Source organism: Mercenaria mercenaria, chromosome 16, assembly GCF_021730395.1.
Source record: "Mercenaria mercenaria strain notata chromosome 16, MADL_Memer_1, whole genome shotgun sequence".
NCBI classification, from domain to species: domain Eukaryota; kingdom Metazoa; phylum Mollusca; class Bivalvia; order Venerida; family Veneridae; genus Mercenaria; species Mercenaria mercenaria.
The window spans coordinates 26,704,502-26,848,680 of NC_069376.1; the positions used below are offsets into that span (position 1 = coordinate 26,704,502).

A 144,179-nucleotide genomic window follows, 5' to 3' on the forward strand; every position below is an offset into this window, starting at 1 on the left:
AACCAAGGACAATGGAAGATCTTTTATAGTACATTATTATCTAATGTTGGAGGAGAACTTTTATTTGAATGTAATTATTCTCAGAAAGAAATTGAAACTATATGTAAATCCAACATTTTTATGAAAGATTTATTGATAGCTTGGGTAAATATTAATACACAGGACAACAATAAGAGCATAAGTAAACAGGTAATATGGAATAACACAAGCATAAAACTTGAAAAAAAACATTTTTCTATAAAGACTGGTACGAAAAGGGAATAAAGCATTTGGAACATTTATTTGATTACAGAACAAAAGCTTTCTATACTTTTGACGAATTTAAATTTTTATATAATATAGAAAACAATCAATTCCTGAAGTACTACAATCTTATAGCAAGCATTCCACAAACTGTTAAACAGGTGCTTAAGCAAGAGAATATATCTTATGCACGAAATGAATTACTTATAGATAAATTAAGAAAGACAAAAGAACCAAATAAACTACTTTACGACACGCAAAGAAGAAACAGACCAAAACCAATAATTAAGTCGGAAATGAAATGGTCAGCGATTATATCAGAGAACCCTCTTGTTGGTCAAACATATACATGCAAACACAGAAAGCAACAATAGATACAAAAATACGAAGTTTTCAATACAAACATCTGATGAGAATTCTCCCAACAAACAAATCATTATTTAAATACAAATTAACAGAATCAAATTTATGTTATTTCTGCAATATGCATGTTGAAACATTAGAACATATGTTTTGGGAATGTAACTGTGTACAACAACTATGGAACAAATTACATATGTACCTTGACAAGAAAAACCTCAAAACACAATTTAGCTTAGAGGTAGTCAGTTTTGGTATCGCTGAAAGGAACGTAAAACGAAAAAATGTGATAAACTTTATAATATTTCTAATGAAATCTTACATTTTTCAAATCAAAAATAGAAAACAAACACTCAGTTTTGACAGTTTCATATCATATCTTAAAATCAGGATAAAACTTGAAAAAGAAATTGCATTATCAAATGACAAAATAAACCAGCATAATATCAAATGGTCTGGTTTTGAGGTATGAATGTAGATGCTGTTGGCTATAATAATAATAATAAAAAAAAAGAAAATATCTTACATATTTTATTCTTCATCTATATAATAAAATGATACTTTCTAGACAGTGTGCCTACAAATTGATTTTTACATGATTGTAGCATAAATAACCATTACAATTTTTAGACAATTATATGAGTTTGGAGACGATATAAACATCCAATAATATCTACTCTTTTTAACTTTTTTCTCTCTTAGATGTTTTGTTCTCTAATTTTTTTCATCTAAAAATATATATATAGAAAAAGTCTTCTTTTGACATCCATTACTACAAATGTTTGTTTAATCAGATGACCATAAAATACATGTTTTGTATCTATTGTTAAAAACATTTGTCCAAGTCATCATATTTTGTAAATGTATGAAGATTGAAAAATAAATTATAAAAAAAAGAACTTTTAAAAAATCCAGTGGGATTTTTTTCCAGCATTTTTTAATGGAATATCCGCCCGGACGAATTTCCGATTGGAAAAAAAATCCAGTTTTTTTTCCAATCTAAAAAATTGGAAAAAGGTCCAATTGGAGTTTTTTTTATTGAAAACGTCTTTTCAGGTATAACACAATTCAGTTAATTTTGTAGTATGTCACAAGAATCTAATGTTTTCATATCTATCCAGAAACGGAAATTGGTGTATAACAACATTAACAACAAAAGTTGGTTTTTGTTTTAAACTATTATGGGCAATTACGTAAACTTGTGTCTGATATGACACTAAATTGTCAAATAAGGCCAAAATAATTAATAACTACAGCAGAAACTCGTGACTTTACGTGACGGTAACCCTGTTATATCAATAGCTTGTATCTTCAAAGTAGGTGATTTTCAGTATTTATTTTATTTAAACGACTTCAAACTCACTATTTTCGTCTTATTTTTTCATTTGTTGTGATTAAACTATTGAAATTGTGGCTTTTATGATTTGTAAAAGAATGGCATGCCGAATACAACCGCCTGATTTCATCTGGAAAATATGCGGATACTAAGTTATCACGAATTTTTTTTCAAGTAGAAACGGAGTAGCACGTTACGTAAGACCTACTTTTCCGGTCATTTGGTATAATTTTATTTCACTACTGTTGAATATCCAAATTTTGTTTCTATTTCAATACCAAATGCAACCATCTTGAACTAATCTTGAACTAACCCCTCATCTACTGGTCTATTTAAAGAACACACTTTCATCTTTTCAACTATATTTCACAGCGGTACGTGTGTTGATTGATATATTGATAAAGTCAGACGAAGATGACTGCTGTTTTTTTATCTCCGATATCTGTTGATTAAAAAGACAATTGAAAAATAAGCTCTGGAGCTATAGCCGTCGAATACGCACATTCTCTTTTGTTCAATTTGTTTCCCTCCCAACGAGTTTTGCTGGCCGCGTGAATGACAAGAAAACATCTTGCCGGTCTTTATAACAACGAATGCCCCGTGAGCATAAAAAAAACAACCTTCTAACCTTTATCGATTCCTATTGTATCCTGTTTAATTAAGAAAGCAAATATTTCTTGAATTATATTTCTTCCTTCATTGTTAATAAACGCAAATCTCCAAATGTTTATCCGAATTTATATCGCGAAAATACTAGTATGTTATTTGCAGCTTAGTCTGGTGAAAATCACTGTACGCCGGATAGACCGGGACAGTACCGGGAAATCAGACTAACACCTAGCCGGTTGCCAGGTTGCCAGCGAATCAAATGAAGTAGTCCATGTGTAGCTGCTTTCATTTAGAAAGCTAATATAAGTACTAAATAATTAGATATTCAGCAACGCAAACTACTACCGAAAGGATAAGACTAAAACTACGATAAACAGAACGAAATACCTTTAGATCCAATTATGTATTTCTTACTTTTACATACTAGACAAGACACATAAAATTACAGCGGCATACGAAGTATTATGAGCTAGTATTGGTTACCTTCTTTATTTGGTATAACCTGGTCCATTAAGTTCTGTTTAAGTTAAATGCATCGGAAGTATTACGTCATGAACAGGGGAAAAAAGTAATGAGATGAAAACAATACCATATTCAAAACAAGCTGACGTCAAAATTCACGGAGCAATGTGCTGTCATTACGTTTTGTAGGCCTACTTAAATAGGAATGACACTGACAGACACGCGTACTTACCTTTAATTTCCACCAAAAGCATCAAAACGGGGACATATTGATGAAACATTCTTTTGTTTTGTAGAACATGCGTTTAAATAATTATCCACAATGCATAGTACAAGCCTTTTGTCTGCGCTAATCATGGCGAAATCATGTCTGAACAGGGTGTTTATGTGTATTTCGACCTTGTATACGAGCATATACCTTTTTATGATCAGTATATAAAATGCATTCAATCGGAAAGGGAATGCTTTGGAAAGGTACTATCACTATTTTGATGTTGCTCCATGTATTTAACATGATAATCACATATCACAGTTATCTTTTATAGATATTGCATTCATGAGAGGGTGATATGGAAAAGGTTTACCGCGAGATAAATGAATACAGCACGAGAAGTGTTTCAAAGCAATATGACAGGTTTAGCCAAGACCTTTTACATACCGTTGACCCCTGTATTTATGCGCGTACTTCAACGTTGTGTAGGCTAAATGCCAAATCTAACAGCAGTAACATTTAAAACTTCTTATTTCTAAACGAATCATATAAGTTTGAGCATTCTTTTCCTTAGTTAGATCATTTTCTAATCGATGATTAAAGTTTCGATTCAATAATTGGTAGTTGTTTTCTAAACATTGGCACGGACGGCAAATTATTATTTTAAAAGAAGAAATATCTGCAGGGTTCACACATGCATGAACACAAAAAAAAAGTAATTTTATACTATAATATACAATATAAGTAAGCACCACGTCAAAATTGATAGTTTCAGTCGTTCAATCGAATCGAATGCGAAAGTATCAATCTCTTAATAGGAGATATGAAAAATAATATCACGTACGCAGACAAAAAAAAAAGCGCTGTTGCTTATGTGCTATAAAATTAAGGATCATATCACATGCGCAGAACAGAAAATAACGCACGTGATAGGCTTATGATCTATAACTTCATAACACATGCGAAACAGTACTATTTAAGCTTATATACATTTAATATAAATTTAAAAAAATTTCAAGATAGCATTCATGCATGTTTGAACCCTACAGTTTTATTTTCTTTTTAATGATATGCTCAGCCTTCAAAAAAAAAATAATAAGATAAAATAACAAATAACAAATAAACTCATTTGAGAACTTTTTTCTTTTTCAAATTGTCATCGAATGTATGATGATCGGATAGAATATAATAATAAATTAAATAAAACTGAGATATCACGCATACGTTTCGTTTAGAAAGTAAGAACTTGACGTTTTTTTTTATTTCCAATGTTACTGATGTTGGTTTCTGCTTTGACGCCACAAGCTAAAATGTATGGAATTTTAGGTTATGTGACCTATCATATTGCTAACGAAAATTCACAACAATTTTGGTGTGCTCTATAGACAAGACTCTTATTGTCTTTATTGGATATGGTGTTAATTGTCCATTCAATAAATCTTTAAACTAATAATTTTGATTTTTCTGTAAATATGAATTCTTTATTAGTTTTCGATATGATAAATTAATATGAATCAAATATGAATACAGACCTCTCCTGGAGCCATAGTCAAATATTCATATATATCTTGGTGAATATTTGCAACATGCTGATACATTTATGGGACCTATCACACTTAAGGCGGACGGTCAGTCAGTGTTTGAGTTTAATAAGGGTCCATCCTCCCTTTCAGGGGTAGTATAGCATTAGACCCCCGGTATATCGCCAGGCATACAGTTGAAGATAAGTTTGGAAATCTGTGGTGAAGAAAATTTACCTGTACGCAGTGTCCGTAAAATATCAATCAAAAAGTCCAAATAAGTGGGTCACTGTCACGACTAATGAGACCATAAACGACAAAGATCCAAGCGGTGGTTGCAGACAATTAAGTGAACACTATCGCGTTGCTATAAAAGCTAGCTTAATAGAAAGGAAGTATAAGTGCACCCTTAAACTCTACCCTCCTACAACAGATTTTTCATATTACCCTTAGTCTCCGGACTGCAATAGGTATGAAGTATATATTGTTTTATTTACATTTACCTACCTTCATGGTCTCCAAACTGCGCATATTTAGCATACATAGCATGATAGTTTGAATTTAAACATAATGTAGTTAGTGTCAATGCATAACGAACGTATACACACAGACCGGGAACTATCCTGTATCAGGAAAATTTAATACCAATTTAAATTACACGACATTTCAGGCGTAAGCTTGGAAGCAAATTAAATCACTTAGAATTCTTCAAATAGCTAAGCATCGATTGAAGCTAACATTTGCCTTCACTACTCTGGTAAATGGCACTAAATACTAGAATACATTAGAGTTCAATTAATAATAAACAACTCTATTTTATACAAAGTGTCGGCTTTATTCGTCTTTATCAAGTATAAATGTTCTGAGATGATCACGTCACATTTCGACCATGTTCATTGCTTACTCAATAAGGATAATACGGATATGACGTTGCGTTACCATAGCGTTAAACAAACTGTAATGCGCGTCAAATAAGCGTTGACTAGTAACAATACAAGTCATTAGTAGTGATGTCCATTTCGTTAGTCCCATGACTCATGGGTCTTTGCACCATGGCACCATGACACATGGATCACCGAGTCTCAACGTAAGCGTTGACCGGTGGCATAATTACGTGCAAGCAGGGCGCTTTTGCGGTTGTTTTTATCAGTCAAGGTAATGCTTTTCTTCGCAGTTTTTTTTTTCATTTTTAAAGCTTTGTTATTAAGGATGGCCTACAACGAACACGCTTTGATGGGGATGTATCGAAATTTTCATATCATTTGTATTTTTGTCATTACATTCAGGAAATATTCACTAAAAAGCACGTATTTGCCTACCGCCCCATAGTTTTCACGTTGTAAATGGATAAATTACTGTTAAAATGTCTCGTATTCTCGTATTATACCTGTGCGATATACTTACTTTAACAGATTGGTCACCGTTGTATGCAGTTTCAAAAATACTTAGCCTGGCAAAACCCGGTCATCGGCGAAGGTTATGTCTTACGTCCGAGTCGGTGGTACACCAGAATAAAAATGCATACGTACGAGCGGGTGGAATTTATGAAAAACGTTATTTTCACGACTTTTAAGGATCCGACAGTGGACAAAAGTCATTTTTTTCAATATACAGACCCATTTCATGTTTCTTCATTGTGTACAGTCATTTTAACATATTTAGATTTCATACTTGAGGCCTATAGCTTGAATTACAAGAGGGGCGCAGTAACTGTATAATGAATTATTTGTTTGCTTTTTAGCTCACCTGAGCAATGCTCAGGTGAGTTTTTCTGATCACTCGATGTCCGGCGTCTGTCGTCTGTCGTCTGTCTGTCTGTCGTCTGTCGTCTGTCAATATTTAGCTTGTGTATGCGATAGAGGCTGTAGTTTTCAACTGATCTTCATGAAATTTAGTCAGACTGATAACCTTGATGAAATCTAGGCCGAGTTTGAAAATGGGTCATCTGGGGTCAAAAACTAGGTCACTAGGTCAAATCAAAGAAAAACCTTGTGTATGCGATAGAGGCTGTATTTTTCAATTAATCTTCATAAATTTTGGTCAGAATGATTACCTTGATAAAATCTGGGCCGAGTTTGAAAATGGGTCATCTCGGATCAAAAACTAGGTCACTAGATCAAATCAAAGAAAAACCTTGTGTATGCGATAGAGGCTGTATTTTTCAATTAATCTTTATGAATACTGATCAGAATGATTACTTTTATGAAATCTAAGTCGAATTTGAAAATGGGTCATCTCGGCTCAAAAAGTAGGTCACTAGGTCAAATCAAAGAAAAACCTTGTGTATGCGATAGAGGCTGTATTTTTTCAATTGATCTTCATGAAATTTGGTCAGAATGATAGCCTTGATGAAATCTAGGTCGAGTTTAGATAACATCTTGGGTCAAAAACTAGGTCACTAGGTCAAATCAAAAGAAATACTTGTTTATACTCATGGTTTGTGCTCCAATTTTAATGATAATTGGTCAGAATATTTTTTTCCATGAAATCACTAGGTCAAACATGTTTACACTGTTATGGTGTGTTATGGTGTATTTTTCAGGTGAGCGACCTAGGGCCATCTTGGCCCTCTTGTATGTATAATTTATGACATTAATACATTGTCACACTGTGATACGTCATTTTGACAATGATGTCAACATCTTAAAGTCAGATAGAGATATTTGAATTAAATTTATCTATATTTGATTTTCAGTCATTTGCCATGGATGTAAGTAAAACCATCAAACTGAACGTGGCTGTGTCGTCCATACTGGACGACATGGAAGGAATATTCGATACAAGATGTAAAACATGTACATTTTGATTGCAATTAGATCTACCTAAGAGTGGGGAGGTTGGTGGGCCCCATCCACTAGGATGTCCAAATTACAAGTTTAAAAAAAAATGTTTTTTGTTTTGTTTTGGGTTTAACGCCGTTTTTCAACAGTATTTCAGTCATGTAACGGCGGTTTTAAAAATGTATCATAGACAGTGAACGTTCGTACAAGCATGGACACCGCCCAATGGAATCTGGCAGACCCGGGTCCTTCTAGAAAACTGTCCTGGGTATTTAAAGTAGGCCCTAGATATTTATATATTAATAACTGTTTGATTCAAAAGACAGATTTGATGTAAAATAGAATCTTAGTCGGTGTTTTTAGCACGGGCGTTTATCAGTGTTCAAAGTGTCTTCTTCGTTTCTTAATGGATACAAAATATTCGATAGATCAATGAATATGTCATGTACAATTTGTTGAAGTTGAATGATATTTTAAAAGAAAAAAGAAACAGTCTTGCCAGCAGCAACATATTTATTATTTCTTCAGTACAACCTTGATATTTCAGGACAAAGTACAGACTTGTTCTGCCATTCAATACAAACTGGCAATAAGTAACGTTCATTCGTTTATGAGTGACCCTGTCAAATAGGAGTGAAGTCATCATTTTAGTGGTGTTCTTTCTAATCAAATAACATTTAATACATGTTTGTATATCAAAATTTGATAAAATTATAAACATTTAACATAGGTCCCCCTTTTTCAGACACCTTTTATAAAGCACGGCTGAAATCGTTTTACAACAGTAAATGAAATTTAAATTGCACAATCAGGATGGTTCGCAAAGTCTGTAAATAAGACTGCATATGTGCATACTTAAACTGCATACACTTCTCAGATGTAGGACTTCAGTTTATTCATTTTAATTTTGGGTCGTATATAGTACTTCATTTACTTTTCTCCCAAACTTTGTATTCTTTTCGACCCGGGACTTGGGGCGTCAGATTATTTTAGACATCAGAGATCAGGTATCAGATTCATTAAAACTGAGTCTTCGAACAAGCGGTTGGTGAATGAAAGCGAACTTCTGTAACACCCTCTGCCTTCTGATCTTTAACATCTTTGATCAATAAATGACCACTTATAATTTTGGCGTCAAATATCAGTATAACATTAAAAATGAACATTTTTGTCGAGCAATATTTATATCACCTATTGTTCTTGTCGTCAAATTTTATAGGAAGATTGTCTGTGGACAGAAGAACCCCCATTTTATTGTGGGTCTGAGTATCTCACAGTAACAATGAGACTGAAAGCGGTTTGTGAATAATCACTGGATAATGCCATTCAAACTTCATAGGATGATTTCCTGTATTCCACAGATGATCAGAGCATACATAATTATATATCAAGGTGGAAAAAGGTGCACAGAGATATGTTTTACAAATAAATCTTGTTCGTTTAATGTAATTGCAAAATACGTGCGTTCTAGCATCACACGTTACGTTATATACAATAGTAAAAGGGATCCAACTATCTGTTAGAGTTACTACTCGTTGTAACATACTATGTACGAATTTTAACAGGTCAGAAACAAGTTCTGTAAATAGCACCAATCAAAGCGCACTTCTGCTAAGGTATAAATAGGTAGGTGGATGATAGTGAATTCATTCTGTATCCAGCAAATTCAACTTATAATTTATCTCAGTACCTTAATAAGAAAGTTTTGCATCCACAGGGCGGATAAATTATATTATAAAAAGACGTTTGACATTCCTAGATTAAAGAAGAGTTGCAGTATTGTAACTAGGGTTCAAGCTTTAGGGCCATCGAATAGCAGTTATACCTGTACGAGATAGTCAAATGCTGTAGACGTTAACAAATATAGGCTAAACATCGGTCGTCTACTCAGACAATAGGAGAGTTCCAAATTACAGACGAGGTTCAGCGTTATCGGCGAAGTACAGTCAAGACATCGGGATTGTACCTGTATGGTAGCATAATACTATAAGTGTTAGTGAGTAGGCACTAAGCATCCAGGGGTCAGAGCAAACATTTTGAGATGCAGCTTCAATTTAGAAGACATAGGCTGAACATCCATACAAAAGGTATCGTAAGTTGTTGCTTTAAAGACATCGTCTGACGGGAACTTCAACAAGAGGACCAGTCAAGTATAGCATATCCAGCCTATAGGAGTTTTGGCCGAAGGTTGTTAGTTTAAAACATTGAGTCATTAGTCCGATCCTTGGAATTAAATAGCTCATAATTTAAATCATTTACGAATTTTGGTACACGAATCATTTAGGTGAGGTAGCCAGAGAAAACATTTATATGTGAAATATAAAGGTCTCGCAGGGCTCACACTGGTCTCCAAAAAATAATAGCTAACTTTTTAACCCGTGAAAAAATAATAGCCAAAACGGATGCGGATCTTTTCGTGCAGTTTTTATAAAAATAAAAATAATTAATTTTAACGTATATATTTTCTTAATTGCTTTAAAAAGTAGTAGGCCCCAATAGGGGGTGTGGGAATAAGGGATTCAGGGAAATTACTGCCTAATATTGGTGGTGGGATCCCACTATAAATGTTTAAAATGCTATATTCTGATGGATTTTGAAGGCATTTACAGGACATGTATTTAGTTTGTGTACGGCAGCTAAAATTGTTGATATTGACTGACATTATGGACTGGACAATGGCTCAATGAGCCCCATTCATACACACACAATATGGGCACAGTTGCACACAATGGAAAGTTTACCAAGTCTTTTAGTATCATTCATGTTTATACTTTTTCTTTATACATATCAAAAGTGTTTTCATGATTCTTTTGACCATAACAGCACTTAAATTGATCGAAAAGTACAAGATAATCGGGTCGCGAAAATACGTGATATTTGGCATCTATTCACACTATTGAATTACAGCTTTTTGTCAGAAAGTGTTTAATGCTTTATTCAATAAATATACTAATTAGTCCCCTACTGGCTGAAAACCAGTTTCGGGGACTAAAGGAATGCGCTTTTCCGTCATTCCGTAATTCTGTCATTCCGTCATTCCGTCGGTCCGCAATTTCGTGTCCGGTCCATAACTCTTTTATCCATGAAGGGATTTTAATATTACTTGGCACAAATGTTCCCCATGATGAGACGACGTGTTATGCGCAAAACCCGGACCCCTAGCTTAAAGGTCAAGGTCACAATCGGAGGTCAAAGGTCAACAGGGTTTTTTTCCTGTCCGGTCCATAACTCTCCCATCCATGAAGGGATTTTAATATCACTTGGCACAATTGTACCTCATAATAAGATGATGTGTCATGCACACATTTGAGACCCCTAGCTCAAAGGTCAAGGTCACACTTAGCAGTCAAATGTTAACATGGCATGAACAGGGTCTGTTTCGTGTCCGGTCCATAACTCTTTCATCCATGAAGGGATTTTAATATTACTTGGCACAAATGTTCCCCATGATGAGACGACGTGTCATGCGCAAAACCTGCACCCCTAGCTCAAAGGTAAAGGTCACAATTTGAGGTCAAAGGTCAACAGGGCTTTTTTCCTGTCCGGTCCATAATTCTCCCATCTATGAAGGGAATTTAATTTCAATTGGCACAATTGTACCTCATAATAAGACGATGTGTCATGCACAACTTTCAGACCCCTAGCTCAAAGGTCAAGGTCACACTTAGCAGTCAAATGTTAACATGGCATTGAACAGGGTCTGTTTCCTGTCCGGTCCATAACTCTGTCATTCATTAAGGGATTTCAATATTACTTAGCACATATGTTCCCCATGATGAGACAACATGTCCTGCGCAAAATTCGGACCCCTAGCTCAAAGGTCAAGGTCACCATTGGAGGCCAAAGGTCAATAGGGTTTTTTCCTGTCCGGTCCAGAACTTTGTCATCCATCAAGGGATTACAATATTACTAGGCACAAATGTTCCCCGTGATGAGACGACGTGTCATGCGCAACACCTAGAACCCTAGCTTAAAGGTCAAGGTCACACTTTGAGATCAAAGGTCAATAGGATTTTTTTCCTGTCCGGTGTATAACTTTGTCATGCAAAACAGGATTTGAATATCAGTTAGCACAAACATTTCCCTGGATGAGACAAGATGTTGTGCGCAAAGCCCCGGCTCTAGGTCTAAGGTCAAGGTCATACTTAGAGGTTAAAGGTCAAATTCAAGAATGACTTTGTCCGGAGCGTTTCTTCTTCACGCATGGAGGGATTTTGATGTAACTTGGCAGAAATGTTCACCACTATGAGGCACACATTTTTTAGAATTATGTCCCTTTGTTGTTACTATAAATAGATTAACTTTTTTATTGTTGGCCACAGGGAAAAATTGAGACCACTTTTCTGTGGTACAACATGCACGGTACATCCAAATTTTATGTGTATTTTGATCTATCTCTACTGGTAAAGAGTTTCTTGTGGACTTATATTTTATAGATTTTTTTTAGGGTTTATTTCACTTTGTTGTTACTATAAATATCTTTTATGATAACTTTTTGTATAATCGGCCAAAAAAAATTCAAAATGAAAACAACTGTACGTTTTTATATTTGCAAATTTTAATCCAAGTGCTTTGTTATATTTTATTGTATATATAGTACAATATTGTTCATACATCATTGACAGATATCAGTTCATTATGTTATACTGCAGAAGAGAAAATTAGGTGCCTTCCAGTAGGGGACTTTGTATTGCATGGCAATACTTCATTCACTTGTTTTTAACTGTTTTAGAATGTTTTTACTTACGCTTATGACAGTATGCAAGCAAATTTATTTGTAGATATTTTTAGCTTGCCCGTATCGGCCATGTTTCTAAAAATAGAAACAAGACTGGGTTTCCCGATAATTTCTGAGTTAAATGTACAAAACAAACATTTATTATGCCTGAATAGACTTAGTAAAAATATAAACTACGTATTAAACTACGTAGTTTGTCAGCTTGTCTAAGACATAGTCACCTTAGCGACTAGACACATTTCGAAGCGCACAGGCACTTCCGTTGGTCATATAACTCGTTTATTGGAAGTGTTCAAATAAATATGAAAATACTGGGGTAGACTTTAACACAGGATCATTATAGAACACGCCAGCAGCAAAAGGTGTTAAACTGTAAAACACCATATAAATCAGTGTTGAGATATTTGATATTTAATATACGCTGATGTTTAAACTGCTTGAATTGTTCTTGAAACATGTTTATCAGCAAGTAAAATACTATGTTTTTGCCGTATAACAATAGCCGATTTGTCGACGCTGTTTCCGTCTATGTGTCACATTCCGGTCCATTATTGTAACGTGTATTCTCCAGTGATTATTCACAAACCACTTTCAGTCTCATTGTTACTGTGAGATACTCAGACCCACAATAAAATGGGGGTTCTTCTGTCCACAGACAATCTTCCTATAAAATTTGACGAAAAGAACAATAGGTGATATAGATATTGCTCGACAAAATACTTGACGCCAAAATTATAAGTGGTCATTTATTGATCAAAGATGTTAAAGATCAGAAGGCAGAGGGTGTTACAGAAATTCGCTTTCATTTTATTCATAGCTATTGGATTAATCATATTTTATTGCTTATATACATGCACTAACAGAAACAAAACATTTACGAAACACTGAAAAGCAGTAGGGTTGGGCCCAAGGTATTACAACATTAGCGATCGGCCCTCCCATTCATAGCTCTATCTCGAGACCTATTCAGAGGCTTGATAAAAACATATTATTAATAGATTTTCAATAATACTTTATTATATTAAATTTCAAATCTGTAATTAAAATACCTATCAGTAAAAACAAGAAAATAGTATTTGTCAGCTTCATCTTTTACCAGTATAGATTATTCAATTAGATGCAATATTAATACCCTAAATTGTGTTTTATTTTTTTTTGAAAAACAAAACAGTGCAGTTAATTTTGATTTGAAAACCCATTAATTTGATGTTCATTTTATTATGGATAGGGGAATAAAATCCTTTCAAAAATGAAAACAAAAATGTCAACATAATTTATGATCTACTTAAATATGCAAAATAAATGGCAACTTTTGAAACCAAATCTAACATTCGAATTTCTTAACATATTGTTAAAATAAGATGAGATATTTCAGATTTTGGGACTAAAAGTTCAATATTTGGTATTTTTGGTCAAAACTAGCTAAACTACCAGAGAATGAGATTTTACTAACTTTAACATAACCTTTGTTATGATAGTTTGATGCATGTGTTCAAAGAAATTATTATGTTTCTAGAAGTTGCTAATGCTCCAATAAGTAATGCTACAAGGGATATGATTTTAAGGCAATTGGAAGAAAATGTAATTAATTCTTCATCAAATCAAAGCACAAAATCTAATTCTTAGTGTACCACAAAATAACCAAATATTATACGTTTTAAGAGTCAATTTCAGATCATGAAATTTTAAACACTATCTTCATTGCAAATGATAATAGTAAATTAATATTTTTGTTGTTTTCTCTTTGATATGGTATTCATAAATATATTCACCTGACGATTTGAAAGTCCGGCTTAAATGAGCGAAATTTTGTGCATGGACTTTTGTAACACCCTTTATAAAACGCATTTACAGTCTGCTAGGTTAGACGTATATATGATGAAAACGAAGTAGTGGTCTCTTTTGCACGTCTAATATTGGCTAGACGGTTCATTTTTGTTATTATTAATTTTGTATCGATAGATGGATGCCGCTCCCGTTATGTTTGTCGCGTTAGTTAAGGGATTTATGCCTAGCCGCTTCTGACGAATCAATGCATAAATTTACATAAAATCAACCGGTTAATAAACAATAGCTTACGCAATGGCCTCTCCTTATATTCATGTTTATGCATATTTTGCAAATTATTATTTCTTCTCTTGAGGAGGAATATTATAGTTTGGTAAGTCACACTTGACTGAGATACTGATATCGAAAGCTGTTGTCATTACAAGCTGGCCAGTCAAACTCCGTGACCTTAGAAATAACCTCTGACGTTAAAACTATTCTTTCCTAATTGAAGAACATAACATATGTACAAACAGATAGACATATATCAGCAAATTTAAATGTAAACAACTAAATATTATCGTTATCTTCAAATGCATGGTTAATATGTGAAAACAAACCCCATTTCGACCCTCTAATTATGTGCAACAAATTCACGCATCGAATCATAACGGATTGACCGGGTCATTGTCTTATTGCCGTATTTACTCAACTGAAAGTGGTAACAGATTTAATATGTTGTTGGATTTAACAATTTATGTTAAATAATAACTAGAGCAAATACCTACTTGATATTTTTGGCAGTATAAAACAGACATTGCAACCAAAATTTTACAAGATGATCATTATATATTTATATAGATGTGCCCTAGAAGGAACTTTTGCTATGCTTTAACTTGTTAATAAATCTAATGTTTAATTAAAATGAAGGCTAGATCTACACCTCCTTAAACCTTAACATTAAAATTATTTCTTGTGTATATTTCATTGCCTAGTTTTGATTTGCTATATTAAATTCATTACAACTTTCGTTTTAGTAGTATTTTACATTGATAATATTTCTATTTTCGTTTTCCTAGTGTACTGAACAGGGAAGTTTAGGTTATTTCCATAGATGAAATGGCTACCCATAGAATGTTTGGTAGATCACAAATTGATGCATCTGATGCGTTTCATGACTTTTCATGCTCACCATGTTCGGAAGATGGCAAAAACACGGAGGCATTGTATCATTGCAGCATATGTCAGGCTTTTTATTGTCAGAGATGTGTTAATGTTCACAACAAGTTTACCAAAAATCACAGTGCAACTGACAAGACTTCGGATACTTTCGGACAAAATTTCGGAAAATCGGCGACACAGTCTTCCAACGATTTGCCGACTGATGTATGCGAAGAACATCATGGGGAGGTGGTGAAAATGTTTTGCGGACACCATGATCTTGTGTGCTGTACCGTTTGTATCGCTGTGAAACATAGGTAATTGTATATATCACAATTTTATTAAGTATTTAATCAAAAGAGATGTCATGACGTCACGTTCTTTTTCCGGATAACCTAGAATAAAACTTTGGAAAAGTTCTCATTATCTTGATAAATAACTGTCCATGTATTAATTGAAAGAAATGAGAACATTTCTACCATTCTAAATTTCATATAAATAAAAAATGTTTGCACGCGGAAACTCGTAAATTATAATTATTAGGTCAGCTTAAATTCGTAAATCTTTAAAAACATATACACGTCCCCATACATGTTATACGTTTAAATAGATTATATGATTAATCAAAGCTTTAAATAGATTAAAAGCGACGGGCAAATTTAACTGTTAATGATATTCAGCACTTTGAGACAGAATCAACTTTACTTTCTCACCGGTTCATCTAAAAAGTTTAGGGATCATTCTAGAAATATTCTGGCAAGTATAAATTTCCCTTTATTTTCTTAAACACTACAAAAATCTTACATTTTGTAAGATTTCCAGTGTATTATACTGACAAATAATGAGGTATTCGTATTGTTTCAAACAGGTTCTTTACAGTGTAATTAGATTATATTAATTCTATTTTAAAGAAGTACCTTATGTCAATGTCTTTATGGTGGCTGATTTCTGCCATTTCGAGTTATCGTGTAGGCGGGGCGAAAACACGAAACACGACAAATACCTACTTTGTCGAGTTTTCGTGTTGCCATGTCGGCGGGGCGAAAACACGACAAATTTTAGGCGAAAACTCGACGTTTAAAGGGCGCCGACACGGCAGATTTATCTGTCGAGTTTTCGTGTCTGCGGGTATAAATTTTTCATGTCGGCGCCCTTTATTTGTCGTGTTTTCGCCCCGCCGACACGACAACACAAAAACACGACAAGTACATTATTTGTCGAAAGTTGTCGAAAACACGACAAATACATTATTTGTCGAGTTTTCGTGTTGTCGCGTTTTCGCCCCGCCGAGACGACAACACGAAAACACGACAAATTCTTTTTAGACATCTCTTATAAAATGTAGAGTTATTCTGAAGTCAGTGGTAAAGAGTTTTAAAAACATTTCTCTTTCTATTCGAACGGACCGCCAATTCGAAATTTATTTATATTCCTTAAAGCTGCATTAGGAGATTTGAGGTTATAAAACAGTACAATAATATGTCAGATGTCAGTTATCGTTTTAAGCATACGAAGTGTTTGATTACTGACCCGGTTCCAGAAATATTTCATTGGGGTGCGGGGAGCGGCAACAGTTAAAGAATGAAGACGGCATCGGCGAGCCGAGTTGTGTAGGTGGGGCAGATCGTGTCTACCTTTAATTGTTTGAAATACATATATAAAATGTTGGCTTCTGCTGCAAATTTTGAAGTACGGTTAACTCCCTCCTGACAGTTGAGTCACAGGGTCTTTCCCTTGTCAGTTTTGAAATATAGGTATAAAATGGTGGTCACTGCTGCAATTTTTTTCCAAATTTTGAGATACGTTAGCGTGTCATGCCCTCCGATTTAGGGGGTCAGAGGGTATCCTCACTGACATTTTTGAAATAAAGGAATGAAATGATGGGCTCTATTGCATTTTTGGGTCTAAATTGTGTAAACATATTATTCCTTTGCCAAAACAGTTGGGTTGGGTGCAACTATGACGAGTGCAGGTCACTTTAGGGGTTGAGGTTTGGGTTTGGGTTGGGAGATGGCACGGCCATCGGCCCCTGCCCAGAACCCGAGCCCGACAAATAGAAAAATAATTACGTATATGCGTGGGCCTCAATGAAGATTACCTTTTTCACACGAAATACCAAACCCCCGTACCTCAAAATTTGGGCTCAAAAAATGCAGCAGACGCCACCACTTTATACATATATTCGAAACATTTAAAGGCAGATACGTCCTGACCTACCTAACATGAGAGTTTAACCCTTTCCATGCCTAACCCCACTCGGCTCGTCGATGCCGCCTTCATTCTTTAACTGTTGCCGCTCCCCGCACCCCAAAAAAATATTTCTGGAACTATGTCAACTAGAGCTATCACTAATGGTGATGAATGTACCCCCCGCATGCACTGACACAGTACATTGCAATTTGACGCACACAATATTGCATAATTATGTGGACTGTATGTATATTGACTGTATGTATACAGTATAGTAATAAAAAACAAAGTCCCATAACTATGCAGAATATTTATCTAAAAGAACGTAACATGCACCATGCACAACTAGGGTTGGTACTGATCACTTGTGTGAAGTTTCATTAAATTGTGTGCAAGGGTTCGGAAGATTAGGCGCGCACAAGACTGCATATGCAGACTGTATGTACATAGTATGTTAACGAGAAACAAAGTCCCATAACTCTGCAATTTTTGTCGTTGAAAGAACCTAACATGCCCCATGCACAACTACTGTTGTTACTGATCACTTGTGTGAAGTTTCATTAAACTGTGTCAAGGGGATGAGGAGAGATGGTGCGCACAAGATTGTGTCTATGTATATAGTTTAGTAACAAAAAACAAAGTCCCGTAACTCTGCAAAAAAAATTTCTGAAAGAACCTAACATGCCCCATGCACAACTACTGTTGTTACTGATTACTTGTGTGAAGTTTCATTAAATTGTGTCAAGTGGATGAGGAGAGATGGTGCGCACAAGATTGTGTCTATGTATATAGTATAGTAACAAAAAACAAAGTCCCATAACTCTGCAATTTTTTTTTCTGAAAGAACCTAACATGCTCCATGCACAACTACTGTTGTTACTGATCACTTGTGTGAAGTTTCATTAAATTGTGTCAAGGGGATGAGGAGAGATGGTGCGCACAAGATTGTGTCTACGGACAGACAGACGGACAGACAGACGGAAGGACAGACAGACAGATGAAGGTGTTTTCGTGTTTACGCCCCGCCGAAACGACAACACGAAATGGCAGAAATCAGCCACCATAATGTCTTCCCTAAATCATTTGAGAGAAACTAGTGAGATAGTAAAATGAGTTATGTTTGATAAAATGTATTGGGTTAAATTGACCGTCGCATTCTTGCATTTATCCCATTTAGGGCTTTGATTTTTTCTACACTGTTTGATATGCGAGAGTATCATTAAATATTTAATTTTCCTATTTAGTCCCTTTAAGAAAAGATGTGAAGAGTGAGCGATAGATAAATCTCGATTTGATTTATGAAATGGTTGAAAAAGTATTCGAATTTCGATAAACACTCGTATGCATTTCAACGTAGTTTATGATCCCACGAAGTCGTAAATTTGAATTTTGCTAGTTGAAGTGACGAAAAATAAACATGCAAATGACTGCAGATAACTGTCCAAGAGACGAAAGATTAATAGATAGAAAAGCTATCTTACACTATAAGTACTACACCATTTTGTTCGTCGAAATAGGACCAGCTAATAACTTTGAGTTTCTTAATATACAACCTTTCTTTTTGAGATAACAAAGATTTTTCGAGTGTAACTCATCTATTATCGAGTTAAAGTGAACCACAACCATGGCATGAATGTAAAGAAAATGAAAATGCGGAAATGAAAATTACGACTTTCTTAATATTATTACCGTTTTTTAACAATATTTACATAAAAGCTTTTGACATATATGATGTCTAACATTAGGACTCTATGAGTGAGTTGATGTATCACCTATTACAGGTCATGTGAAGGAGTAGAATATATTCCTAATATTGCTAGTAGGTTGCTGAAGGGACAAGGGAAGGAGAAGACCAAAATTTCTCTCGAGAAAGTAAAGGCAGATCTGAAAGACCTGAAGTCTAAAATGGAGAATGACCTCAGACATTTAGATAAACAGCGCGATGGTTTTATTGATGACTTACAAGATTTTAAGAAGCGTATTATCGCTAGAGTTGAAGAACTGGAGAGAAAGTCATTAAAAGAGGTAAGGTCTAAACACAAAGAGCTGGCAGACAATATAAACGCATACAGCAAGAAGATTGATGGTCTCCTGAACGTTATTGATGAACGACTGCATAAACTCACACATTCTAAGGATGACAATGAAGCCCAAAATTTCGTTGACGTGAAGAATGGTGAGAAAGCGTTTTCGGAGGGGACTGACCTCGTCAAACAATCTACATCGAGAAAGTTAAATGTCATGAAATCTGAGATAAATACAGACATTGAGGAGTATCTAAGTAAGGAACAGTCTCTTTGGACAGTGAAAGGTAAGCTTATGTTGAAATTGTACATAATTACGTGTTTTTACTGTTTGAAAATCATGAATATAAAATGGGAACTCAGAAAGTACTGATACTTGATTCATAACATGTTTAATGTCAGTCATACATATCTCCATAATATTAAGAAAATTTGCATTATACCTGAAAGTATTGTATAAGGATCGGACATATCATATAAAAGATAAAGCGTTTTCGCTATGGCTATCAAGTTAACATTACGCTGACGTCAATTGGCCCAGGGCTCTCGCTTTGGAAAATTTGGAGCCCCATTATCCCTCACTCAAAATAGTATGTCCCCCCATTTCAAAGCAATTCCCCCTCGAAAAAGAAAATGGCGAGCCGACAAAGAGATAACATCGGCTGGTACGCGTCATGTGCCGTAAACGGCACTTTATATTTACTGCGGTCCGATACGGACAGATTTCAGCGCAAGCGTAGTTTCTGTTTTCGGTTCTGTAAAATAAAATAATGTAACCATCAGACGTATTTGTGCTCGTTAAAATTTTAAGCGAGAGGAAAAGGTTCATGAAAATTAATTTTTAACATAAAATGGCCGACATCAGTAGTTAACAAGATACAAGGTCAGAATTTTTTAAGAAATATGTTATTTCAACATTATTGCGGTTATTAAAATTGTGCATCGCGTGGACAAATGTTTTAGCTGTGTAATGCCGTTTCTACAAGGAAGAATGATGTCATAAATAAAAACTTATTGAGTGTAAATTGACGACTTTAGCTTTCTTGTCAACGAAATGTCGTTCACAAAATCCATCAATTTGGATCTATTTTGCTCAGATAATCTTTTCTTTGTATATTTTACATTATGTAATACTTAATTTGAAGCGTGTGACCTCACATTATAAAAAATAGATGCATTAAGAAGCCACATCGCCAAAACATGCGGTGTACGAATGCACATAAGTTGGATAAACTTTATGTACGCTCAAAATGATTGGTTTTAGATTAATTGTTTACATACATTTTCAACTACCATGGTTATTTTTCGTATTAAGAATATATATTTGTTGAGACTCGGGGGATTTAGAAACATTTATTGGACGTTATATGATAGCACAGTCAATTTAATTTGCGTCAGCTTCAATCATGTTCCTTTTTTTTTACAGGTATTCCATTCTGTTTTAGTTTTGCCTTTTTAGCTCACCTGAGCACGAAGTGCTCAAGGTGAGCTTTTGTGATCGCCCTGTGTCCGTCGTCCGTCGTCGTCAACAATTTGACTGTTAACACTCCAGAGGTCACAATTTAGGCGCAATCTTAATGAAACTTGGTCAGAATGTTACCCTCAATAAAATCTTGGACGAGTTCGATAATGTGTCATCTGGGGTCTAAAACTAGGTCACCAGGTCAAATCAAAGGAAAAGCTTGTTAACACTCTAGAGGTCACAACTTTGGCCCAATCTTAATGAAACTTGGTCAGAATGTTACGCTCAATAAAATCTGGAAAGAATTTGATATTGGGTCATCTGGGCTCAAAAACTAGGTCACCAGGTCAAATCAAAGGAAAAGATTGTAAACATTCTAGAGGTCACATTTTTGGCTCAATCTTAATGAAACTTGGTCAGAATGTTACCCTTGATAAAATCTTGAATTAATTTGATATTGGGTCATCTGGGTTCAAAAACTAGGTCACCAGGTCAAATCAAAGGAAAAGCTTGGTAACACTCTAGAGTTCACAATTTTTAACCAATCTTAATAAAACTTGGTCAGAATGTTACCCTCAATAAAATCTTGGATGAGTTTGATATTGGATTATCTGGGATTAAAAACTAGGTCACCAGGTCAAATGAAAGGAAAAGCTTGTTAACACTCTAGAGGCCGCATTTATGACTGTATCTTCATGAAACTTAGTCAGAATGTTAATCTTGATGATTTTAAGGTCCAGTTTGAATCTGGGTTATGTAGAATTAAAAACTAGGTCACCAGGTGAAATCAAAGAAAAAGCTAGTTTACACTGTAGAGGCCACATTTATGACCGTATCTTAATGAAACTTGGTCAGAATGTTAATCTTGATGATCTATAGTTCAAAAACAAATCTGGTTTAGGTGGGGTCAAAAGCTAGGTCACTAGGTCAAATCAAAGGAAAAGCTTGTTAACACACTAGAGGCCACATTTATGACTGTATCTTCATGAAACTTAGTCAGAATGTTAATCTTGATGATCTTTAGATCAGTTTCGAATCTGGGTCATGTCGGGTCAAAAACTAGGTCACTGGGTTAAATCAAAGGAAAAGCTAGTTAACGCTCTAGAGGCCACATTTATGACCATATCTTAATGAAACTTGGTCATTATAAAGTATTTGATATAAACTGATGAAAGCTTGCATGAGTCTTTATCATGATATGAACTTGCGCACCTCCTACCTTTCGTCTGACTCCGCCCCCTATTTCCAGAGTAATAGCCCCTGAAATAGTCAAAAATGCACATTTTCACCTTGTGACACGCCTAGCTCAAAAAGTAATTGATATAAATTGATGAAACCTTGCATGAATCTTGATCATATAAACTTGCGCTCCTTCTATATTTCCTCTGACTCCGCCCCCTATTTTCAGAGTTATGGCCCCTGAAATAGTCAAAAATGCACATTTTCACCTTGTGACACGCCTAGCTCAAAAAGTATTTCATATAAATTGATGAAACATTGCTTGAGTCTTTATCATGATATGAACTTGCGCACCTTCTATTTTTCGGCTGGCTCCGCCCCCTATTTTCAGAGTTATGGTCCCTGAAATAGTCAAAAATGCACATTTTCACCTTGTGATGTGCCCAGCTCAAAAAGTGTTTCATGTAAATTCATAAAACCTTGCATGAGTCTTTATTATAATGTGACCTTGCACAAATTGCATGATGTTCATAACTCCTAGAATGATGAATCCTTTATGTAAAATGTTTGTTGAGGCTATACCCCCTTAAGACTGCAAACACTCGAATTATTGTCCCTTATTTGTGGGGGCACTCCCTGTGTCCTACAGACACATTCTAGTTAAATTGAATGGACACCCCGAAACTAAATTAATCGTCTTAAAAACAGCAACGTCACAACTATTTAGGGTTAGGCTAAAACGTGATTTTTCGACGTCATTTGCGTAAAAACTGTGCATTTGACCTTTTTAATAATTGTACATCGGGTGAAGATCAGCTTTTGCTGTTATTTAAACCTGTTATCAAGGATGCAACTTGTTTTTGAAGTTCCCGCTCATTACGCCTTCTTTACCTTAAGTTAACAGCTTAAGACTTTGCTAGGCAGGCATGCTCTTGCAACGACCTCTTTTTAGCTCCCCTGTCACGTAGTGACAAGGTGAGATTTTGTGATCGCCCTTCATCCGTCGTCAGTCGTGCGTCGTCCGTCGTCCGTCGTCCGTCAACAATTTCTAAAAAAAATCTTCTTGAAAACCACCAGGCAGATTTACACCAAACTTCACAGGAATGATCCTTGGATGGCCCCCTTTCAAAAGTGCTCAAAGAATTAAAATCCATGCAGAACTCTGCCTGCCATGGCAACCGAAAGGAAAAACTGTAAAAATCTTCTTGTCCAAAACCACAGGTCGTAGGGCTTTTTTATTTAGTCATCTAGTGGTCCTCTACCAAGATTATTCAAATTATCCCCCTAGGGTCAAATATGGCCCCGCCCTGGGGGTCACATGATTTACATAGAGTTATTTACGGAAAACTTTGAAAATCTTCTTGTCCAAAACCACAGGTCCTAGGGCTTTGATATTTGGTATGTAGCATCATCTAGAGGTCCTCTACCAAGATTGTTCAAATTATCTCCCTAGGGTCAAGTATAGCCCCGACCTGGGGGTCACATGGTTTATATAGACTTATATAGGGAAACACTTTTAAAATCTTCTTGTCTGAAACCACAAGACCTAGGCCTTTGATATTTGATATGTAGCATTGCCTTGTGGTCCTCTACCAAGATTGTTTAAATTATTATCCTGGGGTGAAAAGAGGTCCTGCACCGGGGGTCCCTTGTTTTACATAGACTTATATAGAAAAAAACTTTTAAAATCTTCTTGCCTGAAACTGCAAGGCTTAGGCTTTTGATATTTGGTGTGTTGCATTGCCTAGTGGTCTACTAATAAAATTGTTCAAATTATGCCCCTATGGTGAAAAGAGGCCCTGCCCTGGGGGTCCCAAGTTTTACATAGACTTAAATAGGAAAAAACTTTGAAAGTTCAAGGCCTAGGCCTTTGATATTATGTATGTATCATTGCCTAGTTGATCTCTAACAAGATTGTTTGAATTATGCCCCTGGGGTGAAAAGATGCCCCGCCCCGGGGGTCACTTGTTCTATGAGTTATATAGGAAAAAATACTTAGAAAATTATCATATCATATTTCCTAGACTGTTTATAATTACCTGATGACCCCAAGTGCTCAGGGGTTACCCGGCTGTGACCTTGACCTACTGACCTACTTTCTTGTATTTTAAGATACAGCCTTGAAATTTAGATGACATGTACAGTTTTGCACACCAATTTTAAAACTGACTTTCAGTGACAATGAATGTGACGTTCTGCACGTTTGGATCGAAAGTTTTTCTACAATGTAGAATTTGATTTAACTCTGATTTTTCAAAATTTCAGAATATACCTAGAAAATTGAGCAAATAAAAAAGAAAGGGTCGTGTGCTTGATTTTTTTGCTGGACTGATTTGAAAAATTTGGACCTCGGGCAATTTTTCATAATGGGAGTCTATGGGAAGATCATACCTTTCAAAACATTTTCGCGAATGAAATTTTTCTACAATGTAGATTTTGATGGAACTTCTCACAGTTATAAATAAACATACGGCATATAATGTACGCAGACTCCAGGCTTTATTCTACTTTTTCCGGATAAATGACGTTATGCCATCATTTCCGGTTTATCAGATGTGCAGAACTACCTTAAAACTGACTTTCAGTGACCATAAATGTGACCTACTGACCTACTTTCTTAATATTTTAGCATCAGTTTGACATTTGAAACATGTAGCTCATATAACGCAGGTCAGCGATCCAGGGTCATCATGGCATCGTGGCAGAAATATGCCACCATAGAATTGAATAAATATTTTAATTAGTGACCACAACATAGGAATACGACAGCGATATTAAGGTTAATTGATTAAGGACAATGGTGTATTTTTTCTTTTTCGGCGCGTGGTTTCACTCTTGGGAGACTTTTTCATTACGTGGAATGTGAAATCTGTGCGTGAAACACATACATATTTACGTGACTGGGAATACTGAATTTTATTATCAACATGTGAAGTTGTGTACCCACACCCGGTCACCCCAACCTCCCTGGTCACACACCCACCCACTCCCCCTCCCCAACCACACTATTTCTTTTCATTTTTTCTTTTTTTTTTAAACTTTAAACCTTTCATGAATATTTATCAACATACCCTCCCCCCACTTCCCTCCTCCACCCGGTCACCCCCACCCCAACTCCACCATTTTTTTAAATTTTCAAACCTTCCATGAAAATTTACCAACATGTGAAGTTGTACCCCACCCACCACACACACACACACACACTTCCAGATTTCTTACTTGATCGTGCTCTCTTGAGGACATTTGTTCTTTTAAGTTCAAATGTAATATCTCGCCCCCCCCCCCCCCCCCCCCCCCCCCCCCCCCACACACACCACTTCCAGATTTCTTACTTGATCGTGCTCTCTTGAGGACATTTGTTGGATATATTTCTTTGCCATTCCTCACCACAAACCCACCCATTCGGCGGGGATACCAATTCATCGAATTTGCTTGTTCTTGACCTGATTGTACCTTTCAAGTTTAATCTTTTTAAGGATATACTGGATCATAAAACATATATTATGTTCTTCACTTCTTGCATATTTGATTTTATAATTTGAGGAAAATAAGTGATTTTTTTTCACAGAAGAAATTGGGCTTTGACTTTTCATTATGGTCCCAATTACAGGCTTTTGACTGCCAGAATCTCTCTATATAATTCTGTTGAAAAAGAGTATGTCAAGCTTAAGAAAGTTGATTTTTCGAATTTTTGCTGTGAGTTCCCAGCCTGAAGAAAGAATATCAAAAAATTGTATAAACCTGCTGAAAACTTGAGAATGGAATTAACTGACAAATTGCAACAATTACAGCAAGCTTCCAGTCGATGCCAGGCGGACCAGTGAGACCAGGTCCAAGACCTTCAGCGTCAGCCAAATCAAGCGGAGGCCCAAGTGCTCAGCAGCAAATGAGGCCATCCACCATGAATGTCAGACCAATCACTGACCAGTCTACAGCCCAGGCTCGACCAGGGATGAGCATGCCTCAGAGCTCGATGCCAGGAAGACCCCTGCAGCCACAGGCCCCAACCATGCACCTGGTTGCTATAACAGGGTACAGTCAGTTCCAGAACAACAGGCCACAGGTACAATGAACTTCCTTTAATGGCAGTTGACGGTCTTTAAAGTAAGATTTTGAACAAATCTAGTTAATTTTACATTGAAGAAATTACGACGAAAGTTATTTCAATGATTACTAAATGATCGTGATTTTCTGTGGCTCATTTTTTTTGTAACAATTAAAAGCAAGCCCACAATTGGTTTGACAAACTCGGTGACATAGTAACCATTTTATCAGCTCCCTTTACCCTATGAAATAAGTAAAATAAGTATTTTTTGTGTGGTTTGCAGCAGCAGAGCCAGGCTATTGTTGTACCAGGCCAGGATGCTCTGACAGCCGTCATGTTGGCAGCGGCTCCTCCCCAGGAACAGAAGCAGATGTTGGGAGAACGTCTGTTCCCCCTCATCCAGCGCATGTGCCCAGACATCGCGGGTAAAATAACAGCCATGTTGTTGGAAATCGACAACTCCGAGTTGCTGTACATGTTGGAATCAACCGAGTCTCTGAAAGCCAAGGTGGGGTTTTCAGTACAATATATTTTATATATAGAGGATATTACATGAGTGTCTTTTGAACTCTTTTCATATTGAATTTATTAAACGAGTTGAATAAAATGATCATTTTATCAATTTTAATTATTCAACGAGTTTAATAAATTCAATGTGGAAAGTCACAAATGTAATATTCTTTTTATCACATGTTAGCCTTTCCTGTCGAAACACCAAACATTCTACTTTCTTTTACTATATAAACAAGTCAATTTGACCAACGTCGCCTATACTATAAACGACGTCGACGTCAAAGCTTTATTACACTATAGTCTGTTCCACCTAATTTTGGACCTCAACTTTGGGCTGAAATGAAGAAGTGAAACTGGATCAAAGAACATAAAACATGTTTTTGTGAACAAAATAAAAGTCACCCTCGAGAATTTCAAGGGTTTTTGAAACAATCGTCTGGTTTTCCCGTGCGACTAAATTTCAGTTTCTCTATGGGAATTCGCTGTTGTTTATTTCTGGTCGCCATTGCCAAATATTCTCTATTTTGGAGATTTTCGGGAAATTTCGCGTGTTATTCCTTGGGGACGTTTCACACTTATTTTTTACACTAAGATATTTTTCCTCCCGTAAGAAACAGAATGGGTTTGAAACAGAATTTACAATTTAGTATATACAAACGAAATTTTGAAAAATGTAAAAATGAAAAAGAGAAAAAGAACTTACTTTGCACGAAAGAATCCGGCCATTAAGTAAAGTATTCAGTTATAAATTCCTTTGATAAATTAATTATATTCCATTTATCCTTAAATCTTCCAAACGATGTCCAGTTCAATGCACAATTTTCAAAGTCAGAAGTTTTGCACTGAAAATCCATCATCCGAAAATTGATCCAGTCAATCTGGGGCAGTCTTTCGAAGAATTTCAGGCAAATAACTGAAATATGCATTTGAAACATTATATCTTTAATCACAGTATTTTCCAAATGCATAATCCAGGAAGAACCTGTACGATAGAAAGACATCAACTGCTTCAGCCTCCTTAGAATATAGCCTTCTACATATTTAAGAAGCTCGCCATGACACAACAACTTTTCAAACGCTAAAATTAATTCTAATTATGTCATACAATATATGACGTCACTAAATATCTCGAGCGATCAAGTGCATAGCTACCCCAACAATAATTAATTAAGGATGACTACCCGTAATAGGCCTCACTTTCACCAAAAGCGTACAAACCACTTGATAATGTAAGCTTTGAAAATGCCAAACGATAGAAATAAGGTGCATATTGACAAGTTATATAGTGGCAGAAGTTCTCAAAAGTGTCCTGTAGACTACCTCCCCTGATAATTTTGGTTTTTCATGAGTTATCTCCCCTGAAAACTAGAAAAATAATTTTCTCCTCTTTCCTACGGGGAATTTTAGATTTCTTTATGATATTTGTATCAGAATCATATAATGCAGCTTTCTACCACAAAATGTTCTCGAAACTCAAGCTCAGATTCTCATTATTAAAGAAATTATATATTTCCCATAGGCATCAATGTTAACTTCAATACCGATTATCTCCCCCAAAAAAGAAAAAAATCAAAAAATCTCGCGGTGAAACGTTTTTGTGTCGGCTAAACGCTGTCAAGCGTATGACGAGGCCTTGCTATCGCACGACTTCTCATTCTTAAATGGCCTCACAACACAGCGAAGTGATGTAGTTCCATTGGATTGTCTCTAATTTCAAAGAGTTCATTGATCGAATGAAGTTCATTTATGTCAATCCTATTTGCTATGACCAATATACGATGTAATCTGTCATATTTATGAGTTGTAATTGTGCAATACTCGAATAAAGCCACGTATTTTCTTCCGCGGTAACTCATTAAGCATAAACACGCATAACGATTCTGCGGGATTTGGTAATACATTTGCGCATATGATTATGGTGACGAATTTTATGCTCTTTTGTCACAAAATAGCAAATATGATGTTCACAAATTCAAATAAGACTGCATATTAACTTATTAGCCAAATTATCCATTTGCTACCCTGTCCGTTTCAAAAAAGAATCTTTAAAATCATTGCGCAAATAACAAATTTATTGTGCTGTGCATTTTATGAATACGCAGACTTACAAAGCTTGCGTAACATCCAGCGAAAGACAAAATGTAGTTCCAGAACATACTGCTAGTATTTTATTGAGTGGGTACGTCTGAAAGCATTGGAATGTCTCTTATCAAAGAGTTTACCACATCGATGAAATTAAATTATGACAGCTTCATTTTAAATGACCCAAATAAGATATGTGCAGTACGTTAATTCTTCCGCGAGACTTCGCGGATGAATCCTAACTACATTCTCAACACTTCTCGGCGAACACGCGTGACCTGTTTATAACAATGCTTCTACGACTTTGCGTGGGTTGAATTTTGTATCAGTAAACGGATAAATTATCGGAAGAAGAAACTCTTACTGGTTTGTTTAGTTACTACTGATATTAAAAATGATATTAATTCTTATTTTTCGAGAAATAAACAAATCGGCGAAACATTAAATTGTATTTTCTTGTAGTTTTTGAAATCGAAAGTAGATGTTTGGCTGCTTTGACGAAACGAAACCACTTTTTTATGAAAAGATTTAAGTAAGAGGTAGTTTAACCGTAAACTTCAATGTCAGATACTGCCAATTGCTGCTAAATGTCTTCGTATCATCACAATTTGTAAAATATATTGTTAAAATTGGAGAAAAGTGTAATCGTATCCGGATATAATATTTTGCGTAAATATCGAACTGTGTTATGAAATTTTAACAACCAAGTAACATACATGATAGATATTATTGTAACAGAAATGATTCTAGAATTTATTTTTATTACACCTACATATAATCTATGTCAGACTCGTATTCTAGTGCTGAGGCATGATCTGAAAGTAAAAAGATGAAGTGACAGTCATACTTTGGATATTGTAATACTAGAAAGAATCTAGATCGTAACCTTTCTGGAATTTTGACTGGTTTGGATAATTTGCTTACGATTCAGGTTCGCAAAAAAATGAAACCGTCACCCATTCTGCTTTTCATGATGACACATGGCTTGATTTTTGCAGTCAGTAGGCGGATAAATTATCCCGAGAAAGAGCTCTTACTGATTTGTTTAATTACTACTGATTTTAAAAATGATTTTATTTCTTATTTTTCGAGAAATAAACAAATCGGCGAAACATTAAATTGTATTTTCTTGTAGTTTTTGAAATCGAAAGTAGATCATCTATGTTAGAGTGCTTTGACGAAACGAAACAATTTTTTTTTATGAAATGATTTAAATAATTTCACCTTAAACTTCAATGTCAGATACTGCCAATTGCTGCTAAACTGTCTTCATATCATCACAATTTGTAAAACATATTGTTGAAACTGGAGATTTTGGCAGTATAAAAGAAAGTGTAATCATATCCGGATATAATATTTTGGGTAAATATCGAGCTGTGTTATGAAATTTAAACATTAAAGTAACAGACATGATAGATATTATTGTAACAGAAATGATTCTATAATTTATTTTTATAATACATACATAGAATCAATATCAGACTTATATTCTAGTGCTGAGGCATGACCGGAAAGTAAAAATATGAAGTGACAGTCATTCATACTTTGAATATTGTAATACTAAAAAGAATCTGGGTAATATTTAGAAATTGAAACATAAAATTTTCAGTTAGAAATCGCACAAAAGGCTGTATCAAGGGTCTACATTTTCAAAATTTCCTTGTGGTGATACCCTAAACCCTACTTGCAGGAGGGGGTATCCTCCCACACCCTCCCCCCGTATTGCCACTTTACAGTTTGATACATTTGCCCTTTTACCACCTGCCACAATGCTCATTTCAAAATCTGACTGCAGTTCAAAACGGGAAGGAACACCCCTCCCCACACCCACCCTGCTACCGACCATGGAAAAATGGCTCAAACATTTTTCAGCCCGGTCTGGGCCTGTCTGTACATGAATCAAAACGGATAATTGAAAGTACATATACTTGGGGACTACTGACATGGTTTTGAAGGGGTTAACAGGTCTGAAATAGAATAAATGATGGTTTTAACTAAAAAAGAACTGCATTTATTAATATTGGTTATCTTTTCCGAAATTGGTAGCTCGTCCGAGTAACTTCTCTTAGTTTCGAATGCGCAATTTTCCTGTCAGTGTAAACATTCATGACACTATATATTGACACTCAGCAACATTTACATATCTTTAAACGCAAAAGTAAGTATACTTTAAATTCACATCCCTTATAATATGATTGAACAATACCTAGCGTGTGACACGGTTATTGCCAGGTCCCTTATCTGTAAAATATCTGAACAGTTCTTTCGTCCATCCGTTACAAATTGTATGTGGCAATCCACGCTATAAAAATTCAATATATAAATTTTCATATTCTAATTTTATCATGTGCGAATATATACCAGCCGATAATTGCCTGTTTTGGTAATGCCGGAGGCAAATGTTTACTGGAAAACTACTTATAGTCATGGGCAGTATCTTAGTGTCACCTGTCAAATTGTAGTTTGTACTTTCAACATTTTTAGCCGACTCTCAGGCCCTTCAGGCCTTTGATTAATTTTGAATGTCTTTAAGGTCAGAGACCACCAATTCCAAGAAGTACGGGGAACTTACTGGGAATGAGGTAAGTGTATACCTGGGAATAAGGTAACGTCTGTGCGTTCTGATTGGTCAGTCATGTAAACAAACCCAGGAAGTGATTATTTTTTCAAAATTGATATTTTTTCACTGCATTTACAGTATTTTATTATACATTTTGACAAAATTTGCTACATTTTATGTGTATTGAAAAAAAGTTTTATCAAACGAATTTCTCCCGCCGTGTCAATGGTGTAAACAGGGGGTCATCTCATTCACACGAAAATTACTTAAATAAAGTATCACTATTCATATGTTTTTCGTCCGATATTTTGGTAGAACTAAGATAGTTCTTGAAAAACTTGTAATTAGATATACATGTTTCGATGTGTGGAAGGCCGTACACGCCATAATGTTACAATGTAAGTCTATGGGAAACAATTGGTGGTCTCTAACCTTAAAGTGACCAAATTTCATTTAAATATTACCATCCATTTACAAGATATGAAATATGGCTATTACACCATGTTATCCTTAAGTAAATATTTAAGCTAACTGAGTCCCGAATTTAATGAGGATAAAGCAAATTAGCTGTCGACTGTGCCAGTCTGACTACGTGGATAAAATTTAAATCAAAGGCGGGAATGGTTCAGTTTGCTTTAAGTTTGAGCCCAGACCTAAATTATAGAAAAATAGTTAATTTGTTTCCGTTATAACATATCGATACAGCTACTTTAAAAGAAAACGTGTAAAAACGGATTTTTCTATCACCGACAAAACAAAACAACCTTGACGTTACCGGTTACGGAAGGTGCGTTATATTTATAAATTTGAAATTTTGACTTCTTACCTGTAAAGTGTACAGATGATTGTTGGAAAGTCGCCATTATGACCTAAATCAGGGGCGTACCTGGATGATTTTTAACTGTACGCCAGATAGACGAGCAGCATAACCATGAGCCAACAGCGATGCTGCGAGTATGGGGTAGGTGTGTGTGAGAGAGAGAGAGTCTCGATTGGATTGTGTAAGGATATTCTATTTTTGTTGTTATCGTTTTTGAAATCATCGTAATGTTTAAACTTTAGTTTCATGCATGACTTCTACATCCGATTTTGACAGTTTTTTGATAAAATTTAATGCGTCTACCCATACATTGCGGATGTGTCAGGTTTTATCAAATAATCATTGATATATCTTTCTCACATGAAAGTAAACATTTTCTAGAAAACGTAAACAAAATCAATTTTTGCAAACGAAAATTCAAACTGCGTAAATTGTTTTGGTATTTCGGTATCCTGATCTGGATGTAGATTGATATATTGAGCTGCACATCGATATTGACGTTAAATGTTATATTTAGCGCAAGCTTTTTTACTTGAAACCACGGATGACTCAAGTATTTTTGTTTTCCATTTGCAAGCTTGAATACAAATGTTTTACCTGTGACCTCTATGGCCGAGTGGTTAAGGTCGCTAACTTTGAGTCAGCTGCATCTCAACGATGTGGGTTCGAGCCTCACTCGGGGCGTTGAATTGTTCATATGAAGAAACCATCCAGCTGGCTTACGGAATGTCGTTGGTTCTACCCGGGTGATAAAATAATGCAAGGAGGAGCACCTGGGGAAAAACTCAATGAAATGTTGCCAATAGGACAAGCTTTTATCAAATAAATCATTTTTGTTTTGTTTTTGTTAACAAAATATGATTTCGATTGAAGAAAAATATCGAAGGTGTTACCATTGCCCGTTCCTGGGCAGTGCCAACAGTGTTCCTTTTGTCATCGCAGTATGTTTGTGTGCGTGCATGCATGTGTGCGTCTGTGTTTTTATTTAAGGCGGGCCTATTTGGCGATGTGCGGCTCTGGCAGTATTTGCCGTGCCTTATGCTTGCAAGGAATCTACCCTTACCATTTACAAGATAATTGCAGGAACAAATAAATCTATTTCTAAAACGAATTTGTTAAATCTCATGCAGATGATATTGTTAAACGAAGAACTTGAAATAGCCGCCTAACTCCCTTTAGGCTTTACATTTTATTGCATTTTTTTCACACTTTAAGTTTTTTCATTTTCCCGGTGTCGAATTTAATTTTACGTACAGGCGTATCAGCGTTTGCCCAGGTACGCCCCTGTAAATTGTGTCAGTGTGACGTAAAACCAAGCGTAAAAGCAACAACACGAAAACCAACAAATGTTTCGCTGTCAACATAAGTTCTGAAGTTTCATGAGATTCCACAGGCCATGATCCGGGGCCGGCTGGAGGGGGCCCGTGCCCCCCCCCCCACACACACACACACCCTCCAGTTGGCTGAGAAGTGACCTATAGGCCTACTCGTATTACTCATCAAAGATTCACCTTACTAAATCTATTTTGGTAAAGAAATAATTTTTCTCAAAATTTGTACCCAGAAACGCACCGGAAGTATTTCAAAATTTTCAAAGGGGAGATCCCCTGACCCCCCCCCAACCCCCCCCCCCCCCCCCCCCCCCCCCACACACACACACACATCAAGAGAGGAGTAAGGTGTAACCCCTCCATTATTAGATCTATATTAGACCAAAAACTGCACCGGAAGCAACCTTTTTATGCCTGTATTTCAAAGGTTTTCAGGGGAGAGCCCCCTGACCCCACTAAAATGAGGGGAGTACACCCACTAATAAATGCACCAGAGGACACCATTTCATATCCCCCAAACCCCTAACATGGGCAAGGGCATCTCCTCCAAAACTCGCTATGCACCTTGGCGGTGACATCTTCGTTCTAGCCTGGTGCCCCCCCCCCCCCCCCCCCCGCTCCCACGTCAAAAGTTTCTTTAACCGGGCCTGTTCCGTATGATAGGCCTACAATGAAAATTCATTTGGCATGTGACTAAATCACGGCTTATGTACATGACCGCAGTGATATTCTGTGTAGACTATATGGTGCATTAGTTACAAGTTGTGGCAGTTGATACCGTCATTTTTGCCTGAGTATATTTTTGTAATGAACTTGATGAGTAGATGTATTTAATAAGCTAGTTATACACAGTACGGTAAAGTTCCTGCAAGTACGATTTTTTCGACTGAATATCTATATAAAGTTTGAATTGCTACAAATCATTTTTTAAGGAATAACTGTTTTTTTTTTTTTTTTTTTTTTTTTTTTTTTTTTTTGGTGTGTTTTTTTGTTGTTGTCGTTGTTGTTGTTTTGCGTTCAACGTGTTTTTAGTTGAATTTTCAATATAGCTATGTACTGTCCTGTTTGTAATAGAAGTAAATGTTTCGTATACGTAATTCTTGGTGAAAAAAAAACAACAACACAAAAACACGTGTTTTATATCATCGAAAATGAAAGTAACTGACGCGTTTGAACATGCTTCTTTTATCTAGCTGAAGAACAAAATACACCTTCAAAAGGTCATATGAGCCGCGCCATGAGAAAACCAACATGGTGCATTTGCGACCAGCATCCACGCAATCTGGTCACGATCCATGCTGTTCGCTAACGGTTTCTCTAATTGCAGTAGGCAGTTGACCAGACTGCGCGGATGCTGGTCGCAAATGCACTATGTTGGCTTTCACATGGCGCGGCTCATGTATATTATTTTGTCTATAGGTCTACCATGCCTATCAATAGCATAAAAAATGTTTTAACATGCCACTTTGGATTTCACTGAACGACCGAGCATGAGAAATAAAGACGCGGGGATGGAATTGAAAAACTGGTATTATGTTATTATAAAGAATAAAGGCAATTATTAATTTGTTTAACGTAGTCCCTTATATAGGCGGTTGTCTCAAATTGAAATATGTATATTTTAAATCATTAATTGCATAGAGGAATAATGTCTTACCTTGATCGAACGGTCACTAAAAATAGTGAGCACCAGTCAGTACACAAACATATATTCATGCTATTTAAAAACAACCTTTTAACAGACTTTTATAGTAGTCGCAACTTGACCGCGATGGTTGACGTTCGGCTGATTATTCATGTCGATTATTTCATTGTAGAAATAAAGGGTGATTAGGGGGCCATGTATATTTATATGGAATTAGTTTGTTTACAGAGCATTATCAAAGTATGTATACTTACATTATATTATTATTATTATACCAGATTTGTTGAGCGCCCTTTTCATATGTAATATACGTTCAAAGGCGCTTTACAATTAAACATGTGACACATCGCAGATATGTAGGAAAATAACAAAACATGACATATGCAATCACAAAACTGAAACAGAACAATTTGATTAAACGCCTTTTTTATAAATGATATTTTCAATGGCGTTATACATAATAATAAAAAATAATAGTTATAACAACAATATCATAAATGAGCAATGATAATATTTACAGCCTTATTGTAACAAACAGCCATGACCGCACCCCCACCCCCGAGGTCGTTTTACCCCTATTGCCAATACCTAGAACGTCATAACCCTTAAAATATGACATGATGAAATAAAAGATGGATTGTCAATTTAGTTAATTATATGATGAATTGTACAGTTAAGAGATCTTCGTCTGCGACGAATGACTTGCTGTAGTTCTGTATTACAAAAATAACAATGGCATATTTATTATGAATAGAAACAGTCGCAGTTGGTATCTATGTGTTGTAGAAAATTTTGAAAAGGTGTGTTTTGAGAGCTCTTTTGAATGAATTAAGTGATGAATCTTTTCTGAGATTTTCAGGGAGAGAGTTCCATAGTTTTGCGGCGGCAACCCTGAAACTTCTATCCCCGTAGGTAACCAGTCGACGTTTTTGTGGCACAAGGGTTGTTCCTGCATTTGCAGACCTCAGATTTCTAGTTGGCACGTACACCTCCAGTAAGTCTCTCATATACACCGGCGACTGTCCATGCAAGGCCTTGAATGTTTGAATGAGAATTATGTATTTGATTCTATCTTGTATTTGAAGCCAATGAAGATCTTTAAGGATTGGTGTTATATGTTCAAAACGGGTTGTTTTCGTAATAAGACGTGCAGCTGTGTTTTGGACATTTTGCAGTTTGCTCGTTGTTGCTTTTGGCACGCCGTACAAAAGAGCATTGCAGTAATCTAATCGTGAGGTCACAAGCGAGTTTATCAGGTTTTTTGTGGCTTCAGTTGTCAAATATGGTCGAATATGACCAACGTGTCGTATTTGGCCGTAGCATGTTCGAGCCACAGAATTAACATGATGGTCCATGTGCATGTTCGAATCAAGCGTAGCACCAAGGTTTCGAACAGTTTTTGATGGTCTTATGCTCGATTCGCCAACTTTCAGTTCTAGATTTTCAACATGTTTGGAGTGTTTTTGACTCGAAAAAAGAATTACTTCAGTTTTGTCTGCATTCAATTTTAACATGTTTGAATTCATCCATGAGATGATTTCTTTTAGGCATTGTTCAACTCGTGTGATTGTGGCTGCCTTTGATGCTTGGTCAACTGGTTTAAACGATAGATAGAGTTGGGAGTCATCTGCATAAAAGTGGTGGTTTAGACCGTGGTTCCTGCAGATGGACCCGACTGGCTTTGTGTACATCGTGTAGAATTTTGGGCCTAGAACAGATCCTTGAGGAACACTGAATTTCATAAGGACTGGTTCAGAGAGTTTGCCATCGATGCATACTGTTTGGTAGCGGTCTGTTAGATATGATGCCACCCATCGAAGGGGTTTATCGGCGAATCCGGAATTAAATTCGAGTCTGTGAAGCAGGGTGTAATGGTCAATGGTGTCGAATGCAGCCGACAGGTCCAACATCACAAGTACTGTGACGTCACCTTTGTCGTTCTGAACTTTTAACAATGCGGTTTCAGTTGAATGAAATTTTCTGTATGCTGACTGGTTTATTTCATGTAATTGATTGTTCGTCAAATGTTCCTCCATTCTTCTGTTAACCACTTTTTCAAGGATTTTTGAGAGGAATGGAAGATTGGAAACAGCCTGTAATTCTTGAGTGTGTTTTGGTCAAGACTTGGCTTTTTTAACAATGGTCTTATTCGTGATTTTTTAAATGATTCTGGCACGATTGCATTTTCTAGAGAGATGTGAACAATTTTCGTCAATATTGGGAGAAGTTCGTTTATACAAGATTTCAAGAGCCATGTAGGAAGAGGGTCTAATTCACATGACTTATTAGCTGACTTTTGAACAAGCTTTTTCACCTCCTCCTCTGTTGCTGGACTGAAACTAATCAAACGCGCGGTATCACATAGTGATATGCGTCCGTCTTCTGGAGTAAATGATTCATTCTGATCCTGGGATGCAATATTAGTTCTGATTTTTTCTATTTTATCTATGAAGAAATCGCGGAACTCCTGTGCTAGTAGTTCTGGGTTCTTGCCTGATGGAAGTGCTGCTTCACTTGGACCGTTCAATAAATGTTTCGTTATTTTGAACAAGCTTTTTTGGTCTCGTTCACTTGATTCTGTTTTCTCTGAGTAATAATCAGTTCTTGCCTTTTTTAACATTTTGTTAACGATTGCGCATTGGTTCCTATACATTAAGTGGTAAACAGCGAGTCCTGAAGTCTGCCATTTACGTTCTAGTTTACGTTTCAAATGTTTGGCGTCGTGGAGCTCCTCCGAGAACCAGGGACAAGATGGTCTCAATGTGATGGTTTTTGAACACAAAGGCGCATGATTGTCAATTAAAACTGAAAGTTCACTGTTGTATAATGAGACGAGAGTTTCTGCATCTGATGTACTCTGTGACAAATTCAAAAGATCGGATGATAGAATATCAGCTTTGAAAGTATCAACGTCAATCGAACGGAGTTTCCTGTATGTCACAGTTCTCATTACCGGAGGGGGTTTCGCGGCAAGTGCATTAAACATTACCGCGAAATGGTCCTTGGCTATTTTTCCAGAGCTATCTGATAACCCAGGATCAGTCACTGCTACTGCCGATACTGTTTTATCTATGTCTCTGGTGATGACCACGTCTAAGGTATGACCGTGGACGTGGGTGGGCCCTTTCACATGTTGATACATGCCACAAGATTGCAACACACTGTTAAATCTGATGGTGTCACGATCAGAAGGAATGTCTAAATGAAAATTCAGATCGCCAGTTATGATGATATTCTTGTCAACTGCGGCGTATTTTGATAAGAAATCTGGCCACTCGGTATCCAAAAAATCATTTGTATTCAGACCATTTTTCTTTGATGGGGGAGGTCTGTAAATAACGGCCATGAGCAATGTTAGTTGTTGATACTAACATTACACTCAATATGTTCAAATGTTGAAAAAGTATTGTCACTAGTTGAAGAGACCATTTTTACATCTATCACCGATCTATAAATGAGGGCCACCCCACCTCCACGCCTACTACCAGGGCGTGGCACATGCTTGATTTTGTACCCATCAGGTAACAGTTCACCTAGACATGCTTTATCGATGGAGTTGCCTAACCATGTCTCAGTCACAGCAATAAGATCTAGATCATTCGAGATAATAAAGTCACAGAAGGCTGTCGTTTTGTTTTTCAAGGATCTTGGGTTAATGCAACAAATTTTTATATTTTTCTGGCCTTTAACTATTGTTTGAGTTTCATATTTTATGTGGGATAAATTCATTGTTCTTTTCGAATCAAGGACTTCTTTGTTGATATTTTTCTTATGCTTTGGTCTATCTGTTGATATTACAGTTGAAATTGCCTCAGGTAATGTTCTAATATTGTCCAGTTTAATCCCTTGATTGATATCCCAATTACGTGTATGTTGATTATTACCACCTCTGACAGATCTGTACACCAAAATATCATAATCCTTTAGAATTTTCAATGTTTCTTTGTCTGGTCGTGAAAACCTTCTGGGTATGTTTTCCAATTTCAATAATTGGTCTCTATTATACTTTATAAAGCACATTATGTTGTGAGATTGTGTTCACTAAAAATATACACTATTTTACAGGTAAAAGCAGTCTATTCTGTTGTACATCCAATTGTTTTATTGAATAAAATCCACTATCGAATGAATAAATCCAATTAAAAACACAGAAATGTTATCTACATATATTCATGAAACACTATGCAAAAAATCTTGGTTCTAAAGTCACTGGTTTTCACAGAATAATCAAAATATCAAGAGCACAAATTTCTGCTGCCAACACTTGGCGCAATAACAGTTTTCATTACTGTGATCAGTTAAAACTTTCCAATACACTAATTTATAATTTCACAAATTTAAAATTCCCCTTTCTCATGCAGCTCGTGTTTTACGTACACTCCTTTTCAATAATAGGTTGTGCCCCATTATGTATTATAATAGAAAGGTCAACTATCGGGGTCAAGTTGCGTCTACTTTTTATTTTTTTTATATCATCCGAACCTTTGATACGATTATAAACAACAGTAACCAATAATGAAAATGAGTTAAATGGGTTGCGCGCATCTCCACTGTCCCCAACTGTGTTATGATATCTACGGCTGAAACAATGATACGCACTTGACTTGAGACATGTATTTATTTTACGTCAATGCTAACGAGTAAGTACAAACACATTTTCAGAAAAAAAAGCTGAAAACCTGAAACAGAAATAACTTTAATTTGAAGTAAAATGTTAATTCAGGGTCTTCCGTACAAGAAAATACTACAAGTTTTGGACAAAGTTTCTTTTAATTTCCATGTCTGTTATTCAACAATTAATATATCTGACGTCGCTAACTGTGAGCAAACCCCCAAATGACGTTTGTATGGACACCGCCATCTTGAAATGGACGTCGCGTCATTTTACAATGCAAGTCTATGGGGGAAAACATAAAATCTTGAATTTTAACTTCATTTTACATTTTTTCAAAAAAAATGAAAAAGGTGCCTAGAGATATTAACCGTCTGGTATTAACGATGCCATTTTTGACAGTTTTATATACAGTATAAATAAATTATCGGAGGTCCAAAATTAGGTGGGACAGACTATAGTGTATTATCATTTTTATTTAATGGCTTTATTTTATGCCAACTGCTGAAATACTGTTTTTTTTATCAGTGAGATATAATCCATATCACTCACTGCATATCACTCACTGTAAATGATATAGCTTTGCCGATCTACTTGTACATTGTTTATAAATTTTAAATTATTTGCTTAAAAAATGATGAAAATTGTGATCACACTTTGTTCTTTATAGTATATTTCTCGATTCAAATTATTTTACTTAATGAGATTTTCATAACATTATGCAGCAAGAACTAAAAAAAAATGGAACTTTATGTCGTATGCGTCTTTCTAACGTCACAACACGTCTGACGTCATGTTCGTTTACGCGCGTCTGTTTCCCGCGCTAAGATTAAAATTTGTTGCAAAATGCATATCTCAACGTAATTAAGCATAAAATAAAAAGAAAATTTGTTTGTTTTTCGTAAATATAGAATATCTCACCTCAAAGTGAGAAAATTTTCACATTTTCACTCGCGCTACGCGCTCATGAAAATATTTGAAGTTTTCTCACTTCTCAGTGAGATATATTCCATATTCACTTAAAACAAACAAATATCCTCTATTTATTACACTCCCGCGACGTCAAACATGTGATAATAGTCTTTTTCAAACACAATATGCAGAGAAATTGAGATAGTTTTCATTAAAATCCTACTTGTTTCCTTTAACCTAGCGTGAACTTGAAACTACATTATGGCCTCTTAATAAGTACGTAAGAGCAAAAGAAATTTGCGGCCCTTCTAGCTCACCTGAACACACAGTGCTCCAGTAATTGCTCTACGTCAAAACTTGTCAGTGCGTTTCAAGAGTTCAATATTAGTTTGTTAAACGTTTCTTTGTAATTAGAGAGATGGAGATTTTGTACTTCATTCTTGTATGGGTATATATGAAAGTCGGTTTATATTGCACATTTCAAAAAGCATCTGTCATGTTAAAATGCATGATAATGCTGTTTTAACCAATTATAGGGTACAATTCTGATAAGACATTAGTACAAGTTAATATTGTCTTTTGACAAATTTACAGGTAGCTGGCCATTCATATAACTGATTGGACACTTTTTTGAAGACACTTGGACAGATATTAAAATAACGGCCTTCGTTGGTTTTTACAGTACATGAGTAATCGAGACACTTTTACTTTGTTGCCAGGTTGAGGAAGCTATTGCTGTACTTCAGGCCCATCAAGCAAAGGAAGCCGCTGCTAACCAGGCTACCACCAATGTCATGAGGAAAGAACAGTGCATTCAGAGAAATAAGACTTTACGAAAGAAAACCCGTTAGAAGAAAATAGCTTGACGCGTTAATTTTGCATTTTTTTACAAATCTTGGTAGAAGTTTTATTGAAAGCAGAGACTGTTTTTAGTTGGAAGTGTTGATATGTCGGAAAATGCAGAAGTAACCCAACTTTACCGTTGCTAGTTTGTTTTTTTGCATATCAGAAAAACGTGTGAATATTTTTGAACAGTCATTGCATTTGTTAAAATGATAAACCCTATCAAAAAAATTAAATTGAGGTGAATGTTCAAAAATAAGCAACCAAAAAAATCCAAGCATTGTAACAGAATTGAATGGCAAACCATTAACTCTCTCTCTTTTATTAACTCATAATTGTTAGAAAAAATAACAAAAAAAATAGAAAAACTACTTTTATAATTATCTTTTTCTGCTATATATGAAAATATATATAAATGAAACTGTATTATATGTTACGGTAGAAGTGTGTATGTTTCATTTTAAATGTTGATGTTGTGTATTGTGTTATAAGTAAGGACCTTTGACAAGAAACTTGAGAAGAGGGAAAGTAATGGCTATTACTTCTTATTAAACATTTAGAGAGAGACTTAATGGATATAACTCTTCAATTACTGTATTTGATTTTTTGGAATTTTTTTTCATGAAATTAAAAAAGTTGAGATAGTTATTTACATAATGTGTTCTTTTCTTCTGTTCCTAAAAACATTGATTTTTAGCCCCTGGGGTGGGGGTGGAATTCCCTGGTATGGGAATGAAACTGATTCCATTGTCAGTATGTATGTCATCAGTTCATGTTCATCTTCTGAACAATACAAAACTTAGCAAATACTCATGCTGTGAAAAATTCAGGGACAGTATGTGCCGGTGTATTCCAGTACTGTCTGCCCATTTTCAAATTGTGTCTATCCATGTCCCATTCATATGATATCTACTAAGTCACTTTACACAGACTTCAAAAGGACTAGCATGTTTGAGAAAACGAGTTAAATTACCCTAGTTCAAATAAGTTCCATAACATTGCAAGTGCTCGAAAACCTTTTATGTCTAATTTTGGGCAATAACTTGAATAGAGGGTACTTTGTTCCATCTGCCTAAATACTGGATTGGATTTCGAAAAATTATTTCATATATTATGAGCCTTTTTATGCCCACCAAGACCCTGTTGAACTGTCGGCCGCACTTTGTATACTCTGCTCCTACAGATTTCACCCATGGAATACATCGACATAAGTATGGATATTTTCGAGACTTTGTTTATAGGTTTATAATTGCTCTTGAATACTCTAGTACTTGAACATTTTCTATGTATTTGAAATTTTTTAACTGAAATGTGCAGTATTGAAGTTTCAACATGGCCATTGCTTGGACACCATTACCTAGAGAACTGCACTCCAGTTTTCATCCAGTTAAAATGAAATTTGGTAGTCATTGACGACTCTATAGTAGAAATAGACATGTGCAAATTTTGACTTCCATAAACTATACTAAAGAGTACTTGCCCTTCCCTTTGCATTAGCGCCGCTAAGTTTCACATGGAAGGTTTCCCTAAAACTACTTTGCCAAATATTTCAAACTTCGCATGTTTATTTAGTATCATCAGATTATCTCGACAGACAAGTTAATTACTCTGGACTGTTCAAATAATTGAGCTATTCTATTCAATCGTGCAATATCATAAAAGCAAAGTTTTTGCTTGCAGTTGCATATATCCGCAACAATTGGATTGACACAATACGAAAGGCTTTTTAGCAAATAAACCTACTGAAATAACGAAGATAGATAACTTTTGCATGAAATTGATACAAAATCTGGCCCTTTTGACCAAAAACATATTGGATTGAAACTAGTTAGGCAAAATGCTCTTTCTTTTAGCTTCTTAGATGACTTCTCGAACAACTTAAGCTTTTATTATGTCAAATTATGTCACTTTTAGTTAATTGAATTTAGCATGTAAGCAGTTCACCATATGTTTTGATTCTCTTCACATCGTTTGCTTCATCAGGTGAAAATTGACAGTGTCGGCCGTCATACTTGAGCAGCTCTTGTCCAATGTTCATCAAGCTTGGCCACAATGTTTAAGAGCATAATATCCAGGTCATGTTCGATAATAGCGAGATCATCCAAGTCTCTAGAGTTAAAGCTCATGAGTCGCTCAAAATTTTGAAATTGTGTCATGTAACTTGAGTTGTTCTAATCGAATGATCACCTAACTAGGTCACAATATTTATATAATTACAGATTTTTATATGTTTTTTTATGCTCCCAAAGGAGTGGAGCATATAGTCGCCACCTTTTACGTCCGAGCCCACATTTGCATACCTAGGTTGCTATAGAAACACTAGGTCACTAAATCAAATTCTAGAAACGCAATGAAAACGTTGTAGAGACTATCGGATATATAAATGAAACATGATCAGAATATGTGTCTTTATGAAAACTATTTCATGGTTGAAACTGCGTCATCTGGGTCTAAACATAGGTTACCAAGTCAAATCGTAGACTTACCTGTTAACATTAGGACGTCCATTTACAAAGACAAAATTATGTCAAGATTGAAACTGGGTCATCTGGGTCCAAACATAGGTTAAAAGGTTGCTATAGTAAGGGAGGCACAGTTTTCTACCGGATCTATATCAAACGTGTCATTTAAACTATTTGTTAGCTAAACAAGAAGAGCTCACACATGCTTTGACCTGGATAGCAGTCAGGATTTTGATTTTTAAGCGAGGCCGAACAAATTCCGTCTACAACCGTTCATGCTCAACATCTTAATTTCAGTTGTGAAGGAGAAATTAACTTAAGTGGCCGTAAAAACCGACAATCATATTAAACTCGCACATGACTTGCGCAGGAATGGACGTTTGGTATAACAAGAGCACCGCCTCGCGGATGCAGACGCTCATCTGATTTTTTGTCTCTGTATAATAGAAATATTGTCCTACCTATGATATTCTAAGTCTAAAAAGGGCCATAACCCTTGCAAAAAAAGCAGGATGGAGTTTTGTTTCTTGCTGTACGGAGTCAGCTTATAATGGAAAACAACTGTTGCGAGTTTCAAAGGAACAGCTTGGATAGTTTAGGGGAAATGTGTACCTAAACATAAAACTTAACCAATAAATCAAATATTTTCTAAGTCCAAAAGGGGCCATAATTCTTGCAAAAAGCAGGACAGAGTTATGTTTCTTGCTGTACAGGGTCAGCTTATGATGGTGAACAAGTGTTGCAAGTTTTAAAGTAATAGTTTTGATAGTTTAGGAGAAAAGCTGACCTAAACACAAAACTTAACCAAGAAATCTGATTTTCTAAGTCCAAAAGGGGCCATAATTCTTGCAAAAAGCAGGATGGAGTTATGTTTCTTGCTGGCAGGGTCAGCTATTGATAGTGAAGAAGTGTTGAAAGTTTCAAAGCAATACCTTTGATATTTTAGGAAAAAAGCTGACCTAAACATAAAACTTAACCAGGCAACGCCGACGCCGACGCCGACGCCGACGCCGATCAAGTGATGACAATAACTCCTTTTTTTTCTTCAAAAAATCAGATGAGCTCAAAATGAAAGCAACATTAGACATAGTTAAACGCTATCTTCACAGTGTGATCTTTGTGGGAATGCGCCAGGTGCGTGAACAAAAAAATGGACGCAGTAAATGAATTTGCAACTCCTTTATTACGTAGATTTTTTACAAGACTTGCAGTCAATCTAGTTCCCTGCACAATGGCATGTTCCATCTACACAATGTCCATGATGGCCGCAGTTGCAATCAGCTTGCGTTGTGCAAGACTGTCCTGCAAGAAATAACATAGTAATGAGCATCAACACTATTTTAAAGTCCGAGATCTGAAATATTTATGGAACCTTGAAAATTGTTCCGTCTGCCAGTTTAATAATGTGTTTAAACCGGAGCTCGCAAAATGATATTCTTGGGCGTCCTTGGGCGTTTATTCCCCGGATGGAATTGAGTCACGTCGGATCACGTACGTAGCTCGAGTAAAACGCTCTACCACGTGGAACCGGAAGTGGAGTTTTACAGCCTTGTTTACGATGCTTGTTTACATTATCGACGGGGGTTAACCAACAAAAGTAGTGTAATTTTTTCATTCAAATAATATATTAAGGTATTGGACCCGTAATAGTAATGTTTCAAAAATAGCATTTGCTTGGTATACTCTTAAAGCTGACTATGTTTCGCACTGTGTTGCAAATTTTAAACAACTTTTACCGTGCCGTTTTTTGTAAATTTTGTATAAATTATGGTATTTCCCCAAGCTCAAGTAGAGACAAATTTCAATGTGATGGCCACTATCTAAAACGTTTGCAGAGAATTTATTACAGCATTAATTTGGATAAAAGAAACATCAAACTATTGTTAAACAATTATGAAACACAAAATAAAACTTAATATCATTTATTTCTAGGGTGCCTCAAGTAAACAGATTTAATGAGACAGAATTCTAACTCCAACATTGAAAATTTAAGGCCGAATCCTGTGGGTCTGTTTTGAATTTTGCTCACTTCATTCAAAAATAACCTTCGGGCAAAGTAAAACATTTCTTCCACAATATGTAATGTAAAGAATAAAGGCAAAATAAAAAACTTTTACCGAATGTAACTCAGTATTTTTAAAGATGTCTAACTCTACCCCTTCTGATTCAGAGATAAATTCACGTTGAACAGCAAGAAATCGCTTATAAAATGAAAAGTTTCCACTTTTGTACAATACATCTATAATAAGTCTTGAAAGAAGTAAAAACTTACTAGAAAAAAGGAAATTATGGGAAAAAATTTTTGTGGTCCCAGTGGGGCTTGAACCTATGGCCCCCTGAAAATTGCAGTCAAAGTAGGTTTATGGTAGGAATTGAATACTCTTCAAAAAGGAGGTACTCTATTATGGGTTCAATACCTTAATTGGTCATAAATTATCACATGTCTATTTGCCCTGCAAATCATGCACGAATCGTCCTCACCTTCTCATTCCGCCATATTATTCTCACATTGTTCGCGGTCCTCCCGATTAGGAGGTGGTGTGAAAACAATGTCCTTGGGCCTTGTTCGTATCATTAGGGCGATTCTATCTCGGGTCGGACACAGAAGAACAAGGAGAACGAAGCCCCCTGTCTGCCAGTATGTGTGTCCGACGAGAACTTGCGGAATGGTTACCTTAATCTGCAAGTATAATCGGGTTATAATAACAGTAGCACGATCTGGGATGCTGTATTCGGCTCGAGTGGATTTTTGCCAGATCAGATCTCATGATGCGCGCAAGCGTCGAGTGCATGTGATCCGACCTTGCAAAATCCACGAGAGCCGGATATAAAATCCCAGACCTAGCTACTGTTATAATGACCTTTTTATTATATACCTCTACCTTTTTTGTTTGTTTTGTTATTAAACGAAATCTTCATTGGTTATCGATATCAAAATGGAACTAAGTGAAGTTTTTATGTGCGCTATTTATAAAACTGTGTCAGGTCATGCAAATTAATAAAAGTAGTCCGGCAGCATACAATACAAAAGGTGCAATACGGAATTTAAAAGGTACAATACGGACTTTTTTCTGCCTGTTTATATTTGATTGTGAAATACAAGACTTTTTTTACAGAATTTATATAGGTATATAATAAAATCATGTATCAAACAGGAACTTAAAATACCATTTTCGAAAAGCCAGTATGACTGTATATCATACGGGAACTTATAGAATGGTTTCTTATTGGCCAGTAAGACTGTGTATCAGACGGAAACTTATAGAATGATTTCTTATTGACCAGTAAGACTGTATAGGAATAAGGTCAGTAATTCGGCCGAAAATGTGCTTCCTTGGTGTAGTCGAAAGAAGTCCAAAGTAAATAGATCCCAATTTTCCCATTTTTTTGCGCAAATTCGTGTATAACGATTGCTTTAATCACACTTTTTCACTACCAGAATACATTCTGCATGAAATGAGACGGTTTTCATGTTCATACACCCCACATGGCAAATTTTGCAGATCGAAACTAAAAGTAGGTGTTTATTGTGCGGACAAGAACAAATATGCGCCATTTTTAGGGTAGCAGACCACAACTGACTGGCATTTCACTAGGAACTATTCAACCACCTACGTGTGTATTTTCTTTTCATTTTTTCGTTAATTTATTATAGAAATTTCATGGAAGATAGGTGTAGGAAAAAATAATGCTCTACAAAGTTACGTTAAGACGACCTGAAGTTTTTGTTTTCTGTATAAAACAAAGAAGGGATTTGAATTACTGACCTTCAACCTGTATCAGACGGGAACTTATAGAATGGTTTCGTTTTTGCCACAATAAGACTGTGTATCAGACGAGAACTTTTAGAATGGTTTCGTTTTGTCAAGTAAGTATGTCAGACGAAAACTTTAAGAATGGTTTCATTTTAGCCAGTAAGACTGTGTATCAGACGGGAACTAGTAGAATGGTTTTGTTTTGGCCAGTAAGACTTTGTATCAGACGGGAACTAGTAGAATGGTTTCGTTTTGGCCACTAAGACTGTGTATCAGACGGGAACTAGTAGAATGGTTTCGTTTTGGCCACTAAGACTGTGTATCAGACGGGAACTAGTAGAATGGTTTCGTTTTGGCCACTAAGACTGTGTATCAGACGGGAACTAGTAGAATGGTTTCGTTTTGGCCACTAAGACTGTGTATCAGACGGGAACTAGTAGAATGGTTTCGTTTTGGCCACTAAGACTGTGTATCAGACGGGAACTAGTAGAATGGTTTCGTTTTGGCCACTAAGACTGTGTATCAGACGGGAACTAGTAGAATGGTTTCGTTTTGGCCGGTAAGACTGTGTATCAGACGGGAACTAGTAGAATGGTTTCGTTTTGGCCGGTAAGACTGTGTATCAGACGGGAACTAGTAGAATGGTTTCGTTTTGGCCACTAAGACTGTGTATCAGACGGGAACTAGTAGAATGGTTTCGTTTTGGCCACTAAGACTGTGTATCAGACGGGAACTAGTAGAATGGTTTCGTTTTGGCCACTAAGACTGTGTATCAGACGAGAACTAATAGAATGGTTTCGATCTGGCCACTAAGACTTTTGTTTCGTTTTGGCCGGTAAGTCTGTTTATCAGACGGGAACTAGCAGAATCGTTTCCTATATGCAAATATAAGTGAATAACAAACAGAAACCTGTAAAATGGATTTCTATGTACAATCCAGACAAGAGCACGAGATAGTAACTACAGGTGTGCCCACTGGATACTGGTGGCCCCATTTAATGTCCATGTACGGTCATATATTAGAGACATATCTATGGATACTAAAGTGGGCAGACCAATGCTCGGCGCCTACCAACGCTCGGCGTATATCACGTTTCTCTGGGAATTTCTTAATATATATATAAAATATCAGCTCTTATGAGTCCCCTTTCGTTTGTTTACATCACGCGTAATTTTATCCCAGTGTGGTTCATTTCCGGTATGGTCACGTGGTCACAGTAGAGCAGACGATGCAAGGCTAAAAGCCGTTCAGTTTTGTGTTCTACTCTCATTAAAACAGATTTTCTGGTAAAATTGGTATTAAAAAAGTAGCTTGCAGGCCGAATTATGGAGAATAAAAGCATTTTTATTTTTAATTATTCTATTTCTTTATACTTAAATAAACTATAAACCATTATCATGGCATTTTATACGGACCCATTGTACTGCACTTTTCTGTAGCTTATGCTGTCGAAGTAATTGATATACTATGTGGACTAATGACACTTTTGAAAAGATTTCCAAAAATAATGGAAATAAATCATCAGATATCATAATTTATTGATTTCTTGAAGTTAGACTCACAGAATTGTGATAAATTATCTTCAAATGAATTCCTTAAGATAATTGTTGTATAAAATGTGTTTATTCAATTTATAGATGCAGAATAGAGAGAGGGGTAATTTACGTAACTGTTTATGTACTTTAGAAAATCAGTTAATCAATACAACCTATGTCTTGTGTTAAATATGTCTTGTACTTTACTTTAATACATAAATAGTTCAAAATTACAACCTGCAGATTAATATGCCGTACGCCGAGCGTTGGTATACTTCGCATGAACCGCAAGGTTTTACTGGTACTATTTTTAGCTCCCGCCTATTACGTCACGGTGTGACTAGAAATATGTAAACAATATGGTTGAATACTCAAAGATTGTTCTACAAATTGACGATAAAAAAGTACGGTAAGTTAATGTAAAATCAGTTTTTAAATTTAAAATATGTAGTTTTTACGCCGAGCATTGGTCTGCCCACTCAAAAGCATCAAGAAACAAGATAAAATAAATTATAAAGATTTTCTTTTGGAGTGGTGGAGTTAGATTGGGTTTTAAACCATTTTGAGGCAGTGTTTCGTGCGAACGGTACAAACCCGATGACGTGCATAAGACATAAATAACCAATCATAATGTTTTCGGAAGGCATTTTGAGATAGTATTTGGTGCAAGTGTTTCTAACACACACCATATCATGTGCAAGATATATTAATCTTGGGTTTTAAGTCATTTTTGTGAATGTAAATACATTTAAAACATTTTTGTGGTCCGTCTTACGAAGTGTTTGTCCTGTTTGACCGTTCTTTTTGAAAGTTGTTCCATGGAAATCCTTTCAGAAAGATTAACTTCAACTATGATCAGAGTCGAACAACAAATATAACATTATCGTAGTCCTATTTTTGAGACATCGGGTATAAGAAAATAGCGTTGAGCAGCAAAAATTCATATCGACGACAGAGCATCAATATTTATGAAACAGATTTTGTAATAAAATTGATCATTTTATAACAGATCGTAAAGCACAAAGCAAAAAAAAAATGAGAAATTTACCTCCAGCGCCGCCGTCGGTACATTCACACATGTGTTCGTGGCATACAACATGGGTATTACCGCCGCAATGAGTAATCCCGTGATCGTGACAATCATGGTTGTCACCGCAATGTTCTCCGCTTACGTACACTGAAACAACACAATAATGACGCGGTTTATTGCGCTAAATCCAGGAAGTCGCCTGTGTTATCTATGTTAAGTAACTGGAAAGTTGATAAAAAATTTGCTTGAACAAGAAGTTCGTTGATTTCTTCAAGAGAGTTCACCCGCAAACCCCATATATAAAATTGAAACATCGCTGTGTTATCTGTAAGTGAATGATATTTCGAGTCACACTACTTTTCAACGACCCTTAGATAATAGTGTGCAACCTACTTTTTTGACCAATCAGATTGGTTTATCTTAAAATAATGTGGTATCTTATTCCTAAAGACCAATGTGACTGTAGCAACAATTTTCGAAGAACAGCTCTACATGATGAAGAGCGTCGACACGACTGAATCTGCAATTCTGATTGGCCAAACGTAGATTTCACACTATGTCAGATAGAGTCCATGAAGACAATATTCTTCGAGAAAAAGAAACCTCGGTCGGTCACTCTGCTACGCTTCGTTTCCCTATCGGTTTCTTTTTCACAAAGAAATTACTTCATAAACTCTATCTACAACTAAACGTGACTGAGATTAAAGACGCTTTTGCAAATATTTTCTTGCTGAAAATTTAACAATATTTAGGCCTAAAAAAATTCTTTATTCCGGTAACATGCTCAAAAAAATAAGGATAGGTAGGTCGGAAATATTTTTTTTTGGATTTATTTTTATTAAGGGAGACTATTCTGAAATTATTTTTGTGTCAAAAAAATGAATGCAAATAAGAAGGTAATGCCTTTAGAGCACCAGTAAGTTGATTTCTAACATCACTGACCATGTTTAAAGCATCAAAAGTGCAGTTTTGCAACTTTTTGTTGAAAAAAAAAATTCTCCAAGGCCATGAGAACATTTAGGGTTGGACAAAAAATTTAGGGCAGGTCGGGATACCGGAAACAATTTTTTTACGCCTTATCTATAATGAAGCGGAAAAGTATATGGGGACAATAAGTAGCTAACTCATAGGACAATCGAAAAAGGTACATCCGCATGTTCATTTGTAACCTTCGTCCTTATCAATGTCGGTCGGGTTTTGTAATGATAAAGGCAGCCAAAAACATCGGAGCACTGCGACATTTTTTCGACATTTGCGAAGTTGCCATTTTGATTTACAAAATTGTAAACATTTTTGTGGCAGTTATTTTGTCAACACTCGGACAAAGAATACTGTGTTATTGACTTCACTTTCATGTCATTTTTCTGAACATGTTTGCAGCATGATTTTACATTTCCCGCGTATACAGGTTTCTTCCCATTTTCAGTTCAAACATTTTACTTTGATAAAGATGTTTATTAATGGTATTTAATTCGGTGTGGTTTGTATTGGTCAAGATTGTAGGAAAGCTTTTGAAGAGGCAACTCGCGTTCAATTCCAGACTCACACAATACAGCGTTTTTTTAAAAAAAAATGTTTAGAAACAAAAACTCAAGTTTTAATGTTAGTAATATGACCAATGTTTAATTTTTAAGAAAGATATTTTTTTAGTCAAAAGTCTGGTGTCCAGTCCCATTAAGATCATAGTCATAACTAAGATTGTCCGTTATTTGCAGGACTGGCTTCGGTCAGATTGGATTGATGGAAAAGCTAGGCATTTCGATATAACTGCTCAGTAAAAAATGAATCTGAAATCTAAAATTCGAATGAAAAAACTTTACAAACGCGTTCGTTCATGCTTCTCTTTGCTGCACATTTTCAGCAAATTCATTATGAGCCTTTACGCCAATAAAATTAAAATGAAGCACTAATACATACCGGCCAGCGCGACTAGAACGGCTACGAGGAATACTCTCATGATTATTGTTCGACAAAGACAACTGTGAAAATGACAAGATTCATGCGAAAGAAGTAAATATACTGGAAGTCTGACGTATAAACTACAGATAACAAATTGACCTGTTCAACAAACCTATTTTAAAATAAGTCTGCACGTTTCGCAAATCAGAAGTATTTGTATAACTTCATTTAATAGGAACACGTAGAATCAATACCTACGAATGTGTTATTTACTACAAGAGGGCCATGAAGACCCTGCACAGACCATCTGACCTGGTTCTCTCCCCAGTACCTAAATCTGACCTATATTTCATTACAAAAACATATCCAAGTTTGTCAATAATTTGACCTAGTGACCTAGATTTTACTCTACTTGACCGAGTTTTGAACTTTCTAGATTTTATAAAGACAGACATTCTGGCAACATTTCCGATGAATATCAGGTATTATAATTAAATCTGACAAACAAGATGTTTCAAGAAATATTGACCTAGTCACTTAGTTTCTAACCTCAGTTGATCCAGTTTTGAACTTATCCGAGATTTTATAAGTATAATTAATTATTGTGACAAAGTTTCATGAACAATTGGTAGGGAATGTGACTATTTGGGTAGGTACTAACAAGGCTTTTTTATCACTTGAACTTACGACAAAGTTTTTGATAATAGATGAATATATAGATTAAAATAGTTAGACCAAGTTTCACGAACTGTCGAAGATCAGGTAGAAAAAAAGCATCTAGAGTATGAAAACGTTTAGATTTTTAAACGTTTTACCTAGTTTTAGACTCAATGTGACCGAACTGTAAATTCATCCTATATTAAATACAAACAGTCTTCTCATCTGGTCTCATCATGATTAGGTAGAAAATATGAACTCTAGAGGGTTAGAAAGGTAAAACTTGATAAAAATTACCCGGATTTTTACCTCCGATATCCAAGTTTTAGACTTCACCTAGATTCTGTAAAGACAAATATTCTTACAAAAAATTATAAAGAACAGGTACAAAGTGTGGCTCTGCAGAGTTTTAACAAGGCTTCTCTATGATTTGACATGGTGACATAGTTTTTAACTTTTAATAATACAGTTCCAAGGATAACCTCATCTTTATAGAGAAAACATTCTTATAAAATTTTATAGAAGTCAGGAAGTATTAACAACATTTTCCTATGTTTTGACCAATTACCTAGTTTTTAACCTCAGGTTATCCAATTTCAGAACTTTCAAAACTTTGTCGTAAGTTCAAGTGATAAAAAAAGCCTTGTTAGTACCCCAATAGTCACATTCCCTACCAATTGTTCATGAAACTTTTTCACAATAACTAATTATACATTTTTTCATTTTTTAAACCTTAAACCTTTCATGAATATTTATCAACATGCAAAGTTGCACCCAGCCCCCCTGCCCTAGTCCAAATAATAGGACGTTTGGGGACAGCGTGATAACTTTTGACTGTCGCTGTCTCCGTTAGAGGGATGACAACTATAAAATATCAGATCATAAAATAAGTCATCCCGATAAGCCAAATTAGTAAGGCTGCCCCCGCCCCACCTCGCTCCTCCACGTTTCAACATGTGAAGTTGTAACCCCCTCCGTTACCCCTCCCCCCTCCCCCCCCTCCATTCAAGATTTCTTACTTGATCGTGCTCGTTTGAGAACATTTGTTCTTTTAAGTTCAAATGTAATGAAATTATTTTGCTTCTTAGTAATATCCTTAACTTTTTGTTGTATATATATCTTTGCCATTCCTCACCACAAACCCATTCGGCGGGGATACCAATTCATCGAATTTTCTTTTTTTTGACCTGATTGTATCTTCAAGTTTGATCCTTTTAAAGATAAACTGGATCATAACACATATATTATGTTCTTCACTTCTTTCATATTTGATAATACAATTTGAGGAAAATAAATGATTCTCTTCACAGAAGAAATTGGGCTTTGACTTTTCATTATGGTCCCAATTACAGGCTTAATTTTGACTGCCAGAATTTCTCTATAAAACTAAAGCTTTAGAAAGTTGATTTTTCGAGTTTTTGCTGTGAGTTCCAGGCCTGAAGAAAGAATAACAAGAAATTAGAATTTTTTTCTCTGAATTGTATAAACATGCTAAAAACTTGAGAATGGAATTAACTGACAAATTTCAACAATTACAAGCAAGCTTCCAGTCGATGCCAGGCGGACCAGTGAGATCAGGTCCAAGACATTCAGTGTCAGCCAACAAAAGCGGAGGCCCAAGTGCTCAGCAGCAAATGGGGCCATCCACCATGAATGCCAAACCAATCACTGGCCTGTCTACAGCCAAGGCTCGACCAGGGATGAGCATGCCTCAGAGCTCGATGCCAGTATAGTACATTCTGAGAAATTAGACTTAATGAAAGAAAACCGTTAGAAGAAAATAGCTTGACGCGTAAATTTTGCATTTTTTTAACAAATCTTGGGAGGATTTTTATTGAAAGCGCAGAATGTTTTAAGTTTGAAGTGTTGAGATGTTGGAAAATGCAGAAGTATCCCAAATTTACCGTTGCTATTTTTGTTGCATATTAGAAAAAACGTGTGAATCTTTTTGAACAGTCATTGCATTTGTTACAATGATAAACACTATCAAAATTTGTTTTATTGAGATGAATGTTCAAAAATAAGCAACCCCCACCCAAAAAAATCCAAGCATTAAAATAGAATTGAATGGCAAACCATTAACTCTCTCTCTTATTAACTCATTTGTTAGAAAAATAACAAAACAAAAGAAATAAAAAAAAATTGAAAAACTACTTTTATAATTAGCTTATTCTGCTATATATGAAAAATATATATAAATGAAACTGTATCATATGTTACGTAGAGGTGTGTAGGATTCATTTTAAATGTTGATGTTGTGTATTGTGTTATAAGTAAGGACCTTTGACAAGAAACTTGAGAAGAGAGAAAGTAATGGCAATTACGTCTTACTAAACATTTAGAGAGAGACTTAATGGATATAACTCACAATTACTGTGTTTGATTTTTAAATTTTTTTCATGAAATTAAAAAAATAATGTTGAGATAATTATTTACATAATGTGTTTTTTTCTTCTGTTACCAAAAACATTTATCTTTTTAGCCCCTGTGGAAAATTCATCGGTTAGAATTCCCGGCAGCTACTCGGGAATTTTCAGAAACGCTTTTCAGTGTTTCCCACCCAACTAGAGGTGTACCGGTCAGGAACCCAGGCAATCCTTGCGTGTATCAGTGCTATACACTGGGCACGTTAAAGAACCAGGCTGTCTATTCGAAACGAGCTAGGCTAAGTTAGCCGGATAAGCCTGTATCTGATTTCTGATCTCTCTGTCGTGGGGGCTTTGTCTCACTCTGTGCCTCTGGTCAGATCGCTCTGTGTCTGTACTAGTAGAGGATGAATTATGCGCCCTGTGTGGCTGCATTTGAACTATGTAAAGCGCCTTTGGCGCTATATAAATCTGGTATAATTTAATGTACAACGCTGGTGAATATACTATGTGTAAAATTAGGCGTTTAATCAAATAAAGCAGTTTCAGTTTCAGAAACTGATTCCATTGTCAGTAGCCCGGCTGCTTAGCTCAGTAGGGAGAGCGTTGGTCTCTGGATATTGGGGTCGCGGGTTCGATCCTCGGGCGGGGCGTATGTTCTCCGTGACGATTTGATAAAAGACATTGTGTCGGAAATCATTCGTCCTCCACCTGACCTCTGATAATTCATGTGGGGAAGTTGGCAGTTACTTGCGGAGAACAGGTTTTTATTGGTACAGAATCCAGGAACACTGGTTAGGTTAACTGCCCGCTGTTACATGACTGAAATACTGTTGAAAAAAAACGGCGTTAAACCAAAAACAAACAAACAAATCCATTGTCAGTATGTATGTCACCAGTTCATGTTCATCTTCTGAACAATACAAAATTAAGCAAATATTAATGCTGTGAATAGTTCAGGAACAGTATGTTCAGAAACTAGTTTCCAGTCCTGTCTGCCCAAGGAGTGGTACGGACTTTGTTTCCGGTCCATATCTAGTTCAACTGGAACTTTGATCCTCTCGGTAAAACTGCATATCTGATTTTCAAATTGTGTCTATCCATGTCCTATTCATATGTACTAAGTCACTTTACACAGACTTTCAAAGGACTAGCATGTTGGAGAAAATTAAATTAAATTATATTACCCTAGTTCAAATAAGTTCCCTAACATTGCAAGTCCTCAAAAACCTTTTATGTCTATTTTTTGGCAGTAACTTGAAAGGAGGGTACTTTGTTCCATCTGCTTAAATACTGGATTGTATTTTGAAAAATTATTTCATATATTACGAGCCTTCTTATGCCCACCAAGACTCTGCTGAACTGTCTGCCGCACTTTATATACTCGGCGCCTACAGATCTCATCCATAGAATACATCAACATGAAGTATGGGTATTTTCGAGACTTTGTTAATAGATTTTTACTTTTTCTTTGTACATTTTCATGTACATCATGTATTTGAATTGAACTGTGCAGTATTGAAGTTTCAACATGGACATTGCTTGGACTCGGCCATATTACAACAACACCATTACCTAGATGACTGCACTCCTTCAGTTTTCATCCAGTTCAAATGAAATTTGGTATACATTGTCAACTGTAAACTAGAAATTGAAATGTTGGATTATTATTAAACTATACTAAAGAGTACAGCTTTTGTAGTCGCCCTTCCCTTTGCATTAGTGCCGCAAAAGTTTCACATGGAAGGCTTCTCTAAAACTACTTTGCCAAATATTTCAAACTTCACATGTTTATTTATTATCATCAGATTATCTCGACAGACAAGTTACATTAAACTTGACTGTTCAAATAATTGAGCTATTCTATTCAATCATGCAATTTCATAACACCGAAGTTAAAGTTTTGCTTGCAGTTGCATATATACGTAACAGTAGGATTGACAAGTTACTAAATGCTGTTTAGCAAGTCAACCTACCGAAATAACGAAGTTGGATAACTCTTGCATGAAACTGATATAAAATATGGCCCTTTTGACCAAAAACGTTGGATTGAAACTAGTTCCAGGCAAAGTATTCTTATTTAGCTTCTTGAGATGACTTCTCGGGGCAAGTTAAACAACTTTAGCTTTCATTATGTCAAATTATGCCTCTTTTAGTTAATTGAAATTAAGCATGTAAGCAGTTCTCTGGAACTTTTTGATCATATGTCTTGATTCTCTTCACATATTTTGCATTATGAGAAGGGTTTCACAACTCGGGCTTATAACTTTGCACAAAGATACGCCTTTTACAACTTTACAATAAGCGTTCAAGTAGTCGTGGATAGCTGACTCCTGCCCCTTTTTATGCCCCCACACATTTATGGGGGGTTACATATAGCGTTGCTACTATCCGTACGTACGTTTTTCCCGAAATATTGTGTCCAACTCTCGCACACTATTAGCCTGATTGGTCTCAAACTTCTATTAGATGAACAACCTAGATTTGCAGATGACCATAAATGAAGGAACTTTTTCTGTGACTATTTTTATCGCAGTTATGGCCTTTTGATAGTTTTGCTTTATAGAGTATAGAGAAAAAAATTGTGAGTCCATCTCCTCCCACACTATTAGTCTGATTTGCTTCAAACTTGCACAGATGAACAAGCTTGATGTGCAGATGACAATAAAAGAAGGAATTCTATCTGTAAATATTTTTACTGCAGTTGTGGTCCTTGGATAGTTTTTACTGTATAGAGGATGGCAAATTGTGTGGGGACATCCGTGTCCTACGGACATATCATAGTTGATCCCTATTTCTTTGTCAGGGTAAGAGACCTATAATTTTTAAAGGGATTTGGCCCAAACTTGACAGAAATGTATCTCCTCGAAGTGAACTTGTGCATATTGTCAGGACAAGCGTGTACCATGCCGGTTTTAAGAGTTATGGCTCTTTGAAATGATGCAAAATGGTGTATTTTGTTACACAGATACATTCCATTATTAAAGACAATCTACACACGCATAAAATTCAGCAGAAAAGTTACAATCACTAAAATATAGATATTTGTTTAAAAAATAAGAAACAATAAAAAAGGAGCGTCGGGGATTGTTCACCTGTAGTGATAGGTTTAGTTCCATATTGCTTATATACCTGTACTACCATATGCCGCAGTAATTTATTAGGTATAGTATTATCCAGTTTAAACGTCTGTCCCTCAGTAAATGCGCACTCTTTTCTGCTAATTAAACAAAACAAAAAAGCACTTTTTATACTACCGTGAAACTGGATTCTTTGGATGTCCACTAAAGATATTCACTCCCTAACTTGAGCAGTTCATATCGAATTTTCACATACTTGTAACTTGGTCACAATGATTATGGGTTTATCACATATTTGACGTCGCGGGAGTGTAATAAAGCCATTGAATAAAAATGATAATACACTAGTGTAATAAAGCTTTGACGTCGACGTCGTTTATACTATAGGCGACGTCGGTAAATTGTCTTGTTTATATAGTAAAAGAAAGTCGATTTTTTGATTTTTCGACAAGAAAGATTAACATGTGATAAAAAGAATATTACATTTGTGACTTTCCATATTGAATTTATCAAACTCGTTGAATCAAATTGATAAAATGCTCGGCAGAGCCTCGCATTTTATTATTTTATTCAACGAGTTTGATAAATTCAATATGAAAAGACACTCAGTATTTATTTATTTCAGTCTCTTCCATTTACAAACTTCAAATATATACAAATAAATAAACATCACAGCATTAAAAACACATGTAAATGGCCATTCAATTTTAGAATTATAAGAGACATACCCGTATTAAATAGTAAAAATAACGATACATACATTAAAAGTAACCAGATTACTAAACAAGTACAGATTTATGTGTATAAGCAAAGGTGTGCATGTGCGTTGTGAGTGCTTGAGTGTGTGTCTGTGTGCAGGTGTCTGTGTGTATGTGTTACCAGTTGACTTAAAACATACTGGTGTGTGTATGTGTGTAACCAGATTACTTAGAAACATTAGAAACATACAGATATGTGTATATGTATGTATGTATGTATGTATGTGTGTCTGCATTTGTCTGTGTGGTTTGTGTGTGTGTGTGTGTGTGTGTGTGTGTGTGATTGAAACTGGTGAGGGAAAGTTACCTTAGAGTGTACTGATATGTTAAAAGGAAGTCAAATCCATATTTCAATGAACATATGACTAAGTTATTTAATTCAGTCAGTGTGTGTCTGTGTGCAGGTGTCTGTGTGTATGTGTTACCAGTTGACTTAAAACATACTGACCAGTGTGTATGTGTGTAACCAGATTACTTAGAAAAGTACAGACATGTGTATATGTATGTGTGTCTGCATTTGTCTGTGTGTGTGTGTGTGTGTGTGTGTGTGTGTGTGTGTGTGTGATTAAAACTGGTGAGGGAACGTTACCTCAGAGTAAACTGATATGTTAAGTGGAAGTCAAATTTATATTTCAATGAACATATGACTAAGTTATTTAATTCAGTCAGTCACAATCCATTAACAATTATTAAGCATACTAAATAAAATGAGGAATATGTATCAATTGTATGAAGAATTTGTAGACATAACTTAAATTTACAATGACTACAAAATCTACCAGTTTAATGGTGGATTTCATTAGAAAACAAACTATTGTTGATCACAGACACCCAGTGTGGTCTATATTAAAGCAACGGTTTTGTCTTGTCAAGTAATAAAGCCCCTTGCTATCTATTCATGTTCGAATAAGGCAAACATTCTTATTCTGAAAATGACTCCAACCTATTAAGTCTATGTTCTAACAATGTCGTGTCATAGAAACACTATATGTAAGAAAAGTTAATAATAATAATAATTGATAAAAAGATTATTTTTACAGTAGTGAACTTTGTAGAAATATCACACTACTATGTACATAGCCATGATTAAAATTGAGCAACAACTGCCTATCAGTCCAACCAGACACAACTTTACTTTTTAAAATGTAACTATAATACTCGGCTTTAAAATGTTGTCGAGGCTGATTCTGTTAGCAGTTGTCCCTCAATATTATCAAAAGGTAATCACTTATAATAGATAGATATTATTTACACAGATAAAACTGTCTTCTTTGTAATATTAAAAAGCAGGTTTTGGCTAATACTCTAGTTAAAACATCTGAAGTAAAAAGAATTTTCATTTTATCAGCATTACTCTTGTCCATAAAATTTGGTGCAGAAACTATGGCCTTACTAAAAAGTGTATCTCTGATATCATTGTACTACACTCAAGCAAAACATGGCTCTCATTTTCAATTACACTAACGTTATTGAAATTACAAAACGGACATATCCTTCTTTCTATAGGTAAACCTTCATATCTCCCTGTCTCAATTCGGAGCGGAGCAACTCCACATCTAAATTTACACAGTGCTGATCTATGTGAATTTGGTAGTATCAAAGTGCAATACCTCTCAACACAAAATTCTTTTTTAAAGGTACAGTATGTTCGAAGTTTGTTACCACCTCTACCGGAGTTTCCTTGGACACTATTAATACTATTATTCCACTCCGTTATATGACCTTTAAACATAGCTTCACCAATATGCTTAACAATATTATATTTGGATATTGGTGAAGTAAAATCAAAGTACTGCTCTAACCCATAATGATTTAAATGTTTTCTAACAAAGTAAAACCAATTCTTACAGTTACTCATGTAATATCCTCTATATCATAATAAGCCCCGGGGCCATTATTGATAATGACCCTGGCGTTAGCGCGGGAAATTAACGTCCATAAACAGAAATGACGTCATGACGTTTCATGGAGGTAAGAAAGCGGATATTTCAGTTTATTATCTTGAGCGTAACGTCGTATATTCATGATTTAACTTATTTTCAACCCTAAATTGTGTTATAAGCAACATAGTACAACTATCAAGGTATTTGATTTTATACAGTATATAGTGTCTTACACATATAGTATAGCAACTGAAAAGCTGAAAATTATTATGCCAGTAGATGCCAGTACTCACAAAAATGACACACTAAACTTTTCTTACTATATTATAGGTAAACATGTAATAAACAGGTAAAACAGGCTAAAGCCCTCGGGCTATTATCACCTTGCCAGGGTCATTATCACTCAAAGGCACCGCTCTCCCATATATTAACCTATACTTAATTTTTCAAAATTGCGAAAATTGACAGTGTCGGCCGTCTTACCTATACCCCAGTCACACATACGGCGCGGATAGCTACGTCTAGCCACAGATAGAAATGTAGTAATCTGTATCGATCTGTACCTAAGCCGTACCTTAAAGAAGTAATCCGTATCAATCCGTACGGCTCAGGTACGGATTGATACGGATTACTACGTTTCTATCCGTGGCTTGACGTAGCTATCCGCGCCGTATGTGTGACTGGGGTATTAAGCAGTTCTTATCCAATGTTCATTTAGCTTGGTCACAATGTTTATGTGCAGAATATCCAGGTCAAGTCCGACAATCAGCGAACTTTGAAAATGGACAGTATCATGTAACTTGAATTGTTCTTACCGAATGTTCACTATCTAGGTCACAATGCTTATGGTTACATAATTACAGAATATCGTCATGCTCCCCGAAGGTGTGGAGCATATAGTCGACACCTTGTCCGTCCGCGCCCACGTTTGCATACTTAGGTGGCTATAGGAACAATGTAGGTCACTAAGTCAAATTCTAGAAACGCAATGAGAACATTGTAGAAACTGTCGGATATATAAATGAACCATGATCAGAATGTTTGTCTTTATGAAAACTATGTCAAGGTTGAAACTGCGTCATCTGGGTCTTAACATTGGTTACCAAGTCAACATTAGGACGTCGGTTTACAAAGACAAATTATGTAAAGATTGAAACTGAGTCATCTGGGTCCAAACATAGGTTAAAAGTTTGATATAGTAAGGGAGGCAGAGTTTTCTACCTGATCTATATCAACCGTGGGCAGGCATATCAATCATTCAAACTACATGTTTTAGCTGAAACTTTTTGTTAGCTAAACAAGAAGAGCTGACACATGCTTTGGTCTGGATAGCGGTCAGGGTTTTAATTCTTGAGCGAGCCTGAACACATTCCATTCTCAACCGTTCAAGCTCAACATCTGATTAATTAATGCGGGGAAGGTAACAGTCAATAGTGAAGCTGAAACAAGTGAATGAAGTATTGCCATGCAATACAAAGTCCCCTACTGGAAGGCACCTAATTTTCTCTATTGCAGTACAACATAATTAACTGATATCTGTCAATGATATATAAACAATATTGTACTATATATACAATATGTTAGAACAACACACTTGGATTAAAATGTGCATATATAAAAAACCACAGTTGTTTTCATATTGAATTGTTTTGGCTTATTATCAAAAAAAGTTATCATATAAGTTATTTATAGTAACAACAAAGGGAAAATAATCCTAAAACAATCTTTATAATATAAGTCCACAAGAAACTCTTTACCAGGTAGAGATAGTTCAAAATATACCTAAAATTGGATGTAACATGCATTTTGTACCACAGAAAAGTGGTCTCGATTTTTCTCTACCGCCAGTAATAAAAAAGTTACAATAAAATCTATTTATAGTAAAACAAAGGGACGTAATTCTAAAAAAAGGTGCCTCGTGGTGGTGAACATTTGGTCCAAGTTACATCAAAATCCCTCCATGCATGAAGAAGAAATGCTCCGTTTAAAGTCATTCTTGAATTTGATCTTTGACCTCTAAATATTACCTTGACCTTAGACCTAGGGACCTGGTTCTTACGCATGACAATCCGTCTTATGTTGGTGAACATTTGTGCCAAGTTACATCACAATCCCTCCATGCATGAAGAAGAAATACTCCAGACAAAGTCATTCTTGTGTCTGACCTTTGGTCTCTAAGTGTGACCTTGACATTAGACCTTGGGCCTGGGTTTTGCGTATGACATGTTGTCTCATCCAGGGTAATATTTGTGCCAACTGATATCTAAATCCTGTTTTGCATGACAAAGTTATAGACCGGACAGGAAAATAATCCTCTTGACCTTTGATCTCAAAGTGTGACCTTGACCTTTAAGATAGGGTACTGGGTGTTGCGCATGACACGTCGTCTCATCATGGGGAACATTTATGCCAAGTAATATTGTAATCCCTTGATGGATGACAGAGTTCTGGATCGGACAGGAAAAAAACTTAATTGATCTTTGACCTCCAATTGTGACCTTGACCTTTGAGCTAAGGGTCTGGGCTTTGCGCATGACATGTTGTCTCATCATAGGAAACATTTGTGCCAAGTAATATTAAAATCCATCCCTTAATGTATGGCAGAGTTATGGACGGGACAGGAAAAAAACTCTGTTGACCTTTGACCCCAAATTGTGACCTTGCCCTTTGAGCTAGGGGTCCGTGATTTGCGCATGACACGTCGTCTCATCATGGGGAATACTTGTGCCAAGTGATATTAAAATCCCTTAAAGAATGTCAGAGTTATGGACCGGACACGAAACAGACGCTGTTCATGCTATGTTAACATTTGACTGCTAAGTGTGACCTTGACCTTTGAGCTAGGGGTCTGAAAGTTGTGCATGACACATCGTCTTATTATGAGGTACATTTGTGCCAAGTAATATTAAAATCCCTTCATGGATGGGAGAGTTATGGACCAGACAGGAAAAAAGCCCTGTTGACCTTTGACCTCCAATTGTGACCTTGACCTTTAAGCTAGGGGTCCAGATTTTGCACAAGACACGTCGTCTCATCATGGGGAACATTTGTGCCAAGTAATATTAAAATCCCTTCATGGATGGGAGAGGTATGGACCGGACAGGAAAAAGGCCCTGTTGACCTTTGACCTCCAATTGTGACCTTGACTTTTGAGCTAGGGGTCCGGATTTTGCGCATGACAGGTCATCTCATCATGGGGAACATTTGTGCCAAGTAATACTAAAATCCCTTCAATGATTGGAGAGTTATGGACCGGACAGGAAAAAAGCCCTGTTGACCTTTGACCCCCCAATTGTGACCTTGACCTTTGAGCTAGGGGTCCGGGATTTGCGCATGACACGTCGTCTCATCATGGGGAATGCCAAGTAGTATTAAAATCCCTTCATGGATGGGAGAGTTATGGACCGGACAGGAAAAAAAGCCCTGTTGACCTTTGACCTCCAATTGTTACCTTGACCTTTGAGCTAGGGGTCCGGGATTTGCGCATGACACGTCATCTCATCATGGGGAACATTTGTGCCGAGTAATACTAAAATCCCTTCAAGGATTGGAGAGTTATGGACCAGACAGGAAAAAAAGCGCTGCTGACCTTTGAACCCCAATTGTGACCTTGACCTTTGAGCTAGGGGTCCGGGTCGACTCAACATTTGTGCCAAGTAATATTAAAATCCCTTCATGGATGAAGAGTTATGGACCGGACACGAAATTACGGACGGACGGACAGACGGACGTTCTAACGAAACGGTCTTTATGTGACTCCCCCATTGTTCTCTCTATTGTTCAAACAGTCACATAAAAAGAAAAATAGTCACATAAACAGAACGGAATGAATGACATCAAAGAGAAAGTACCGTTATGCAGTCACTTAACCATCATTTCGCGGGCACGGACAGACGGACGGACGGAATGATGGAAAAGCGCATTCCTATAGTCCCCGAAACTGGTTTTCAACCAGTAGGGGACTAATAAACTGTCGTTCATCACATCTTAAGTGTCCATAAAAACCGACAGTCATAGCTGAAACACATATGACTTGCACAGGAATGGACTTTTAGTATAAAAATGAACGCAATATTAGACACAGGTAAGCGCTATCTATGTGGGAATGCGCCAGGTGCGTGGACAAATGGAAGCAGTACAATTAATTTGCAATTCCTTTATTATACGTAGATTTTTTACAAGACTTGCAGTCAATCTAGTGCCCTCCTGCACAATGGCATGTTCCATCTACACAATGCGCATGTTCGTGATGAGCGCAGTGGCCGCAATCAGCTTCCGTTGTGCAACTATGTCCTGCAAGAAGTAATATAGTTATTAGCATCAACATAATTTTAAAGGCCTGAGGCCTCCGTGGCCGAGTGGTTAAGGTCGCTGACTTCAAATCACTTGTCCGTCATCGATGTGGGAGCCTTACTCGGGGCGTTGAATTCTTCATGTGAGGAAGCCATCAAGCTGGCTTACGGAAGGTCGGTGGTTCTACCCAGGTGCCCGCTCGTGATGAAATAAGGCACCGAGGGGCACCTAGGGTCTTCCTCCACCATTAAAGGTGGATAATCAGATTTTGGCCATGTAACGGATTTGTTCTAAACTTTAGTATCTGATCATTTACACTCATTTATGTTCACTTAACACTTAATACAAATTAGATTTTCACTGGAGGTATTTTTAAAATTTCATTTTCCTATCCTGGTTGCCCAACCAAGATAGAGTTATTTTATCATAAGTATAAATTTGATAAACATACTTTGCCTAAGGAAATGTATAAATATTAGACATATTGTAATATATTTGTAAAATATTTGCATTAAAAATTATGTATTTAGATGGAATTCATTAGAAACGCAAGTTTGAAAAATTATTACCTCCCTTTGCCTATCTTGGTTGCGCAACCAAGATAGATTGGAAATAAATGAATTCAGAAGCTACACACAGCTTTAAAACTTGCATTTTGGTTCAGATTGTTCAATAGTTGATATGTCTATCAAATGCAAATGTAAAACTAGACATTGTATCGAAATAAAAAGAAATACTCAGCTTTTTATATACTTTCATATTAAAGGGGAGTAATTACAAAATTTTATAAAAATAATAAAATATACATTTCAAATAGGAATCTAACTCTATGTAATCGGTCTTTTTGTTCCTTAAATAATTCTCTACCAGAATATACAAAAAGTAAAAAATGTCATTAAATGTTGTTTAAATGTGATTGACCACCTTTAAAACTGGAATGTCGCCGTATGACCTATAGTTGTGTCGGTGCGACGTTAAGCCCAACAAAATAAATAAATTAAACAAATATTTTAAAGGCTTACTTCTGAAATAATTATTTCAAAACTGTAGGGAACTTGCAGAATGCTTCCCAGTCTATCAGTTTAATGATGTGTTAGATTGGAATTTGCAAAATGGTGTTCCTGCCTGCAAGTATATTTACATGTATGTGTCAGACGAGAACTTGTAGAATGGTTTATGTATCTGCCAATATAATTATATATCAGACAGGAACTTGCAAAACGATTTCCAACTAACCAGTATGATTTTGTATAAGACGGAACCCTGTAAAATGGTTTCCCACACTAGTATGCAGTCCAGATGAGAGCACGAGACAGTTATTAGATGTGTGTCCCATGGGATACTGGTTCCCCAATTTACTGTCCCTGTACGGTCATATATTAGAGACATGGCTATGGATACTCAAAGCTTAAGATAAAATCAATTTAAATAGTAAACAATATTCTTTTGGAGGGGTGGGAGCGGGGTTTAAATAGGGGGTTAATTAAGGAGGTAGGTTACCTTGTTACTAGGGTAAATTCAAATTAGTTGAACCGCAGCAATTTTTTGTATTTTGTGTGATATGATGTTTTAACTGCTACAATCTCAATTTCGTTTGTCTCTGTCCCTTCAAGTTCAGTTTTTATCCAGGTTTGAAGAACATGACCCCCGAAAGGTATTTTATATTGAAAGAAGAAGGAAAATACGGGTATTTAACACTTTTCAGTGTATTTTAGTTTCACTGATCTCCGTAGAAGTCTGCATAATGGATAATTTTACTAGTATGCGCGTTAGCTTTCTAATATAAGCTTAAAATGTATATGTCGCGGGGCTCGTGTTTCCATGGTAACGCATTTTCTCTCATTTTTAAACAACTATGTATAAAAACGGGATTTTCGACGGCCTCAGTGCCATTCTGTTAATGACCAACATGGAATATTTGGGTAATATTATTAGCATAATACCAAGCACTTTACATGGTACCCTTTTTTTCTTAAAGTTTGAAGTAACCACGGCAACAGTGATGTTTAAAATAGCTTATATCTTGCTTTCTGTAGTAATTTCTTATTTAAAAATATTGAATACCATTATCTTTCTTGTTAACGTAGCTTTAAAACATATTATTTCTAGCGTAATTTATATTTTCGTGTTATTTGCATTTATTTAAACAAAATTCACAGCTTAAAATACTTACAGCAGTACCCTTCGTCCTGCATTTTTCATGGAAAAATCGCTCAGCATGCTGCTATTATTCTCATTGATATTGTTGAAATGAAAATAAAAAGCCGAAGCTGTGTTCCTTGAATAGACCAGTGTCAAAGCTTTTGAATTTTACATTTAGATATATAGGTCACGGGCTTTGTTTCCATGGTAACATCAATTCAATTCATAAAACCACAGTTTTCTACTGAAATTGGAACAGTTTTAGAGCTTAGTTTTAGTATATAAGTAAAGACTATCAACGAAAACTGAAAAATAGATATTACAAATCAAACTGCAAGTTCTTTTATTTGAAAATGGCCGTAACAAGTAACCTTTCACCCAACTATATTCCAAATAACATTGGTTACCATTATCCATTTTCTTACATTCCGCATAACATTTCAATATAACTACAGAAAAGAAGCAAAATATTGATTATTATTCAGAGCAAAAGACTCATAAAAAATATTTCAGCAAATAATGGTTATTTGAAAATAGTTTGAATAAAGAAAATGCACAGAATTACGTACTTTTAAGATAAAAGCTATTTATTTTGCGCGGAAACTGACACGTAACGTCATGACGTCAATGACGTCATTTTAAGGCAACATTGTTTTGAAGCGTTTCTGCGGCAATTTATTCATTATTTCTGCATAATTAAACCATAAAGCGTCAGATCGAAGACAGGTCTATGATTTGTTTTCAGAAGAATGAATATACAAACACATTTAGTTTGTCGTAAACGTCGTCGTAAATCGTCACGTTAGCTTCCGGTTGGACATGCGCACATACAAATATAAAGGTAACCTACCTCCTTAAATTTGAAGCGAACGGTATATACACTATGTTGTGCGTAAGACACAGTGATCTAGTTAATATGAAATTAGGTGCTACCTATGACGCGGAAAGCCCGTTACAAGTTAAATTAAGCTTAATAAAGTCTTTACAGTGAAGATGCAATGAAAAACGGTGTTATATATTTGGTGGATAAAATAGTAAAATAATTAGAATGAGTCTGGACTATGACGTGCAACCACAGTGACAGCAGACTCGGTTTGATGTAGTCGTTCATGGAAGATAATGAAATGTGCAACACCCCTCATGCTACCAGTTAGACAAGCTTATTGTTGCCGAGTGGCTGCTTTTTAATTTCTGACTTTTGCAGCCACCGCAGTTTGACCGTCACAATATAAAACAAACTGTATACGTCAGATTAGTTCGACTAGCTACCAGTGTGTTTTTCCAGAAGGCAATTCACTTCAAGCTTTCAACGAAATCGAAATACTTAAAGATATCCAATGGCCATCTTTCACTTGAAAATGTTTTATCGGTATTAACTTTGAATGTATAAAAGCCTCATCAAATGTTATTAACTTTACTGAATATATAAATTAAGTTTAGTCATGATAAGTTATGTAGTTACAGTTAATTGTTAAAAAGCAGCCATTAGTCCCATTACACATTTATACTGTATTTATCTGTACTTGAATACAGTGTGTGCTATTTTAAACCTAATGTGTAGTTCTGTTAATACACATAAACTTGTAAAGTTTATGTTTAAACTTTGCATATAGGAAGTGGCGAGGGGTCCGATTACAGGACCTCTAGACCCGGAGTGGAAATGTCCGGTTATCAATATATATATACTATTATGAACTGTATTACCAGTGTACAAGATAATTGCTGGTAAAAAGATATGATTAGTTGTCATAAAGATGCCGTCATTATGGTTTTTTTTTAAATATCTAACTTATAATTACTTCTCACTCTTGAATATAAAATTTCTGGTAGTCATTGTCATTTATTTACTCAAATTCAACAATTCATGAGCACATGCCATGTCTAAAATACTAGAGAAAATATTAAGTTTATTATTTCGGCGATTTTTTTTCCACTATTTTGGGAATGGATCTGGTACCATTCTAATGGGAAAAAATAGTTCAAATAGAATAGACATTCTGGAAATTGGGAATAAATGACTCTCAAATTCTCCAAATTGTGGAAAATATATCGTATTGTAAATACACATTTTGTCAGCTTCCATTTTCTCTCATTTGAAACGTATTTTATACATATAACTGTGACTCAAGGATTGACATAAAATTTATGTTTTTTTCCCTCAAAATTGGGAATTTTAACTGCTGAAATTATTTTGATTAAATGCCATATTTGGCAAAAGGGAATGTGACCTATTACGGGACCTGTTGATATAGAGAAAAAATCGCTGTATTGTAATTCATCAGTCCCGAGAAAAACAAAAATTTGATCCAGTTAGGACGTACAGGTTCCTATTTATCATTTATCAAATTTGTGATCGTATATTTATTAATTAAAGATGAAAATTAAAGTGCAAGCTGTAAGAACACCAACTCAAACCTGTAAGTCACACAGACGTAATGTTATAAAAAGTAAAGTATTTGTTCCTTAAATACTTTTCTTTTCGATATAATAAATTATCTCTGTGTGGCTTACAGGTCTGAGTTGCTTACTGCTTGCGTTTTATTTTTCATTTTTTAACTAGTAAACTTTAAGAGCCCTCTTATTATCATACAAATGCTTTTTCACCAACTGCATACAAATAGAAAATCCGAACGTGCAGTCTGTGATTCAGTAAATTTCCAATTAAAATAACTTTCATGCATATGTAATTTTGCGAAATAATTGAAATACAATAGGGTTAACTCACAAGTATATTTTTTCAGGATAAGTGATTATTTTATTTGTATTACTTTCATTAATTAAAAAAAAAATGCTATCAGAAAATCAATGGAATAAAATAAGGCTCCTTTCTTGATAACAACAAGATATGTAGACATTGAATTCTTTATTATTGATATTAAAGGTCTAAAATAACTGTCATTGCCCCATACCACTGCCATTCTCTTATGGCACTTATAATAGCATATCAAGAATAAAACATTTTGCATTTTGGTACTGCTTAGACATTTGTATGATCTGCATTTTCCCAACTTTTTGTCAGTGAAAAAAATGCAGATAAGTATTCAGGTGAATGTGGGACTTTTCAATACTCAAAATAATGCAGTACCCTTCAAGTCTGTTATGTCGTATAAATAGTGGACCGCAGAAATGTTTTCACTGACGCCGATGACGTCATACAGCGGCAAATTTGTTTTGTAGCGTTCACGTCGTAGTTCGCTCATTTTTCAAGTCAAATTTCACCATATAAAATCAGACCGGCAACAGATTGATAAAGTTGTCCATAAAGTTAAATGTACGCACACTTAGTTTGTCGTAAATATTGTCGTAATTAAATTTTCCAAAAGTCAACATTTCCGGTCTTACTCAATGAGCGATTGCGTCTAACTTTGACCAATAAGCGCCTAAATAATCAAGAATTCAAAATGGCGGCCCCCATGATAGCTGGAGACGAAATTCAATTTGCGTGGTATTGGAAATATTTTTCTCTTTTGTTTTCATTATTGATTCATATATTTCACATACGTCATACATGTTATCTAAAAGCGCTCCAAGCCCTCGCGGGGCCTTCGGCCCCGCTCGGACTTTCCGCGTATTATTTCTTTAAGACATTTCGAGATTATATTTCGTGCGAACGATACCCACACAGCGTATTATTTTTTTATATTTGCCTTGCATTTTGAGGTCACGATTGTTTTGTGCAAACGCACTATTTTGTGCGCAAGACATAATTTACTAATTATTAAATTTTTTAATGTCATTTTGAGATAAAGAAATAAAGGCTGTGACTAAATACAGAGTTGGTGCGCCTGTGATTTATTACAGACTCCGGTATATACCGGATTAACTAAATTTGAACAAAAATACCTTAAATATATATATTTTGTAACCATGGTGATTCTAACCCTAACCCTTAGTCAGTATATTATGCACATTATACACTAAATGCGTGCGGGCATGCAAAAAAATGAGTATTTTTGGCGTGCGTTCCATTTGATAATAATTCCAAGCATGCGCAGAACGGCTGCACCAACTCTGCAATGAGAAACATTCAAGTTTCTTGCGAAGGATACGCACACTATGTTATGTGCAAGACATTTTGAGATAGTATATCGTGTAAAGTTGATCTTGAGTTTGTGAAAGTAAATACCGTTAAAATTCCGTGGTCCGTCTTGCGCAGTGTTTGTACTGTTTGACCGTTTTGCGAAAGATGTTCAAAGGAAATTCAGACTATAAGATTCTTTCACTGGTTGTAGGTGCAGATGGGAATATCCGACCTCGAAGGTAACTGTTTAGGCGGTAACGAGGCTTCTTGCCGAGTTACCGCCTAAACAGTTACCCGACAGCCGGATATTCCCATCTGCACCTATAACCAGTGACAATCTTTTTCTTTCATACCGATTTCAAGAAATAATAATTAAAATAAAATCAATCTAACGGCTTTCTTTTTAGAACTATTTCATATGGCAGTGTATTTAAACAAAGCGCGGGAAACCAACGTCCGTAAACAGGAAAGACGTCATGACGTTTCAAAACAAATAACAATGTTTAGTTCCGGTTTTGTTTTATCAGTTGCAGCGTAACGTTATGAATTTTTGGTAAAATAACGTGATTTGAATCGAGAAATATACTATCAGGAACCAATAGGAACTGTCAAGGTATTGAATTTTTATTCCGTGTTTTAAATAAAATATATATTAGTACATAAATATTCTACATATATGTAGTTCGTAATACGTCATTTACAGCACGAGAGTCATCTTACACCCCGGGCCGTATGATGGATTTTTCCAGCACCGGTAAAAATACCGGAAATCCCCGTCTGGTATGCAAGAAAGGTTCATTTTAAGTATTAGGCATTAGTCGAACAACAAAGATAACAGTTATGACAAATGAGAATCGGAATCGCATTTTTGAGACGGCATAAGATAATAGCGTTGCGCTGCAAATATTCATACTGGTACTGATGATAAACCCGAACAGAAAATGAGATTTTTTACCTGTAACTTTTTTATTTCTGCAAATTGAAATCAATGGTCGGTATCAAAATAAAGCTTAACCTTTGCTGAAAACTTTACATAATTCAAATTTATATTTAGTAAGCAAACTCACACGAAGTGAGGGCCTGAAAGGGGTATATAAAAGGGGACTTTATGAACGCTGACTGATGATAAATTCGAACCCTTTGTCATTTACAAAATTTTCTTGGTATTATTATATTGAAACTTTCCCCAAAAGGCTTCAACAGTCATTCCTGATCAAGTAATGAAAAGTTAACAAATGTCAGGTCTTCATGTTTCGACAGTGACCATGCGCAAAAAACACCCTCTTCCCCAGTAATTTTGGATAAATATTTTTTATACAAATTTATGTAAGTCATTTATTTATACAGAATATTTACCAATTTTGTTTTTGTTTACACCAGTTGGTGTTGTAAGTGGAAACTATTAGATGGTGTGTTCAATTTTATAAATAACCGATTGCAATCGAATATTTCCAAGGTGTTCGACTTTATCATCTGTCCGGGTTTATCATCAGTACCAGTACTGACGACAAAGCATCAATACTTTTGAAACAAGTTTTGATTTAAACCTGAAAAAGACGTTAAACACAAAACAGAAAATGAGAAATTTACCCCCGGCACCACCATCCGTACATTCACAAAAGTCGGTATGGCACACAACATGTCTATGACTGCCGCAATGGGTAATCCCGTGATCGTGACACTCACGGGTGTTATTACATGGTTCTCCGCTAACGTACACTGAAACAACACAATAATGAAACCATTAATAATTTTGATGTACTCTTTCTTGACTGGTTTCAGAACGATCGGTGATTTTGCTGAAGTGCCTGCCCAAACCTTAAAAATTGTTTTCGAAAATAGCGCTTATTTGTAACGTAAAGGCTAACGTTATTTTGACGTGGTTTATTGCGTTACGTCCAATATGTCACCTTGTTTATTTTTGTTACATAACATGGGAGTTGATTTAACAAATAACCAAGGCCTTTGAGTGGTACGTCGCCTGATTTATCACGGTTTAGGCTAATACCTAAGCATCTGAACGATAAACCGTGGCAAGTTAGACGACAAACCACAAGAAGACCTTGATTGTTTTCATTCTTACATGCTCATTGAAATATTTTGATGAAAATTATGCTGGGTTTCATTTATCCAAGTAGTATTGAACTGGACGTCATGTGGCAATTTGACGTCATTATTGACGTCATTATACTCTCTTACTGGCCCGCGCTTCAACAGTTGTTTGCTGTAGAATACAGAGCTTGACATTCTTCTTTGTTTAACTGGCAATCAAATGGAGCCATGTTAGAATAAATGCTTTCTTATGAACCAGAAGTGAGTTGATTTCTTCTACAGAGCTCACCCACAAACCCCAACAAATGTAAGATCGAGACATCGCTACGTTATCTGTAAGTCAAAGGTATTCCACATTTGACTATTTTTGTACGACCCTCATATATGAGAAATAAATATTTTCTTAACATTTCAGAAATGACAATAAAAAAAGTTTAGCACCATTAATCAATAATCGAGTGGAAGAATGGGTTGTATCTAAATAGCTAATTCATAGAATATTAGAAACCAACCACAAAATGTGCATGCTCATATACAGAGTTGGTCCTTATATAGAATTGGCCGTGTTTTGTATTTATATTAAAAGCAACCAACTATCGGAACACTGCCATTTTTTTTTTGCATTTGCATTTGCCAATGATAAAAGGGAGGTTGCCATATTGAGCCAGAAAATTGTAAACAGTTACACGCTTTTCTGGCAATTATTTTGTCACTTTTCAAAACGCTCGGATGAAAAAGATTGTATTGTTGACTTAACTATTATGCCATTTATCTCAGACTGTAAGTATGATCATATATTCAGTATCGCTCTATATTTCCATATTTCCCGCTTGTGCTATATAGTGGCAAGTCTGAGGCAGGTTTCTTTCCATTTTCTATTCAAAATCTTTAGTTTGACGCAAGGGTTACCGATGGTAAATTGACGATTTTTATAAACGGTCATTGTGGTGTATCGGTCAATATGACAGGTAACCCGTGTTCGATTCTCGACTCAAGACGCGTTTTTGTATTGGACTCAAGACGTGTTTTTGTGTTGATATGACAAGTTTTTTTAAAAAATTAAGAAATTAAATCTCATGTTTTGATGTTCATAATAAGGCCAATTATATACCAAAGACACAATTATGTTCACTTTTAAAATAGATAATTTTTTCCGTGAAAGTCTTGAGTCCAGTCCCATTTTGTTTCCACAAACCACATCATAGTTCCACCAGCTAAAACTGTCCTACATCTTCAGGAAACTTTATTTCAAAATGAAATCGGATTTATGGAAAAGGTAAGCTTTCCAATACAGCTGTCAGCACTTACAGCGAAACATGAATCTGAAATCCGAAATTCGTACAAACAGCTTTACAAACACGTTCATGTCTCTCTGTGCTGCACATTTTCAGCAAATACATTATGGGCCTTTAAGCCAGTAAAATTAAAATATAGCAGTAATACTCACCAGCCAGCGCAACTAGAACGGCTACGAGAAATACTCTCATGGTTATTGTTCACAAAGACAACTGCGAAAATGGCAAGGTTCGTGCGAACGAAGTAAATATACTGGAAGTCTTACGTAGTCTACAGATAACATATTGACCTGTTCAACAAACTTAATTCAAGGTACATGTAGTTCTGAACGTTTCGTAAATCAGAAGTATTTGCATAACTTCATTTAATACGAAAACGTAGAATAAAGCCTGGACCATGCATACAGAAAGGAAAATCTTACAAATTAATGGCGACCCGTGTAGATCTATTAATTTAGTAGAAGAGGGCCATGAAGACACTACACAGGACAGCTTGACCTGGTTCGTACCAAAGGTACCTAGTACCTAAATCTGACTTATATTTCATTACAAAAATCATTCTGACCACGCTTTACCAGGTAGTACATTAACAAAGTTTGTCAATAATTTGACCTAGTGATCTAGATTTTTACTCGACAAGACCGACTTTTAAACTTTCCCAGATTTTTATAAAGCAACTTTCATGAATATCAGGTTTAAATCTGATCTCTAGTAAGCAAACAAGATTTTTCAATAAAATGACCTAGTGAACTAGTTCTGACCTCAGTTGATCCAGTTTTAAGATTTAATAATACAATTATTATGACAAAGTTTCATGAACAATTGGTAGAAAATGTGGCTATTTAAGTATTAACAAGTGACCTAGTATTGCAGTGACAAACTTTGTTAGTGTTGTTGACAATAGTGTCTGGACTAGAAATGCTTAAAGGCATTTAGTAGCTAAGAAACAAAAACTATTTTTACCTAAATTTCAATAGTGACCTTGACCTTCAAGCATAGACCATGTATGCGACACATTGTCTCATCATGGGGAACATTTGTGTGCAGTGTTAAGATGATCCACCAATGTACATACAAGTTATGGAGCGGAAACAATTTTACTTTTGACTAACAACATTTTTCTAAGTTTTGACCGAATACCTTGTTTTTAATCTCAAGTAATCCAATTTCAAAACAGACATAATTTTATCTCATAGAGAAAAAACATTCTGACAAAATTTTATGTAGATCAAGCAAGAAGTGTGGCGTCTAGAGTGTTGACACTTGTTTTCTATGATATAACCTAGTGACCTAGTCTTTAACCTTCAATTAGAAAACACAGTTTTGAACTTGACCTAGATTTCATAAAGACAAAGATTGTGACAAATCTTTAGGAAGGTCAGATGGAAATTGTGGCCTTTAAGGTATATACAAAGATTTAAATTATTTGACCTAGTTTTTCACCATAGATGGCACATGAGAGACATGTTTAAGGAAAACACTGACCAAGTTTCATTATGATTGGGCCAAAAATGTGACCTCTAGAGTCATAACAGTAAGATTGTTGACGACGGGCATAGGCTGAATCAGGCCCGGATCCAGAAATATTTGACTGGGGGCACCAGTCTAGAACAGAGACTGGAAAATTTTGAAATACAGGTATAATAAAATGGTGGCCTCTATTGCGTTTCTGGGTCTAAATGTTGAGAAAAAAATATTCATTTGCCAAAATAGTAGGATGCATCTTTGTATGTGTATACGTCACTTCTCAGCCAACTAATGGGGTGGGGGGGGGGGGGAGGGTGGCACGGGCCCTCTCGGCTCGGCTCGGTCCGGCCCTGGATCCGGGCCTGTCCAGGGCCTGCTGAATGCAACAGTTCACCATCAGCTGAGCTAAACACGGCAACTTTTCTGCATTTCTAAAGATAAAATATTACACACGAGAAAAAAAATATCTTAAAATCAGCCTGAAACATGCAGATCTCTTAAATCATGGGAGAAAATCTCAAAAATAAACACAAGAGCCGCGCCATGAGAAAAAAAAACATAGTGGCTTTGCGACCAGCATGGATCCAGACCAGCCTGCGTATCCGCGCAGTCTGGTCAGGATCCATGCTGTTCGCTTTCAAAGCCTATTGGAATTAGAGAAACTGTTAGCGAACAGCATGGATCCTGACCAGACTGCGCGGAAGCGCAGGTTGGTCTGAATCCATGCTGGTCGCAAAGCCACTATGTTGGTTTTCTCATGGCGCGGCTCACATATTGACCTAACATACATTACATATGACTACATTACAGACAGTACTGTGACAAGCTTCATTAAAATCTATATTAAAGAAAATTTTGTGTTTGCAAAAATATCATTAAAAGTGTGATCTTCCACGAAGACTTTCTTGAGGTCTTAACTTTTCCATTCATGCAAGGAAAAATCAAGCCCACTGCCCCACCTTGTTTTACTTTTCAGTTTCTTCGGAAAATCTGATTTTTTTTTCAAAATGAGTGTTTAATCAAATTTTGCATTGCAGAAAAAAATCCAGTCTTGCAGAACTTCACCTTAAATGTACTAGATAAATGTGAATTTTCACTCGTGACTTGATACGAATTTGGCTTCAAGTAGGCAGCTAGATAAGGCTTCTATATTTGGACTTAAAAGTAAAAAGCTGGCAACGCTTGCGGGTTCATATATATTTTGCACATGCCGGATTTGTCATAAGAGTCATAAGACACACAAAATGTGGCCTTAAAATAATAGAAAAACGGTTTCCGCTCACTAAGTGCAAATGGTTTCTGCCTGCAGTGGTCAAACATCATAGGACGACTGCCTGTGGTCAGTGTTTTGGGGTTAGTAGGTCAAAGTATATTACTATTATTGCTTTTTTTGGTATCTGTAGGTCAAAGCATAATGTCACTTTAACCTTGAAAATGAGAACGTTTTGTAATCAATAACAGCTAAATAGCCAATTCGGGGACACATTCAGACTTTACACGTGTTAATAAACGTTGCAACGGAAAATTTCTTTTCCATCCCAAATTGCATTAGTTTTTAAAGTGTAAGACTGTTTGCAAAAGCTCGAAGACTTTAAATCCGCAGACCATATTACGTGGGGCAAAGTTGAAAATGACTGACCCATTATCTCATAGCATTGCACAGGTTTAGTGACTGTGTGGGAAAATGTGCATAAGTTAGACCATTGCATAAAACTGGTGACCTTGACCAATCACAGACCTATCGCAATTTTTTAGACGTGCGTGATGCACTTATGAGTTGCTAAACAAATTTTGAACTTTGCTATATGATAAACAGAGTGGTCTAAAAGACAATTCCACGGAAACAGCACTTGCTCACATGTCAGTTGCTCGGCTACTTCACTGATCTCTACTTAATGATCTAAGAGAATAATGAAATACGGTTGATCATCGAGTACATTGTATAAATGTAACGAATCCGCTTTCTTATCTATTAACCGCTATCAATTAGTACAAGACTGTACATGTTCTATATAAAATTAACAATCTTTTGAGGGCTGTAACACATAGCCAGTCCCATTTAAAAAAAGATAATTGAGCCGTGCCATGAGAAAACCAACATAGTGGGTTTGCGACCAGCATGGATCCAGACCAGCCTGCGCATCCGCGCAGTCTGGTCAGGATCCATGCTGTTCGCTATCAAAGCCTATTGCAATTAGAGAAACCGTTAGCGAACAGCATGGATCCTGACCAGACTGGGCGGATGCGCAGGCTGGTCTGGATCCTTGCTGGTCGCAAACCCACTATGTTGGTTTTCTCATGGCACGGCTCAATTATTAACATTATCTTCTTACATGATCTATAAACCACCAAAAACACAAAGAAAAGTAGGGGTCATGTATCTTCTAAGAGAGATTATTTGTGTCCGCCCGCTAAGCTCAATAGCGCAGATCTGCGGATCGCGAGTTCGAGCGGGTCGTATGTTCTCTGTGACGATTTGATAAAAGACATTGTGTCTGAAATCATTCGACCTCCACCTCTGATTCATGTGGGGAAGTTGGCAGTTACTTGAGGAGAACAAGTTTGTACTGGTACAGAATCCAGGAACACTAGTTAGGTTAACTGCCCGCAGTTACATAATTTAAATACTGTTGAAAAACGGCGTTAAACCCAAAACAAACAGAGATCTTTTGTCCGACAGGTCAAAACTATGGAATATCTTCCAATCGGACAGCTAAAATGTGGGTATGAACACAAGATTTATCAAGTTTGTTTACATGTCTACAAATGCAACAAGAGGGCCAAGATGGCCCTAGGTCGCTCACCTGAGTAACACATCATAACAGTGTAAACATGTTTTACCTAGTGATTTCATGGAAACAAATATCCTGATCAATTTTCATCAAGACTGGACCAACTATGTGGCCTCTTGAGTGTACACAAGCATTTTCTTTGATATTACCTAGTGACCTATTTTTTTTTATCCCACATGACCCAGATTCGAACTTGTCCAATATTTCATGAAAACAAACAATCTGACAAAGTTTTGGGAAGACTGGAGTAAAAATGTGGCATCTAGAGTGTATACAAGCTTTTCCTTTGATTTGACCTAGTGATCTAGTTTTTAACGCCACGTGACCCAGATTTGAAATCATCCAAGATTTTATGATAACATTCTGACCAAGTTTTATGAAAATAGAATAAAAAATGTGCCCCTAGAGTGTAAACAAGCTTATTCTTTGATTTCAAAGTGGTTGAAAGGACAAATATAGAAATGTTTTCCCCTTTTAGGGGCAGTAACTCTAGAACCCATGACGGAATCTAGCTGGTTTTCGAAAGGAACCGAGATATTATTGTGACTTAAGTTGTAAGTGTAGTTAAAATCCAATGTAAAATGTCACTTCTTTCGTGTTCACAAGGTAAAATTAACAAATGTTGGCTCTTTCAGGAGTCAATCAGGGGCCGTAACTCCGGAATCTATGATTGGATCTGCCGGATTCATCATGGAATCCAAGATTTATTGTTGTTAAAGATATTTTGCAAGTTTGTATCAAATCAAACCATAAATGAAGTCTCTATATAGCAATTTTTGACCCGTTAAGATGCCATAACTCTAGAACCCATAATGGAATCTGGCCAGTTTTCGAAAGGAACCGAGATATTATGCCCGTACAAGTTGTGTGCAAGTTTTATTAAAATCAATGGCAAAATGTGGTCTCTATCGTGTTCACAAGCCAAAAATAGCAAATTTTGGCTCTTTAAGGGGCCATAACTCTGAAACCAGTGATGGGATCTGGCCAGTTTTCAAAAGGAACCGAGCTGTTATGCCGATACAAGTTGTGTGCAAGTTTTATTAAAATTGATTGCAAAATGTGGTCTCTATCGTGTTCACAAGCCAAAAATAGCAAATTTTGGTCCTTTAAGGGACCATAACCCTGGAACACATAATGGAATCTGGTCAGTTTTCGAAAGGAACCTAGATATTATGCTAATACAAGTTGTGTGCAAGTTTTATTAAAATTGATTGCAAAATGTGGTCTCTATCGTGTTCACAAAAAATTGTGGACGGACGACGGGCGATCACAAAAGCTCACCCTGTCACTACGTGACAGGTGAGCTAAAAAGCTCCTTGAAAATGCTACCAAAATGACAAGTATAGGTCCACAATGAAAAAACAAGAGGGTCATGATGACCTTATATCGCTCACCTGTTGAACTTGGCCTTGGAATCATCAAGATAAACATTCTGACCAAGTTCCATGAAGATAGGATCATAAATGTGGCCTCAAGTGTGTTAACAAGCTTTTCCTTTGATTTGAGCGGGTGACCTAGTTTCTGAACCCACATGACGCAGTTTCGAACTTGGCCTAGGAATCATCAAGATAAACTTTCTGACAAAGTCTCATGAAGATAGGATCATAATTGTGGCCTGAAGTTAACAAGCTTTTTCCTTTGATTTGAGCGGGTGACCTAATTTTTGACCCCATATGACCCAGTTTTGATTTTGGCATAGGAATCATCAAGACAAACATTCTGACCAAGTTTCATGAAGATAGGGTCATAAATGTGGCCTCTAGGCTGTTAACAAGCTTTTCCTTTGTTTTGACCTGCAGCCAATTGTATAAACAATGGTTAAAATATACCACGGTTAAACTATAACCGCGGTATATACCGTGGTAAGGTAACCACTGGTTATTTTCTTTTGTATAAACCAGTTTAACCGCGCGGTAACCTAACCACGTAAAATATCAATTTAACCACGGTAAATTTTCCGATAATGCACTGCGTGCATGACGTAATTTTCGCGGACAAATGTCAGACGACTGTTTGTCAACAAACATGGCCGCCGTTACAGTTACTGTACCAAAACAAAGGGCAAAAATGTTCTCTATACGAGAGATAGATGTTATTACGGAGTTTATGAAAACTCATCTCAGCACCCTGCGAGCAAGTCACACGCAAGGAGGACCAGGGGCGGCACAACGACAGGCCAAGTTGTGGGAAAAAGTGACCGCCGAGATAAATGCTTGTGGTAACGGTCCTGGGACCGTGAAACAAGTAAAAGAAAAGTGAAGGAATATGGTTTGTTTATTGTCTTTTCACCAAGTGATATTTGTAATTTTTGTAGATCTACTGATCTGGATTCAAACCCGAGAACTTGAGTTCTCTAAGAAGCACTCTACCACGTCGCCATTTTATAAAATATACAGTAGCGATAGTAGGGGGTATTTATATAAGTGCTATATTTTACCTCTACTACATGTACATATTTAGTATTATTTACTGAGCTGTAGGGATCAAGAAAGTTACTTCACCTCAGAGGAATTTTAAAATATTTGGCATTACAGTATAGCAAGTGGTCATCACATAGAAATATTTCTTTTACTGATTACATTCTTAGTTTTAACTTTTACAGACAAGTGAAATATTGCTAAATTTCAGGTAAAGATGGCGAAAACAGATGTGTCAGCAAGAGGACCAGTATGAGGAAGACTGGAGGAGGCCCGCCACGGCCGGAGATGTCACAGACTTCTCAGACTGTGGCGAGCCTGTACGAGAGCTCAGCATCTTTTCATGGTGTGTGTTCAGATGCTGACACACTCATCAATGTTTCTGGTAAGAACGTAAAATTATAATATAAATAGTTAAAGGATATAACTTTCCACATGAATACACAACGATTTGCAATGTACCGAACACCGACGCAATCCTCTTAGAAAATTACAAAACAATGAATAATTTCCATTTTCATATAAAACGACAATTGAAATCATTTCGTCATTGTTGTTGATGCAGGCTGCACAGATGTCGATATAGGACAGCAGGTTGTAGACCATCTAGATCTGCTCAGCTGGGACCAGCAGGACACAGAGACAGAGACCAGCGAGAGTACGGATACAACTACCAGGAATATATTCTCCGTAGCTGGTGATTTATTAAGTTTAACTCTAATAAATGTTGTCTTTTTTATCCTAAAATCTGTTTCATTTTAAATAAAAATAACAATAAGCAAATTAAACAATAAAAATGTAAATTGACTCACTGTTAATACATTTGTACTATCAAAGTTGTAATTCCTACAAACTTCTTCCAATTCCCCAGTAGCTGTATCCAATCCTAGACGAATCAGTTATAAACAAACAAGCTTTTCAAACATCGATGAAATTCAGGCACCAATCGCACCATGCCCTTGAAACAATGTGTGAAATCAAACAATTTCCAAACGCATGGTTCAAAGATAACCTGTATTTTAGCATCCTTTGTGGAATATTTCCAGTCCGCAACATATCTAGTTCCTTATAGATCTACAATATCAGTTTTCAATAAAATTATTCATCTCATCTCATCTAGTCCCGTTTACGAAATGCAAGAAAATTTAAATTCTTTTCTCCGAAACCAATTCGTGACGTAGGGCACGAATGACGTAAGAATGCAATGGCCATAATTGAGCAGCGCCATGATAAAACCAACATAGTGGCTTTGCGATCAGCATGGATCCTGACTAGCCTACGCATCCGTGCAGTCTGGTCAGGATCCATACTGTTCGCTTTCAAAGCCTATTGGAATTAGAGAAACTGTTGGTGAACATCATGGAGCCTGATCTGGATCCATGCTGGTCGCAAAGCCACTATGTTGGTTTTCCCATGGTGCTGCTCAATTATGTAAATTTATACGGGGCGCACAAGGGAAACAGTACCCTTTAAACAAACAATCAGTCGATAGAATATATGAATTTTATCTAATGTCACGCCAATAGAAGGAGAATTTTGCAATACTTAATATAATACATTTTAAAATATATATTTAAACAATGGTTGTTTATCATTTTATCAATTTCTAGTACCTGTGTTTTTACTTTAAGACACTGTATAAACATAAACATGTCCTGTTCTATGGAAGGCCGGTTGTGCACTGTTGTAAATTGCTTGGTTGTGCGTGTTCTAATCCCATTCTAACACGTTCGAATTACACCTGGAAAGGATACTTATCTAAAGTCTAATTCAGGCGGAATAGCCAAAAGTAGGTCAATTTGCGAAAAGTGTTTTAAAAAGAAAATCTTTTAAAAAAAAGTGTTGGAATTCTTGATACTTAGTAAATGCCAAATGCGTCCATTAACTTCAATGTGAATTATTGAATGAACAAAATATGATATTTATCATTTACTGTTTCTTACGCACTGCTTTGTGCAACATCAACCAGCCAACAGGGACAGAAGCAGCGAGGCAGGCGGATACTGTGCCAGAGGGAGTCAGTATCCAACCTGACTATCCAAGGATTCTTGTGTACCATGCGCAAACCGTTCTAGTAAGTTTAATACATTTTACGGTTGTATCATCACTGGTGAAGGAGTTGACGTTTTGTTTTAAATATGTTCTGCATAATTCCGGCTATGTATAGATGGCCGTAGAAGCGTTAGAGGTAAAAGTACATTGAGCCGTGCCACGAGAAAACCAACATAGTGGTTGGCGACCAGCATGGATCCAGACCAGCCTGCGCATCCGCGCAGTCTGGTCAGGATCCATGCTGTTCGCTAACAGTTTCTTTAATTGCAATAGACTTTGAAAGCGAACAGCATGGATCCTGACCAGACTGCGCGGATGCGCAGGCTGGTCTGGATCCATGCTGGTCGCAAACCCACTATGTTGGTTTTCTCATGGCGCGGCTCATTTATTTTATTCTTTGGTCTGACCTACTGTAATGTTATTTTACAACAATTCACTGTTCAGGCGTCACAATTATTACTTAATTGCGTCAAACGGCATAGCGGCGCGTTGAAAAAGAAACCAACAAAAAGGCAAATATTTGGCGGACGTCGTAAATGATGTACCTAAACGTGCTTGGTAACGTGTTAAAATCGAAGTAATAGATCCTATTTTTGTAATTTGCTCTTGAATAAATTGTTTGTCATTCAGATGCGTATTATTATTTTACTCGGGATTCACCATCGTGGCATTATTCCTTCGCATCTGAACTCCAAACAATGATTTTATTCAACGACAAATCACTGGATGAGATACATTATTTCTTAAATTATTATTTGGCTGTGGAAGACCAATATCATAAAACCATACTTACATACATTTAAACCCGATTTCTTCTCTTGTTTAAAAATATACCACCGAGTTTTGCAAATAACAACGCTATAAAAAGTTGAGTTCTCGTACATAAAGCATATAATTTGATTTTTTCTTTTACAGCTGTCACCACACAGAAGCAATCATCGAGCACAAGTTATCAGCAAAAGAAAAGCAGTAATCACAAAAGGTTAACACCTAATTGTAAAATAACTTGTATAATTTAATAACACTGTGGTTGTTTTCTATATTTTGTTCGTTCCTCGTTGCTTCAAAAGTTCTAAAAGGAATGCATTTTTCTTGAATGAAAATAAGCTGTAACATAATGATGTATGTATTTTTAAAACATTGATATTCTGTAATAGTGAAATGTTACTTTCTATAAATTAAATATGTTACACTTGCTATACTTTTGCCGAAAACAGCAAGAAAAACAACACTAATACAACAATAGTTTACATACACACCATGGTAGCTAACTGATGATTTTCTTATGTTGTAGAACACTGAAGGACCTCCAAACGGTGTACTTTGAAAAACAGATTGATCTAGCCGAGGCACAGATGGAATGCTTCAACAAGATTTCAAAGCTAGCCGATGTTTTAATCGAGAAATTCAAATAACTTTTGAAATTATTATCTCAGTAATTCTTGATAGTTGATACAGGTAAATTATATGTCATTCCAGACTTCTGAATATATATAAAAGCTGAAATATGAAAATAAATTATGAAACCAAAATAAATTGGTGTTAAAAGTGTCAAGTCTTCACTTTCCATAAAACGTCAATGTATGGTGTGATTTAATCATCGGTTTCTTCTGTTATTACTGATTCTGAAAATAAGCACGAGCCACATGGTCTCGAACTCCTCGCCCATCCATTCGGCCATTAAAGATGTCGGCGGGAGGCTGATCCAGATCACCGGCTTCTTCTACCTCTGGTTCACCCTACTGCAGCCTCAGATTATGGAGGACAGCACACGCCACGGTTACACGTGTCACCCTCTGAGGCTTCATGCGTATCTACAATGATAAAATATAACAGTGTAAATATGAACTGCGTATTACTAATTTATGCAGAATATACTAGTATCTAACTTGACCTACTGACCTACTTTTTTTCTTTTTGAAGCTACAGCAATCAAATTTTAATCATGTTTTTTGACAGTTTTGCATTTAAATTTCAACTTCGACCTTGGCTAACCTACTTGACGTACTGACCTTCTTTACTTGCTTTTTTTGGAAATTACAACATTGAAATTTCAATTATGAATTCAGTTTTACATGCATATTTGGACTTTGACCTTGAGTGACCTTGACCTTTTGGCATCCTTTCCTGTTTTTGAAAGTACAGCATTGAAATTGGAACCATATTATACTGATTTCAATGCATATTTCAACACTGACATTGACTTACCTAGACTTTAACATTTGACATTTTTCAAGTTTTTCAAGCTTGCAGTGCTCAGCGAAGTTTGAACCATATGCATAACTAAGAATGGAGAATTGAATTTTTCAGCTAGACATATCAATACTTCATAGCGATTGAACTTCTTCCATATAACAATGATATTGTTTTCTAGTGATTGCACTTTTGTTTTGGATAGACATAAAAACTGTAGTTTATACTCATTGTCCTTATATATCGGAAACTAACTTACTTCCACATGTAAAACATGGAATGTCCTCTTCCATACACCAAATGTCCTTTCAACCAAATTCCGTGTGGAGATGTGCGCCCGGTTGTACCTCTCCTCTGTTTCATTCCCTAAAAAGTTATTTATTAATTGCATCAATTATAAATTTGATATTTAATTTGTCGCAAGTATCAATCATTTCAGTTGATTAAAGTGCAATACCATTAAAACAAAAGTACTTGTACAGTGAAAACTCCCAATATTGTAACATAATTGTTCAATACACAGAATAAGCCAAATACATACCAGGCTGCAAGAAAGGCGTAAGCAGAAATGGCCGACAGGGGTAGCCACTATCCCCCAACAAATATCCGCGCTCTGGATCTGAAATTATAATGTGATAAAGTAAAATACCAGTAATGTAACAGTATTGAAAAGTAAAACTGTGGTAGATTTGATTTTAGCATTAAACGGCATATTCATATTCCTTTTTATATTAACTGCATATTAAAATTAAATGCAACATATTGACTGTACTGTTAACTATTTCAACTAACCTTTAAGAATGACCACTTTGATACTACAATCAATGGAACATACCTTGGTGATGAGCTTCAAGGTACCGGCCTACATTAGAAACTCGTAAGATGTGGCTGTCATGGCAGCTTCCAGGCCAACAGGCATTGATGCTTGTGAACATCCCTGTGTATATAATGTGTATGTGTGACATTCACTTAAACAAATAACAATTGGCATAATGACAGTATCAATTTTGCAAATTGTATTAAGCAAACGGTGTTTCGCATACACTGTAGTTTTAAACACATGTTATAGCCCGAATTAATACATACAACATATCAAATATATAAATGACATATCAGCAAAGGGGTCTAGCCACAAGCTCTAACAACTTAAGACCAATTCTCTGTAATATTTATTAAATGACATTTTTTTGATAAAATAAAAAAAAACACTTCTACTTATAAGGTATAAATACTTTAGTGGTAAAATGAACGTTTCTGTTATCAATTTACATTAACTTAAGCATGTAACAAACTTAATTTTTGGGATTTGAAATACAAATATCCCAGCCATTTTCATCCAGCATATTGTTTTTAGTGAATATTTTAAAAATTGATATTTTAACAATCAAATTAAATAAATTAGATGATCTACATTACAGTTTAGTTATTATTTTGCTAGATACAAATTTAGATGTATATAATTCTTTTAAACTATCAAGACAATGACTAGACTTTTCAAGGATAGCTTTAGTTAATGTAGATTTAAGACTTGGCTTAGTTTATTTAGAAAAAAAACCCTGATCATGCACATTCCAGTGCCAGTAAATACTCAGTAAATACAAACTGAAGTTGCAGACATATTTCCCAATTCTTTCTGAAATTACTCAAAATACACAAATAAATCTACTTTATTTTTTTTTTTAAATAAATACATGCAGGTAAAATAGAATGTTATATACATTGTATATCTTAGAATGAATGCTGTTTTACAGATGACAGTATTATTGTTACATGAATGAGGTCTTAAATTTTTATGTTTGAAAAATGAATTTCCTCAGAAAATATGATTTTATGATACAGTCTTGAGTGAAAAAGAGTTGTAATGTTATAACAGTCTCACAAAATCAAGTATACTAATTCAACCATTATTTTGCTATATTTTCTAAGTATTTTTTAAAGATTGAAAAAACCCAACCACAATAAGTTTATCTTTGGTAGAAAATAACCAATTAGATCTGTATGTGATTGTGGGTAATAAGACTTCATGTATAATTATGCTGTAAACTGGTAACCAAATGTAATGGGAACTGCAAAACATGTTCTTTTTGTACAAATATTTAAAGACTGTCATGTGTCTTTTTCTTTTAAATATGTTCAAATGCATCTTTTTCAAAATACATTAATTTTTATCAAATTTAGATATAACAATTTTAATGTTATACATGCAAGATTAATCAAGCAATAATAGAATTTTTTAAATTTAATTCAAGGTCAATAATTGAGTTATTTTTCCATTAAAGGGTCTTTGGTTAAAACATTATGAAAATTTTTAAGAAATGACTTTCTCAATTTTTTCCATAAATCTGAAAAAGAAACATTCATGCAAAAAACATAATTCTATTTTCAGGGAGGGTGTCCAGTGCTAGTACTTCTATTCACTGTCAAAGACACCAATCACTCTTTTGGTCTGTGGCAATCAAAAATAAAGGCAGATCTTCACTGTTCAGATGCCATAACTTATTATAAAAACACTGATTGATGATTCCCCACTTTCAGCCTCTCTATTTGGAAAACAACAACAAAAACACCATTTCTAAACATTTTGCCTTCACGGTGACACACTGCATCTCTACCTTAGAGATAAAATGTCATCTTGTCAACACTTTAACTACCTGGATCAAGCAGTTAAGTCACAGACTGCAGTTAATTTTAGCAGTCCTTGTTATTTTCATTTGATACACATCCAAGCTTCACATGCCTATTTAGCATAAAATCTCTGACTGTCATTTTGTTAATTTACAAAAAATTTACAAAATCCATGTATGCATCTTCGTTTCTATGGTAACTGGGACATATATTGAACAGGAGTTTCTGAATTTTGCATCCTCCTCAGGAAAAATCGGTATAAAGGAAATCTGTGAATATGGGTTTCCAACTTTTTTTTTCTTACAGAGAATTTGTCTTGGCTCTGCCCTGCATGTATACTGTAAAAATACCACACCGGTCTTTCATACAGTTACTTTAGCAAGGTACTTGTATGATGTCATCAGTAAAGTGATGTCATCAATACACTTGTGTGTACACATATTATGTTTACCAATTTCAAGGTTAATAAACAGTGTAAAGGCGAGACATTGTATTAACTATCTATTGAGAATCTGTAAATTTAAGTATACATATGGAATTAGGAATTACCTGTGTTTAAAGTGACAGTAGGTCTGTAAAATGAAATGCTGCATGAAATGCCTGCGAAGCTTCTGTAGATGTACTGCTGAATATGGATTATCAAGTTAACAAGTAAGATGTTTGCTTCTATATTTCACATATCGATGTAAATGTAGAGCTAGTGCACAAGGGTGCAATACCATACTTAAATTACAAACAAAGGAAACATACCTTTGTGATCGCAGGTCGCCTGGACATTTATACTGTGTTGGTGTTTTCTGTTAACAAATGCGGCCTCATCTGGATAACCAGGCGAAATTATTTTAACATGGGTCCCGTCAATACAACCAATTACAGATGGGAACCCACGAATGGCGTAAAATCCACTCATGATCCGTCTTCGGTCGTGGTCCGTCACAGGAAACTTGATAAATTGGTCTTTCAGTCCAAATAGTACGTCGGTAACGTCTCTCACGACCCGGGAGACGGTAGAAATGTCTACGCCAAAGGTGTCGCCGATAACCTGCATGAAATTACCTGTAGCAAGAAATCTCAATGTTATCAAAATTTGTTGCCGTGGTGTCAGGGCTTGGTTACGTCGCGTCCGTCGCTCCAAAGTTGGTCCAAGAAGTTCAACAAGTCTGTCTATGTTGTCAGCTGAAAACCTGTACCTTTGACGTAATTCTTCATCCGTCAAGTCCGTCAATTGTCTGTCAATACGTCGAAACTGTCGAGGTCGTCTATGTCTTACAAAATGAATGGCGGCCATGTTTGAGTGGTTACTTTGTGGTTACCAAGCTCCTGTAGGTAGGTTAAAACTAACCGTGGTTATATCGCGGTTACCACGTATGACGTTATATATACAATCGCTTACCACGATGTAACCATGTTGGTTACTGGCACTTAGTGGTTACCGCGCGGTTAAAAGTTTTATAAAATTGGCTGCTGGTGACTTAGTTTTTCACCCCACATGACTCAGTTTCTAACTTGTCCTAGAGATGATCAAGATTAACATTCTGTGCAAGTTTGTTTCAAATCAAAGAATAAATGAAACCTCTATATGGCTAAAATGGCCAAAATAGAACATTTTGCCCTTTTCAGGTGCAGTAACTCTAGAAACTATGATGGAATCTAGCCGGTTTGCAAAGGAGCCGAGATCTTATTGTGAGTTCAGTTGAGTGTAAGTGTGGCTAAAGTCGAATGTAAAATGTCAACTCTATCGTGTTCACAAGGTAAAAATAAACAAATGTTGGCTCTTTCAGGGGTTAATCAGGGGCAGTAACTCCGGAACGTATGATTGGATATGACAAGATTCATCATGGAATCCAAGATCTATTGTTGTTAAAGATATTTTGCAAGTTTGTATCAAATCAAACCATTAATGAAGTCTCTTGATAGCTGCAAAAGCCAAAATAGCAAATTTTGGCCCGCTAAGGGGCCATAACTCTGGAACCCATGATTGGATCCGGCCAGTTTTCGAAAGGAACCGAGATATTATGCAATACAAGTTGTGTGCAAGTTTGATTAAAATCTTTTGCAAAATGTGGTCTCTGCCGTGTTCACAAGCCAAAATAGCACATTTTGGACCTTCAAGGGGCCATAACTCTGGAACCCATGAAGGGATCTGGCCAGTTTTTGAAAGGAACCGAGATATTATGCCAATCCAAGTAACGTGCAAGTTTGATTAAAATCAGCTGCAAAATGTGGTCTCTATCGTGTTCACAAAAGCTCACCCTGTCACTATGTAGAGACTTACCCTAAGCCCTCTTTACACAAGGGAAACAGTCTGTTTATAGAGTGAAATCGTTGAGTGAACACCGTTTGGCAACCATAATCCTGTCCATGTTATACCATTGCAATAGAAAAGTAAGCTATCTATGTTATCTGCTATACATGGTAACACATGCATCTTACGGTCCTGAAATTGTTTTCTTTGATTTTCTCATATATCTAGATATTTTTCCCATACTTTGACGCAAATATACGGGTAGCAGAGATCATTCTCTTTCCAGCAATAGTTTTCTCAACAAATTTTACCTTGTGAAATTCTGTGGGTTTTAACATTTAAAAAAATCGTCTGTTTGTTGACAAATTTCACCACAAAAATATCATACTTTCCCCCAGGGCATTAAATGATTTGATCTTTACATATTTTTCTTTTAGAAGTGCTGATCTTTACAGTAATTGCTACTTATTATGCATGATTTTTTTTTCGTGCCTAGAGGTAAGAAGTGCATGCTTTGCACGAGATACTATGCACATAGCCACCTAAGCCTACAATAAAGTTTAAGCGGAGTTGTCACCAATTTTTCCAGATATTTTACCCAGGATCATTTTTTCAGCTCGAATAACTCTTTTTTTCAGAAAATGATATCTAAAATATTTTTTCAGACTGCTTACTTTTATGCAGTAACCTACATATATATTTAAATTAGATAGTGCCTACTTGAAGTTTGTATTTTTAGTTACAATGCCTACATTATGTGACAGGTGACTTAATTATATTGAAATGAAAAGAAATAGACCACCTTTTTTAATATGTTCGTAATAAAGGTAGAGTATTACAAAATTAAACTAGAGCTGCTTTTGGGAAAAGCGCATGTCTCCCACAACTGCTCTTCGCAATAGTTATGTATCTGAGTCAACCATGCACCAATACATGTACATGTATCACTGGCATCTGTGTACAGAGTGATTTTCGGTAATTCAAGGGCCATAATTCTGAAGTGTTTGGGCTGATTTGGCTAGTTATCGAACTTGGCCGAGGACTTATTGGCAAACACATTTTGTTAAAGTTTGGTGAAGATCGGATGAGAAATGTTCGTCTTAGAGTGCGGACAAGTGTTTACAGAGCTTTTTTCGTTATTCCAACACCACTATGTGGTGGGAGATATAATAAGCAAGAGCTCCACAAAGTGACGTATTTATTTATTTATTGGGTTTTACGGCGCACCAACACAGTATAGGTTATATGGCGCCAAACAGGAGTACAAATTGGGAACGCTTTGATCAGAGGACGACGAAACATTTAAAAGTTTTTGGGGTGTGTATTGGATGCGGGGAAGCGTTGTGCTGTGGCGGTGGGTGGTGGTTGGGGGAGGGGGGGGGGGCTTTCTGTATATAGTACAGTAAAATGGTGTAAAAATGCTTCAGAAAATGGGAAAAGCATGAAACTTGGTACATAACTACTTTAGGGCAAAATACTAAAAATGAGAATGAGACCCACTCCGAAAAATCCAATATGGCCAAAAAATCCAAGATGGCCGCCATATATGTATATATTTTCAAAAATACATAATATTATATATAAAATTTCTATTGACACTTACAGTCATCAGTATAATAAGCTAAAACCACCTGCCTGAATAAATCCAAACATACTATATTAACAAAAATACCGCTCTTCCAGCAAAAATGAAAAAGTTGTCTCCCTTGGATAAAATGTGCTATTAAGCAGAAGAAAAGTCATAATGCATTTATATGAATCAAAATTAAGTATATAATGGTAACTGGCATATCAAGAATGTTTAAAATGGCAACAGTCCTGTGCAGAACTTTACAACAACTGTAAATTAATTAATTATAATACATTCGAACTTCGGTAACTGGAACCCATCAGGACCGACTAAATTTATTCGAATTATCGGTAGTATGAGTGATCGAAATATATATTATAAAGGAATTTGTTTGGGACCTGACGATAGATTAATTGAAGAATGGTGTTCGAATTATCAGAGTTTGAGCAAACGAAGTTTTAGTCTGTAATGTGTATTAGTGAATAAATGACATGTGTTTCATTTTGTCATTAGTTTTCGTGACTCAGAATTTGAAAGTGTTGCTGTATTCATTTCAATTTATTTACACTAAGAGAACTAATGACACTTAATAAAACTATATAATTCATTAATTATGTTAGTGTGATAGACCATGTGAACATCCCTGGCCTGTCAGATCATCATGATTTCTTTGGGGAAAAGTCATTGCCGGTTGATCAGCGTAATCAAATTTACATTTGCATGTCCCTGTTTTTGTCAAATTGTAGCACATTGTGCCATAACAATGGTTTTATAGTTTAATGTCATAAGCATATAATGTACAGTCACTAATGCCCTGATCACTCTCAGGCAAAGACCATGAAGATCATACTGCTTCCTGAAAATTTTGACGCGGTGGGGACGGGGATCAATCTCGAAAAATGTGCAGTTCTAAAGTTCATACTGCGCTCTTTTAACATCCTGGCCAGGTTCTCACGGGGGCTAACACGTTCACACTAATTTCCTTAACACGCGCTTCTTCACGTCCAGTGTGTTCTTACTACATTCTTAGTACGATCAGTCAGATTGCACCTCTCGCTTACCATGCTTTAACCGTATGCTTATCACCTTTTCACTGCATTCGTTGGCTACTTATAAATACTACGCCATGCGCCTCTTTTTTTCATTCCTTATGCAAGTTATATTGACATAATTGTGTCCGCATCTACACTCAACAACCATAAATTACAATAAACGACGACACCCCACCCCACCCCAACGCCCCAAAGAAGAAAAAAGAGCAGTCTGATAGAGAGACTGCGGTGGAATAAGCAAAAGCAGTGTGAAGGATATACGGAGGTCCAAAAGTCCACTACAAGCTGCCAGTGCTGCTGAGTCCATGACTATGTGGCAATTCCTGATGATGTTCGATATCCAATGCTGATTGAAAACGAAGTGATTGGGAACTGGATCCAGTATTCATACTAAATTTTCAGAATCTGAACCAATCATGGTGAGAACCTGCTGCAAATGTGACATAGATGTGTTAAGAACCGAAAGAACATATTAATAACCTTATGCGGTATACTACAATGTGGCATGCATGTAGCATGGTCATAGCACACAAGCGTAGATAAGTTGTAGTAAGAACTCCATTGACGTAGCAAGAACGCAGTGATAACCCAATGACAGCGCAGTGAGCACACCATGCAGCCTTTCCCGTCCGCACCACGCTTGTACTATGTCCTACTAGGTTTTAGTTAATCATTACTACGTCCTTCCTGCTTCCTGATTAGACCGCGTTCTCACTACATTTGTTTTGAACATGTCCAAAATTCGACCGCGTTCTCTACACTCATGGAGACCATAATTATTAATTATCATGTTCTTATCGGAGTCTACTGTATTTCTTCTATATTGTACAAGTTCTTACTGCGTCCTGCTAGTTTTTACGACGTAGTGGGAACGTGGCTGAGTGTAACGGGGGTATAAATTAAGAGCAGAATCTATCATTTCTACAAGAAAAATGTGCTCTAATATCTATTTCTGGACATTTTACTGAAATTAAAATTAAATTAAATGTGAGTACTTGAGGATTTTTCTAATGAGCACAGGTACATTCGAAACACAATTTTAATACCAATTTAAATTACTAGTTTTAAGACGACAAATATTATCTAATTACCATTTGTACTTCCAGTTAAGCAGTCCAATGTAAGAATAACACTGTCTTGTCAAACAAAACTAACCAGGACAGCTCGCGCTTACCGGTGAATCAAGCTTTTAAATGCATTTTCTACATCTTCCTACAAGCAAACTGTTCGTATTATATTTCTGGGTATAAATGGAGGCTTTCGATACTCTTCTTTACAGCAAAACATGTCAAGTAGCTTGATCAACCATCTGTTCACATATAGATTAGGACTATAATGTGCATTCCTGCATCGTCTGCTACACGTCTTGAACATACTAAAAAAAGGTTGCCCATTAGGTCGGGCACATATGGGTGTCGGGTGTTCTATCACTTTCCTAAAATTCCTAGTCAAGATAAATAAGGCTGACCAGAGAGATCTTTGATATATTGGAACCTTTCCAATAGTTTTTGTCTCAAGTACCCGAGTCTCGTACCAATAGCTCCTCAAGTGCATTTGCAACCTCAATAAAGTCTGTCGAGGAAGACGTAATTTGTCAAACGTGCTGAAATGCTCTGCACTGCCTTATGCAAGTTAACTAAAGTTGTCGACAATCTCGTGCTTGTGTGTACTGACAAGAGTATCTGACATGTACCTTATTTCAGATTTCAGCTCACTGTTCAGAGTAATATATTTCACAGAATAGTTACAAAGTGTTGTCCATGAAAGCAACTTTTATATTTTCAGCCTTACTCTTCTTTGTTACACAGTTAGCAATTTATTATGCAGACATTGTGACTGTGGGTGCATAATAAGGAACATTGTTTCATTTGATCCTACTAGCCCGTCGCTATAATCTATTCTTGCATTTCGAAGTCCCAAACTAAAAGGGGTAGTTGTCGTACTTTGTGTCAAAGAAACTACAATTTTATATAGCAACTAAGTTAATTGACCTTCACATTCTCCATATTACTTACCATCTATAAACAAGGTTTCATAAAGAAGTCTTTAGAATTTGCAATTTTGAAGTTATTGAAGAATCCGCCATTTGCAAATGATGGACCGACATACAGACGGACAAAATGATGTACAAGAAGAGAAAATAAGATAACAAGCATGTTCTCAATTTGTCCCTCTGTCTATGTAAAATTTCTCAAGAAACAATCTCTCCTTGTTTTGAAGAAATGCAGGATGACACTTTGTGTCATATTCGTGCACTATTTGTTGCCATAGCAACAACATTTGTTGCCATAGGAACAAATTTAAATGACATTGGCATTCTCTGCATTGCCATCTATCCATGTACCAAGTATCATGAAAAATTCTTTTCCCATTTTCTGAAGTATTTTGGCATTTTCTGTTACGAATTGATCGCACTAATAGTGTCGCGAAGGGTGAAGTGCGTAAGATGCAACGTTTTCAAAACATGTGTGCAAAACTTGTCCTTAACTGGAGGATATTTGACAAGTTTGGTGAAGATTCAACATATAGAAGTTATCAGAAGTTTTTTTTTCCCAGTTTTAGCTCTTGTAGTCCCTAAAAGGATCAACATAACTGTTTGAATAAACTAGAGAGAAACTTGCAAGGATGCAACAAACCAAGTTTGGTGTAATTCGACCTGTAATTTTATAGATATTTATGGTAATTGTGGACGGTAAACGAATAGCTCATCCTGTACCTTCAGTTTCATTGGATATGGCCCTTGTATCATATGATATTGGAGATGATAAGGAATAACTATTTTAAGTTTTATGCAAATCCATCAAGTACCAGTGGAAATGCATCAAAACTTCAAAGGTTTTGACGCAGATGCTGGGAGAAAGTAAGATAGCTCTTCATTTACTTCGTACAGTTGAGCTAAAAATCCCACTGGGACATGCCAAAGATATTAGGATATATTCATATCTTTTTAATGGTAGTGAAGCTTCTTGAGAATTTTCAATGATTTCCAGCTTGTGGATTCTGAGAAAATGCCTGAAAAACTAGACAGTGCCCCTGTGTCTGTACTGCATGCATATTCTGACTATGTCAAGGGCCATAACCCTGGTCTGGCTGTGTGAAATCCCAAGTAAATCATCAGCTACACAACAAGCCGAAAAATAATCCTGTGAGGTTTGATGACTTCTCAAATACTGTTCGAGATATATGCACATCACAAATTTGGATGGACAAACTAGCCACGCCTTCAAACAAAAGAATGGTCCTTGGTCGCTCACCCGAGAACAGCTTGATCAACTTTAATGAATATCCTGCTTAAAATGCGACCCTTTTTGCATTGGCAAAGTATTTCTTTGATTTGACCAGGTGACCTAGTTTTTTTAACCCAACATGACCCATATCTGAACTCGATCTAGCTTTCATCAAGACAAACATTCTGATCAAGTTTCATGAAGATCCACTTAAAAATGCAGCCTCTATTCTTTGATTTGATCAGCTGACCTAGTTTTTGACCCAAATGACCTATATTTGAACTTGACCTAAATTGCATCAAAGCAAACATTTTCATCAAATTTCATGAACATCCTGCTTAAAATGCAGTCCCTATTGCATAAACAAGGTTTTTCTTTGATTTGGCCAGGTGACCTAGTTTTTGATCCCAGATGACCAATATTCAAACATGATCTAGATTTCATCCAGACAAACACTATGATCAAATTTCATGAAGATCCAGTGTAAAATGCAGTCAATATTGCATACACCAGATTTTTCTTTGATTTGACCTAGCGACCTAGTTTTTGACCCCAGATTACCCATATTCGAACTTGATCTAGATTTCATGAAGGCAGCCATTCTAACTAAATTTTATGAATATCCAGTGTAAAATGCAGCCCTATTGCATACACGTTTTTTCTTCGATTTGACCGTGTGACCTAGTTTTTGACCCCAGATGACCCATATTCGAACTTGGCCTAGATTTCATCCAGTAAAACATTCTAATCAAAGTTCATAAAGATCCGGTTTAAAATGCAGTCCCTATTGCATACACAAGGTTTTTTCTTTGATTTGACCTAGTGACCTGGTTTTTGACCCCAGATTACCCATTTCGAACTTGACCTAGTTTTCATGAAGGCAGCCATTCTAAATAAATTTTATGAATATCCAGTGTAAAATGCAGCCCTATTGCGTACACGTTTTTTCTTCGATTTGACCGGGTGACCTAGTTTTTTACCCCAGATGACCCATATTCGAACTTGACTAGATTTCATCCAGTAAAACATTCTAATCAAAGTTCATAAAGATCCGGTTTAAAATGCAGTCCCTATTGCATACACGAGGTTTCTTTTCTTTGATTTGACCTAGTGACCTGGTTTTTGACCCATATTCAAACTTGACCTAGATTTCATCAAGCAATCTTCTCACTAAATTTTATGAATATCCAGTGTAAAATGCAGCCCCTATTGCATACACAAGGTTATTCTTATTTACTTAAATATAGCAAAACATATTCTAAAAATATTCTATTTTTTGCTTCTATATGGCACCCTTGGCAAAAATCCCTAACATACAAAATTGAACAAATACAACAATCTACAGCTCGATACATATGCAACAACTATGGTTCGAACAAGCACAGCATGCCCATTCACGCACTGCAGGACGTAAATCACGCAGAAAATATCAAATGCACGCATAAAAGTCACTTGTTGGGGGTACATGCACGCAAAGATTCGGAACTCCTACGTTCACTGCTAAATCCCTGTTTATTTCATCGCGCACTTGCCGATTGTTTGGTACAGTCTAAAAAGCAGATCTGGTCCGGGGGTCACATGATAACAGGGATTTTTTAAGGCTGATTTTGGGGCCGAATATGGGCCCCATCCCAATTGCAAACAAGAGCTGTCCGTAAGACAGCCAAGCTCGACCATTCGAAATATTGTCCCAGAAGCAGGAAAATATTACCCAAAAAGGTTAAATATCAAAAGAGTTTTAAGTTCGAAAGGGGGCATAATTTGACCAAAATGCATATCAGTTATGGGACTTGCTGCTGTCAACTAGTTTTACAACCCCGAAGGCACATGTGAAGTTTCAATTCAATATCTGCATTAGTTTTGGAGATGGAAACTTGTATGTAAAACTTTAACCAAAATTTTCTAAGTCCAAAAGGGGGCATAATTTGCTCAAAATACATGTCAGAGTTATGGGACTTGACCCAGTGAGGTTGGTAATTGATCTAGAAAAAGAAAATATAAGTTTCAAATCTATATGCCCTTTAGAAATAGCTGTATGTACTTGCACGCAAAACTTTAACCAGGATTTTCTAAGTCCAAAAGGGGGCATAATTTGGCCAAAATGAAGGTCAGAGTTATGGGACTTGCTGCTATCAACTAGTTTTATAATCCCGAAGACACATGTGAAGTTTCAAATCAATATCTTCATTAGTTTTGGAGATAGTAACTTGCATGTAAAACTTTAACCAAAATTTTCTAAGTCCAAAAGGGGGCATAATTTGCTCAAAATACATGTCAGAGTTATGGGACTTGACCCAGAGAGGTTGGTAATTGACCTAGAAAAAGAAAAAATAAGTTTCAAAGCTATATGCCTTTAATTGATGGCTGTATGTACTTGCATGCAAAAACTTAACCAAGGTGTGACGCCGACGCCGACACCGACGCCAGGGTGAGTAGAATAGCTAGACTATTCTTTGAATAGTCGAGCTAAAAATTGCTTATTTTCCCAATTCTTAGGTTTAAATTTCCCAAAGTTTTAGTGACCGTTGAGTGTCTGAGAGTTTCTCACTGAAGAAATACCAGAAAATTTAGTAGACACTTTCAAAAGAGAAAAAAACAAAAACAAAAATAAAACAAAAGACTTGTAATATGACATCCAGCAATAACAAGGCTTAAAACAAAATTAAGTTTGTTTGACCTTTACCGACCGACCCGAAAAAATTGCCCCGACTCAAATAATTTTATTGCATTCCAGAGAAAAAAAATATTTTTATTTTCTTATCAAAGGGAAAAACTTATTTTGGTGCTTGCAACTGGCGATTATTTTATTTAACAAATGCGTACATAATTATGGCAAGTGAGAAAGCAACCCGCGGTCGGCTAGTAGAAATCGATAAAGCGGACTGTTTATCATCTTGTGTATTCCGAAAACGTGTCAACTATGCCGATAACGTTGCCTAAGGCCATAGGATGCAGACGACAATCAAACCGCTTATAACCGGAAGGCAATCTGACGAAAGGACATAAACGTCATGCCGGTACTTTTCCATTCCGCGAGCACGTGCGAGCTATCGTAATATCTAATTTCCATCACTCGACGTTACTTTTGTTTACACATACACAAAAAAAAAAAAAAAAAAAAAAAAAAAAAAAAAAAAAAACGCGCGTAGTGCATTCATTTTTTTGTTATTATCGCATCAATATTTTTTTAGCACCGCTTAAGAAGTAATATAGTTTGAATTCTATAACGATTTTAATAAGATATCGACTGGAATGTATAAAAACGGTCAAATTTAAATTTAGTTCTTTGTAAAATTTCAAACAGTGCGGTCTTAAACTTACTTATTTCTTTCTAAGAGTAAATAAATGATAAATTCTATGGGCACAAAGTTCAGACTTTTGACCAGAAGGTACAAAAAAAAAAAAAAAAAACAATAAAAAAATCTTAAATAATGAAAAAGCGTCAGCAATTTAAATACACGGCGTAAAACGACTTTTGGCAAACAGATTTATGTTAGTGCGGCAAAATAGCTCACAGAGGTAGGATATCCACAATTATCGTTTGACACATATACTGTCAGTTTATACAGGCTATTGAATTCGCTTTAAGAAATTAAAGAAGAAACTTTTTTATTGATTTATTCAAAGAACTGAGGCGGTACGATCAAACAGTGATGTGTTATATGGCGCGAAAACATGACGTAATTCCATGACAATCTCGGGCAACTGTAACGCTTTGATCTCCGCTTCAGATGCCGTGATACCTACACACTTCTTTTAGCTCTTTGAGGCGGGTGTTACTTGATGATGAAAACAAGGACAAGGACTAAGTTTATCAACAGATTAATTACCGATAATCGTTTACGCTTTTTATTGCGCTTTAAACACTGGGTGGATTATGATTATTGTGTCCATATTTTTGGGACACTTTACAAAACAATCATTTTTCGGGAAATAAGTCTTGAGAAAGTGAAAATAACTAGTCCTAACATTTTTGGAAAATACGGTTAGGGCTAGACTGTGATTATTTTTACTACCGATGCAGTTATTATGGAGAGCAGCTAGGTGGTGGTGATTACTAAAATACCCTGAAAGAAAAATGTCTGCTGTGAAAACGAAATTTAAGAAGAACAAATATGATTGATTACAAAGGAAACGTAATGTACATGAGATTATTATTTGTCTACTATGTGTTATATCTGAAAATTGCTTGTACATAATACTGCTTTCACAACAGTGACAGTATTACGGCAATTGACAGGCGAGTGGTGGGAAATTTGATTATCTGTGAAAATATGTTATGAACTGACTTAATTGTTGATTTCAAAATGTCTTTAATCAGAGATCGTTTTGAAATGCATTTGTTCGAAGTGAGAAAATCTCAGTTTCCGAATTTCAAGAATTTGACACGAACGTAAATGTTTTGAAATATGACAAGCTAGATAGTTTTAATATTTTAATTTTGTAATGCCAGAACAAAGAGGTATAAAAATCTTATACTTCTTTTGCCAGGACAGTGGCATAATAAATGTCTGATGTCGGGGAAACCCAATCTTGTTTCTGTTCTTAATAACATGACCAATACGTGCAAGTAGCTTAAAGCTAAAAAATCATCTCTTTTGCTTGCATACTGCCATAACCATTGTAAAAACCTTCTAAAACTCATAAAAAGCTATTGAATTAAGCATCAAACACTTGTTGAAAATAAGCTGTAATTCAGTAGTGTGTTTAGATGCCAAATATTTTCCGGACTATATCGTTTTGTACTTTTAAGCGCAGATGTAGTGAAAACATTTTTGATATATATATAAAGAACTAGAGCTATCACTAAAGGTGATGAATGTACCCCCCGCATGCACTGACACAGTACATTGCAATTTGATGCACACAAGATTACATAATTATGTGGACTGTATGTATATAGACTGTATGTATACAGTATAGTAACAAAAAACAAAGTCTCATAACTATGCAGAATATTTATCTAAAAGAATGTAACATGCACCATGCACAACTAGGGTTGGTACTGATCACTTGTGTGAAGTTTCATTAAATTGTGTGTAAGGGTTTGGTAGATTAGGCACGCACAAGATTGCATATGCAGACTGTATGTACATAGTATGTTAACAAGAAACAAAGTCCCATAACTCTGCAAATTTTGTCGCTGAAAGAACCTAACATGCCCCATGCACAACTGGGGTTGGTACTGATCACTTGTGTGAAGTTTCATTAAATTGTGTCAAGGGGATGAGGAGAGATGGTGCGCACAAGATTGTGTCTACGTATATAGTATAGTAACAAAAAACAAAGTCCCATAACTCTGCAAATTTTTTTTCTGAAAGAACCTAACATGCCCCATGCACAACTACTGTTGTTACTGATCACTTGTGTGAAGTTTCATTAAATTGTGTCAAGGGGATGAGGAGAGATGGTGCGCACAAGATTGTGTCTATGTATATAGTATAGTAACAAAAAAACAAAGTCCCATAACTCTGCAAATTTTTTTTCTAAAAGAACCTAACATGCCCCATGCACAACTACTGTTGGTACTGATCACTTGTGTGAAGTTTCATTAAATTGTGTCAAGGGGATGAGGAGAGATGGTGCGCACAAGATTGTGTCTATGTATATAGTATAGTAACAAAAAAACAAAGTCCCATCACTCTGCAAATTTTTTTTCTGAAAGAACCTAACATGCCCTATGCACAACTACTGTTGGTACTGATCACTTGTGTGAAGTTTCATTAAATTCTGTCAAGGGGATAAGGAGAGATGGTGCGCACAAGATTGCGTCTACGGACAGACGGCCAGACAACCTGAAACCAGTATACCCCCCCTTACAACTTTGTTGTCGGGGGGTACAAAAAGTATAGACATGAAAGATACTACTTTGTCTTATGTGCAAATTAAGTCTGTGCCCATATTGTGTGTGCATGAATAGGGCTAGGGGTTTATTACAAGCATACATTTAACAGAGCATCTTCCAAGATTATCTACAAGCAATAGGTATAAATAAATAGACTTTAATTTTTATTATTACTGAGACAACAAACATTAAAAAAAAACTAAAATACGGTATAATAAAATTATTTACCTACCTACCTACCCACTGTAAAAATACTGGGTCGGTAAAGGTCAAACAAACTTAATTTTAATTTAGGCCCAATGCTGAAATAAAGATTGCATGATGACAAAACTTATTTTTGAATTTCCAAATTTTCAGGTTTTACGCGTCAGTTTTCCCAACTGAATGGGCCCCGGGCCCCAGTTTTGGAACAGTTAAAAAATCCCTGGATAATTTCGTTTCACCACCAAATTCCCGGCATAAATGTCAGCCACATATAGGGGATTGGTAAGTGTTTTAGTCAGACGTCACATGGGTTGTGTGCAGAAGTTCAAATTTAGAATTTTAGGCATTTTAGCTTAAAAATTATGAACTCAGCAAAATGTTAATTAACAGTATTTTCTTAGATATTTAACTGCAATTTTGATACACATTTCATATCTGTAATAATTTGGGCATTTATTAATGATTGGCGATTTTTACAAGTCTTCAGTTGACCCTTATAATGTTATTTCGAACGAATCGTGTTCCATTCACGGAATCAGGAAATACATGAACCTTGCTAAATACTCATTTATATTTATTGTGATATAGGGATGGGCCCTTTGGTTAAGAATTTCCTATCTTAACTTAAAATTTGGAAAACATTTTAAATTTTCTAAAAATATCTTGTCTGTTATACCCCACCCTCGAGAGTTCTGCATAAAAAAAAAAAACATGTATACACAAATTTCAATAGTTAAATAGAAATACTTCAGATCTGCCATGTAGTGTACCCCAAAATTTTGGACTGTACCCCTATTTTGCAAAGGCAGTGCAGGGTTTTTTCTAGCTTATTTGGGAACATAGCCTATAGGCTATACCCCCAAAATTGGGAATTTTGACGCATAAATGTTCTAAATTGGGAAATATTTAACTCCATAGGATATAGTAAGGATGTGTTTAAGCACTTTCTCATACACTTGTTTCACATTGTACAACCTCTTTAACATACTTCCATTACAAAATTGTCCATAATTTGGTCAATGTTTGTGCAATTTTGATGAAATATTTTTCAGGATGTAGATTGGGAATTTTTGCACTCATTTTGGGAAAAAAACATACTTTTTGGCATTGGGAATATAGCCGAATAATGGCTATAAAAACGGCCGGAAAAAAAACCTGCAGTGGGTACATGTACCTTTAACTTTAAGAATGAGTGGGCATGCTTGAAATTTAGCAGTGTCACTCAAATGCTTAAACTTTAAAGATAAAAAATTCCCTTACTTTATTTTTTATAAAATACAGTACAGTCTAATTGCAATTGCAGTTGACCATAACCATCTCAAACCTACTAGGAACCTGAATTACTAACTTGATCGAAATACAATTCTGTAACTCCTATTTTCTAAGAACTCTTCATTCCTGGAATGGTCTCCCCCTATATACACAGTCCAGCCCAAGTTTGATCTTAGGTCTATTCACAATTTCCCTGAGAGGCTGGCAACAGTAAATTGTAACCATTTAATCTATATCTATGGTTTTCACCTTAGTAATTCTAGTTCTTCTTAACATTGCACCTAATGAGCTTGCTCATCTTTTAACAGTCTGTCCCTAACTAGTCCAAATAATAGAACATTTCAGGACAGCGTGGTAACTTTTGACTGTCGCTGTCTCCGTCACGTTCAAACTTATTCTGCATATATTTCTGTTAGGAAATACCCAATGAAAATCTGTTGGGAATGTTTTCTGGCCAGTACATGTAGTCATGTACAGAGTATTTGTATAAATGATTACATCACTGATAATGAATTTATGTTTACATTAAAGCATAAACTTGCCTTGCTGACATTTTATGAATCTATCTTTTGTGTTTTGTTTCTGCAATTTAGTGTTATCAGCAATCTATTGTTTATTAAAACCGATGTCAGAGTAGATATCTCCTCACACCTGTCACATCATATTTTCGGAGATTTAAGTCTGGTATGAATTCAAATCAACACATTTGAAGTTTCTACATGCATTTTAATGTTTAATTTTTTAAATCAAGTAAGTCTGGCCGGTTACTATGACTTTTTTGGGTTTTTTAATATCTTCGTTTTTCTAACAGTAAAATGCAGATACGGGTAAAGCTTAGAGGGATGACAACTATAATCAGGCTCCGTGGTCACAAAACATTTTCAGTCTCAGCTGAGTCAGTTTCAGTTGGAATTAAGTCTTGAAATTTTATTAAAATTGATATTAAAATTTCCAAGCTCAAACTCAGCTGAGACCGAAAAATTCTTTGTGAACACGGGGCCTGATCATAAAATAAGTTATCCCGATAAGCCAAATGAGTAAGGCTAGTCCCCAACAAGCACCAGAATTGACTGTTGTGCAGTCACTCACTCAATAGATCTATAAACATACAGCTCTGAATTCGGCTACCCCTATCGGGCCTCAGTCAGCATGTCAATACATGCGATCAGCTGTTTAGACGGAATAGAAGCAATGACTAACTGTACTGCACATGTAGATGTGACGTAAAATAAGGATGTGGCTATTCTTACGGCTCTCCCGTAAGGCTTTTCACTATTCTTACGGGAGAGCCGTAAGAATAGTGAAAAGCCTGCAAGTGGTTATTCCTATTAATCCTAAGGCAGATTTGTATTACAATTCATTGTACTGAAGTCATTCAGCTGATATATTTTCAACCGATTTGGTCATAGTGTTACAAATAAAATGCCAAGTGACAAGTCTGAATTGATGCAAACGCGTCAAGCTGATGTGTGAAAAACGTCAAGTATAAAACTAAATTTAAAGTGCGATAAACATGTTTAAAGTGGTAAGCGATTTGTACTGATGTGGAAAAAAAATACACAAAACATTGATCAATAATGTATAATAACTGGTTTATCTGAAAACACTTGGTAAATATTTTTAGTGTTTCAGTATTTATAACGTACGACATTGTATTTACATCTACATCTACAACCAACAACCGTTTTCCGATTTATTTAGAAGACATATTTCAGTTTGACGTTTATTTTACACTTACGATAGAATTCGTTGTATTATTTCCAATTTATTTAGAAGACAAATTTCAGTTGAATAATTATTTTACACTTACGATAAATTCGTTGTATAATTTCCAATTTATTCATGAGACAAATTTCAGTTAAATAACCATTTTACACTTGCGATAAATTTGTTATATAATTTCCAATTTATTTAGAAGACAAATTTCAGTTAATCATTTTACACTTACGATAAATTCGGTGTATAAAAAATGTTTATGTTAAAAATGGAAGTAATCATAATTCGTACGGGAGAGTAGTAGGAATAGACACCTGCGGGCTTTTCACTATTCTTAAGGGAGAGCTGTAAACGGGACCGTAAGAACAGCCACTTCCGTAAAATAAATATAAATCTGCAAAAACATTTTGACATTATTTCACCTATTATTTTTCGCTGAAATAGAAGCATTTAATCTATTGAAATATTTATTTACCATCCTGTTCACTGCTATTATGCAGCTAAGTGAAAGTCCTAACTAAAGTCCCAATTGGAGTCCAATGCCATTTTGTGATAATCATAATTTTGCAAATTTCACAGTACACCGTTTTTTTCGAAAGAAAATTTCCAATAAATCTTTATATCAACCTTCTAAGCAGATGCGTATCAACCTATAAGGATGACTCCGCCTACCTACCTTATTTCGGCTCATCATGTCATTCTGCGGTACTTTGTTAGTTAAAAATGTCTATTATGATTTGATAAATGATCTGACAATGAATACTGTTTTAGATAGGTAGAAAAAAACTCCATAGATCTGCTTATAAAGACCTGCAAACTTACTGGAGATAACAGTTGAAACTTTGAAGGCATGGTTAAACATTAAATATCAAACTGAAATAAGGTTGACACCTACCGTACAGGTTGATACGCAATAAAACGTCGAGACGAAGAGACGAAGATTTTAGTGGCAAAATTTGCCCTGTTTGTCTTCAGTATAACTGAAATGTCTTAATGTACGTAGCAAAGCGTTTTAAACATACCCAAAAATAACTAGCATAGTTTTTATAGCATATCTACCGTAAAGGTTGATATCTGCCGTATAGGTTGATACGCGATTATACGTCTAGAGGATGCATTTTATGGTCAAGTTTGCGCTGTTTGCCTTAAGAATAACTTAATTTCTTATTTTATACAGCAAAACAATTAAACATTGCAAAAAAAAAAATGTTATATTACAGTCAGTATTGCCCATCTGCCGTACAGGTTGATACCTACCGTATAGGTTGATACGCCATAAAACGTTCAGATGAAGATTTTATTAGTAAAATTTGCGCACTTTGATTTCAGTTTAATTTAAATATATAATTTTATATACCAAAATGTTGTGAACATGAGAAAAATATCTAGTACAGGCATATCTACCGTATAGGTTGATACCTGCCTTATAGGTTGATACGCCATAAAACCTCAAGATGAAGACTACAGTAGCCAAACTTTCGCTGTTTGCCTTTCGTTTAACTGAAATATCTTAATTTATGTTGCAAAACATTTCGTACATAGCAGAAAAATAAATAGTGTAATCTTTATAGCATATCTACCGTATAGGTTGATACCTTCCGTAAAATTTGATATCTGCCGTATAGGTTGATAAGCCATAACACGTCAAGATAAAGACTTTCCTGGCTAAATTTGCGCTGTTTGTCTTCAGTTTAAGTGAAATATCTTACTTTATGCACCAAAACTTTGTAAATATGTAAAATAAATAACTAGTGTGGTTTTTGTGGCATATCTGCCGTATAGGTTGATGCCTACCGTAAAGGTTGATGTCTACCGTATAGGTTGATAAGACATAATACGTCCAGATGAAGACTTTAGTGGAAAAAATTGCGCTGTTTGTCTCCAGTTTAACTGAACTATCTTAATTCATGTCGGAAAACGTTTTAAACATATCAGAAAAATTACTAGTACCGTATTTATAGCACATCTACCGTATAGGTTGATATCTTCCGTATAGGTTGATATGCGATTATGCATCTAGAGGATGCATTTTATGGTCAAATTTGCGCTGTTTGTCTTAAGAATAACTTAATTTCTTAACTTATGCAGCAAAACATAGCAGAAAAATAACTAGTGTGGTCTTTATGCCATATCTACCGTATAGGTTGATGCCTACCGTAAAGGTTGATGTCTACCGTATAGGTTGATAAGCCATAGCACGTCCAGATGAAGACTTTAGTGGAAAAATTTGCGCTGTTTGCTTCAGTTTAACTGAACTATCTTAATTTTAGGTAGGAAAACGTTTTAAACATAGAGGAAAATAAATAGACGATTTTTAACATCACGATAGGTTGATATTTCCCAAAGGGTTTAGTGCTATTATACTCTAGGGTGCATTTTATGGGCGATTTGCCTGTTTGTTAAGAAAAACTTAATTTCCTAAATAACGCGCAAAAAAAAGCAGAAAAATAACTAGTGTGGTCTTTTTGGATATCTACCGTATAGGTTGATCTACCCTAAAAGGGTTGAGTCTACGTTAAAAAGGTTGATAAGCCATAAAACCCTCCCAAAGGAAAACTTTAGTGGAAAAAAAATTTTAAACCTTTTTAGAAGGCACTCGAGCAAACAAAGAAAAAGGAACATATTTAACTTTAAAAAGGAATTAATAGAATACTGTATAAGTGATGTAGACAATACTAAGACAAGCTTGTTTGAGCTTTTGGATGTTGATGAAAAGTTGCACCGGTGAATACGAAGAACAATTCAACCCTAAAACAATGTGTATGGAACAAAAACTTATGCGTTATGTAGATCCATTTGAAAATGTCACTATTGCTGCAACGTGTGCAAAAATATATAGGACAAAATTTCTAGAAGAAAAATGGCGAGTGACATTGAAGCATGCAAACCATATACTAGAGAAAGAATTTGATGCTTTCGTAAAAAATGACCAGATGTCGGTAAAAGTCGATGATCGTTGGATTCCAGAAAAGAAACTATGGTCCGAAAACTACACTATTGATGCAAGAAAATTTGTTTCAACGTCTATTGCTCAGATCCCTTCTAATGGATATCAACACGATCGCTACAGTAAGAAGTCGATACATTGGTTAGAGTGGGTTATGGAGAAGGCAATTACAGATGGCAATCCTATCAAAATTCAGCATGCTCTGAACGCCGGAGAATTTACCATTCCAAATACAAAGTACAAATTAGACGGATATTGTCATTCCACAAACACAGCCTATGAATTTCATGTAAGTTTAACAATTTTTTCATATTGTAAAACTGTTATATTACCAGTGAAAAAATTAAAACTCAATATACGTCAAATATAGTTTTGATTATTTGTAATATTAATAGTAATAATAATATATTTATCTTATTAATTCTTTCAAATTATCCTAATAAACTTTGAATGCATGTTTTGTTTGTATTTTACAGGGTTGTCAGTACCATGGCTGCTGGAAATGCATACCACACCATAGAGATGAAATTCAAGTTCCTACCACAAAACAAACTCCAGAAGAACTATACGCTCTAACAAAAAAGAAAGAGCGATACATTAAAGAATTAGGCATGAACTATGTATCAATCTGGGAACACCAATTCGATTTACAACTCAAACAAAATCAAAAGATGTGTCAATTTATTAATACACTAGACATAGTTGACAGATTACATGCCCGTGACGCTTTATTTGGCGGTCGTACAGAAGCCACGCGACTTTATTACAAAGCAAATACTTACGAAAAAGTTAAATACGTTGACTTTACGAGTCTTTATCCTTGGACAAACAAATATTGTAAATACCCAGTAGGTCATCCTGACATTATCACAAGTCAGTTTAAAGATATCAGTTGTTATTTTGGCATTGCCAAGGTCAAAATTCTACCACCAAAAGGGTTGTATCACCCTGTACTACCATACAGAAGTAATGGAAAACTTAAATTCCCCCTCTGTAAAACCTGCGCGGGAAATGAAAGTCAGACTGAGTGCTTATGTACTGATGAATTACGAGCCATTGTAGGCACCTATTGTACCCCGGAGATAGAAAAGGCTATAGAACAGGGATACACACTCCTTAAGATCTATGAAGTGTATCATTTCCCTAAAACAGAACAATATGACCCAACAACCAAAACTGGAGGTATTTTTACAGAATATATAAACACGTTCCTAAAATTGAAACAAGAAAGTTCTGGCTGGCCTGACTGGATAGAAACAGAAGATGACAAAACTAGATATTTGAACAACTACTGGGAAAATGAAGGGATACAACTAGACTACAGTAACATACAAAAAAAAAAAGGCAAACGAGCACTGTCTAAACTTTGTTTAAATAGTAAACATGCATAATTTTATATTTGTTTCTTCAATTGAAATCATTTTGATTCAGAAAATTTTAATTTTCATTTATACAATTTTCATTTTCATTTATAAAATTTTCATTTTTATTTAGAAAATTTTCATTTTCATTTAGAAAATTTTCATTTTCATTTAGAAAATTTTCATTTTTCTCAATTTTTAATATAGAAAACCGTTTGTTTTCTCTTTCAAAAATTTTCATTTTTATTTAGAAAATTTTCATTCTGTTTTAGAAAATTTTCATTTTTATTTAGAAAATTTTCATTTTTATTTATAAAATTTTCATTTTAATTTATAAAATTTTCATTTTCAGTTAGAAAATTTTCATTTGTTAACAAACATTGTCAAAAATATAATATTTTCATATTTTATTATAATAATTGTTATTTCAGCTTCTGGGGAAAATTTGGACAAAAACAAAATATGAGGCAAACCTGCTATTTCCACGAGAGCCAAGAGGACAAATTCTTTCAGTTGATATCGGACGTCTCAAAGAACGTGACAAATTTTCATGTGATCTCAAAAGACATGATAATTATGGAATGGGAACATAACAGAAACTATGTGCCTGACGATACAAAGGCTAATGTATTTATAGCAGCATTTAAAACCTGCTGGGAAAGATTAAAATTAATGGTGTGTTAAAAATGTTAGATCAACGAGGGCTGTACAGGGACATGATTATGTATTTACTTTAGCAAGGGGGGACTTGCTGAGCCACACTGGGAAATTTTTTTTTGGGCCCAAAAAACCAATGAATTAAACCGGGTGAACACATTGTAGATTTTTTGAACTACAGGACCGAAAATTACGTATTAACAAAAAAAAGGGTACAAAAGAATAAAAATAAGGGGGTTTTTTTAAAAAAATTTATACTAATACAAACTGATCGATTTTGATTTGTTAAGGTCATCTTAAGCCCAGTCCTATGTAGAGGGGCAATGACAGAAAGATATGTCGGATAAAAAAACAAGTATTCTTTATAATCGAAAAAGAGGTCAAAACGTTAAAAAGGGTTTTGGGTTATTGGTTATTTTTAAAAAAAACCCAATTTTCCATCAGCATATCTCAACTGTGACACATAGATTAAAAAAGGTAATTTAAAGATAGAGTTTTCTCCGGCATAAGTTTAGACCCTCGTGTTTTATTAATTTGCTTCCATAAAGTGGGCACGCAAAGTCAAAATTTTCTTGTCCTCCCTGGTATCTGAATTTCTACCGGAGAACCTTCTGTCCCTATAAGGAATGGGTTGGGCATTCACAAAACGAAGTTTCAATCGCTACTTGGTTTTGCTGGTTGCAAATATTTGAAAAGCGGGTGTATAAGCCACTTCTTGTTTGGATCTTTTTTAAGAAAGCCATTATTTCACTTTAATTTCATTGAGAAAACACTTTTACTTTTATAAAAGCTTTTCTTTTGGATCTGTTTATCCCCTTTTTTTTTCTGCTTTTTTTGTTCTTTTTGCTTTTTTTAAATGGTTGTTTTTGGGGTTTTGATTTCCCCACGCTGGCTTTTTTTTGGGTTTTTTATCTTGGTAGCATTACCATTTATGACAATTTTTTTTCTTTTCCTTTTTATGCTGTGGGTCGGCATGAGGAAATTTTCTTTTTGGGTTTGAAACAGTACTCTCCCTTTTTCTCTGTCATTGTCGATTGAAATTTTAGACGTCTTTTGAAATTGTTTCACCTTTCCCAAACATTTTTTGGTTCTTTTAAAGGATGATTAACTTGTTTTTCCCCCAGATTTCCAACACTAATATACATGTTTTCCATTTTTTTTTTTTTTTTTCACTTAAAACAGTTGTGTTTCAGATAAAGTTCACTGACAATGTCCCTTTTCAAGAGTAAAACCAAGTTTTTTTATGACCCGTTTATAATGTGAATTTGGGCTACAAAACCAATTTTACGGGAATGTAAAAAGGGTTGTAAAAGGTCCCGCCTATCGACTTTTTTTGTACAAAAACACTTTCCCATAAAAAAGGGTATAGAAGAACACCAATATGGAATCTTTGCCCCACGTTACTACAAAAAATAGGGATTCTTGTTTTGGGAAAAAACTCTTTTTACTAAAAAACGAAAACCCTTTAAAGCTACCTCCAGTTTTCATCTAAATTAACGTTTGTGATTTGACACAAAAATTTGTAAGTTTTGTTATCTTGTAAAAATCGATACAATCGGGGATGTAATATATACGAATATCATTCTTTTTCGTTATTCTTTACTACCTACCCAACATTGTTTTTTTTTTGGCCAACCGCCAACTAACAAAATTTTTGACACCTTTCACTGTTGTTTTTTTTAAAAATTTTGTCTATTTGCCACTTAGTCTCTCTAGATTTTTTACTTTTTTGTATTTCTTGTTCTAAAATGACCTGCACGGGGGTGTTGCGTACTTTTTAAAATTTTTTATATGGAATCCCTTCCCTTTTATATCTTTGGAAAATAAAAAATTTTCATTGTCCAAGGTCATTGTATTCCCCTTTGAAACGGATGCTTTAAATGGAAATGCGTACATCATGTACTTTAAACGGTAGGACATGCAAAGTTTTGATTTTAAAACCCATTTTTGCCTTTTGACGACTAATTTTTGGAAAATTGGCTTCATCTTTTTTAGATTTTGTGACGTAGCAGGGTGTCATTCCTTTAAAGGGCCCTGAAGAATTTTGGTTATAATTTTAAAAAGTCTTGGCAAAACATCTTAAAAGTAAAGTGTGTTTACTTGCAAAGATCTGTACATGGCCTGCTTTAAAAAACCTGATGGCAACTTCGCTTAATTTGCGTGATTATCACTCTCTGTTTTAATAAAAGGTGATCCCTTTTTCTTCAGGAGGCCTAAAAATTTGACCCTTCCATTCCTGGGCCCTTTTTCACTTCTAAGAGTAATTGGGGCGTCTATTTTTAGAAAACAAAATTTGGTCAAACCCTTAACGTTTCTTTGTTAGTTTGTTTTAATGGGGCAACCCGCATATACTTGAGAAAAAATCCCGGGTTTCCACAAAAATCGTACACCAGAATTGTATTTTGGGAAAAGATTCGCAGAAGGCCAAAAACTACGTCCCTGAAGTCGATACCATTTTACTACACACGACCTCTTTTAAATTTTTTCAAAAACCCTTTTCTGACACAAAAGCTGTTTGGTCATTCAACCATTTTTTAATTTTTTTTTAACAACACTGTATTTGCCCCCTTTTTTAAAATAAAGGAAAAATGTTAATGGTCCTGAAAAAGAAACTGGACTTTTTATATCATACCATTATTTTCTAGATACGGATATAATCAGCCTGCTGATAAAAAAAATTTGTCAGCAAAAACCCCATATTTTATAAAAAATACAACAAAATCGTGTTTTACATTTTTTATTTTAAAAAAAATCGCTAACTACAAAAAAAAAATACAACAAAAAACAATATTTACAGCGTAAGATCAATTCACACTAATAAATCTTTGGGGTTTTAACCCTGAGGGTTACACTGAAAAATAAAGCCCGTACATTTGCATGTCAATTTGCATGTCCAAAAGGTTTAACGATCAAAATCTGGAATACCTTGTTTAAAATCAATAAATGGTCTTTCAAACTGTTGTACATTTCAAAGCAAATCGTCCCGCTTTGTAGGATGTATAAATTGTTCCGGAGGCTCCAAACCTTTTTTATTCACAAATGGATAACCGCTTTTTCACAGATGTGTCAGTTTTTCCCCAAAATGGATTATATTTTTCATCTTGATTTCCCTGCGTAACTGAGGATTTTAATATTCGGAACTGTATCCTTTTTTCCACCCCATCTGTTCTGTTTTAAGGATATTTGCCATCTTTTGTGGGTTTTTTCCGTCCTTCCAGGGCGAAAAGTGAATTATTTCGACCATAAAACGGATACAAAGAAAAATGTTTTTGCACCATTAAGTTTTATCTTTTAAAAGGTTGCTTTACTTTTGACGTTTCTTGATTCTGATAAGTTCTGCTTAACTGCTTTTTGATGTTTATCTAAACTTTTTGTCATTTTCTGAGTCGCCATCTTCAAATACGTTAAAAAACCGTAACAAAAACATAATTTTAATAAATCTAAATTCATAAAAAAAAAAACATTAAAATAAACAAACATTTTAATGTTTAGACTATTATATATTATACGGCTCTAAAAGCTTTAAAACGAATTAAAGAGATGTTATTGTCATATTTGACTAAGGGGGTTTTAAATAATATTTACCTTTTTTCCTTAGGGGCCCCTTGAATCCCCAAAATGATACACGTTTGTGTAGGATTTTCAGGGGCGTCGCAAAAAGCAAATTGGGTTTGGTTTTTGTTGTTTCCCAAATTTCTTGTAGTGTTGGAGATGAAATAATGTTTTTTTTGGCGGTTCAAGAAAAAGGGTGTTCGGGTTTAAATTTTATCAGCTGGTCATTATTCCCACCAACATCTTTTTAAATACAAATGAGGAAAAAATTTTAAATGTTCGTCCTGGGCATTGTCAATTGGAAACACTCCCCGTATTTTCACAGACATGCAAAACATTCCGTTATTCCCCCAGCGAGTTAAAACGTCCCCTTTTGAAGCATATTTTTTGGGCTATTTGATTTGACCAGGGTTTTTAAAAATTTCCAGTCTTCTTTGTAAAAATCATATTTTGGGAATAACTTTAGAGCGTCCACGTTCCCTTTTTGGAGGCTAAAATGTATATAAAAAAATAAAAAATTCATTTTAAAATATTTTTTTTTAAAAATTATATTCACAATTTGGGAAACTTAATACTTAATAATTGAAAAAAATAAAAAACACGTTTACCTGGCTATTAATGGTTTTCAAATCCGCAAAAAAGGGTTTAAAAAGATCCGATTATGTTATCTTAGACAATCAACATGGTAATGCTGACTGCCCTAAATTTACCCCTTAAATACAATGAACTGATAACCTGTAAAGACTTGTCAGTTGATATATTGTATTTAATATATTGTCTTAATCCTTTATGGTAGTACTTTTCATTCATAAAATTAACCATATTTCATTAATCCTTTATGGTGATGTTTAATCCTTTTTGGTATCAATTCTCTATTCATAAAGTGGACCGTAATTTATTAATCCTTTCTGGTGTTAATCCTTTATGGTCATAAATATCTATTCATAAAGTGAACCATTATTACGTCATAGTTATGTAAACAAAGTGACGCTGTATCCCCCCCCCCCCCCCCCCCCCCCCCCCCCCATTCATCAACTCTGTTCAGCGACCCTAACTCAGTGCCAACATGGCGGATGTAAAGCCGATACAACTTTGTTTTCTGTGTAATTACGATGTATAAAGGAATGTTTCTGTTGTTAAAATCTATCCCCCATTGATCATGTGTCTATTATTTTCAAAATGTATCATGTTAAATATATCAACCTTTGTGTATTCAGGGGGAAAAACGACGAACAAGGCAACTTTTTCAATGAAAACTTTTACAAAAAAATCTTTAAAAATACTTCTATGCTTTTGATGCCTAAACTATTTTGTTGTTTAAAGCAAAGATATACTGCTTTATAGGCCCCTTTACACTATGTTGTTAACCCACTACATGTTGACACAATACATGTTCAAATGTACTGACAGCGAGAAAAGGGATAAAACCTAACTTTTGATTCGAAAAAAAACCGAACTCAGTTTAAAAGGGAATGGATAAAAACCTAACTTACACGAAACTGTGTGACGGATAAACACCTAACTGACTAGTATTCTATAGAAGTGAATGATTTTGACATGTACATGGTCTGATTATTGTAATCATTAAACTTTATAAGCGGTATTGTCTTCAAACTTTGTCATTAATTTAAGATTTATATGTATGCCCACTACAGTCAAATTTTTTTTCAAAATTTTAAAATATTATGCAAATAGAAATTTTTGGAAAAATCTGGATAAACCCTAAAAATAACTCAGTATAAAAGTCAAAATTATTTATTTACAAAAGAAAATTAAATTTAATACCCCCGGGGTTTTCGAAGTTCTGTAGTCATCAACCCTCTCCCCGCCCCCCCCCACCCTCTCTCTCTCGCACGCACGCACGCACGCACGCACACACACACACACACACTGTTTCAGAAGAATTGTGTTTGTTTCAAATCTTGTATATCGTATAGTGTAAGAGATTTTATAAAGGTGCTAATGGAATATGTTTGATACTGTTTAAATGGGATTAGATTTATGATTTATTATTAAATATGATATTTTTCAGACGGGTAAATGGGGAAGAAAAGGGGTTGTGTGGGGGGGGAGTGATGCATGGACTGATGGGACAGGGGTGTGGGTACCTTACATTTTCACTTGTTTCACGGACACTTAAAATCCACTTGTCCATAGTCAAATTTCACTTGCTCTGATTTGTAATATTAAACGTTCATAAAAAGCACAATAGACTGGAGATCGAGTTTTTTATTTAGGACAATGAAAAGAAAAGCATATCACAGTAACTGTGGTAAAATATAAGCTGTTGAAATATTTGCCTTTTAACGTTTATAAAATTCTGAAATCGCGTAAGCAGTGTTCGGGATCTTTTGAGTCATGCCCGAAACACTGCCCACGCAATGTTGCCCAAAGCCCGATGAATTCAGAGGAAGACTCTTAAAACGTTCCCACTTGTTTTAGTCATCCCTTGGGGATCTCTGTGCGCTTTTGATTTTAATTTGGCTGACTACTGGGTCAAATATTTCCTTTGACCCGTGGGCTTATTGTCTCAGCAGTTGGAATTCTACTTACAAACTTGTCATAATACTTTTTTAAGTTGTTTTACGTTTCTGATGTCTTTAAATGTCCTTTTAGTTCTCTGTGTGTAACCCTTGTTTTCCCCTTTTTAGTTTTAGTTACAGAATGCTTATGCTGATGATGCAAATATTTTTTTTTCAGCTACTTTAAGTAGTTATGTTCCCTTTAGCATGTAATAGGTTTTCTTTTTTTGTTTTTTTTTAAAGCATGTTGTAAAATGTGACTCTTCTTAATTTTGTGTAGTGTCAGCTAAATTTTTATGTTGCTTTAAATGTGCTAAATCTGTATGTGGTAAATTACTTTTTCATTTTATTTGCTAGTACATATGTGCTATTTTGTTTTAATTTGCTGTAATATGTATGTGATAATTTGTGATTTTTTTTCTTATCTACTTAGAGCCAGATGCTTTATCTGCTTTAATGTGCTTTAACATATTTGCATTTTGTTACAGCTGTTTTACTTAAAGTTGAGCTTATTTACATGTGTTTGTCGGGAAAAAAGCTTTAAGCTAGTGTTATATGTTTATACTTTTCCGACGTTAAATAAAAACTTCTTGTATCTAAATCTTCTCTGATATTTTATCATAGTCACCGAGTTACAGTGTGCGCGAGACCTATCAAAGAACCCATTATCTTTATACCCCCTCCATACACTTGAAAGCAACACACAATCTAAACGATATTTTAGTTTTCTCTTTTATACCTGAAAAAGTTTTGCTTGTCTGCGGACACACGGAATGAAAAATGCACTTGTCCGCCGGCAAAAAATCACGAGTCGGATAAGTTGGACATAGGAATCCCACATCCCGCAGGGTGGGTAGATCAAAAAACTTCGGGAAAATCAGCAGTCCATAAAAAAGCACAGACGAACAGCAGTTTTCGTTTGGTTAGGTGTTTTATCCATTCTAAGTTAGTATTTATCCAGCACTGTTTCCTATACCAGTTAGGAATTATCCGCAAATTAAACCCACCTCATAATCAATACAATTTTAAGCTATAAAATCGATTTCAAACTTTGAAAACTGTTAAACATTGTCAAAGAGTTATATTTAAAGGGGAAATAAAAACATTTAATAAGTCGGGTCTTACTGCAATTTCTGGTACTTTAAACAGTTAGAAACATAAAACATGTTCATTTTGAAGACTTTCTTGAGTACATTTTAATGAATTCCAGCCACAAAATGTGACATTTCGATTGAAAAAATTTAGTACACAGAACATGTTATCAATACAGTTTATTATGACTATCAAATTTTTTACGCTAACATTGCATACTGGCTTTAAAACACGAAAAAGACAAGGAAATTAAACAAACATACATCGTCTTTCTGTCAGCCATGTCGGCACCGAGTTAGGGTCGCTGAACAGAGTTAGGATTACCCGGGTACATGGCGTGAAATACCAACATTCCGCCAAAATGTATACAAAACGTAGCATATTTCTTACCAGTATACAAGTATTTAATCAGCCTAATATTTTTTATTAACCGCGATTGAAAATCACAACTATTTAAATCAAAGCCATCATCGAAATTACAAACAGTCAACAGTAAAGGTGAGTTATTTTATTTCTATAATCTTCTTATATCTAATCTTTATTTTATTACTACTTCACCATGTCCGCATTTACCGCAAAGCGAATTAATCGCTAGTTAATCTTATTTTACAACCGTCAAGCAGTGATAGTAAACAACTGTGCTGCTATTTAAGAGGTCAGGCCAATGTAATTTATTATCAATTGGTAATGAATTCGAGGGGGATAAGGGCGTAGACTGAGACTTTTGTTTTGTTTCTTTATTGTCACATCTTTGTATTCCATCTGATGAAACCTTTTATTCTCCTCCATACGTTTTATCCTCCTCTTAATCCTAAGTATGTTATCCAATAAAATCCATGACGAATATCCATCGTTGTTCATCACACACCACCATTTCCACACATGAATTAAAATGCTGGTTATTATAACAACATTTCAAACCCATGTGAAAAATGGGGGTGGTGTTTTATTTTTGTCCCCCTGTTTTTTTTGTTTTTTTTTTAAATAAAAATCACATGGAAAATATCAAATATCAACACTGAAAACAAAATCTCCAATTCAAATATCATATTGTTTTTAAAAATGATATTTCAGGTATACATTTAAATTCCTTTTTTCTCTTTGAATAGCATCTAGCTCTTTTTCTAAATCTGAGTCTAATTCTTCCAAAAATTTAATTGATTTTTTAATTTTATTTTGTATTTTTCTACCTTTGCTTTTAATTTTTAAGATTCTAACATCTAAATTAGAAATTTTGTTTTCCACACATTTTGCTCTTTCAGATGTCTCTCCTGCACATCTCTTTTCCAAATTTTCGTATTTGTCAGTTCTGAAAGTAAAAAAAGGGGAAAGATTATGAAATTTTTTACAGTTACCTTTTTATTGTATCACAAACTAGAGCATTAACTCTATTTTTTTTTATGCCCCCGAAGGAGGCATTAGTTTTCAACTGTCCGTCCGTTAGTTCGTTCGTTAGTCACAACGTTAACTTTTGCATGAGGCACTTTACTCGCGAAAACCCCTTCACCCAGGACCTTCAAACTTCAAAATGCGATAGTACTTATTGAGTTCCCACCCCTACTGACTTTGGGGTCACCAGGTCAAAGGTCAAGGTCACAGGGGACAACGTTAACTTTTTGCATGAAGGCACTTTACTCGCGAACCACTGCACCCAGGACCTTCAATCTTCACATGCTGATAGTACTTATTGTGTACACCACCCCTACTGACTTTGGGGTCACCAGGTCAAAGGTCAAGGTCACAGGGGCATATGTTAACTTTTTGCATGAAGGCATTTACTTCGCGAACCACTGCACCCAGGACCTTCAAACTTCCATGCTGATAGTACTTATTGTGTACACGACCCCTACTGACTTTTGGGTCACCAGGTCAAAGGTCAAGGTCAAAGGGGCCAACGTTAACTTTTTGCATGAAGGCACTTTACTCGCGAACCACTGCACCCAGGACCTTCAATCTTCACATGCTGATAGTACTTATTGAATACACCACCCCTACTGACTTTGGGGTCATCAGGTCAAAGGTCAAGGTCACAGGGGCCAACGTTATCTTTCTGCATGAAGGCACTTTACTCGCGAATCACTGCACCCAGGACCTTCAAACTTCACATGCTGATAGTACTTATTGTGTACACCAACCCTACTGACTTTGGGGTCACCAGGTCAAAGGTCAAGGTCACAGGGGCCAACGTTAACTTTTTGCATGAAGGCACTTTACTCGCGAACCACTGCACCCAGGACCTTCAAACTTCACATGCTGATAGTACTTATTGTGTACACCACCCCTAGTGACTTTGGGGTCACCAGGTCAAAGGTCAAGGTCACAGGGGCCAACGTTAACTTTTTGCATGAAGGCACTTTACTCGCGAACCACTGCACCCAGGACCTTCAAACTTCATATGCTGATAGTACTTATTGAGTACACCAACCCTACTGACTTTCGGGTCACCAGGTCAAAGGTCAAAGTCACAGGGGCCAACGTTAACTTTTTGCATGAAGGCACTTTACTCGCGAACCACTGCACCCTGGACCTTCAAACTTTACATGCTGATAGTACTTTATGAATCCACCAACCCTACTGACTTTGGGGTCATCAGGTCAAAGGTCAAGGTCACAGGGGCCAACGTTAACTTTTTGCATGAAGGCACTTTACTCGCGAACCACTTCACCCAGGACCTTCAAACTTCACATGCTGATAGTACTTATTGAGTACACCACCCCTACTGACTTTGGGGTCACCAGGTCAAAGGTCAAGGTGCTGTGGGGGCATTTGTCACCATTAGTGACAGCTCTTGTTTTAAATATAAATTATCCAAAAATATCAAAATTATTCTGATCTTTACTATATAATACAAAACAACAACAATAAAAAATGCATTAAACTTACTGTTGAAACGCCATTGATAGTCTTTCCTCTACTACCATTGGTTCAAAAAGTACAGAACCAGCCGGAGCAACCCATTCCGGTCTAATTGTTGCTTCCGGCTGGACTGTAGCCTCATGTTGTGTTTTCTCATGAGGCTGCGCTTCATCCTGCGTCTGCGCTGGTGTAGGAAACATACTGAAATTTAAACATTATTTAACTGGTATTATTATCATAATTTTTATTGTTCTTATCAATTTTAAACTTAAAACAAGAATCGAATAATACAAAGAAATACAACAACATTACCTAACTAACAAGAACACAATTTTTTTCCTGGCAAAAACTGACGAACACCATTCTTCGTCTTCTGCAGACAACTCCAAAGGTGACTTAAACATACTGAAATAATTAAAAAAAAACAAATTATTTAAGAAACTTAATGATCAGCATAAAACAAGACATTTTAATTTACTAAATTGCTTTCAAATATATTAAAAATAATGAAATTTATACCTATTGAACAACTGCGTGTCCATCGCGCTGTCCTCTTGTAAAACTTCTGTTACCATTGAACTGTAAAGTAAAAAAATAATTATACGTAGTGTAATTTATTTTAAGATCTATTCAATTAACTGTATTTATCTTCTTTATATAAAAAACTTTCTCTGTGTTTTATCACTATTTACCTTAATTATGCTTTAATAATTAATAAAATTTTAAAGTCAAAATCATAAAACTATATATTTAAAAAGATTTTGTTTAAACAATTAAAATAATCAAATTTACCTCGTTATTTCTGGTAAGTTTTCCATTTTCTCAAATTAAGATATCTTCAAAAACAGACACACGCAGTTTTCTTATTTTTAATTTCTGGGTAACAAACTCAATCTTCTGACCAGGTTTATATAGCACCAGGGTTTGGTGACACTATTTACCCCTAGGACTTATTGTTTCCATAAGCCTAATGTTGAAAGATTTTATATTCTATTAAGCTCAATCTCCTGATAAAAGGTCTAACAATAACTTTAATTGTGTTCATTATAAATGAATTATTACTACCAAGATAATCTTTAATGTACATGCCAGTGTCTGTATTCAATTTTTCAACATAATTTTTTTTATATTGTACGCAAAGATATTTTAATCTTTTGTGCCCTACTGGCCCTTTAAGAAGCGTTGTATGTTTGTTTATAATATTAACCCATTTTCAACATTTGTTATATAATTTGATCCCTGTTATAATTTTTGCGCCAAAAAAAAATGTTATTCAGCTTTAGTTGCGCGTTTATAATTTTGTAAAAAAAATGCTTGCTATGATATCACACTGAAAAAGAAAATTAATAAACAGCTGTTGTATTGTAGCATTCCCATAAAATGTTTCTTGTAAACATATCCAATTAATGATATGACTTTTGTTGAAAATTTGTTTCCAATTTATCTCCAATATATCTTCTTATCGCGACATTTATTTTCTTGGTATGTTTCATTTCAAAATATGATATTCCACGCGGTACAAATAATGATAATTCAGTCATATAAAAATATGACATTTTCAATATATTTCAGTTACAAAAACATCAGGGTTTAAACCATCATAAAAAAGTATACAGTATATATGAATTATAATAATATTTTTTATATAAACATTCAAATGATCAAAGCATTAAGTTTAAACAATACATTTTAGAATATATATATATATATATATAAGTAACAATAGCTTCAAGCTTTGCACCGTCATAAAATGTATACAATATATATTGTAAAATGATAAGTTTTTTATGATGAACAGACTAAATTTAACCCCTATCATGCTGGACACTATTGGTTCTGCTTTTGCGACCAGTGTAGATCATGACCAGCCTGCACATCCGTGCATACAGGTCACGATCTGTACTGTTCACTGATCTGACCATATCATTGTGGTAAACACCCCCTTTTAACAGATAATGGTACCGTCCAAATTGAAAGAAGGATGAGTTCATTATACAAATTTAGCGGGGTATGGTTTAAACAATACATTTATATATATACTTTAAATTTATTCTTCTTTTTCTGTTACTTTAACCATTGAGCGCGTAACACGTTGAGGCAAGTTAGAAAGTTCTACATTGTCAGTTATTTCACTTTCTTCAAAGTTTGGATTTTCAATAGAGGCCCCTGAGGTTCAACACCCTCCTTTCTCTCCCAACCCTAATTCGTCCCCCGTCGTCTCAGGATGATAGTCAGCGTAATTGTGATGGTAATTACCACCATGCTTTTGCTTACAGTTATGCTATTATCAAACCCTTTTCTGAAAACAAAATAGATGTAATCATCTGATTAAATCCAAAAGAATCACGCGAAGAGCGTTTTATTTTATTGTTATCATTTTGTTGACAGACCCGTTACACTGCTGCTTCAACACGTGTTCATTGCTATTTTTAGAATGTATCTAATGATATTGTGTTGATCTATAAAACATCTGAATGAAGTTGTCTCTGATTAATTGATCTAGAATTTCTGAATAATTTTAAAATTGGCACATACTTTTTTAAGTACCTAAGTACTGTAATGATTAATGTACATACAGTCAATATTACTAATATCGCATGCATAACCATACCATTATTAGACTCTGGCACGTCATTTGATTCTTTGCCTGACAGTACTGTCGTCACTCGTGTTTTGCATCTGATATGTTGACTGTCAAAAACAACAGACAGCATACTGGAAGACTTGCATATTCTAAAAGCCTGATCCATAGTGCCAACAATAACAGTTACTTTCTTTAAATTTCCTGTGATTTTTGAAATTATGCTTGATGCTACACTAATTGATGAATGGGGGGGGGGGGGGGGGGTCCAGCTTCACTTTGTTTACATAACGAGGACGTAATAATGGTTCACTTTATGAATAGATAATTATGACCATAAAGGATTAACACCAAAAAGGCTTAATGAATTAAGGTCCACTTTATGAATAGATAATTATGACCATAAAGGATTAACACCAAAAAGGCTTAATGAATTAAGGTCCACTTTATGAATAGATAATTATCACCATAAAGGATTAACACCAAAAAGGATTAATGAATTAAGGTCCACTTTATGAATAGATAATTATCACCATAAAGCATTAAACATCACCATAAAGGATTCATTTATGAGCAAAATATACCAAATATAATTATTGTACAAAAACAATAAAAGTGGGTTAATTAAAACCTGTATATAACTACGTTTCAACTCGCTCCTTTTTATTTCTTAAAACAAAGCGAAATGCCTTAAACTACAGCTGAGGTCAAGACTGTTCTACTTATAACAAGGTAAGTCCGTTTTTACTAATATTTTGAATTTATGAATCTAACCATCAACTTTTATTTTGTTTTTTATTGGAGTTTAAAATACCGTCTCTTATAACGATCAGCTGCTACGTGTTATTTACACATATTATAGAGTTTGATTTGTGATAGCTTAACAAGACCGCCGTCATGTTTAATTGCCCATTAAATTTGATTACAGACGGATATAGAGGCAGCCTGGAAAACCTGGGATGGGCTCGTGGGATGGGCTCATGGGATGGGATGGGTTGGGCCGAAGGTCATGGGATCAGGGGCCCAAAGTCAAGAAATATATAGTGAGGAACATGAATTAAAAGTTCAGCTGGGCAATTAAGAGGTCAGCTAAGGATAACAGGGACACAGCCTGTAATTACAATTCCCAGAATGAGACTCACACTGTATTGGCTGCCAAGAAGGGAATACCAATACTTAGTCCTGTAACTTGTTAGAATGTATTTTCTATGGCCCAATATAAGTGATGAAAAATTTAGGACTGTTTTTTTTATCATAAGTAAAGCAAAAAGGCAATTATTTTGAACAAAATATAATCTTTTATTGTCCACTTGGTGTTGATGTAAACATCATTTTTTTTATAAGTAAAGCAAAAAAAGCAATTATTTTGAAAAAAATTTATAATCATTTATTGTCCACTGGTGTTAATGTATACAGGAAATTGTTTGTTTTAGTGTAAGATCGAAATAAAATTTCACCGAGTGAACACTTTAATGCAGCCACAAGTGAAAATGTAAATTATGGGTTTCACGAGTGAAATATATTTCGATCTCCCAATGAAACAAACAAATTTTCTATTCATTTTATGCATTTTTAATGGTTTTAAGAAAATTAGGCCTATATTCAGTTTGCCCGCACAACGTCATGTGCGCCGCATCATAATGTCATAATGTCGTAAACATCAGGATGTCTTTGTAGAATAAAAATAGTTCTATTATTACGTTTCCTGATTTCTTTTACATTTGATTTGATAAAATGTAAATATGTAAAGATCCTTTTATCATATTTATACATCTTTACTTTTTACTGAATAATAAATTTGTAAGGAAAATTTTCCTATCATTATAATTCCGCATTCAAAAGTAGTTCAGTACCAGTGAAAATAAAAATGATATTTTTCACTGTTTTAAAAAAGTGAAAAATATCAAATTTATATTTCACTGATAAATTTCAGTATTTCTCACAGAAGAGCATAAAAATAAAAAACATCTTTTTTTATGATAAGAAGAACTAAAAAGCAATTATTTGGAACAAAATATGGTCAATTAATTTTCCACTTTATGTTAATGTAAACATCAAAATCTATTACCAAATAAATTGAAAATTGCCATAAAGTTTGAGAATCCCCCTTTTCATATGTTATAATATTTATAGGTTATTAGCTTTGTATCGGGGAAAAATGCATGAGTTCTTCATTGCGCGACTTGAAGAGCGCAATATTCTTCCGCTGAAGAACGAGTGCATATTTCCAGATGCAAAGATAATAACCTTTTTATTACATAGCATCTACATGTATAAAATATAAATGTAAATATCACAAATTTGTTCAATACCTGAATATGACTGACAAAACTGAATAAATAGAAAAATATTGCAACAACACACACTGAATTACGTCACGCACCCGAATATGAAATTCAGGCGTCAGTGTACGGAAAAATATTGACGTTTCCGGTACCAGTGTAAGTTAACGGGAATTTGAAATGAGTATGTTTAAAAAGTCTAATATATTATAAATTCATTTCTGTCATCTCTTTACTTGAAATTTGTCAATTATTAAATTTTTTTTTTATTTTCAGTAACTTCTTTTCAGAATTGTTTATCATAAGTTCCATTGCATATTTTCTCTCAAAATTAAATTTCACAAACAAATTAATGTTTGGTAAAGGTTCATTCCTAACTTGGGTTTAAAAATCAACTGCTGAATTCATCATTAATCTCCCTGTGACATATATACATGTAATTCTAAACCCCTTTATCTTCATAATTCTTCATTATACCGAATTGTTTTGTTTGACATTAAATACATTTCTTCCCCTACATGTATATTAGTCTACTTTTATTTCATAAAGGTATCACTTATAAATACACATGCAAGAAGTATATATTTTTAATTTTCATAATATAACTTTAAAATTATTACTGTTCTACGTGTTTTTATTTTTTTATAATATTTTCTTTAAAATTATTACGTTTTATTAAGTGTACTACTGACTAGATTTAAGAGAATTAACAATAATAATGATAACAAATAATAAGAAAATGTAGTTTCTGTTATTAGCCTATAAAATAAGACATTAACCCATTTTTTTTTTCTCTCGACCAGATCTTATTGACAGATGGGATGAATTCCCAGGGGTATCATTTATTTTTTAGAGAACTGTTCACCTTAAGAAACCTTCGAGAATCTGAGAAAAATTTAGGGGGAAGTAAGTTCAGCCCATGTCCTTGAAACCCATCCCATCCCCTCCCACGAGCCCATCCCATGAGCCCATCCCAGGTTTTCCAGGATCCCGGATATAGAGCGTGGGGGATTATACTTCACCTGACCATTAACTATAATTGATTGGACATTAGGGTATATGAAAGTGACTGGCTGGACTATAAAATTGACGTTTGAGGGGGCCGGGTTAAATGTAGTGTGTGCTAGACTGACTTTTATCTTATTTGTCTGAATCCTCCTGGTTAATCCTTAATTCCTATATCCAACGATGATTATTTCTTTTAGATCCTCCCGTGTTGTATCCTATCCTTAATGTCCTTCCATTTAAAATCCTTGTATCCAGCGTAAAAAATCTCCCCTTTAAAAAGCTTAATAACAGAGGTCATGATTAATACAGACCCCCCTGTCTTTATGCAAAAGGGGTTTGATTTTTTTTTCCCCCTTTTTTTTTCTCACAAATTACAAAACATAAAAAATAAAAACAAATTATAATAAAAAACTATTTACACAGGGAAATTTTAATTTTTAAAAAAGAATACAACAAAAAATTAAACAACGATAACAACAAAATATCTACAGTCGGAATTTTTAAAAGTTTTTATATCAACAAACACGCAAAACAAATTTCATCAATAAAATTTCCCCTCAAACGAAGGTAAAAAAGACTTTATTATTTTAAATTTCTTTACACTTCGTTTAGGCCCCTCAGATTTTAATGTTTAGCGGGTTATTTTTCATGACCCCCAGGGCATCAAAATCCCCAAGGACCTATTTGTTCCTTTGGGCCCCTTAGGACTTTCTCTATCCCCTCCCCCTTGTTTTTTTTTTCAAACCCTCAATCAATTTTCCGGTAAACGATTTTTTTGTTCGAAAAAAATAATAAATTTCTTTTTAATTACATAAAACAGTAATTAGTACTACTTCATAGTTAATCTTATAATGGTTACTAAAATTAAATTATCATAATTATTACTTTTTTTACTAATGAATACAATAATTAATATAAGACTTACTGTTGAAAGGGTAGCGATAAATTCCCCTCCACAACGTTGTGAATAAGTCCCACCCTGAGGGGGAACCCACTAGGTTATTATTTTGTTTGTTCTGCGCTGCTGCTGCGCGGGCTGAGGCGGGTTAACCCCGGCTCTAATTAAATGTGTTTCCGTAAACGGGCCCTAATCTCTTCAAGCTCTTTATATTTTAAAAAAAAATATACATAAATCAGAAATTTATACATTTTATTGTTAAATTTAATTATTTTTCAAAACTGAAGAATAAAATAAAAATATATAAATCTTAGGTTTATTAAAGACTTGTTTTGGGTTTATTTTACATAAACTTAAGTAAAAATAATATTAGCCTTTTTTATATTAAAACAGTTCTCTTTTTTTGACATTTAAAAAACTATAATATACTTACTTTTAAACGGTGTAAAATTTCCCCTTTTTTACCGAATTGGTTCAAACCAAAATTATAAATTTTTTTTTTTTGATCAATTTTAAATGGTTCTTGATGTTAAATGTCTGAAACTAAGGCTCCCTTGTATTTATACCATTATGTAGACAAAAGAAACCCATCAGAATGAAAAGGCCACTTATTTTTCATATGGCGCTGAAATGTATAGGTCATAAAATATTTCTTATCTAAACATTATCTTCCGAACGTCATGGCACCTTTTTGTGTCATTACAATTTTACATGGTAACTCTTTTTATAATTATTTGTAATAAGGTTTGCAAATTATATAAGCTTTATCCCTTAATCAAATTTTTGACCAGAAAGTATTAACTTTTGAAAATGATTTTTATTTTCAACAATGGAGATGAGGGGTCAAGTATTGCCCTAAAAGTAAAAGAAGGGGGATTTTAAGTTTAACTTTTTACTATTTATTTTAAAAGTTTAACCTTTTTTACCCTTTTTTAATTGAATTTTTTTTATAATTTTTAAACACGGGGATGAAACACATTATCCCAAAACAATGTGCGATATTTTTCAATGAATTGGTATTATGGTGTATATAACACCTGATCTTGAAAAAACGGGTTCCCTATCTCCAACAGCTATGAAACACTCATAAAAGTAAAATTTTTACATCTTTGCATGTTTTATTTCCTTTTGCTAAAACCGTTCTAAATTTCCCCTTGGGTAAATAGGGTTAAACAGCACTCCCCCAAAATATTGGAATTTTTTTTTTATTTTAAAATAAAACACAAAAAACAGTTTTTGTTCCTTTTTCCCCCTACGAGTCCAGGGATCTGGTATACCTCTTCTTCGGAAGATGAAATTTCCTGGAGTTGAATGTCAGGCAAGTCTAACACAGCATTTCTTCTTTTTTTAACTACTCTAACTCCATTAGCAAGATTAGCCCTCCAATCACCACAACTCCTAACACTCCACCAGTCACACTTACAGTTACTGAAAAAAAGTAAAACGGGCTAATCCTAAAAAAAAGGTTTTCGCTTTGGGTGCGGAATTAAAACTATCACATGATGTGAAGACTTTTTGTCTTAAAAAATATTTCTTTGTCCTTTAGATAATTTCATTTAAATCGCCTTTCCTTTTTGATGAAAGGACTTGAGCCCTGTTCCCTTTTTGTTTATACAAAAACTTAAAAAACCCAAATACATATTTACTATTATACATGTTAGTAAAATAATGATAACGACATGCATAAGAAACTCACTGTTGACACTTCCATCCCGTGCTTTTTCATAAGAAACACCAATTTCAGGAATTTTAACAGTTCCATTTTCTGGTGAACTCGTTAACGGTTTTTGGCAGGGTACTGTGACATTTCCGACTTTGATTTTTATTAGTCTATGGTTTGAGTTGGTACAAACACTCTGTGCCTGAATGTAGGATCCTGTTATAATGATAATATCTTTAAGATTACCAATTATAGCACTTACGGTGGCACTGTTAGTTATATCTAAGTACGTAAACTGTCCACTCAAAGATATACAGTCACTATTAATGTTATCACACCAGAACATAGTTTCTATTTGATTACAAAGTGACATGGTCAAGGGGAAACACCACTTGCAAAATACAAGAAATATTTAATTTTTTATCCATTTTCCGAGTTATTTAAATATACATGAAATTAACAAAACAAAAATAAATTTAAGTGAAATGAGCTTTGGGCTTTAGTCAATACAAAAAAGACTGAACCCGCTTTATTTAAAAACTTGACCCCCTTAACCTTTTAACTCTTTTTAACTTTAATTAATACTTTTTTTTAATTTTTTAAAAAAAGAATTTTTGGTTTTTAAACGTGTCCTCCTGATAATCAAGAGCTTTCACATTCGTTTTTAAAAAAAAGATCAAAGAAAAATCAATGATTTTTATTTATGTGCCCCCAAAATTTTCTAAATTTTTTTTAAGTTCTCTACCTTAAATTAATAAAAACAGAAAATACTTATACAATTACAAATTTAAAAGGGTTTTAAGCATTAACACAAAAAATGTACAAATAGAATCTCTTAATGCTACAAAGATTAGGGGGCCCCAAAAAATATTATTTCAACTTTTAAGATAAACAAAACGAAACATATTTTAACCCTAAATTTTTTTTCATTTCGTTTTAAAAATAAATAACTTCATTTGAAAATAACAAATTTTAAATCTTAATTTATTTACAAAAAAAAAATATGGAAGGTGGCCCTCAAATTAAAAAAAATTATTGACATTTTGAATCTTTTTATATTTGGAAGAATTTGCTGTTTTATGGGCACTAGAAGCTAATTCCTATATACAACAACGCACTATAGAGCTTAAATGGCAAGAGCTTCAAAAGGGCATGGATTTGCAACCTGTATCACCCTATCAAAATCCTCCCAAAAAATCAAAATGGCGGTGCTGCAGAAACGATCGGCTTTACTTTAAACAAAGTGGGCGAAAAACAATTTATAAAAAAACCCGGGATCGATCGCATTAAAAGTTCAAAACGATCAGAATGCTTTCAAGGGAAAAAAATAAAAAGAACGCATAATGAATTGCATAATTTTTTGACCGAGCTTTTTGGGGAAAATGAAACAAATAGCAAGCACGACTTGGCCGTGTAGTCATCATCCCCTATACTCAAACATGAAATTGTTGGCCCTTTCAACAATTAGATGGGCTAGATGCAAAATGTCATGGAAACGGGAAAAGTACTCTCCTCCAATGAAGATCAGCCCGGACCAAGACTTTGATATCTCTATCGGCACAATCGAGGTTCCCAAAGGCGCGGGAAAGCGACGACATATTACAAACTTGCAAGGAACAAATTGCTCTCTAATGAAAAAACAATCTGTCGGTTATGTTAACAATACAGACGATGCTATGTGTTTGCAGCGCAGCATTGCCTATGCCTGGGCCAAAATTAATCAAGTTAATAGAAGGGAGTGGTATGAGTTGATATCTCAATCACCCGAAGATACCTTGCTGAACAACATACTTCGTCACAAAAAAGTACCATCACACTATTTCAACAACTTTTGGTAAAAAGAAAGGAACAACTTCATTTTGGCTGTTGCACTCAGTAACAGGCCAATGTTTCTATGAAAGACCAAGCCCATACTAGATATTGAAAAAAATTTGAACATGTCTAAAATTTCTGTGCAGTGATTTCATCCAAAATGCGGAAATAAATTTTTTAAGATACCATCCCCGAGGGTAAAAAAACGCATCTATTTGTCCTGTGGAAAACGATGGGGGAACAACATTGGTACCCCTATATCACCAAAGGGATTTTTTTGCTCGCTTATTTTTGTGAAAAATGTTGGTACCTTTTTCAACAAAAAGGGAAAACATGTATGTGCAATACCTGCTTGGTATTAAAAAAAGACAAATGCGTTAAGCAACTGGAGTTATTGCAAAAAGGTCATAACTTGTAAACCTTGGAATTTTTTTGGACTCAAAACTTCAAAAAAGATACAAAAAAAAATAAAAAGATTAAACATTACAAATGTAAAAGATTGGAAAAGCGACGTAAAAAGGTGTTACGCTTGAAATTTGGGAAATGAAAAAAAAAAACCATAAAAAGCGGTGTTACAAAAGTCCATCCCCTCCCTCAAGTTCAACCCGGGCATTTATGCTACCAACGTGTAAAAAGCCCAAAAAAAGCAGACGTAAATTTATATTTTTGACATTGAAAAAAACCCAAAACACAAAAATAACTTTTTGTAAGAACGGGGAACACGCGACCCTTTTTTATGGTTTATAAATAGAACTTTACCAAATCTAATTGTTTAAAAAAAGCGTGTAAACCCGTTGGCAAAGAAATGGACAATGAGGCAAAAAAGCAAAAAAATCGGATCCATCTGTAAACGGGTTCCGATTTTGATGCGAAGGAGGAAAACCCGTTTTTAACTGTAAAGATTGTTTTTTGCGCCAACACATTTTCTACGGGGACACAGCCTGCTTTGATTTCGTCAAGGGATTTTCACAAGGAAACATGTAAACAGTAATTGTCATAATGGGCGGGATTCGCATTTCCCCCTTTTTAAATATTTTGTAATCAAAGTTTTTCCGCAAACAAAATTCCCGGAAGCAAAGTATGAAAGCACACGCAAGATCACTGAACATTCGTTTTTGGACAGCTTAGCTTTTACCCATGAAACTCGCTGATTTGCCAAGCTGCTTTGGACTAGATGAATCAAAATTTAAAAAAGGTTATTGGCCTCACTATTTCAATACTAAAGCGAACGAAAATTATATCGGTATCTATCCTCCCGTAGAATATTATGGTTACAACAGTATGTCACCCAAGGACAGACAAGTGTTTTTTTAAAAGGGATTAGGCAAACAATAAAAGGGACATATTTAACTTAAAAAGGGAAATTAAAAGAAAACTGAAAGTGATGAGGACATACTAGACAAGCTGCAATAAGAGTAACAAGCCTAAAGGTGGTTTAAAAAACGCATTCGGAGTTTTATCTTAGGAAGAAGAAAGAATTTTCATTGTATCATAAACATTGTAAAACGAAAATGTTTGAGTAAGTTGTCGACATCATGTATTAATTATAAAAAAAAGAAAACTCGCATACGCTGTAAAATGAGGACGACATATAGTAAAAACTAGTATAGACTGAAAAATAAGGATAACTGAGAAAACACTAGTGCATGCTTTAAAATAGTACAGGCTGTAAAATATAGATTACATATTAAACACTCGTATACTAGTGTTTACTATGCCATCTTTATTTCACAGTCTGTACGAGAGGTTACTATGTCATCCTTATCTTTAAACCTATACGAGTGTCCTCTATGTCATGCTTATCTTAAAACCTATACGAGTGTCCTCTATGTCAAGCTTATCTTAAAACCTCTACGAGTGTCCTCTATGTCATGCTTATCCTATAACCTGTACGAGTGTCCTCTATGTCATGCTTATCTTAAAACCTGTACGAGTGTCCTCTATGTCATCATTATCTTAAAACCTGTACGAGTGTCCTCTATGTCATCCTTATCTTAAAACCTATACGAGTGTCCTCTATGTCATCCTTATCTTAAAACCTGTACGAGTGTCCTCTATGTCATCCTTATCTTAAAACCTGTACGAGTGTCCTCTATGTCATCCTTATCTTAAAACCTGTACGAGTGTCCTCTATGTCATCCTTATCTTAAAACCTATACGAGTGTCTATAGGCTATGTAAAGAGGATCACGTAGTAAACACTCGTAGCAGCTGTAAAATAAAGATGACCTTGTTAACACTCGTAAGACTTTGAAATAAAGATGACATAGAAAACACTCATATAGGCTGCAAAAAAGATGAAATAGTAAACATTCGTAAGACTGTGAAATAAAGATGAAATAGAAAACTCGCCCACAGGCTATAAAGATGACATAGAAAGAAAGCATTTGTGGAAGTTGTTGCAAACCGTTATATTTGTTCTAAATGAACGAAACTTTTAAGCATATACATTCAAGTTTGTAAATAATGAATTCGTGTGACGCATCATTTACGAAATTCCGCCAATATACTCATAACGCACAGTTATGAAACATTTACGTGCATAAATGCATGTAATTTCATAGCTGTTTACAGTTTACATTAATTTTTTTAACCTACTTCTGTTTGAGAAAAACAGCAGTAATTTGTAAAAGCTTTTCATTGACTTTATTCAGATAAGGGTGTACTGCTTCTTTCCATAGCGTCCTTACCACTACTTCCCCTGTTTTTCTTTTATATTTCAAAAAAGTTGGCATATAATTCTATTTGTTTGTTTTTTTGTGTGTTCTGTTGGGACACTCTAGGCCCGGTGTATGTCTTGACGTCTAATTGGCGCAGGAAGGTTACTCCACGGAATTTGTGTGTAGGAAATGTAGGAGCCTCCGTGCTCGAGTGGTTAAGGTCGCTGACTTCGAATCCCTTGCCCCTCACCGATGTGGGTTCGAACCTCACTCGGGGCGTTGAAGTCATCATGTGAGGAAGTCATCCAGCAAGCTAAAGGAAAATCGATAGTTCTATCTTGGTGCCCGTCCGTAATGAAATAATACATGGAGGGGCACCTGGGGTCTTTCTCCACAATCAAAGCTTGAAAGTCGACATATGGCCTACAATTGTGTCGGCGAGACGTGAAACCCGACAAAAAACGCACAAAAACACTAGGAAATGTAATAGTATCGATACTAAAAGGACTCAGTTGACTATTCTATGCTTTAATTATAGGATTTACACGAAAAAACTCAAGTTTTAAGTCAAACAAATGATTTGTCCTTGCATACATAGCACTACCCAAGAGTCTTGAGAAGGAAACATGGAGACGCAACATGTACACTATAATACGTTTTTGCGTGCTACAATACATATTTCAAAATTAAAATAAATAATGACTTGATATCAGTTAGACAGTCACAAGTACAGTTTCCTTAAATAATGATACTGTTATCTCGAACTTGAAGTAGGTGTGATATTTATAAATATCATAATGTCGCAGTAACATCCTGTTGTTTACGCTGATTTTCTTCCTTGATTGATAAATCCTTTCTCATTTCCACAAATAGAACGATAAACATCAAGATGAAATATTGTTTCGTATCAAAAGAAACAGAACTTTGCAGATGTAGCTTGCGGAGTAATACAGTCATACGCCGGAAGTTCAACACCGGCCATATTAGCACCTTTGTCCTGGAGAAAACGCACCGCTCTTCTATGTTTCCTTCGCGCTGCGTACATAATTGGAGTCATATGGTTGCTGTCCTTTGCATCAAGATCTGCATTCTGAGACACTAGATATTCTATGAAATCCATATCACCCCTTAAACATGCCATGTGTAAAACTGTACATTCGCCTGGAAGTCCTTCTGGGTGACCCATTTTTGCATTAATATCAATTCCTGAACTTAGAAAAACTTTCAAAAGTTTCTTCGATCCTCTTAACGCGCATGCGTGCATTGGTGTCCAGCCCTCGATGTCTGTCAACAGAATTTGGATAGCATAGCTTTTCCTTTCTTTGATAAGCTTTTTCATCTGACGGGTCAGTTTGGATTCGTCTTCACGCATTCGTGCCATAACCATGGTTGCTAGTTCCCGTACACTGCCAACATGTTTGGCAAGACAACACGTCTTGACCATGGACGTCATCTTCTTGTGGATCAATCCTTTAGAGTCCTGAAAAAGGCAACACTGAATTTTGTAAAAAAAAAAAAGTATTAGTTATGTTCGGAAATTTTCTAATTACTTAATAATCAATTCTCGATTTCCGTCACTGACAATCAAACCGACAACAGTCTCAAATGTACTTTAAGGATTTTCGCGGAAATCCTTGTACTTTATATGGTTTGAGCGAAAACTAGTGTATCAGTAAGTGGATGAAATTAACATTGACAAGTAACAAGCCGTACTTAAAAGATGTTCTCAACATTCAATAAGTACGGCAGCACTTTCATAAACCCTTAATGCGATCAGAAGTATGTAACTATCTATTAACTGAGTAAACCGTATAATTTATATCGAGATAAATTTAATTCGCATTAACTATTCTATATCGACCGTACCTTTTTATTGAGTAGTTTTCTTGGTCGTATGCTAATTTAACTACAGTATTCAATATCGCACCGTCCCTTTTTTTTTTTTAGAAATTTTCTTGGTTGTATGCTAATTTAACTATTCAATATCGCACCGTACCTTTTTATTTAGAAATTTTCTTGGTTGTATGCTAATTAATTGCAAAACAGAAGCTACTGTTAGACGTTAGGTAAGGGCAGTGCCCAGCCATACATATAAAACTGAGGAAATAAAGTCCAGTAATAACCAGTGATCAAATATGCATGGGTATTCAATAGTAAAAACAGCATACCGACTATTACATCTAATTCATGAAACATATGTCAATAATCCAAAACGTCTGTTTATTATAATGTTTTTGTATGAATGTAAAAAGCAAATACACTCTGAGACATTCTTTATACACAGTAATGAAGTTAATTTCTAATTTCCTCCATCCTCCGTTTCAATATTACTAATAATTGTTTATCATTTATCGGACATTCTGCGCGAGCGCTGACGTCATTATACAATGTAGTAAATGTCGTGGTGCAGAAGAAACTTGGTTATTAAATTTTGAAATGTTCAACAGATGCTGTTCAAAGTCACTTATTATTTCCAACTCCGAATAATTACCGATGACATTGACCACATCGCGATATTTGATATTAGGGCATTTGCAACCGGTATAACTATTTCTTTAGTTTGAAACTTCGCAGCTTTGAAATTATTCAATACGGAACAAAAATCTTTTGTAATAAAAACTGACTATAAGTGGTGTATTCTAATAGCTCATATGGTCATATTTGCTGTCTATTTTCGAAAATAGTTTGACAGTCGATAAATAGGCCTATTACCAAATACATGTAGTATATTTTCGAAGACATGTCGGCTAATATAGTTCCAGCTTATTAGCTAAATCGTCAAGTATGGTCCTTGGTTGCGGTGCCTCCTTTTATGTTTAACCTTTAGCCTGCTGGCGGAAAGCGATTCTGCCTTTGCGACCAGTGCAAGACCAAGATCAGCCTGCACATCTGCAGTCTGATCATGGTCTGAATTGTTTGCTATTCAGTCAGTATATTTTCAGTAAACTCCCCTTCGAATAACAAATGGTATTGCCCAAATTGAATGATGAACAATTCCATTATAGAAATTTAGCATGACGATAAAGGTTAAATGTTATTGATTTTAGTCTTAGAAAATTCCTAAAATATTTCTAAACCTACATACAAAATATACGTTGAAACATACAAAGTACACATGGATTTGAGTTGTAACTATTATAAGATTAAGTATTTGCAGAAGCATAACTCTCTCTCTTACCGCATTTTATCAGAGTTATGGCCCTTTTTTAACATAGTAAAATGGTATTTCTTGTATTTTGTTTTGTTTAAGCTTACTTTTCATAATTATTATGTCTTTGAAACTTTATATATTCTTGTCATCTGTAGATGAATTAAATGGCCATGAACCATATTTTTAATTTGCATATTGCCTTATGATCGAGACTGGTACCCACAGGCGATGCATGTTGTGTTTGTAGCAGATAGAGCAAGTAAATATACATTATACAGTGAGAAGTTTTGTTATGTTTATGAGGTTGTTTTTTTTTGTTATTTTGTTTTAACAAAACAAATGATTGTATATATTAACTAACGTAAACATATAGGCCTACTAACGTGGAAGAGATAAAAGTCACGTACCGTGTGTAGTTGTTTAAATTCAATATACACATGTCAGTAATCCAAGAATCCTTTTCGCTTTGCTAAACTTGATTGTATGTACTGAGAAAGTAAACTAAAGGATCAAATTTTATATCCTTCTTTATCCGCTATATTTAGTACCAATATCCTTCCTAGTTCTCTGTATCCAAATCAATATCTAATTTTCTCTTTTCAAATCTACTTAACGTACATGTGTTACATTTAATTTCACTAATGGCAGTATTGCAAAACGATCTGCTTCTTGATTAATTATGTACAAGGAATTCTGCATAAGCACTTACAGCGAATAAATTAAGTTCTGCGCAGTCGTCTCCCCTTAAAGCAAATATAGTATGCACTACGCAGTAGCCTGCCTCCCGGGCATTCCCATATGACATGTGTCTATGCCACACTTGTATCCCATCTCCTACGTCATGACCACCCCGTATAATATTTTTCTACGCCCCGCAAGAATGTTAACCTCCATTAACCGCAAGGACGTTATCTCCTACGCTATACTGTCGCCTTACAATATTCTTCTACGCCATAACCTCTACTAACCGCAAGGATTTTATAACCTACGTTATGCTCTCCCCTTAAAATATTCTTCTACAGCATGACCTCCCCTAACCGCAAGGATTTTATAACCTACACTATGCTCTCCCCTTACAATGTTCTTCTTCGCCATGACTTCCCCTAACCGCAAAGACGTTATCTCATACACTATGCTCTCCCATTAAAATGTTCTTCTACACCAAGACCTCCCCTAACCGCAAGGATTTTATAACCTACACTATGCTCTCCCCTTACAATGTTCTTCTACGCCATGTCCTCCCCTAACCGCAAAGACGTTATCTCATACACTATGCTCTCCCCTTACAATGTTCTTCTACACAAAGGACCTCCCCTAACCACAAGGACGTTATCTCTTACACTATGCTGTCCCCTTACAATGTTCTTCTACACCATGACCTCCCCTAACCACAAGGACGTTATCTGCTACACGATGCTCTCCCCTTACAATGTTCTTCTACACCATGACCTCCCCTAGCCACAAGGATGTTATCTCCTACGCTATGCCTTCCCCTTACAATGTTCTTCTACGCCATGACCTCTACTAACCGCAAGGATTTTATAACCTACGTTATGCTCTCCCCTTAAAATATTCTTCTACACCAAGACCTCCCCTAACCGCAAGAACGTTATCTCCTACGCTATACTATCCCCTTACAATGTTCTTCTACGCCATGAACTCTACTAACCGCAAGGATTTTATAACCTACGTTATGCTCTCCCCTTAAAATATTCTTCTACAACAAGACCTCCCCTAACCCCAAGGATTTTATAACCTACACTATGCTCTCCCCTTACAATGTTCTTCTACACCATGACCTCACCTAGCCACAAGGATGTTATCTCCTACGCTATGCTCTTCCCTTACAATGTTCTTCTACGCCATAACCTCTACTAACCACAAGGATTTTATAACCTACGTTATGCTCTCCCCTTAAAATATTCTTCTACACCATGACCTCCCCTAACCCCAAGGATTTTATAACCTACACTATGCTCTCCCCTTACAATGTTCTTCTACGCCATGACCTCCCCTAACCGCAAAGACGTTATCTCATACACTATGCTCTCCCCTTAAAATGTTCTTCTACACCAAGACCTCCCCTAACTGCAAGGATTTTATAACCTACACTATGCTGTCCCCTTACAATGTTCTTCTACGCCATGACATCCCCTAACCATAAGGACGTTATCTCTTACACTATGCTGTCCCCGTACAATGTTCTTCTACACCAAGACCTCCCCTAACCATAAGGATGTTATCTCCTACACTATGCTCTCCCCTTACAATGTTCTTCTACACCAAGACCTCCCCTAAACACAAGGATGTTATCTCCTACTCTATGCTCTCCCCTTACAATGTTCTTCTACACCATGACCTCACCTAACAACAAGAATGTTATATCGTACTCTATTCTCTCACCTTACAATGTTCTTCTACACCATGACCTCACCTAACCACAAGAATGTTATCTCCTGTACTATGCTCTCCCCTTACAATGTTCTTCTACACCATGACCTCCACTAACCATAAGCTCTATGCTGTCCCCTTACAAAGTTCTTCTACACCATGATCTCCCCTAACCACAAGGACGTTATCACTTACACTATGCTGTCCCCTTACAATGTTCTTCTACGCCATGACATCACCTAATTACAAGAATGTTATCTCCTACACTATGCTCTCCTCTTACAATGTTCTTCTACACCAAGACCTCACCTAACCACAAGAATGTTATCTTCTACTCAATGCTCTCCCCTTACAATATTCTTCTACGCCATGACCTCCCCTAACCACAAGGACGTTTCCTACTACACTATGCTCTCCCCTTACAATGTTCTTCTACATTATGACCTCACCTAACCACAAGGACGTTATCTCCTACGCTATGCTCTCCCCTTACAATATTTTTCTACGCCATGACATCCCCTAACCACAAGAACGTTATCTCCTATGCCATAACCTCCACTAATCTCAAGGATGTTATCTCCTACACTATGCTGTCCCCTTAAAATGTTCTTCTACACTATGACCTCACCTAACCACGAGAACGTTATCTCCTACACTATGCTGTCCCCTTACAACGTTATTCTACGCCATGACCTCCCCTAACCACAAGGACGTTTCCTACTACACTATGCTCTCCCCTTACAATGTTCTTCTACATTATGACCTCACCTAACCACAAGGACGTTATCTCCTACGCTATGTTCTCCCCTTACAATATTTTTCTACGCCATGACATCCCCTAACCACAAGAACGTTATCTCCTATGCCCTAACCTCCACTAACCACAAGGATTTTATCTCCTACACTATGCTGTCCCCTTAAAATATTCTTCTACACCATGACCTCACCTAACCACGAGGACATTATCTCCTACACTATGCTCTTCCCTTACAATATTCATCTACGCCATGACCTCCCCTAACCACAAGGACGTTACCTACTATACTATGCTCTCCCCTTACAATATTCTTCTACGCCATGACCTCCCCTAACCACAAGGACGTTATCTCCTATGCCATAACCTCCACTAACCACACGGAAGTTATCTCCTACACTATGCTGTCCCCTTACAATGTTTTTCTAAACCATAACCTCCCCTAACAACAAGGACGTTATCTCCTACGCTATGCTGTTCCCTTACAATGTTCCTCTACACCAAGACCTCCCCTAACCACAAGGACGTTATCTCCTACGCTATGCTCTCCCCTTAGAATATTCTTCTACGCCATGACCTCCCCTAACCACAATGATGTTATCTCCTACACTATGCTCTCCCCTTACAATGTTTTTCTACACCATGACCTCCCCTAACCACAAGGACGTATTTCCTGTTCTATGCTCTCCCTTTACAATATTCTTCTACACCATGACCTCCCCTAACCACAAGGACGTTATCTCCTACACTATGCTCTCATCTTACAATGCTCTTCTACGCCATAACCATCCCTAACCACTATGCTCTCTCCTTACAATATTCTTCTACACCGTGACCTCCCGTAGCCACAAGGACGTTATCTCCTACGCCACGGTCTCTCCGTACAACATTCTTCGACTACATGACCTCCCCTAACCACAAGGACGTTGTCTGCTACGCTATGCTGTCCCGTTACAACTTTGACCTCTCTTACACTATGCTCTCCCCTTACCATATTCATCTACACCATGACCTCCCCTAACCACAAGGACGTATCTTCTACACTATGCTCTCCCCTTACAATATTCTTCTACACCATGACCTTCACTAACCACAAGCTCTATGCTGTCCCCTTACAATGTTCTTCTACACCATGACCTCCCCTAACCACAATGACGTTTTCTCCTACGCTATGCTCTCCCCTTACATTGTTCTTCTACACCATGTCCTCCCCTAACTACAAGGACGTTATCTCCTACGCTATGTTCTCCCCTTACACTGTTTTTCTACACCATGATCTGCCCTAACCACAAGGACGCTATCTTCTACACTACGCTGATATCTGCCAAACATATAACGGTATTACACTCCTCCCCCCCCCCCACCCCCCCCCCCCCCCCCCCCCCCCCCCCCCCCACAAAAAAAAAAACCAAAAAAAAAAACCACACACACACGCACTGTTTCCCCAGTCCCAACACTGACTATTTTTGCATGTTGAACTCAAAAACCCTGGCCTAGAATAATGATTAGTTCAAAAGCTGTTGTATTTTATTTCGTTAGGCTGCCATTCCTATTTTATATGGGCAAATCAGTACTGCTGTTTTTATATGACAAACTATTAAGCAGCTGCATTATCACAGAGTGAGACTGACTTTTCTCCCTCGACGTTAAATATGAAATCCGATTATAACAGACAAATGCCAGATGGCTCGGATTTTTAAGTGTTGAAAAGGGATTTTATCTTTAAACAAATATAGCACAGCAAGGGATTTGAGAGTACATATGAGACTTAAGGTTGCGGTGAATAAAAATACTTATTATGTTATTTAAATGTAATAATGGTAAGTTAAGAATATAAAGATGTGTGTTGAATTATTTACGTTACTAAACTAATGTCCGAGTGAGCCGCTCATTCCTTTATATGAGCCCCCTTTCTCCCCACCACCAAAGGGCACTTATAAAGGTTGGAATAATTTAGTTTGAGTGTAAATTTGAACACAAATAAAGTAGTTATTAGGGAAATGGCATTGGATAATTTTGAAGGTATACATTTTTAGGCTATTACCATTGATGTTTGATAAGGAAAAACTAATACAGTGGCATTCATATCAAAATGGAGATGATAATCAATAGGTCAAAGTGAACATCTTTGTATGTGTGGTAGCGAACGTTACAAAGTAGCAGATATCCTTACATGAAATGATCTCACGATTTGACGTCACGATTAATTAGTAACCTGAATTTGATCACTTCTGTTCAGGATATAGAAAACAGAATTTCTATTCCAGCAGCAATTTACCAATGACGTAACAGTGACGACCAGTATATATTGTTGACAAGGCTCTTTCCAGTTTTCGAGATGTCATTAGTTAAACATACTGACAATAATAATGAAATTTTTGTTTGCTGCAGTATTGCCTAGTTACAAGTATGCTTTCAACAAGAGAGCCAGGCCAAGAATTTAAGATAACAATAAAGAAAATCGAACCGATACTTGATAACTTATCTTGAGGAATATGCGTGGGAACGCTTATACAAATATGGCAAAAAAGTTTTTATTCATAGTCAGACTGTTTTCTAAGTACCAAGTTTATTGGTTGGACTGATCTATAAAAGTACAAATGATTTCTTTGTTTGAATTTTAAAATGATATTCGTAATTGTTTTTTACAGGTTTTCAAAAATGAAAAATCAAAATTTTAGTAATATGGTGCTTTTAACCCTTTCTTTATCCAAGCTAAAAATTGAATGATTATTCCGAAAATGTTGAGGCGTGAGGTGATTAGTATGTTTCGTTACATTTCATAAACAGACACAGTTACATATACCGGTAGTATGCAAATATTTATTTATATATTGCATTTATTTCTTACTAAATTGTAATCACCTGCATTGTAAGGACTACTCAATTATTTTCTTGTATGTAATTTTCATTCCGTTTTGCGATGACACGATTTTTTAACATCTGACAAATTTTGTTACTTAATTACAGGTGAAACTCGATATCACGAATTCGCTTATCTCAGGATTTCGGTTATTGTCAAGTCCCGTCCCGAAAACTGGCGCATGAAATATCATTTGAAATGAACTTCCGTTGTATCGAAGTAAAATGCTCGATCTCTTGGAATTTGCAAAAAGAGAGAAAAAATGTGTCTCTTTAGAACCGACCACATTAATATACAAACACATTAAAGAGGCTCCATGATCCTAATGGATCAGAAAACGCAACAACATGATAAAAACATTATGAAATGCAATTAAGACAATATGGATAAAAATCACAATAAAAACTTACCGTTAATGAAGTACTCTTAAAGCTTACACTTATTGACTGGCTTGTCGGTCAATAGTTAAAGCTATTACCCGAGGTTCGAACGACCAAGAGCCATCGTTTTAGACTATCAACAGGCGAGCCATGCAATAAGTGTGTTATTACATGACATCAGAAATAAATTTTCATATATTTTCCTCAAAATATTTGACTTAGACCCAACAAAATTTATTGTTGAACTATAAACCGATCAATAGCAAAGACTATTGCCCGGTAATTTATATTAGTAGTCGTGTAGTAATAGATATTATCCTGTTTGCTTTTTTTTCAACGTCACCTGTCATTACATATTAACTGATTAGTATTGAAAATATTTTATATTTACATTTACACTAAAAAAAAAAAAAAAACGTAACCGTGATCAATTTATGGAAAAATGTTTCATTTCAAACTTAAATTTGCACCCAAATATTTGGATATGCAGTCAATATCATTAACCAAATGTAATCTAATATGGTGGTTTTGTTTGTTATACTTGAAACGTGACAATTGTCACCTGTGCACGAGTAGCTCGTGTTGTTATTCTTACCATACAACGTTTACAAAAGTTATTACATGTAAACTCAAGAACAACTATTTTTTACACAATTTTTTCTTAAATGTAATTTTATCCTTGGCACAAGTCGACATTACTGAAGCCTTATTACCCTACAAATCGATCACCACTCAGTTATTTTGGTACGTTTATCATCACGTGAACGTCATCCACGTATACGTTTTTAATTATTTGAAATCGTTTTCATTTTATTTACCATTTGACGGAATCGCGACTTTTACTGATACCAACGGTCGAATATCAGACTAATCCGAGTATGAGTTTTAAGAGCGGTAATCACGCGTCAAGTACCCGGTGACGGAAAAATTCCATTGCTGTCCGTATTTGTTATATCAATAATATAATAAATTATGAAAATTTTGCTGGAACAAGTGTTCTAAGATCAGACGAGGCGTTTTTAAACGTTCTGAATTTACCTAAAGGTAAAAAATCCTTTTTCGAAGATTGTATTATTTTTACACATTTCCACTGAGCTCTCATTTATTAGTAAATGAAGTATTTAACAGTGTATACATACACTAAACAACATCTTGTTACTTTCATAGCAAGAAAAGCACATACCAAGAGCAACTTCGTAATTCATTAAACATGTATCAGTACTCAAGAATTTTCCTTCGTTAGAATGCATAAAATCAAATGTCACTTACTGCCTTACACGCTGATCTATGGCGATCTGCTTGTATATGAATTATTTATCAGAAGCTACGAACGCTGTACGATTTACAAATTCTAATTCCCTAGAGGAACAATTAAAACCACTCTCGGTATCCATATGCTAGATAATATTTTAAAAGCTCAGTGAATTGTTTGAACGCAAAAC

At 35.4% G+C, this 144,179-nt stretch overlaps 7 protein-coding genes and 1 long non-coding RNA gene across 9 annotated transcripts; 4 read left to right on the plus strand and 4 right to left on the minus strand.

Annotated features, from left to right (window-relative positions):
• The first annotated feature begins 14,653 nt into the window (after positions 1–14,653).
• On the plus strand, positions 14,654–42,062 carry LOC128549550 (polyadenylate-binding protein 1A-like). The gene is made up of 6 exons (XM_053526473.1): positions 14,654–14,747; positions 15,106–15,504; positions 19,159–19,688; positions 25,834–26,105; positions 26,371–26,595; positions 41,282–42,062. Exons 2-6 carry the CDS (start codon positions 15,146–15,148, stop codon positions 41,411–41,413), a joined length of 1,518 nt encoding a protein of 505 aa, XP_053382448.1. The 5' UTR covers positions 14,654–14,747; positions 15,106–15,145; the 3' UTR covers positions 41,414–42,062.
• Positions 42,063–45,031: 2,969 nt separating this feature from the next.
• On the minus strand, positions 45,032–52,196 carry LOC128545854 (N-acetylglucosamine-1-phosphodiester alpha-N-acetylglucosaminidase-like). The gene is made up of 3 exons (XM_045325981.2): positions 52,106–52,196; positions 50,207–50,335; positions 45,032–45,169 (listed from the first exon to the last, which is right to left on the minus strand). Exons 1-3 carry the CDS (start codon positions 52,143–52,145, stop codon positions 45,084–45,086), a joined length of 255 nt encoding a protein of 84 aa, XP_045181916.1. The 5' UTR covers positions 52,146–52,196; the 3' UTR covers positions 45,032–45,083.
• Positions 52,197–64,972: 12,776 nt separating this feature from the next.
• Positions 64,973–74,921, minus strand: LOC123540734 (teneurin-1-like). The gene is made up of 3 exons (XM_045325980.2): positions 74,787–74,921; positions 72,878–73,006; positions 64,973–65,124 (listed from the first exon to the last, which is right to left on the minus strand). The coding sequence occupies exons 1-3, from the start codon at positions 74,824–74,826 to the stop codon at positions 65,027–65,029; spliced, it is 267 nt and encodes an 88-aa protein (XP_045181915.1). The 5' UTR covers positions 74,827–74,921; the 3' UTR covers positions 64,973–65,026.
• A 6,637-nt stretch (positions 74,922–81,558) lies between these two features.
• LOC128549837 (uncharacterized) lies at positions 81,559–82,558 on the plus strand. Its single transcript, XM_053527510.1, has 2 exons — positions 81,559–81,695; positions 81,876–82,558. Exons 1-2 carry the CDS (start codon positions 81,563–81,565, stop codon positions 82,070–82,072), a joined length of 330 nt encoding a protein of 109 aa, XP_053383485.1. The 5' UTR covers positions 81,559–81,562; the 3' UTR covers positions 82,073–82,558.
• Positions 82,559–83,309: 751 nt separating this feature from the next.
• LOC128549551 (uncharacterized) lies at positions 83,310–84,794 on the plus strand. Its single transcript, XR_008367787.1, has 3 exons — positions 83,310–83,384; positions 84,278–84,344; positions 84,657–84,794. It is a non-coding gene; the product is annotated as an uncharacterized LOC128549551 (long non-coding RNA).
• LOC123531885 (putative nuclease HARBI1) lies at positions 84,236–89,639 on the minus strand. Its single transcript, XM_053526475.1, has 5 exons — positions 88,931–89,639; positions 86,391–86,492; positions 86,097–86,174; positions 85,815–85,921; positions 84,236–85,176 (listed from the first exon to the last, which is right to left on the minus strand). The coding sequence occupies exons 1-5, from the start codon at positions 89,466–89,468 to the stop codon at positions 85,102–85,104; spliced, it is 900 nt and encodes a 299-aa protein (XP_053382450.1). The 5' UTR covers positions 89,469–89,639; the 3' UTR covers positions 84,236–85,101.
• Positions 89,640–107,939: 18,300 nt separating this feature from the next.
• On the plus strand, positions 107,940–110,303 carry LOC128546133 (uncharacterized). Its single transcript, XM_053525821.1, has 3 exons — positions 107,940–108,547; positions 108,735–109,615; positions 110,051–110,303. The coding sequence occupies exons 1-3, from the start codon at positions 108,014–108,016 to the stop codon at positions 110,301–110,303; spliced, it is 1,668 nt and encodes a 555-aa protein (XP_053381796.1). The 5' UTR covers positions 107,940–108,013.
• Positions 110,304–133,710: 23,407 nt separating this feature from the next.
• On the minus strand, positions 133,711–137,010 carry LOC123561228 (uncharacterized). 2 transcript variants are annotated; one of them, XM_045353477.2, is made up of 2 exons: positions 136,757–137,010; positions 133,711–134,678 (listed from the first exon to the last, which is right to left on the minus strand). In XM_045353477.2, the coding sequence occupies exon 2, from the start codon at positions 134,649–134,651 to the stop codon at positions 134,106–134,108; it is 546 nt and encodes a 181-aa protein (XP_045209412.2). In that variant the 5' UTR covers positions 134,652–134,678; positions 136,757–137,010; the 3' UTR covers positions 133,711–134,105. The 2 variants fall into 2 exon arrangements, with proteins under 2 accessions (XP_045209412.2, XP_045209410.2); XM_045353475.2 differs by lacking the exon at positions 136,757–137,010 and adding an exon at positions 135,367–135,527.
• Between the last annotated feature and the right edge of the window lie 7,169 nt (positions 137,011–144,179).

What these genes read in the sequence shown, in the direction of transcription:
- LOC128549550 (XM_053526473.1), top strand. Translation starts at nt 15,146, where the DNA reads ATGGCTACCCATAGAATGTTTGGTAGATCACAAATTGATGCATCTGAT. An exon ending in TCCAGAACAACAGGCCACAG is followed by an intron (nt 26,106 to 26,370) that starts GTACAATGAACT and finishes TGTGGTTTGCAG; the next exon opens with CAGCAGAGCCAGGCTATTGT. An exon ending in CCGAGTCTCTGAAAGCCAAG is followed by an intron (nt 26,596 to 41,281) that starts GTGGGGTTTTCA and finishes CTTTGTTGCCAG; the next exon opens with GTTGAGGAAGCTATTGCTGT.
- LOC128545854 (XM_045325981.2), bottom strand. Translation starts at nt 52,145, where the DNA reads ATGAGAGTATTCCTCGTAGCCGTTCTAGTCGCGCTGGCCG. An exon ending in CGTTCTAGTCGCGCTGGCCG is followed by an intron (nt 50,336 to 52,105) that starts GTATGTATTAGT and finishes GTGTTGTTTCAG; the next exon opens with TGTACGTAAGCGGAGAACAT. An exon ending in TACCGACGGCGGCGCTGGAG is followed by an intron (nt 45,170 to 50,206) that starts GTAAATTTCTCA and finishes TATTTCTTGCAG; the next exon opens with GACAGTCTTGCACAACGCAA.
- LOC123540734 (XM_045325980.2), bottom strand. Translation starts at nt 74,826, where the DNA reads ATGAGAGTATTTCTCGTAGCCGTTCTAGTTGCGCTGGCTG. An exon ending in CGTTCTAGTTGCGCTGGCTG is followed by an intron (nt 73,007 to 74,786) that starts GTGAGTATTACT and finishes GTGTTGTTTCAG; the next exon opens with TGTACGTTAGCGGAGAACCA. An exon ending in TACGGATGGTGGTGCCGGGG is followed by an intron (nt 65,125 to 72,877) that starts GTAAATTTCTCA and finishes TACTTCTTGCAG; the next exon opens with GACATAGTTGCACAACGGAA.
- LOC128549837 (XM_053527510.1), top strand. Translation starts at nt 81,563, where the DNA reads ATGAGGAAGACTGGAGGAGGCCCGCCACGGCCGGAGATGTCACAGACT. An exon ending in CACACTCATCAATGTTTCTG is followed by an intron (nt 81,696 to 81,875) that starts GTAAGAACGTAA and finishes TTGTTGATGCAG; the next exon opens with GCTGCACAGATGTCGATATA.
- LOC123531885 (XM_053526475.1), bottom strand. Translation starts at nt 89,468, where the DNA reads ATGGCCGCCATTCATTTTGTAAGACATAGACGACCTCGACAGTTTCGA. An exon ending in CCTTGAAGCTCATCACCAAG is followed by an intron (nt 86,175 to 86,390) that starts GTATGTTCCATT and finishes TTATAATTTCAG; the next exon opens with ATCCAGAGCGCGGATATTTG. An exon ending in TCCATGTTTTACATGTGGAA is followed by an intron (nt 85,177 to 85,814) that starts GTAAGTTAGTTT and finishes TTATCATTGTAG; the next exon opens with ATACGCATGAAGCCTCAGAG.
- LOC128546133 (XM_053525821.1), top strand. Translation starts at nt 108,014, where the DNA reads ATGTTGATGAAAAGTTGCACCGGTGAATACGAAGAACAATTCAACCCT. An exon ending in ACACAGCCTATGAATTTCAT is followed by an intron (nt 108,548 to 108,734) that starts GTAAGTTTAACA and finishes TGTATTTTACAG; the next exon opens with GGTTGTCAGTACCATGGCTG. An exon ending in AAAAAAGGCAAACGAGCACT is followed by an intron (nt 109,616 to 110,050) that starts GTCTAAACTTTG and finishes TTGTTATTTCAG; the next exon opens with CTTCTGGGGAAAATTTGGAC.
- LOC123561228 (XM_045353477.2), bottom strand. Translation starts at nt 134,651, where the DNA reads ATGACGTCCATGGTCAAGACGTGTTGTCTTGCCAAACATGTTGGCAGT.